This window comes from Herpailurus yagouaroundi, unplaced genomic scaffold (assembly GCF_014898765.1).
Source record: "Herpailurus yagouaroundi ecotype Mexico unplaced genomic scaffold, PumYag 100, whole genome shotgun sequence".
In the NCBI taxonomy this organism is placed as follows: domain Eukaryota; kingdom Metazoa; phylum Chordata; class Mammalia; order Carnivora; family Felidae; genus Herpailurus; species Herpailurus yagouaroundi.
The window spans coordinates 76,215,430-76,340,603 of record NW_024412391.1 but is presented as its reverse complement, the minus strand read 5'-3'; the positions used below and the strand labels follow the sequence as shown (position 1 = coordinate 76,340,603).

General features: G+C 36.0%; 1 protein-coding gene across 1 annotated transcript; it reads right to left on the bottom strand.

The window, feature by feature from the left end:
- Positions 1 to 13,210: 13,210 nt before the first annotated feature.
- On the bottom strand, positions 13,211 to 78,595 carry GNAT3 (G protein subunit alpha transducin 3). Its single transcript, XM_040472814.1, has 8 exons — positions 77,991 to 78,595; positions 54,151 to 54,193; positions 48,211 to 48,352; positions 38,104 to 38,261; positions 32,974 to 33,102; positions 20,670 to 20,799; positions 20,254 to 20,407; positions 13,211 to 17,196 (listed from the first exon to the last, which is right to left on the bottom strand). Exons 1-8 carry the CDS (start codon positions 78,106 to 78,108, stop codon positions 17,006 to 17,008), a joined length of 1,065 nt encoding a protein of 354 aa, XP_040328748.1. The 5' UTR covers positions 78,109 to 78,595; the 3' UTR covers positions 13,211 to 17,005.
- Between the last annotated feature and the right edge of the window lie 46,579 nt (positions 78,596 to 125,174).

The window sequence follows — 125,174 nt, the reverse complement described above, 5'->3', positions numbered from 1 at the left end:
ACTCCGTTCTGCTAATCCTCTGGTGGTTTTCTGGGTTATTTAGGCAGGTGTAGGTGGAATCTAAGTGATCAGCAGGAGGTGCGGTGAGCCCAGCGTCCTCCTACGCCGCCATCTTCCCTCCTCCTCCGCATATTATCTATTTTAAAGTAATGTGATTATTATAAAATTTAGAGGAATATTTTTGTGATTCAACTAAATCTGAATTGCTACTTAAGGGTTAATTTTCTCACCTTCATTTAGGTCGTTGTTACTCATTTATACATGTAGTTAGTGGAAACTGGTGTTAAATGAACTGAGTAAATTTTTTAAAGATCTTACTGGCTGTATTCAATGACTTAGGAATCAAACAGCATCCAATTTAGTAGATGTAAGGAGCTTGGAGGAGCAGTACAAGATGACTTTTATGGGGAGAAAGGAATAGGAACAAGGAAGTCGCACTGGGCAAAAAGGCAAGTTGGTTATTGTAAAGTTACTTTAAGGGATGGCAGGGGTCTATCAGGAAGATTACCTAATTAGTGCTGATTGGGTGTCTCCTGATAGACTGATTTAAGATTCCATTTCTTGGAGAAGCCAATACTTTAAATCTTCTAAGTCTCAGTTTGGTGACAGAAGGCTTACCATAGTGAACTCCATTTTGGGCCCATTGTCTCATTTTAACACTAGATAAAAACACCAGGCACAGGTGAGTCAAATTCAAATTCAACTGATAATGATTGAGAACTCCAGTGATCAGGAAATGTAATGAACCCCCAGGATTTATTATCTTGTTCAAATTTCATGGAAATTTGGACGTAAGTACAACTATTCCCTTATAGTTGAGCAAAGTGTTTAAGAGAAGTTAAATTATGTACTGAAAGTTAAGTACATAATTTAAGTAACTAAATGATAGAACTAGGTTGGAACTTCGAGTGAAATTAAGTCATATGCTCATTTGGGTAGAGAGGAAAGAGAGCTCAAGGTATTAGAGATCATTTCAGCCTATCTTGGTGGGGGAGAGGGGGGATGGAACCACCAAAGTCTTCGTAGAGAAGATGAGTTGGAGCAAGATTACTAGTTTCCTAGACAAAGGCTCATGGTACATTTACTAGAAGAGGAACGTAAAAGAAGGAGTAAGTCAGAAAGTAAAGATGATGTTTTGGGAAATTAATGGAGATATTGATTGGCATTTGGAATTAGCATTGCCTTATCTCTCCTCTTTACAGTCAGACTTAAAAAAAAATCGTCCGTGCTCATCGTCACCATTATCCTCTTATTACTCATGGGTTACCTGACTTTCAGCCACAGCACTTTGCTGACATGTCGTCAGTGACATCAGTGTCCCTAAGTCCAATAGATATTTTTTAGGCTTCATCTTTGTTAACCTTTTTTCATATGTAAAACTATTGATAGCTCTTGTCCATTTTAGAAAAATTCTCCCAGGTTGTCCTGTCCCTGCACTCTCCCTGGTCTGAATCCTACTTTTATTTTTCTTCCCTTTTCACTCTGTTCTACAATCTGCTCCTCTTTGCCAAATAACGGTTAACAGTACCCCAGCTGTTTTTTATTTCTATTCTGTATCCTTGGACAACGTCATTTGTACCCACAGGTTCTGTTACTATTTCTTGATGCTTCACAAAGATACCTCTCTCTGGTCCAGACTGTTCCTCAAATTCATCATGTTCAACACTTTTTCACATACTCCCTCTTCCTTCCTCACAAACGGTCTTCTTAACCATTCCCTACCTTGGGAACTCACCACCGTCCCTAAAATTTTCTCTGTGCAACTGTCCACTAGCCCTACCACATCTCATAGTGCTGAATTAATGATCAAGGTCTATTGCTTTGACCTCCAGAATACATTATAAGTCTGTCTGCCATTTTATTCTCCACCTCTATTGTCCTAGGGTGGGTTATTCTCTCCCGTGGGAGCATTTTGAATAGCTTCCCACTCATGTGTGCAATGCAGTTTTCCTTCTTTTAGTCACTTTTCCACATCACAGCCAAGGTGAACTTTTCAAATTGTTACTCTTATCATAACATCCCATTTCTGAACAATCATTTTTCAAATAAAGACAAAATACCTTAATGTATATTAAAAGACTCCCTGCATAGTCCAATCTTTTCAACCTTGCCTCACTCTGTTCTTTCTCTTAGAGTTCCAGCAACCATATATTTGCATGGTATTACATGCACCATGATTTCTCTTATCTTAGGACATTTGCACATGCATATTCTTAGGCCCAGAACAGTTCCCTTCCTCCCTTTATCTTCTTACTGTATCCTCATTCCCAGCTCAAGTTTATTTATTCAGAAAAGAGATGGCCGCATCTGACTGTATCACTGTTTATGCGATATGTGCTAATGAGATCATATTTGCTGTTTTCATAACATATATTGCATTTATACTTATTATGTTATTAATTTGTGTAATGGCTTTCTCCCTCTATGTAGAACATGTGCTTATTTTTGCTCACTATTGTAGGCCCCTAATTTGACATAATGCCTGTGCTGTAACAGATGAGGAATACATATTTACTGAGTAAATAAATAAGTAAATAATTTGATAAATGTAAGATTAGAGATCATGCCTTTGTTATAGAATTTCCCTTGAGATACCTCGCTTATCTCCCTTATTAGAAGAGTTGGCTTTGAAAATAGACACTAATCTAATCCACTCACATTTCCCTTAAATATCTAAGCTGGAACACAGTTTAAGTGTTTTGTTAATATTTAAACTGAAAGAAAATATATAAGTGGAAATCAAAATTCAAATCAATGTTCTCTTTTTGATGTTTTAAGCAATATTCTTCCTACTCCTTGATAAGAATCAGAAATTCATGGTGTTCTTCAAAGGAACAGAATCCAAGTGGGAACCTCTGAATATACATTTTTAAGTAGTTATCTCTGATATTAGAAGGCAAGTTTGAGAAATATCAATTTAACATTGTTAATATATTTATATTGATAATAGATGTAGTAATGAGAAAAAAACAATGACATCATTCACATGTCTTTTTTTTAAGTTTATTTATTTTGAGAGAGACAGCATGAGTAGGGGAAGGGCAGAGAGAGGGAGAGAGAGAATCCCAAGCAGACTCCACACTGTCAGTACAGAGCCCAACATGAGGCTCAAACCCATGAACGATGAGATCATGACCTGAGCCAAAATCAAGAGTTGGAAGCTCAACAAACTGAGCCACCCAGGCACCCCTTATTCACACATGTCTTAAGAAAAAAAAATACATTCTTCTATTTTTCCTACCTCTTCTTTTCCCCATCTATACATTCATATTGATGTAGCCCCAAATCAATATTTATTTATAATAGACTTGCAAATTGTGCCTTATTTTTCCTGAATTATAAGTATACTTGAGATTTCATGTGTCAGTTTTTTTTGCTACAGGCAGGAACACATTTGTCCTCCTGAATGATAAAGGAATTATTACTTATGTCTCCAGGTTGGGGATACATTACTTAAGATTGGATGCTGATAGCATGGTTGTACTTAATGTGTAATTTATTGTAATCCTTAATGGTGCAATTATGTCTCATACATTTTACTGTATATTCTTTTGGGAAATCTCTATCTAAGTGCTAACATTTTTCTAAGTTCAACTGTGTGGGTTAAATTGTCTGGAAAATAGCTAGGCTGAGAAGGCCATGTTAAGATTATTACAGTAGCACTTTAGTGAAAAATTAGAGTGTCAAGGAAGAGTTGTACTCAGATGAGTGACCTCATATTGATTTTAAACAAAGGGACAAGTGGTTTCCTAGGGGAAAGAGAGAAAGGATCTTGTCTTTGGCTCAGCATTTTCAAATGATAATAAATCAGATCAGTGACATTCTAATGGTTTCAGTTTTGGAACAGTCAAGATTTCTGCTAGGGTCAGATCAGGGTTTCAGAATTAGGGTTCCATAACTTAAAGATTGCTATTAAATATACTTCAAAGTGTCAGAATGAAAGTCAAGGCCCTGCAAAATTCCAGGAGCCTCTCCTTATTCAGGGCTTTTTGTTTTTTAAAGAAAATGCTACACAAACTAGTATCTATGCTACATTCAGAAAAAAAAGCAGTGCTGACTCCCAGCCCAAAAGCATTATCTACAAGATGCCTTCTCAATGTGCACAACATGGCTCCCTGTCCTGCTACTTGGACTTGGTCAATTATCAGTCCTGCTTTTTACTGTACTGAAGTCAGCTCCCCATGTATGTGGTCTAAGGGAACATAAATAGTACCCTTATTTCATTGAAATTTAGTTTCTGACCACATCACCTTATGTTAAACAAAACTGAAAACTGGGAAGTAAGTAGAAGAGAACTTTGCCTCAAAAACCTGTCACAAAATCCATGCAATAATCTTACTGCTGTTAATTTATTATCTAATATTGCCCAGACTGTATTGTAGTGTTGTATTGTATTGTAGTGTTGTATCCAACACTAGCTACAAAAATAGGGATTCCAAAAGGGAATCCTTACACTGTGCTTCCTCAAAAATATACAGCATTAAAGAAATGTTTAACTTGATTTAACCTTGTATGTTAAAGGTTTGTTTGACAAAGCTCACCCTTCAATCCTTGCTTTTACTGATGTTGTCCCATGTAGGGAACTGTTCTATTAATTTGAAAGTATCTTGGTAACAGAGACCTCATATTAAACTTTAATGATTTCACAGAAGCTTTCAAAGTGACAATTTACAGTTGTTCTTTGTTAAAAATTCAATTAATGAATGGGTCAGTGGATAGATAGATGGATGGAAGGATAAGCAAATAAATAATAAAAACTCTTTGCCCTAGCATAATGAATGTAACATAGATATAGTAAAGATGAAATAAAGGTTGCTAAAGTCAGATGCTACCAGCAAGATGAACCAATATTTGCAAAATATACATATATAGAGAAAAATCCTCTAATATCCTTTTAATCAGTGTAGTACCCTTTTAGAGGGCCTTTCTTCCAAATCTCTTCCTCTTTTACCTCCACTTTCCTTCAATCCCTTCCTCCTGCCCAACTAGGTTCTCTGTTACACTATGAACCCTCTTCATATTTCTGAATACAACATTACAATTGCAGGTTAAATTTTCTGCTCCTTTGATTAATAATCAATAATCTCTAACATGGATCAAGCCTTTTTTCTATACATTCCACATGTACTGTCTCATTTATTCCTAGGTTCTTGCCTGTAGCTACTGTTATTCTCATTTTATGGGTGTAGAAACTGAAGAGTAAATGACCTTGCTCCAGGGTATACAATTAATAAGTGAGAGAGTGGAGATACCAGCCCAGACACCTAACTGAAGGACCCTTACTTGGGACTGCTCTTTTCAATTTATATCCTCTTCCCACTAGAGAGGTTTCTCTTGTGTGTTTCTCTTTAAAGCCAAAGGTATTTTTGCCAGGTTACTCATCTTAGCCTCTCACATGTATGAGTCCCTGTGACCTGTGACAATGAATGAAATAAAACCCACATGCCTAAATGAAACTAAGGCTATTGTTGCATTACAATATAGTAATTATTGTTCATCATAACAATGATGGGATATTAGGGAAAGAATAAAATATGTTGAATATATTCTATCTCAAAAGACAGAATAGTCTATAGTGCAGTTAAATAACTCATTATGGTTTAAGATACCTGGGTTTGAAAGGACCAAATATTCTAGTGATTTGAAAACACCCTATTTAGTAAGAAATCTCCCATATAGACAGATGATAATGTCCTTTACATTCCAGATGGCACAGTTTTATCATATTCTGCTTTTACAACTTGTGTATCAAAACAGAGCTTTTTCCGTTCAAAATTCATACTCAGCTATACTATTCCTGCTCTCCTTGTTGGAATAATAATAAAATATGGCCCTGTAAGAGTTACTTGATGGAACAGTTTAAAACTGCAACATGTTTCCAATATAGTTCTAACACCCCTATTCAGCTGATGGTTGTAGATCAATGTCACAATCAGTACGTGGATGTTTGATATGCCAATCTCCTGGGTTTGGAGAACTTGTAAAATGCTCTGGGCTCAGCTGGGCATTGTGTTGTCATACCTCACAAAGGTAATATAAACAGATACCTGCTGAGCCTCTGCTGAGAAGGGGTTTCAAGATAGGCCTCTCCTGAAGTAAGACTCCATTTAACTTAAAAGCAAAAAAAGACTTCCAAAGTGAAAATATTTTCTTCAGAAGGTAAATAACACCTTTTATAGACTATTATATGACCTTCAGAAAGTCAAATTGTGTACATTCACCATTCACACTGTGTGAGTCTAATAGATTGCAAAGCTGGTTTTAACACTGTCTGTCCATTATGCACGAGAGAAGATCTGCCCCTTCAAATGTCTAAAAATTGAAATTTAGGCTAGTTATATTTTTAGAATTGAAACACAATTGAGAGATAGCAGAGAATACATGCACAGTAAGTCCACTGAATCTTTTTTAAAAGCTTTTTATCGAATTTTTTAATCAAGAAAAGGCCTGTGAAGAGTGCCTGGGTAGCTCAGTCAGTTAAGCGTATGACTTTAGCTCAGGTCATGATCTCTTCATTTGTGAGTTTGAGCCCCGCGTCAGGCTCTGTGCTGACAGCTCAGAGCCTGGAGCCTGCTTCGGATTCTTGTCTCCCTCTCTCTCCTCCTCCCCTGCTTGTGCTCTGTCTCTTTGTCTCTCAAAAATAAATAAATGTTAAAAAATATTTTTTAAAAGGCCCTGTGAATTGTATAAGAAAATTTACACCCCTAACTTGTTGGACTTTGACTCATAATTGAAAGAACGACTAAGTAACTGGGAGGTTTCATTAGTTTAAAAAACACTTTTTAAACTGTGTTTAGCAAAGGTGTTTTAGGTTTTCATGAAGCATGAGATGATATAGGCAATTATAGTCAGCAACTTGCCTCCATATTTTATATCAAGAAGATAAGATTATTGAAATTTGCTAGATTTGATGAGTTTATAAATTTAAGAAAGGACAATAAAAGAAACCTAAAAGTTTTGTGATTATACACCCCCCACACACGATTAATGGAAATGATGTAATTCCTAAATCTATATCAAAGACCACAATTGCTAAACTTAATGGAGAATAAGCCTTTATGGATTTTTGACTGGCATCTATCTCAAACAACTAAATATACTTATAAACACCTCAGTGAAGGAAATATTTTTTACATAAAGATATGTTAAAATGTGAGAAATTTAAAAGAAAAAATAAGTTCAAGTTGTAGAAAATATACAAATAAGAGTGTCACTATTTTCTACTTGGATTTATAGCCATTAAAGGGTAATTTATTCATGAACTCTGCAAGTTATATTGTAAATTTTAAGATATAAACATTTTCCAAAGCTCTATGATAGAACTTTGGGCACATGATTTGCACTCTTTTTTTTTTTTTTTTAATTTTTTTTTTTAATGAGTGATGAACATTTTAATTTTTTTTTCAACGTTTATTTATTTTGGGGACAGAGAGAGACAGAGCATGAACGTGGGAGGGGCAGAGAGAGAGGGAGACACAGAATCAGAAACAGGCTCCAGGCTCTGAGCCATCAGCCCAGAGCCTGACACGAGCCTGACGCGAGCCTGACGTGGGGCTCGAACTCACGGACCGCGAGATCGTTACCTGGCTGAAGTCGGACGCTTAACCGACTGCGCCACCCAGGCGCCCCGATTTGCACTCTTTCAAAATGTTACAGATAGGGTCATTTTTAGAGAAGATGGTATTAGCTTTAAAAGTTATTGATATTTGGTGAAAATAGGATTTATGTTTGTAAAGTGATTATGTACATATGCAGTTTCAGAGTCTGTCCCCCCCTTTTTTTTTAATGATCCCATTTTCTTTTTATTTTTTTTTTTTTTAAGTTTATTTACTTAGAAACAGAGAGACAGCATGAGTTGGGGAGGCGCAGAGAGAGAATCCCAAACAAGTTTTGCACTGTGAGCACAGAGCCCAACTTGGGACTCGAACTCACAAACCATGAGATCATGATCTGGGCCAAAATCAAGAGTTGAATGCTTAACCGAACTAAGTCACCCACGTGCCTGGAGTCTGTCCCATTTTTAAGGTGACAGAGTTGCTTTTACAAAGCTTAAAGATAGTTTTTTTTTAAGAATATAAAGACATTAGTAGTAAATCTAAGCAGGTTACCCTCTAATTAGTATAAAGATAGCATAAAAAGTTTTGAAATGAAATGTCTAAAGATTCTAAAGATTGGTTCTTTTATTACTGTGTTGTTCCTTTATTACTGTTCTAAGGACAGCGCTTCATATGACATAATTCTATCTGTACAAGCTGGTACACCAGAGAAATGCTCACATTTTAAGGTTTGTTTTGGAATGAATGTGTTGTTACAAGCCTTTGCGATAATGCTACTGTTCATTATCCAAAGCCTCAAAAAATATATTTGACTTACATGTCTGCTCCAGATCACCAGTCTTGTTTCAAGGTTTCTGAGATAATCTAGACAAGTTTCTTTTATATATATTCTAAAAGAATAAATATAAATCATATATATGCATACACACACACGGAAACAGGGAGAGGGGGAGAAACACACACACATATACATATATATATATATATATATACACATATATACATATATATGTACATATGTACACATAAATTCATTTATACATATATATGTATATATACATACACACAGAGAAACAGGGCGAGAGAAAATCCCAAGCAGGCAGTGTGGAGCCCAATTCAGGGCTCGAACTCATGAGCCATGAGAGCATGACCTGAGCCAAAATCAAGAGTCTTAACGGACTATGCCAACCAGGCTCCCCATATATAGGTTTGTTTTTACTAAGGCATCAGTGTGACAACAAAGGCAAGAGTGATGTTGCTTTCTTTTCAAATGTCTTTAGGATGGTACTATTATTTCTTAGAATAGTGATGGGTATGATTTCCTCTCTAGAAGTTTGTATCATTCCTATTGATACCAATAAGACATGGTAAATAGCTTTGAGAAAATAGAGATTGCTGACATATTCATTTGTTACACATAACAGCCTCATTTGGAATATAAAGTAAATAGGTAAAGATTTACTGACTGGAAACTTTACCAAATGCATTCAAGAATTTTTTTAGGTCTGAATTAAGTAGAAAATAAATGATGTTTTTTTAGTTTCGATACATCATTGTATTTAGACTTTTTTTTATTATTCCTTGCTACCACACCAAGAATGTTAAGACAGAGCTGTGAACTTAAACAAATTTGTTAAGTTTATTCACTTCGAGAGAGACAGAGAGAGCAAGTGGTGGAGGGGCAGAGAGGGAGGGAGAGAGAGAATCCCAAGCAGGCTCCACATCATTAGTGCACAGCCCCACGTGGGGCTCGAACCCATAAAACATGAGACCATGACCTGAGCTGAAACCAAGAGCCAGACTTAACGAACTAAACCACCCAGGCACCCCAACGCTGTGACCTTCAAAACAAACAGAAATACATGCACAAGGTGTAAACAGAACATACATACAACTGTGGTTTTTTTTTTTTTAATTTTTTTTTAACGTTTATTTATTTTTGAGACAGAGAGAGACAGAGCATGAACGGGGGAGGGTCAGAAAGAGGAAGACACAGAATCTGAAACAGGCTCCAGGCTCTGAGCTGTCAGCACAGAGCCCAACGCGGGGCTCGAACTCACGGACCGCGAGATCATGACCTGAGCCAAAGTCGGCTGCTTAACCAACTGAGCCACCCAGGCGCCCTACAACTGTGTTTATCTCAACGTGGGTTACAAATGGAGAGAAGGAGGAATATTCTAGGAAGGAGCACATTTGTGAGTGGATTTAGATTGAAGAATGGTAAGATGGGACTTGACAGGTAAAAACGTACCTGGCTATGGAGAATGTAGAAAGCAAAATGGAGTCTCTCAGGTCAAGCAGAGGCCTGTGTCCAGCAATGACACAAGCAGTTAAAGGTACTGCACTAGGAGATATCGCTGGGACCAGCATCAGCTGACACCCCAGAGCTGGTAACAGGCAGAACCAGAGGAGGTCTGCAGGGACCCAAGACAGATGAAATCCCTTTCAAAGGGGGAGGACTTGCAGCAAACTGCCAGACTCCTCAGACCTGACTCCTCTGTGTCTGACCACTTAACAAAGACAAGTGTGCTGAAATCTCTGCTTGACTCATTTCCGAATGCAAACGAGAGCCTTCACTGCTTGAACAAAATAAGTAGTAAGCGCAGAGAGCTGACCCCGCCCAGACAGAAGCCTTATCTCAACTGTGCACCCACAGACTGACTTGGTGTTTGGTTCGTTAACTTCCTGCACCCTTCTTTCATCTTGTTTGCTGGGCGGTTGGTCTTCTGTCCTGCTCTGCGTGCCAGGTAAGAAGCCAAGTTTAATCACATGGTGAAATGTCATTGAGTTGGGAATCCTGAACGTGCTTTATAATTGTGAGTAACTTTGCTTTATGAGTGAATAAAGCTGACACTGTGGAAAGACACATCTCGTGTGTGCACCTTCATAGCGTGTTCATGACAGACAGTTTAAGTAGCGGTCCCGGATATCTCTGCAAGAGAGAGACTTGGACTCCACAAGGGATAGTGATGATGGAAAAAAGCAGGCAATTAAAGAAATACGTAGCATGCAGAATGAGTAAAACTTGAGAGTAATGTGAGAAGGGAATTGGACAAGAGAAAACAGAAAGGTAAAGCCTAAAGTGTTCTGAGGAGAAATAGATTCGGTGATTTTAAATTTAATTAAACTCATTAAATCATGAGTTTAATTTTAAAAGTGTTGAGTTTTATTTGTATATGTCCCAAGAGGCAGTTAAGATACACATCTAGAGATCAGAAGACTGATCTTACCTAGAAAAGAATGAAGTCATAAAAGTACTTAAGATTCCTAACAGAGTATATGTAGAGTGGTAAAAGAGGATGTAGATACGTATTTTTAGTAATACTAATATTGACAAGCTGTTCAGAAGAATTGGAAGAGAAGGAACAAGATAGGAGGAACAAGATAGGGAAAATATTGTACTCCATAGGCCAAAGAATAGAAGCTTTCCAGGAAAAATTGGTAAACGACCATTGATTCATTCACTGATGCACAAATACTCATGAAGTTCTTACTTTGCATCAAGCACAGGTATGGAAAAGCCCTATATGGGCTCTACCTTTAGGGAACTTACAGAAAGATGGGAAAACAAATGTAAATGAAATAATTACACAAATATTTCATTGTATATTGCAATATGTCATAAAGAGTAAGTGTATTATAAGGAGCTATAAAAATACAAAGTAGGTGTACTTCTATGGTCTGGGAACCCCTATCTGAAGAGGTAAACTCTTGATTTGAGATTTAAGGAATAATGTAGAAGCTAGTAAGGCACGAAGCAGGAGGGGGGCAGCTCTGACAATGAAACAGCAAATGTTATGGATGTACTATGTGAGGGATTTGGCCATGTACCCGGAGCCCTACAAGTTAACCTGAAGCTTTATTTTAGCATGAGAACAATCTCAGCTTCCAGGAGTTTTTTTTTTTTAAATTAATTATTACTTTCAAGCCATCAACCATGCAGGGAAGGTGGTCCTAGATAGGACAGGGATGTTGGAGTTTGGTACATTTCCATTTTAGACTGAGAGGTAATTATGGGAAATATGAACTTATTTATTAATTTATTAATTATCCCATTACCTGTAATATGTGTGAGATACTATGGGGAGGAGTGAGTGTTATATTTTTAAAAATCATCTTTATCACTATAATCTGACGGATAATTTATATAGTTACCCATTTTAAGTGCATAATTCAAAAATTTGCTATTTTGCCAAGTTGTTGCATTATCTTTAATCAAATTTTTATACATTAATCGCTACAATTTTCCTCCCAGTATGGCAAAGGACTCTTATCAGCCTGAACAGTGAAATGTTGCCCTTGTGAAGCCTTTTACTAGGGCCAATGTTAGATGCTTGATTCAGCTACCCCGGCAACACATAGCAATTCTATGCCCTCAACTGAAAACTGAAAAGTAGGGGTGCCTGGATGGCTCAGTCAGTTGAGCATTGGACTCTTGGTTTCTGTGTGGTCACAACAGAATTTATTGATTAAGCTTGCTGTGTTATACGGTGACAATTTGTGGCACCCCAAATGATTACAACAGTAACATCACAGGTCACTGATCACAGGTCATCGCAACAAAAATAGTAATGAAAATGTTTGAAATATTGCTAGAATTACCAAAATGTGACAGAGACATGAAGTGGCAGACGCTGTTGGAAAAATGGCCGCGAAAGACTTGCTTGAGAGGGGGGTCAAACCTTGACAGGCCTTCAATTTATAGACAAAGGGTACTACAAAGCACTGTAAAGCAAAGTGCAGGGAGACAAGATGTGCCTGCATATAAATGTACATCAATATTTTTTTTTCCAACGTTTATTTATTTTTGGGACAGAGAGAGACAGAGCATGAGCGGGGGAGGGGCAGAGAGAGAGGGAGACACAGAATCGGAAACAGGCTCCAGGCTCCGAGCCATCAGCCCAGAGCCCGACGCGGGGCTCGAACTCACGGACCGCGACATCGTGACCTGGCTGAAGTCGGACGCTTAACCGACTGCGCCACCCAGGCGCCCCTAGTATTTTTAATGTAATAAAATATTCAGATTCTAATTGGGTAGGGTACATAATCACAGCATGGGTCATCTTTATCTTTGGCATTCTGCATGCGGTGCTTTTCGTGCCTAACTTTCTTATGCAAGTCCAGTCACCTGGTATGTTCTCCAGTGTAAGCCTTTTAATATGTTGAAGTAGAAACAGTCACCCCTGGTTCTGATATTATAATGGCATGTCACATGTGGCCATTTTTCTTTTTCAAAAAAGAAAACACAGCAATATCCACTGAAAAGAATGTTTTCAATCACATATATGTGCAAGGTTTAGTTCCAATCTGATGAATTTAGAAAAGATGAATGTCTCTCAAATAATCACTTTGCTTATAGGTCTCATTTATTCTTTGTTTCCGGAAGGGTGTCAAAGTTAGAGGGCCCTGACTGTCCCGGGAATTAAATTAGGGCCTTTTTTATTTCCTTTTTCTTTCATGTGACTGTACTTATTTCTTAACTAGTGTGACAAATGTGGCTTAAAATAAAAATTGTGCTATTACTAATGAAACACGTGTTGGGCAGCAACAGGGCTGGTAACAACAAAATGTCACAGTGCACTTATTTTCTTGTTGATTTCGTGGAGCGGCGATTAGGGAAAAAGTTGTAATAAACACAATAATGGGATGCTTAATGTGATAGCCGGGTGGAATTTTACTTTGATTTATTGAAAAGAAACACATTAATAAGCAGCCATTTAATTACTATTCATGAAACCTAGTGGTTAAACATCAAATTATTTTTCTCCTACATTTCTCTGTAAGCTAATCAAGATTTTAGACACAATGTTTTAGAAACAATATGGAAAACCACACTGTACAAAACTAATGATAACTTAGATTTAAACAACAGGTTCAAAATGTCAAAAAAAAAAAAAAAAGAAATTAGAGCACGAGAAAAGACTAAGTATCTGTATATCACGAAACAAATTTGGACCTATTTCGATAGATTTGTTATTCACAGATTTGGCTCAAATAGTGCACATTATGATTATCAGAAGATGATCAGATCCTACTGACCTGGGAAGCACAACAGAGTTATATTTCTTAGTAGGATTTTATTATCTGTCTCATTAAAGCTGTTGGCCGTCTAAATTTATTATTTGTGCAACATTTGGGTAGAAAAACACATGATGTTAGTGTGCCCCCATGTGGCTGGAGACTAGTAGGTAAGATTGTCAGGAAAGGCCTAAAAAGAAAGAAGGCCCCAGCTGGTTAGATTATCAATTAATTGAATACTTACTGCAACAAGATGGAGGGTCGCCTCTCCTATTTTTAAAGTTATTCTAAGTGAGAGGATTCACGGTTGCTCCTATAGTTCTTACAAATATCTTATTTTTAGTAGTTGACTCATGTGAACCAGCTCATCCACTGCTGATTCTGAAGTGATGTCACAGAGGAAAAACCTATGTCCACACACAAAATTTATTTTTCCTCACACATTGTTTGACTAAGTCAAGCCTGAATGATTCTGTGCAAATATTTGAAAATATATTTCGTGATTAAATAAGATAATGGATCAAGTAAAAAACAAAAACAAAAACAAAAAAAACCCGTGTTAGGACAGGCCCACAGCCTGAAGAATTAGTTTGCCAATTTGTAGGATACACTTGAAGACTGGTGTTGTTTTATAAATTCTGTTAATCAATAGGATATGGGATATCTATAATGTATGTGGTAGATTTCCTAGAATTTGAAACCCTTTTCTATAGAGCTTCTTTTTAGAGTCACCAACTTTAATATTTGATTCAAGGGTATTACCAATTAATACTCTTCTTGAATTAACTCTGTAGTCACTAGTCCCAAGGTGCAAAGACTTATCTGTTCACCAGTTCATGCTTCTGGAAAAACTCTGCAAGGATTAATTATGGTGACCCCATTAGATGGAAGCCTGCCCCAGATCTCTGAGGTACTGTAGTGTGTCCACAGTTGGGCACATTTTAGAAGTGAGAGTTGGGAGTGTTACAAATCTAAGGCATGAGGATTTGAGAACATTCTGAGTGAGGAAGAGAGACCTCAAATAACAGAAAAGGAGAATATCAGTATAATAACATTTGAACTTTGACAAAGGCTAAGACTGCCTCTTTGAGACACTAGCAAAGCAACAACACTAACTGTGCAGTTGGAATATTGAATTCTAACCAACTTTAACATTGCTGGTCTCAGTACAAGTTTCTTCTGGGTAAAGCCAGAAGATTTTTCCAGATTTCCCAGATTTTCCATTTGTTACTCTAATTAGTTCAAAATACTGTGCTTCTACGCCAACCTTTTTAATTAAAAACTTAAAAAGTAAAATCACAAATAGACTCAATTTTAAGGAGGGTGATCATTTAAGAAATAATGCAAACATCTATTTTCTCTACTAAAAATTTCTCTTTTTAATGAAAATGCATTGTTTAGGATAACAACAATTTGTGATTGTGAAGAAATTTTTAAAATTTCAAGCATAGGGTAGGAAGGAATTTAAGGGTTCCCCCCCTTCCATAATCCAAACTGACCTCTAATTTTAGTTTGGTCATTTAACATATTTTTAAAATTTCTCACAGAATGGTATTTTACAACATTTCTGCTTGTCATTTTTTTTTTTTTGCACAGATTGAAATGAGTTATGTATTTGTAAAAGATAAAATGAACCATTTCTGACCCCATGCTTTACACCAAAAAGAGAAATCCTAAGGGTAAGACAGAGTCAAAATCCGAATAATAATAGTAACATTTCACAAAACATCTTGTTCATTTACTGGAAATTGTCTTCACACTGGTAGAGAAAAGCAGGCTAAAGGAGAATGGGAGAAAATAAAAAGATAAAGCAATAGATGAAATGATAGCATTTGCAATCTTAATGTAAAATCTGTTAACATTGAATATCTCCTAGCACATTATTGTTTTTAGTCATATAGACATTGGTTCAGCCAGAAAAATTTATTAAATTCTCACGCTAAATGTTTGCTCTTTTTTTTGTCCTTGCTATCTTAGGCTCCTTAAAAATTTATATTCTGCACAGAAATTTCCAATTAATTTTTCTTACTATGAAATTTTTGTAGGAATGTATTTGTTGAAAACTCCTTTATGGTTTTGAAAATAAAGCCACAGACACTCCAGTCCAGGCTACTTATGGAATAGTGATAATTCTTAAGTGTTTAGAATGGAAATGTTACAGAACCGTGAAGAAGTGCCATTGAGACAAAACTACCTGAATTCATCAGATTGGCAAATGGGTTAATTTACCTTTTCCTCATCTAGCTTGTAAAAACCTAATTAGCTCTCTTTTCAGGGTAGTTAGAAATCTCATGCATTGACCTACTATTCTGACCTATGTATCATCTTTTTCCCATGGTAGAAGGCAAACAGTATTAAGACCTGCTTGAAAAGTATATGTTATAAATGTTACACACTTCAAGAAAGGAAGAAGTCATCTTTTTTTGCAAATCATATGATTTGGTTTGTAAGGCACCAGATTAGGTTTTAAAAAAACAGGCTTGACCATTAGCATACTGTATAGCATTTAGAATGGCCCGCACAGTACTAAAAAGCTCAATGTTTCTCTTCCACAAAATCTCCTAATTACTCACTCTTACTTCCTACTTCTTATTCATAAAAGCAAAACATACTAGTGTTAAGAAACTGAATTATTTTCCTCTCTGTGGCTTAAAATTGTTGTTCCTAAACCATCAATTGTAATAATGCTCCATGCCACTCTGGAGCAAAATGTGAGAATAAGTACTCCGTTAAGGACTCTTGTTCAGCCTGAACAGCCTTATGCTATATGTTTGACCATACACGGTCCCATTTTTAACTAGGCTGATACAAAATGATATTGTGTTAAAATCTTCAATTCTAAGGTAAAATTCAGCATTAATCACTTTTTTCAAAGGGAAACATGACAGATAAAATGGCGTGCATTTCTTTTGCATATGAAATTTCCTGTCCACAATTACATGTAGAGTGAACATTTCATTTGCAGCTTACTGAATAGGAGTAATGGGCCAATAATAGTCTTTATAGTACGGGCACAATTACATATCAGTGAAAACAAATGCCTCTCAAATTCCAGCCAATGAAAATAATATGGGATACTCTGCATTTTTTCATTGTTCTATGATTAAAAATAGACCACAATACAGAAATTTACTACCAAGAAAATTCAGTGTCAGTGATATGTACTGATAGAGCTTTACCAAAATGTATATTTTCAGACCTAAGGACATCAGACATCAAAGACACCCCCATCCTCACTGTGCCAAAGAAATTGAAACATCCAGAGAGAGCTGACAATATATTAAAATTTTTATATGAAAAAATTTTGTTTTATAATACTAGTTATATTTCTAGATAAGTTAATAGTATTAAAACTAAACACATCACACAGCACCTTTCCTTTTATATCTTGAAAAGTGTACAAGAACAAGAGTGGAAGAAAAAAGGGCTGATTAGAAAAGCCCACAGTCTTTTAGATTCTCTTTGATAATTATATCTGTAACCGCATCAAACACGAACTTGACATTTTGGGTATCTGTAGCACAGGTCATGTGGGAATAAATTTCCTTATCTTCTTTTTTTAAATTCAGGTCTAGAAACTGGTTTTTGATGTAGTTCCCTGCATCTTCAAATGTATTTGGTCCTTGTTACAAAAAGAAATAAAGAAACGTTAATTGCATTTAAAAATGAATGAAGTTAAAATAATATCAGTAGGTGTTAGCATTTTACTTTGTAAGCTACTATTTGATATACTCACTGTTGAAAAATCAAGATGGCAATGGTCACTTATCAGGGATTTATGCAATGTTACATTGCTGGGAATGATGCTTACCCAGCTGGGTAGGGACTGCATTTGGCTGAAATGCTCACAATACAGTAAGAATACAAACATATATACATAAATAAGCTAGTGATGAAGCTTATATACATGACAAAGGCTGTGCATGTCTATGTGCATGTGGGTGTGTGTATGTGCTTTAATATGAACTAAAAGAATAGAAATTGGAGATGAGTAGACTACAGAATGAGGGTGGTATTTGAGCTGGATCTTGAGGGGTAGCTAGAAGAGAGAAGGAAATAGCATGAGTGAAGGTCAAAAGCGGGAGAATGGCCTGTGTCACTAGACTTGAAGGTAGGGTTGCACTGCAAAGTGCAAGTGTGCACTTTGCAGAATCTAGTTGGAATTGTAGCAAATCAAGTAGAAAGGATGGCATGGGTCAGACTAGAGACTATGTTGCTAACTAAACAAAGGGCTTGAAATGACATATGTAAAACTAGAGACAGCTGTTCTTTTTTTGAAGCTTATTTATTTGAGAGAGAGAGAATATACAAGCGGCAGGGGCAGAGAGTGAGGGAAATAAAATCCGAAGCAGGCTCCAGGCTTTGAGCTGTCAGCACAGAGACTGACGCAGGTCTGTAACACGCAAACCGTGAGATAATGACTTGAGCCAAAGCTGGATCCTTGCTTCACTGACTGAGCCACCCAGGCACCCAAGACAGCTATTCTTGACTGATGCTTTAGTAGAACCAAATGGAGAGTCAATGAAAAGTGGGCTTGGGAATTTTAGACTGGAAGCAGAAGACACAATGGATCAATAAAAATACAAATGTTAATAAACACAAGGTAGCCAAAAGTGATCTGTTGGTGGGCTTTATAACAGAATATACTTGGTGGGGACCTAACACACGATAGGGCAGTAGCATAAAGATTTTCCAAGGAGATGAGATTTTGTTCCCCTAGATTATTGTATCTAGGAGGAAAATGCCATGGGGGACAATCGTTATAACCATGTAACGTGGCTAAAATCCAAAACACTAATAACACCAAATGCTGGCAAAGATGTTGAGCCACAGGAACTCTAATTCATTGCTGGTAGGGATGAGAAATGGTACAGCCACTTGGGAAGGCAGTTGGGCAGTTTCTTATAAAGCTAAACATGGTATTAGCATACAGTCCAGCAAATTTGCTTCTAGGTATTTACACAAAAAATTATGTGTGCACAGAATCATGAAGATAGATGTTTATAGCAGCTTTATTCAGAATTGCCAAAAATTGGAAGTAATTCGGGTGTCCTTCTATAGGCGAAAGGTTAAAGAAACTAATTTCTTTATGGAATGGAATACTATTCAACAATAAAAGGAAATGGACTAGCAACCCATGAAAAGTGTTGGAGGGAATTTAAATGTATATTGCGTTTAAAAATGAAAGCGAAAATAGTCTGTCAGAAAATGCCATATATTGTATGATTGCAGCTATATGTGTTCCGGAAAGGGCACAGCTATAGATAAAAAGATCAGAGGTTGCCACGAGAGAGAAGGAAGGGGAAAAACATAAATTTATAGTGGAACACAGATGATTTTTATGGCAGTGAAATGATTGTGTATGTTACTGTCATGGTGGATACATGACATGAATTTGGGAGAGCGTACAGAACTGAGTAACACAGAGAGCCCCCACTGAAAACTATAGACTTTAGTTATCGTGTATCAATATCTATCAGTCAGTTGTAACAAATACACCACATCAAGGCAAAATGTTAATAATAAGGGAAACCAGAATGTGACCACAGAGGGAGTATATGGAAACTCTGTATTTTCTGTTCATTTTTCCTTTAAACTAAAGACTGTTCTAAGAAATAGTCGATTAGTTAGAAGAAAACATAAAGAGCTTTACTTAGTCTATATTTAGTTTGTAGTATTCAACATGGAATCGTGACTATATTTAATCACATGATAAATGTGTTAACACAGAAATGATAATATTCACAAAGCTAGAGGAAAGATATAAGCAACTGTTTTAGATTAGCATAGTTACTGCGACCGTATACCATGATTAGTAACATTTGGGTTACCCAAGTATCTCAGTGGTGGAATTGGGCTTCTATTTGTGTTTAAATCATGAAAATTTCCATCTTACATAATATCATTAACAACAGAACATTTAACTATATACGGAAAAAAAAGTTGTCTCTGAGGGAAAAACAACCCACCTATAGACCTGACATTTATAGTCACTGATTAACAGAATCAGCACTACAATTCTAGGATCTAGGAAAACTGGAAAGAGAAAATGTCACTATTCTCAAAATCATTCCAACTGTCCTTCGGGAAACTTAATTCTGACTTTGAGAAACCACTGCATTATAAGGTTTCATTGGGGAATAAGTAAAAAATGTCAGTTTGGAATATATTGTTAATAATGTTTAAGATAATATAATTTGCAGTGTTGTTTAATACATAGAGTAGCAACCCTGGTCTACCTAACCTCCTGTTTATTGACTAGAGCTTTGCTTTAATGTAGAAGGTTTTCCTTTTATCTGCAAACAGTTTGGATTCTTCCAGTCTGGATCATACACGTGACTCAAGCAATTATCATAAGCCTCAACTTCATAAATGCTACCTGTGAAGATGCAGATAGGAAAATATAGGTCTATGTAACAATTTAGTGGGGCACCTGGGTGGCTCAGTCGGTTAAGCAACTGACTTCGACTCAGGTCATGATCTCACGGTTTGTGAGTGCTAGCCCCATGTCAGGTTCTGTGCTGACAGCTCAGAGCCAGGAGCCTGCTTCAGATTCGGTGTCTCCCTTTCTCTCTGCCCTTCCCCGCTTGCACTCTCTTTCTCACTGTCAAAAAGTGAATAAACATTAAAAAACATTTTAAAAAGAATTTAGTATGGCACTAAAGAAAGAAGATCTTACCAGTGTATTCTGGAAAGCAGATACTAAGATGCACTTTGGTTACTTTTTCTTGAAAGAGATCCTTTTTATTGAGAAACAGGACAATGGAGGTGGTTGCAAAGTACTTGTGATTACAGATACTGTTGAATAGGTGAAGGCTTTCATGCATTCTGTTCTGTTAGGTATCAAAGATGATAATGTGTAGGATTATTATTTGCAAAATATTAACACCGGGTATTATAAGCAAAGCTCTAGAAATAACATCTATGTTTGGAAGGAATTCACTGAGTTGGGGAGTGTGGTAGTAATGTCAGAAAGCACAAATGCTTAGGTGTTTGTTTGTTTGTTTGTTTTACCCTGGCCTTGCTTTCCTTTTATTTTTTTATTTTTATTTTATTTTATTTTATTTTATTTATTTGCTTTCCTTTTAGACTTACCACTTCCTCATCTTCCACTAGGACCATGTCATAGGCACTGAGCGCAGCACAAAATATAATGCATGTAACGCCTTCAAAGCAATGAATCCATTTCTTTCTCTCAGATCTCTGTCCTCCTACGTCGAACATTCTTTAAAAAAAAAAAAGAATAGCAAACCTTAGAGATACCTATCAAAAGTTACATTAATATTTAACATTTCTAGTTATAAATGAATGCTCTCCTATCTTTAAAAGATTTTATTTTTATTGATTATAAGATATTTTAATTGGTCAATTTGCAGCTCAAGGACTATAGAAAAAGAGAAAGTTCATCTTTTTTTCTTTCATTTTTTTGTATTCATGAAAACTAGATAAAAGATACAATAACTCACATACTGGCTTTGGGGGACTGAGGAATTTTAAGCAGCTTATGGTTTTAGTAGGAAATCTATTAGAGTCGAGAAACTTCTATCAAAGGCGATGCATAGTGTGGAAGTGTTGAAGCACTATATTGTACACCTGAAACTAACAGAATGCTGCATGGTAACTGTACCAGAACAATAATTAAAAAAAAAAGTCTCTGCATAATCTTAAATGAACAGAACCTACAAAAAGATTGGAAGCCACCATAGTTCTGATACTACAATCCCTGTTTCTTAGCTCTTGCTACATTCATTCATTTGTTCATTCAAACAATTACTGTTTGCATTTTATGTGCTACACACTGTGCGAGGACTACAAACACAGAGATGAATAGATACAGTCACTATCTTCAAAGAGCTCTCTGTCATGCAGAGAGAAAACCAATATGCTATTATAGTATTATATAATAAATACTCTAAAATGCAAGGTAAAATGTGAGCCCAGAGGAAAACTTAAGTCAGCCAGAGTCATCATGGAACCTACTCACAGGAAGTGTTTTAGAATTTGGCCCTCCCCCTGTGTTAGTATTTCGGCAAAAGACATCATTGTGGACATAGCAACTTGGTAAAGAAACTAGGAGTTTCTATTCTTAAGACCTCCCTTTCCCTTACCCTCCATATAATACACATACAAAATTCAGTTCCCAACTCATCCTCTTCTTTCCAAGTCCCCTTGTCTTGTGCAAGCCACCAACATTTCTTTTTTTTTTTCTTTTAAGTTTATTTATTTATTTTGAGAGAGAGACAGAGAGAGAGCAAGTACACAGGGGAGGGCCACAGAAAGAATCCCAAGCAGGCTCCATGCTTTCAGTGCAGAGCTTGATGCGGGGCTCAATCCTACCACCATGAGATTATGACATGAGCCAAAATCAAGAGTCAGATGCTTAATTGTCTGAGCCACCCAGGTGCCCCAAGCCACCAAGCTCCCCAACCTCCCCAACTTGCCCAAGTTCCCCAAATTCCCCAAGCTCGCCGTGCTCACCATAGCCACTGCAAAACTCTGTGATTTGCCACAGGCTTCTAGCCATGGAACCAAACACAGACTGGTTTGATGACCCTTAAGGCTCTGGCTATTTTGGTTCCTGCTTACTTTTTCCAGCTTACTTCATACCACTTTCCTCTTTAATCCAGTCCAATCACAAGGCTATTCTTTAAGTGACTTTAGTATAAACCTACTTTTTGCTGCTTCAGGACTACTGCACAGTAAGTCACTTTTCTTCCTCACATAACTCTGCCTTTTTCGCAACTTGACGGTCTTACAGTGTCTCCTTCACAAGGAAGCCTCCTTGGTCATCTGTGTAAATGGTCTCTCTTCCTATCCCCATTTAATTTCTATCGCATCACTTTCTTTCCTTCATAGTGATTGTCACAACCAGTAATTAACTAGTTTGTTTATTTTTTATGGGTTTAATATCTACCATCTTCCTAATAGAATACCAAGCTCAGGGCAGGGACTTAACTATATTAGTGACAACTATATTCCCAGTACCAGGCACTATGTCTGACCTACAGTAGACATGCAATAAATATTTGCTGACCAAATGAATATATTGCATGTTAATGGGATGGAGGGTGGATTTTGACATCAAGTGCAGGTGCAAAAGCCATTAAGGAATGAGAGGACATGGCATGTTTAGGGTAAGCTCGTAATTTATATTTTGGGGAACATGGAAACTTAGATAAAACCATTGAGATATATGGCCTGCTCATTATTCATTTATTCAATAAATATTTATTGATCATGCCAGGCATTAGAGATTCAACCTCAAGAAGCTTCTAATTTGCTGGTGGCAGAGAAGGCAGTGGTGCATGTTGTGTTTGTGAACAGACATAGGATATACAGATAGAGAGTGTAGGGGTGATTGGAACTGAAGTAATCAGAAACTGCCGTCATTAAAATTTTAGGATGGGGGGTTGAGGCAAGTGGATGTCTGGGGAAAACGTTCCAGGTAAAGGCAGCAGAGAAAACAGCAAGAGCAAAGGATTTGAGCAGGCAGGAGTAAGGCTGATGAGTCAGGCCAGAAATAGATGAATGAGGCCTTTTATATCACATGAAAAGATATTTATATTAGAATCAGTGGGGAATGATGTGAGATTTGGGGGCAGGGAATTAAAATTGTTTGTTTGTTTGTTTGTTGTTATATTCGGTCACTTTGATCTGAGTCCAGAAGATAGATTTGATAAGAAAGAGACTAGAGGCAGAGAAAGGAGTTATGGGGCTTTCGTAATAGCCTAACCGCAAGACATTAATTACTAAGAAACATCCAAGCTGCACAAAGATTACAAAGGCAATAACTATACTTGGGATAATAAATGTCAATCGGCTGACATTACTGAAGATAAAAGTATAATACATTGCCCTTCTTTACTACTGCACACTTCATATATGAACCAGGTAGGGAACAAACATATGGAACTGAAATTCCTCAAACACACACACACACACACACACACACACACACACACACACACACCCCAGTACAAAAAGAGTTCAGTAGTAGATTGAAAGAGAAGATGCTCACAATATTCAAGATAGTGCTTAGGAGTTCAGTGGTTATGTGATTTGGAAATTTAAATCCAGTGTCAATAAATACTGTTACAGGTGCTGGTAATACCAAGCCCTCTGCAGTTTCAGATTTGCAGTATAAATGGAGGAAGAGGACAGCATTTTGACTTCAAGGTTATATTATGAGTAAATCAATCAACAAACTTAATTGTTAAAAACAAGTCAACACTCTTAGGGAAGCAAGGATAATAAATACGCATTCAGACATTTAAATCTGTAGTTTTTTTGATCTATAAAGTAATCTTAGTCTTTTTTTCAGACTTTGAAAAGTAGTTTTATCTATTGAAATTATAACATGTAGTACAAATGGAAATAGTTGGGATCGTGACTTTTATTTCCTCCATAAATGCTCATATCACCAATTGTAATATCTTAATTTTATTTTTTTATTTTTTTATTTCTTAAAAATTTTTAATGTTTATTTGTTTTTTTGAGACAGAGAGAGACAGAGCATGAACGGGGGAGGGTCAGAGAGAGAGGGAGACACAGAATCTGAAACAGGCTCCAGGCTCCGAGCTGTCATCACAGAGCCCCACGCAGGGCTCGAATTCACAGACCGTGACATCATGACCTGAGCCGAAGTCAGATGCTCAACCGACTGAGCCACCCAGGAGCCCCAGTAATATCTTAATTTTAATGTAACATACCTAATAAGAGTTTATTTGCCAGGCATGTAAGCAATCTATAACAATTTACTCAAATTTTAAAATAAAAACTTACAGTTTATACGTATACATGTAAATATACATATAGTTTATGTACAACTATTGTTTCTCTTTTTCAGATGAGACATTAAAGCAACCTGCCCAAGGCTTAGTAATTCAACTAATATCTGTAGAGGCTATTATGTACCAGGCACCATGATAGGTTCTGTGGGTATGATAGTGAACCTCATCATGTGTCAGTCTGTTTGCTTAGACCAGAGATCCCCAACTAGTACATAGTGTCCACAGTTAGCTTTAAAACTCTTAAGCTCTGGCCAGAATTACCTTCACTGTAGATTCTATCCTTCTTCCCCCAAACCAAACAATAGCTCTATGTATTGTCAAACTGGGCAAAAATGTAAAACTCTCCCCTTACCAGGTGTTTTGTTCCATTATTTTAATGGCGATGGTATAGACCTCCGGGAATCTAGCTGTTGTGTATATTCTCCACTTGATCATATGAGTATATGATGGATCATATCTGGTAAAGAACTGTGATACTGTGACTGAACAAAGATGCATCAAGTTGTGGGTTTTGGTGCACAGAGGACTGAATATACATCAGAGTTTTAAATTCCTTGTAGGCTTTTCAAACTAGAACAACTCCTTGTATCTCCACCCACTAGATTTTAACATGAAAATATCTCCATAATTCTTGTTTTCTCTTGTGTTCTAGTCCTCTCTTCAGGGTTTGCTTCCATACTGGACATCCTATAATGGGAAACTAACCAATCATGGAATGAGGGCAAAAGTTGCTGGATGAATAGAATGTTTGTGCTAAGACAGCCCAATCTTCAGTTTCCACAGTAGAAATGATATTGCTGCAGGAACCAAATTCCAGGACACCTTGATTAAGTTTTCCCCACTAAATAGCACTTGGATGAGTCTAATTAGCATTTGTTTTTGAGCTTCTTTATCTCTGTTTTTATGGCCAACTAAGTAAGCTATCTGTCTGATAATTTCTTTTTTATTTTTATTTTTTTCAAGTTTATTTATTTAAAGAGAGAGAGAGGGAACAAGCAGGGTGGGAACAGAGAGAGGGGAGAGAGGGAATCCTAAGCAGACTCCACTCCATTAGTGCAGAGCCTAATGCAGGGCTCAGTCTCACGAACCGTGAAATCATGACCTGAGCCAAAATGAAGAGTTGGACCCTTAATGAACTGAGCCACCCACATCTGATAATTTCTTTTTTAAAATCACTTTTATATTTTCAATTAGATTATATTCAAAAGTTACAAATCTGACAAGGTGACTTAGTATAACTGCTCAGATTCCTAGCATGGTGGTCATATATTTTACCTCAAAGAGGGTAATCTCATATTAATAGTTTTGAATAAGAAAAAACATTTCCAGGGAACCCCTTGCAATGAAAACGGTAATAAGAATGATAAAGGTATGAGTATTACCAATTTATGGACTCCTAGGGGAATATAAACTCCCCAGGAAAAGGGAAAAACAGAAATTTCATATACTTCCCATGTATTTCTTTTCTACAATGTAATGATAGCAAATGGCTTTCCCCAAAAATAAATGTTTGCAAAACCTTTGAGATGAGAGTCAAAGCAAGCCCAGCAATCTCACTGGCTCTCTGCTGACTTTCTCTGATCATTCAGCTTCTTCAAAGCCTACTGTTGATATTAACATCTTTGTGTAAGGGTAGCTCTTCTCTTCAGGTAAATGTATAAAATCAGCGAGGGGTATAAAATGTAGTATGACCCTTAGCGACAGTTCTTTTAACCTATCATGCAGCCTCCACTAAACACATTTTAATAGGCTTAGCTTTCTCCCAAGGAAGGGAGGACAAAGATCTGCCCTCTGAGTGTTTTGTTATGTTGATAAAAGTGACTTTTGGAAGTCTTAGATTGCATGCCAATAACCTACTCATGTTATGACTCACTTGATAAACAGTGGTGTGTGTGTATATATGCATGGGAGCAGGTTGACATTAGAGACAAAGGTCCAGGAAGCATTGGCCATTGCTCTAATGTCATCTGCCATTACAGAATTGAAATGTTCATTAGCAGATTAGACCAACATCTGGAGTTTTGTTTTCATATTGAGTGTACTGGATATAATGTTAGCTCTAAGAAGTTACGTTTTGTTTTCCTGCTATTGTAGTCCTTTCTTGTCATACATCTCTCTTCACTTTTAGCTCTTTCTCTAAGTTTTAATCTGGGGCTTATTTTAGAGGTGTAAAGCATTACAATCTATTGAAACATTTTCAAGATTCCCAAAGTGGAAGCATTTACTTATATATTTCATTGAATAAGTATTCTTCTATATAAAAATATATTTAAGAATGTATATGAGTATATATAAATATATAAGTATATGGGAGTATGGATACATATATATTCCATCATGACCATTCTGTGAAAAACAAAAGTAGAAATCAGAGAAAAACATTCATTCCTGCTGACTGAACATTTGGATTCGTCAAATCTACATAACAATTAATGAGGTAAATGTACATGTGATACAGATTGAGTATCTTTAATTCCTTGAGCAGTTAAGGTAACCAGAGCCTTAATGATATTGAATAGAATATGCAGTTCTCATTTTGCATTTTGCATGAATTTTTTTTAATGTATATTTTGGTAATACATATTTTCTTATTAATTCTGATATTTGTCAGAATTCTTAAATTAAAAAAAAGTTTTTAAATGCCTGAGTTGTATGATACAATTAAAAATCCACAGGCAAGGCTTTTAGGTGATAGCTGAACATTGATTATTTGTTAAACTACCCATGGTATTAATATAGGGTGAATTGCCAGAGTTTTATATTAAATAGTTGGCTTTACATTAAACAGTTGTGTTTTATAATCTATTTTAAACAGTTTGGAAAGCTGTTGAATTTTATGGGCTTGTGTCAAACAGTTGGCTAAATATTTAACCACACAAGATTATTCACAGTTCATATTAGATAGATTATAATGAAATAATCTGTACTTCATAGCAATTAAAAATTATTGCATAATCTACGCTAAAAAAAAAAAAGAAAATCTAACCTGATTTGGAATTTATTTTAAATTATTCTGTTGGTGGAGCTTTTTTAAGATATTTGACCATATAATATTAAACCATCTTGAGATGGCAACATATTAAAGGGCCAGGATAGATCTGTGTCACCACCACACAGCCATCACAAAATAGCCTAACCGAGTCTTTCTCTGGTGCCAAGTTCTCAAAATAGATTAGGACAGATATTTGCAGACAAAAAAGATATGCACAGAGATCATTCTAAATCCCTTCACTGCTTGTGTATAAAAAACAGAATCAAAAGGAGTTATAACCATAAAACAGTCAGGGTCTCTAAATGCTCATAATTGTTAATAACATTATATACTTGCTACAAAATGTGTGTGTGTTTGTTTAGAACTTGATATACCCACTAGATAATTCTCTAATTATTGAATAGTATAATTCACAAAGTCATTAAAATATATCACTAGAATAAATTAGACATGTTACATAGCTTATTGTCTTGATAATACTAACCATGAACATACTTGAAACAAATATATAGCTATACATGAGTGATTGCTCTGTGAGATCTAATAGAGAAGGACAAAGCTAATTTGAGATCTAGCAGCTGAGTAGACAATCAGACTCACTCCTAAACTGACTTATGCCCGCACAGAAATAAACAGAGTGCACATGATCAATTTGAAATTTAAGAAAATTATAATTTATCTCATAGATCCACTCAAACATTGTTGAGAATAGTTATGTTGAATTTATAAAACCTAAAACTCTATGTTGTAATAATTGCTGACCTCTCTTCCTCGACTTCCATATAGTTTTATGTCCTCTTAATTCTATTGTTTAATTGTGGAACAAGTAGGGAGAAAGTGGCTTCTCTATCATTGTTGGATAAATCATTATAAATCTGTAAGTTTTTCGTCCCGAGGGATTATTTTATAACAATAAAAGAGCTCACACTTGTGTTTTCCATTTACATAGTACTTTAACATTTGTAAAGATAATTTATTTTACATTTGACTGTTGGAATTCTGGTTTGATAAGAACTCTAAGGTAATTTCCATTAAATTAGGTGATACAGGAAGATGATACAGTATCTTAACAGACAGAATTTTTCATTTTGATGTTCCTGTTTAAAATTCTAGAGTTCTCTAGTTTAGTATGCAAATTAAATCTTTAGTTTTAAATAGTCACAGGATGATTTATGCTATGTGAATTTAAATCAATGCTAATGCAATATATTTTAATACCTGGGCACTTACTGAAATGAAGTTGGAAGGTATCTTATTTTTAGACTTTCTATTTTGAAACACTACCAAATTTTATACTATAAAAGTCTGTGTACTTTTAGATAATCCTATTCAGCACTTCAAAAAAAACCAAGTGATTTAACTGTGGAAATTATTAAGGGATTAATATATCTCAGTTGCGGTGACTAAGCTTAAAAACGTAATTAAATGATTTTAAATAGTTCCTTAAGAAAAAAGTATAGTTGCCTTTTTTATATTTTGTAGTAAAATTTAAATACTTTCAAAACTTCATTGTTTAAATACTTGTTTTTAAAGAAGTTCCCTGCATTTGAGTTATTATCCTTCTCCATTTCCTAACAGAAGAGGCCTTTAATAATACACCCTCTTCAGGAAGAAGAAAAACAAAACATTAAAACAAAAGAGCTGCAAACCTGTTTGAATGAATGCAAAGAGGTTGTATTTGTGTGGTATAGAAACTGTTATGTCAAAAGAAATCCTAACTTGGTTCCAAAATCCAATTCACAAACACCTTCCATTTCAGCATTGATGCTGTCATAGAGAATTAGCAAGTCCTTTTCTTATTCCTTCATAAGCGCCGACAATATACGAAAGCAGCATAGGCAATCACCTGTCTATATGACTTACGACAATGCCGCACAAAACACAGAACTACAAAAGAATGGGAAAATGGTACACCAATAGGGGTTTAAAGGTATACTCTGAAGAGGTCTATTATGAGGTAATATATCTTTAAAATAATGTTTTATTTATTAATTGCCTTTTTTAATTTTTAGAGAGATAGGGAGCATGAGCAGGGGAGAGCGGCAGGGGGAGAGAGAGAACCTTAAGCAGGCTCCACGCTCAGCACAGAGCCTGACACAGCGCTTGATCCCACGACCATGGGATCATGACCTGATCGAGACTAGTGTGCTCAACTGACTGAGCCAGCCAGGTACCCCTAAAATCATTTTTTTAAATATTAATGCAAATGCTGTATTCTATTCAGGATATAATTTTTTAAAATTCTATGAGTATTATTTGGTACTGAGTGAAATAGATGTTCCAAATAATGGACATGACTTTCTGAGGTTTATGTGTTCATTGGCAATCGTCATGTCCCTGGTTTCAGAAGCACAGATGTGCAAAGGTACTGAGCCTTGCCAACTCAGAGATATCTCACAAACAGGCGGTCATTTTTTTCTCCCTTCCCTCTTCTCTCTGAAGGGAGTTATGAATGACCAAAAACATTTGAAGAAGCACTTACTCTACAGAAAAAAAGAATGGTTTCTTTCTTTTTCTAATTTGTTTTTTAACATTTATTTATTTTTGAGGGAGAGAGAGAGTGAGTGAGTGGGATTGGGGCAGAGAGAGAGGGAGACACAGAATCCGAAGCAGGCTCCAGCTTCCAAGCTGTCAGCACAGAGCCTGACGTGGGGCTCGAACTCGTGAAATCATGACCTGAGCCAAAGTCGGATGCTTAACCGACTGAGCCACCCAGGTGCCCCTAAAAAAGAATGGTTTCTGGGGCGCCTGGGTGGCGCAGTCGGTTAAGCGTCCGACTTCAGCCAGGTCACGATCTCGCGGTCCGTGAGTTCGAGCCCCGCGTCAGGCTCTGGGCTGATGGCTCAGAGCCTGGAGCCTGTTTCCGATTCTGTGTCTTCCTCTCTCTCTGCCCCTCGCCCGTTCATGCTCTGTCTCTCTCTGTCCCAAAAATAAATAAACGTTGAAAAAAAAATTAAAAAAAAAAAAAAAGAATGGTTTCTGTCCCAATTTACCTAACAGCCCACAATGACATGCAGTGCAAGAAGTGTGGGTTTTGAAGTCAGAAAGATGTATGTTCTAATCACATTTCTAACACTTCTATGTATGATATTGAGGAAATCTTTCACCTCATTTTAGCTTTAATTTTTTTCTTTATCCAAAATAAGTACAGCAATACTCAGGTCAACATGTTATAATGAGCATGTAAAAATAGGGTATATGTAGTGCTTGGCATCACACATTTATTCATCTAGCAAGAACTGACAGTACGCCTACTCTGTGCTGGCCACTGTGATAATCACAGGAGACGGCACTGTAAACAGACATGACCCTGGCCTCCAGGAGTTCAGAGCATAGGAGACAGAAACAGAAACAAAGGAGGAAACAAATAAAGAAACAAGGAAACTTCACACATTAGTAAGTTTTTGTTTTTGTTTTTGTTTTTTAAGAAGCAAAATAGTCTGATATTTCAGTGTTGTAAAGGCATTGGCTCCCACTGGTATGGCTAGTGAGAGCTGTTTACATTTCTTCCCAGTGCCTCATTCAGTGACCTCACTTTGCTAGGTTGCAATTAACCATTGTTAGGGTATTTATAGCAAGGGAATCCTCAAGAGCCATACATCAGGCTTTCCCTTTCCCTGTGTCCCAGAGAGCCTATTGATATGTTTACCAGTACACTACTGGGTGTAGTAGTGACAGGGATGTGAGGCGATGGGTAACAGAATGAATAAGTCTCCATGAGGCGATAGTATCTGATTTGGGAACCTAATGATAAGAAGGAGCCAGTCCTTCTCATCCAGGGTCAGAGCATTTTAAGCAAAGAGAACAGCAAGGTCCTAAGGTTTGGAATGTTCAAAGAACAGATATATATAGATATATAGATATAGATATAGATATAGATATAGATATAGATATAGATAGATATATGCCATATATCAATATCTATATATATGGCAGATAATTTGTCAAAGTGACTATTTCTGAGAAGATACTAAGTTGGTGTTGCAGAGAATGACTGAGTTATAAGCTTCTAGGTATTCATTATGTGATACTAATTTTCATAACTGGTTTATGGTCCAAGCGATCTAAAATCCAGAAAATTCCATTAGCTTGTGTAATGCTTTGACAGGGTTAGGAGAGGCAGAGGGTCCAAGCAATTGGACTTGGACTCCCATGGGAAAACCTTAGAAACTGGATCAAAAACCAGAAGCCTGGAGAACGTAGTTGCCAAAGAGGAACAGCGATGACAGTACCGAAAACAAACTGCTTACGTTTGCCAAGAGTGGATGTGGATCCAAATTTTTGTGTCCCCTTTATCCTGGTTTGATCTTTGGGTCATCTTTCAGAAAATTAACTATTGGTGGACCTGAGATTTGGGTGTAAATTTTGAAGGGCTTTATTTGATATTAACTTGAAAATATCCTGGCCATCTCTGTAATATCTATTCTAATTAGATATTACATCTCACCACTTCTAATACTAAAAAAATTTTAAAGCTTTTATCCCACTGAAGTGAATTTTGCCTCACAAATGGATACAGACAATTCATGTCACTTTCGTTCAGTTTTTCTACTTTTTAAAAGTATTCCCATTTTGTGTACATGAATGGGTTTACTAATTGTATTTTTATTAATTTTTCATTATTTAGTGGTACATCTGGAACCTGGTTTTAATGTTTAATAGTCCATCTCATCAACAATCCATAGGGAGAGGCAGTTAAATATGATGATGTTTTATAGCACTATGGTTTGGATTTCCAATTCTTAGTTCAAAAAATGAGTGGTTTTGGGGTGCCTGGGTGGCTCAGTTGGTTAAATAAGTATCTGACTTCGGCTCAGGTCATGATCTCATGATTTGTGGGTTCGAGCCTGCGTCAGACTCTGTGCTCATAGCTCAGAGTCTGGAGCCTGCTTTGGATTCTGTGTCTTCCTCTCTTGCTGCCCCTCTCCTGGTTGTGCTCTGTCTCTCTCTCAAAAATAAACAAACATTAAAAACATTTTTTAAGAAACTGAATGATTTTGCACTAGCATTTCTAGAAAGGTCTTGATAATGTGACAGCAATAAAAATACTGAACTCATTTTCATACCCAAACCATGCTTATAAAATAGGCCTTGTTATTTCAGTAAATGGCATCACATTCAAATAGTTCTCCTCTCAATTATTTGCATCATTTTAAATTAAGTAAATGAATTAATAAGAGTATTTCAGGCAAATGAGAGAGTAGGAAGGCAAAGGAAATAGTATCCGTGGCACCTGTTACTTAAATTTAATTTAAATACATTTTCTTTTCTTTTTTTTAAGTAGGATATCAGTTTCAAGTAAGAGGAAAATAAAATCTAGCTACCACCTGGTCAATACAGAGGCATTTTTCTTGGAGGAAGTATTGGGACTTAGGGTGGGGGTTAGGGTGTAGGGCTATAGGAAGGCAATAGGGAAAGTAGCACTGACAGTGAGCTAGGAAGGCCTAGAAAGTATGCCTAAGGTTCACTGGGCTTGAATATGGGTTAGACCTTTCTCTGTAAAAAAAAAAAAAAATATATATATATATATATTCATATATATATGAAAAATAAAAAATACATATATATATACATATTGAATATTTCAGTTGATGATTAGAAAAGACATTGTTCATACCTGAAATGCAAATCTTTGAAGGAGAACTGAGTTTCAATGATTCCAGTTGTTTTCACTCGAGAATGTAGAACATCTTGCTCATTTGGGACATATCCAGGAGCTGTGATTCTATCTACATCATTAAGGTAGCTAATACAACAACAAAAAATAGCATATATTTTTAAAATTTGCATTTGAAGATACCAGGATTCAGTACAAATGAATTTTTACTTCAGGGTCCATTAAAATTATTAAACTCCAGACTGGTTCTCTCTAACCCTGCTCATCAGAGCTTGGTGGGCGGATGCTGCAGAATACTAAGTGTGGCACACACATGACCAATGGAGGCCTCTTGTAAAGACATCTAGGTCTGGGTGCCTGGGTGGCTCAGTTGGTTAAGCATCTGAGTTTTGATTTCAGCTCTGGTCATGATCCCGGGGTCATGGGATTGAGCCTGACCTGGAGACCCGTGTCAGGCTCCTTTGTAAGTCATGGAGCCTTCTTAAGATCCTTTTTCTCTTTCCCTCTACCCCTCTCCCCTGCTTGTGTACCCTCTCTCTCTAAAAAAGAAAAAAAAAAAAAAACAAACTAGATCAATACTACCTTAGCCTGCATTTTATGAGGTGTATGTAACAGAATTGATGTTATATAGATATATTTCAGAGAAAATTTCTGTTTCCAGGTTTTGATCATCCCCCAAAACGTCCTATCTTATAATGGTAGTCACTAGATTATCTTCAAAATGCTGTAATTTGAATTTAGGCATTTTGAATTTTAAGGGAGTTATTGGTTTTCATAACTTGAAGTTTGTCCTGTTGTTCTCCATGGATTGTCTAGCTTAGGACTCTGGACCATTTGTATGAAGTGCCATGATTATATACAGTTAGCACAATAAAAGAAAATATTTTGATTTTCTTGCTGGTTCACGATGGAACTAACTTATTTTATTGCTGAGCCATTCAGGGGACAGAAGGCTGAACTTAGAAATTGCACCCACTCCTACCTCTCTTCTCTTCCACCAATGTGTCAGTATCCTTACCTCTTTCCTGGACCACATATTTAAAAACCCTACTGTTAGCAAGCTGAGTACTGCCCTGGTTTTGCCCACAGGATCTAGAGGTGCTGAGAAGCAGAAATAGATCTGAGTAAGCCGTGTGCTCCGCTACAGTCTGTTAGATTAGAGGAAAGAAGCTGTTCTTTGCCTCCTTCTTGAAATCAGATCATGTCTTTAAACTAAAACAAAGTATCCCATTGCTTTAAAAACAGTTGAAAACCACAATTCTAGACTTTGAATATAAGGCTTTAGTAGTTTAGCAATATGGCTATTTCTGTGAAAATGTTTAATAGTGACAATAAAAGCCTGGTAAGGTTTTTATGGCAAAATTGGTCATTATATTAAAACTAAGTTTACCTGTATAGCTAAATAGGAAGATTATGATGGGCATACATCTATCCAGAAAGAATTTGAGAGGTAGAATCCAGCTAAATATTAGTTATCATTCAAAAGTTGAATTTTTCAGGGTCTAAGTTGAAGAGTTGTTATGTGTTAGCACCTCACATCATGCCTTGAAAAGCAAAACTATTTTATCCTTTTTAAAAAAATAAATTCAACAGCAATATGGGTAATATATTCTTGGAGGATCTTTCTGCTTTTGAGCTGAAACAAATTGAGTGAACACCTCAAAGGGATTTTGGCTAAATGACAAATAGGTGATCATAGTTCAGAAACACATTTATGTATGATAGGAAAATTTATTACTGTGCTTTATTCTAATAAAGCTTAATTTTTCTTAAAAGCAAGGGACAAATCAAGAAACAGATATATCAGCAGAAAATATTGGAAGCTTTTTCCAGTTTATCTATTTTCTGGTTTGTGAAGCAAGACCCTTTGTGAATTCTCTGTTGTCTAAGTCTGCACATACGGCTGGTCAGTTGATTCATGCAAGAACAACAAAAACATACCTGTCAACATAGAGATTCAATTCATTTTAATGACAGCTAAATGAATACTTTGGTAAAGACACTTTTAATGTACTTTCATTTGCATGTGTAAATGATTTCAAGCAAAGCAGAAGCATTAGCAGAGTGACAAATTTGCATTTAAGAGGCCTGCTTTTAATGAATATAAGATTTGAATACTCAGGCCTGTGGTCTAGAACTGAGGCACACTAGATGGCCTCAATCAGTAAGCCATGAAGTATTGATAAAACTCTTTCCCCTCTTTGTCACTGTCATGTCCTTTTTCCTTCAGCTTCCTAGTAGTACAGGTGCGAGCAGGGAGGTGTTATGTTGCCAACAACATTCCCTTCCCTACTCTGATTAAGATTCACTACTTTGTTAGCCTAAACTTGAAGGGGCTCTAGGTTTGAGAAAATATAAGTATCCTATTTTGACCAAAACAAAACAAAACAAAAAAGGAACAGTGGGGAAAAGGGCGAGGGGGGAAAGGGAGAAGAGGAAGACAAAGGAAAAGGGAAGGGAGAGAAGGTAAGGGGCCATTGCTCTATAAAATATGTATGAAATAGACATGAGTGTGGGACTGATCTAATATGATATTTAGTTTCAAAATGAGAATGCAATTCAGTATTTGAAAAAATTCTGTTAATTTTTGGAAGAAAGCAATGGCCATTCAACTATTTTTCTTAATAAGTGTTTTCTTTAATCTTCCTTTTAAGGACCTCTGAGGGCAGGGAGTATTAACAATTTAAATTTTGGGTGGTTTTCTTAATGAAAATTTTCTGAAACAGAGGTTGGGAGTGAAGGTGGAGAGGTGTTTTACTACTCTCTAAATCAATCAGGGTATTTAAAACCATTATTATATGGGCAACATTCACAAAATAGGTGCAAGTAGATACTGTGTAATGATGTTTAACTTGAACAGATAAATACTTTTAATATGCATCTATAACATGATAGTTCTGTAAAATATTTATTTTGTGTGTCAAAACAAAAAATCTGAAACTACAGGCTAGAAGGTCTAGAAAATACAATACAGGGTCATTTCATCTTCCCATTTTGACAACACAATATGTAATTTTTTCTGCTATTACAGAGTAAAGTATTTGGTAAACATAATGATTAATATAATTGCAAATACACTTCTTACAATATTTGAATGGAAAATTCATGCTTAATTGATAATGTATATACAAAACCAAATATATTAATTACAGCTATTGAAGGGGTTCAGGACAACACCCCAGTTCCCCAGAATGTGTCACTTTGGTATGTGGATTATTTTGAGCTGAAGGCACTTGAGACCCTGCAGGCTGAAGAGAAATCTTGCCCCTCCTTTAGCTGTATAGAAGAATCAAAATTGGGGGTCTTTCCCAGAATAAGTGTTATTAGGAGAGAGAAATTTTATGAGTGACCCATCCGCATGGCAGGGCAAACCTCTAATTACCAAACATCTGCTGTTATCCCCCTTTGAAGTTGATTCCTTCCCTCTGAAGTCCCAGGCCCCACCCTCTTCTCCTTAGTTCAGGATGACATATAGACCTCATTTTGCCTGTCTTTGGAATTTCCATGTCTATGTGGGTTCCCTGTATGTATACCAATTACATTTCATTTTTTCCTGTTAATCTGTCTTGTGTCAATTTGATTCTGAGTTCAGCTAGAGGGACCTTGGAGGGGATAAGAATTCTTGCCCCCCAACACTATCTCTCCTTCCTTCTCTAGCATTTTGTTAAGCAAAATTTTATGAGAATATTCCACAATTAAATATCTTATTGTGACTACCCTTATCAACGATTCATAAAGAAAAGTAGAGTTTTCTATACTGCACAGAGTTGTCTTAGTATTAAAATATGGCTAGGCACTGGGACACATAAAACAATTAAATGAGTTTAATAATCACATGATGATATTCCTTCTCTACTTCATCAAAGAGATGAGAGCAAGACTTTCCACCAAGTGCTTTGGAATTTAAAATGAACATGAGTGACTAATCACAGAAGACTGTTGTTGTTAGCTTTTCCTAAAATTTGTATAGTTTGTTTTCTCTCTATAATCCTTCTGACCATCACGATTAGAAAGCTGAAGTATCATGCAAATTTCATTGTTCTTTCCTCAAATAATCTTTCATTTGCTTCACTTTTACATCACCTTTTAAGTAGTACTAACATGTTCTGTTGTGAGTTCATCAAAAGAACTGTATTTATACCGTTTTATATATGAGTATGCATGGACAGATACATAGAATAAGTAATTATATTAATTTGCATACATGTACACACATGCGTGCAGGCTTATAACCAGAGTATAGGTTAAGAACTACTTACTAAAATAGAAATTTAAAATAATTTTGATAATGAAATTACAAATGGTATCATAACCTCCTAATTTTATTGTGGCTGATAATTGCCTACTGGATGATATTAGCTGTGAAAATTATATAATCTTTCTTGAGACTCAAACAGTATCCCACAAAATACAAATGTTTTGAAAATCATTACTTTCTTCTAGAATTCTGTATCATGTTCATCAAACCAATGGAGTCAAAGAATGTGTCATCAATAAAATTATTTTAGAAGAATATTTAAGTAATATGATGAGAGATGAATGAGTAGCCCAAAACATCAGTGTGTATGCCACCAATCTGCGTTTACATTGAGAACAGTGCACACAGAGGAGTCCTTTTCATTTGGGAGAAAATATTTGCAAAATGTGGGTATTTACAGGCAAATACTTTCAAAATTATTTTAAATGCTCCTTTGCTTATAGTTTTACATTTCATGATGTCACCTTGATCTATATTTCTCTTCAACTTCTTTTTGTTTTAGTGTAAAAAAATGTAAAGCTATTTACTTTCCTCATTTGTGATGACAAATGTAGAGTCTGAAGAATTATAGTTTATTTATTTATTTATTTAAATATTTTTTAAAAAATGTTTAACATTTATTTATTTTTGAGAGAGACAGTGTGAGCAGGGAAGGGGCAGAGAGAGAGAGGGAGACACACAATCCGAAGTGGGCTCCAGGATCTGAGCTGTCAGCACAGAGCCCAACATGGGGTTCGAACTCACGACTGTGAGATCATGACCTGAGCTGATGTCATCCACTTAACTGACTGAGCCACCCAGGCACCCCTGAAGAATTGTAATTCTTGACTTAAATGTTTCAACTATAATTCCTGTTAAATGCATTCACTTACTAAGCTGCTGAGTCATTGAGGTGATATTCAGATGCCCTTTCAAAGCAGGTCTGAACTCCTGGGTCTCTCCAGAGTCTTTTTATCACCTCAGCCAGTTCAGGTGTCATGCCACCATCTTGCAGAGTGTTCGCCATCACACAAAGTTGTCGTTGGTCTTCCTATAGCAATGTTTTTAAAAGAATGATAAAAATGTGTTGTTATTTGGAATCACATATCCTTTTAATAGGGCATTTCAATTTTATTCTTATTGGTTCTTTACATGTTTATTTTTGAGGGAGAGCACAAGCAGGTGAGGAGCAGAGAGAGAGGGGGGTTAGAGGATCCAAAGCAGGCTCAGTGGTGACAGCAGCAAGCCCGATGTGGGGCTTGAACTCACCAACCGTGAGATCACAACCTGAGCTGAAGTTGGATGCTTAATCAACAGAGCCACCCAGGCACCCTAAATTTTATTATTTACATCTTATTCCTTTAGGTAATAATTCTGTTAATGCAATCTTAAATTTCCTTATTTTTAAAAGTGTTTATTTATTTTGAGAGAGAGAGTACACATAAGTGGGGGCAGGGCAGAGAGAGAGGGAGAGAGAGAATCCCAAGCAGGCTCTGCACTGTCAAGTCAGAGCCCGATGTGGGGCACAATCTCACACACTGTGAGGTCATGATCTGAGCCAAATTCCAGAGTCAGATGCTTAACAGACTGAGCCATCCAGGCTCCCCTGAGTTTCCTTATAATGGCTGGGTGAAGAGTCCTCTATTGTAAAATCTATGTAACCTGATATGGTAAATTTAGGATATTTTAGGATATGTCATTAACTTCTGAATGTAATGTCAGAGGGGATAATGTAAACCGATTGAGTTTTCAGAGTCAAAATGCAAGGATAAAAGGGTAACAATTCTGATATATTCTGGCACTTCTCATTTTGATCATTGCCATGTATTTTCCAGGAAATAAAAATACCATGAAGGAATTAGAGATAACATGGAAAATAAAACTCAGTATAATTTACCAACAAGTATTGTTTGCAATCATATAAATAAAGCCGCAATAAGTATTTTGATATACACATGGTTTTTGGACATCTGTACAGGTGTTGTTTGCATGACTTTGAGGCGAATAAATAGGATAGAGGTGAAGATTTCATTAAGAAAATAGAAGAGAAGGAAAAAAAAAGAAAAAGAAAATAGAAGAGAAGGGAAAGAAGAAAAGAAGAAAAAAAATGAAATAAAGGGGGGAAAAAAAGCAGATATTGTGTTAGTCCTGATGGGATATTTGAAGGTGAGAAGGACAGAAGAAAATCAAACTTTATCAACTAAATAAAATAGTCAGCAGTTTATCTAAACTAATAAAGCCATTTTATGACAAAAAAAATTAAAGTTAAGAATTTAAGTTCCAAAGGAATTAAGTTATTGACCATGATACTGGACCAGGCAAATGAAGTCTGGGTTCAAATCGTTGTTGTCAGACTCCAAAGCTCATACTCTTTCTAGCACATAGTATTATAACAGGTTATAAGACAGCGCCTATAATATCTCACAAAATCCTCACAGCACTAGTCGCATAGACAGCATTTTTCTCCATTTTACAAATGAATCTAAAACTAGAAGGTTGATTTGCCAAACCAATAAGGACAATGAGCTTCAGAAGAAGAGTCAAACCCAAACTACTTTGTACAATGTCAGGTGGCTACCAGTGAAGAATTATCAATGGGAACTTGCTGCTTTTCTGGTACAAGTCAATTTATTATTTTAAAATAGTAAAAATGGCTTATTTCACCATTTTATTAAAAATCTGTTCTTTGTGGGGCTCCTGGGTGGCTCAGTTGGTTAAGCGTCCGACTTCAGCTCAGGTCATGATCTCACAGTTTGTGAGTTCAAGCCCTGCATCGGGCTCTGTGCTGACGGCTCAGAGCCTGGAGCCTGCTTTGGATTCTCTGTCTCCTTCTCTCTGCCCTTCCTCTGCTCATGCTCTCTCTCTCAAATATAAATAAACATTAAAATTTTTAAAAAAAAAATCTGTTCTTTGGCACAAAAACAGACACATAGACCAATGGAATAGAATAGAAACCCCAGAACTAGACCCACAAACGTATGGCCAACTCATCTTTGACAAAGCAGGAAAGAACATCCAATGGAAAAAAGACAGTCTCTTTAACAAATGGTGCTGGGAGAACTGGACAGCAACATGCAGAAGGTTGAAACTAGACCACTCTCTCACACCATTCACAAAAATAAACTCAAAATGGATAAAGGACCTGAATGTGAGACAGGAAACCATCAAAACCTTAGAGAAGAAAGCAGGAAAAGACCTCTCTGACCTCAGCCGTAGCAATCTCTTACTCGACACATCCCCAAAGGCAAGGGAATTAAAAGCAAAAGTGAATTACTGGGACCTTATGAAGATAAAAAGCTTCTGCACAGCAAAGGAAACAACCAACAAAACTAAAAGGCAACCAACGGAATGGGAAAAGATATTTGCAAATGACATATCGGACAAAGGGCTAGTATCCAAAATCTATAAAGAGCTCACCAAACTCCACACCCGAAAAGCAAATAACCCAGTGAAGAAATGGGCAGAAAACATGAATAGACACTTCTCTAAAGAAGACATCCGGATGGCCAACAGGCACATGAAAAGATGTTCAGCGTCGCTCCTTATCAGGGAAATACAAATCAAAACCACACTCAGGTATCACCTCACGCCAGTCCGAGTGGCCAAAATGAACAAATCAGGAGACTATAGATGCTGGAGAGGATGTGGAGAAACGGGAACCCTCTTGCACTGTTGGTGGGAATGCAAATTGGTGCAGCCGCTCTGGAAAGCAGTGTGGAGGTTCCTCAGAAAATTAAAAATAGACCTACCCTATGACCCAGCAATAACACTGCTAGGAATTTATCCAAGGGACACAGGAGTACTGATGCATAGGGGCACTTGTACCCCAATGTTCATAGCAGCACTCTCAACAATAGCCAAATTATGGAAAGAGCCTAAATGTCCATCAACTGATGAATGGATAAAGAAATTGTGGTTTATATACACAATGGAATACTACGTGGCAATGAGAAAAAATGAAATATGGCCTTTTGTAGCAATGTGGATGGAACTGGAGAGTGTGATGCTAAGTGAAATAAGCCATACAGAGAAAGACAGATACCATATGGTTTCACTCTTATGTGGATCCTGAGAAACTTAACAGGAACCCATGGGGGAGGGGAAGGAAAAAAAAAAAAAGAGGTTAGAGTGGGAGAGAGCCAAAGCATAAGAGACTGTTGAGAACTGAGAGCAAACTGAGGGTTGATGGGGGGTGGGAGGGAGGAGAGGGTGGGTGATGGGTATTGAGGAGGGCACCTTTTGGGATGAGCACTGGGTGTTGTATGGAAACCAATTTGACAATAAATTTAATATATAAATAAAAAAAATAAAAAAAAAGTTATAGACCACAAAAAAAAAAAAAAAAAAAAGTAAGGCAGACTTTATTCAAGACTATTGAGATAGGTGTCAAGACTATCACAATAGGGGAAAGAGATGGAACTCAACACCAAATACAGTAAGAACATGTAGAGATTTATGGTCAAGGAGCACATTGGCTGGGAGGGGAATTGGGAGAAGGGTGGTGAATACAAAATGACTAAAAAGAAAAATCAAAGGTAGGGTGAATTCTTGTTAAACTGACCTCACAGAATTCTTACTAAAGTTATGCCAGTGTAGTTGCCTATCACCTGGGGATGGTGGAGGGTCAAGACTTTGATGAAATGTCAATGATTAGATGTCAAAGACAAAAGAATATTCTTTAAACTGACTTAGCAGAATTTTTGCTATAATTGGACTATGAAAGGATAAACATAGAAGCCCAGGGTCTAGGCCTAATTGAAAAGAAGGCCAGAGGAGCCTGACTAAAGTTTGGTTATGAAATCATCACATCTCACAGAAATAAGGAAGTAATACAGTGTATCCCTTGTACCTTCAACAGTAACAGGAAAGCAAGTAAGATTCAATAAGCCTCTGTTAAATGAATAAATAAATGTATGAAATGTCAAAAAAAATTTAAAAAAAAATAATCCGTTCTTTGCATTAAAAACTAAAGTTTTGTCTCTCCTTCTTAAAGAGAGGTTCTGTTAAGACTAAAAATCTTACTACATCTTTCTTCATATTCAGATTTTACTGCTAATCCAAACAGATTACATAGATGAGCATTAACCAAAAATTGTAAAATGGCCAAAATCTAAGGATTGAACCCATTTTCCTATATTGGCATAGCGTAAAGTTTTAAATCCTTCTTCCCAATTAGTTAGATGTGAGAGAGCACTGCAAACCCAGCGAAATATGACCCAGCCAGTTTGGCTGGCATCATCCCATGTGCCTCCTTCACTATTAAGGTGTCATTCAGGACAAATGATGCAATGAACAGCTGTTCGAACCAGTTTGTCCTTAAAGGGAAAAAAATGACATGCCTTATTAACATATCTTTATGAACCAAGCTGATTTCTAATATACTCTTTCATTTAAAAAATTTTTCCAATTTCAACCTAAATACACTTTATTTGAATAGATAACCATCATGAAAATCGTCTCACCTTGAACATGTAAATGTCATAAAGTGTTCTTCGGCCACCATTTCAATCCTAGTACTTCCCTCGAGGGCAGGCCACCCTACCAGTTTGGTTTTGTCTTTCAAGACCTTTTATTTTTTTAGTTTATTGCTTGCATAGAAAAGGCAATGATGGTGATTTTCAAACAAGGCTGTGCATTATAAGCATGTGAGGCACTCTTTAAAAATACTGCTACAAGGAATTCAACCCAAAGAAATGAGGCAGGAACTCTGGGTGTCAGGTTCTACAAAGGTATTTTCAAAAATCTTCTGGGTGACTCAAATGAGCAGCCTGATTTGAGAATCCCTGGCAATACATAGTTTTCTTTAACCATAAATAATATGTTATTGGACATACTGTATTTTAATTCTGGAAGTTCTTCTGCAGTTATTAAAGGGCTGACATAGTAATTCAAAGAATCAAAATTCATGTGGCTAAGGAATTGGACCCACCAATAACGTTTGAATTTTTTAAATATATATAATATCAAAATTAACAAGTATTATGAAAAGTTGTCTTTTTTTTTGAACAGTTGTCTTCTACATAACTGCCAAAGTGATGGAAAATTGAACTCCAACTTATTATCTTACTCCCATATTTTAAAACCTCCAGTATTTCCCAGCACACTCAAAACCCAAATCCCATGTCATGGCTCGTAGTGTTTCACAAGTCTTGACCCATGCATTTTTTTTTCAATTTTATTTCTCCTTCCCTCCCTCCCTCTCCCCCCCACCCCCGCTCTGTCTCTCAATCTCTTCCCTCCCCCACAATTTGTCTCTCTTTCCTCAAGATGCACCAGACTTCTTACTGTTTCTCAAACTCAACAGCCCCCCATTTGAGAGCATTTGAATGGCTGTTCCTCCATGTCTTCTCTGTTTCATTTAGGTTTCTTCCCAAATACCAGCCCCTCAAAAATGCCTTCCAGAGCCACCCTTTCTTCCGTTCTTTCCTTATTCTCTAGCCCTCTGCCCTCCTCCGTTTTCTTTCATAGCACTTGTTACTACTTACATACTGCATATTTCTTTATTTTGTATCTTTTATCTTAGACTATCACCACATGAAGGTGGTGATATTTTTTTCTGTTCATTTCTACATCCTTAAGACTTACACCAGAACCTAATGCATAGTATTTGTCCCAGAAATATTGTAGAACAAATGAATCAATAAAATGAAATGTGTTAATTAGCTCAGACCTCATGTTCTAAGGAAGCTTTAAAGGTTCTCCAATAATTTCTCACATTTTTCAAATAGCTCTGAAGAGGTTTGAGTGGCATCCTGAAGAAATTTTATTTCCTTGTGATATATTTGGAAAAGCTTGGGAACTATGATGGTTCTGGAATGGCTCATTCTCTCAAGTTTGCATGGCTCTAGAACTGTGTTGCAAAGAAAGAAAAATATATACTGTCTCTACAAGTTACCCAGAATTTCTTCGTAAATGTTAGGGACCTCAGGTGTTCCTAGAGTCTTGTGGAACTCATTCTAAACCCTTGAGTCATATTTCCAAAGATTGCAGAAAAAAATATATCAAGGAAAGAAGAGATATCACAACCTTATCATCTTGGGAATATATGTATATGTATATATATATGCATATATGTATTTTAAACTTAGTTGATCACAGAACTTTATCCTGGAAAATTCTGAGAAATCACTGTTCTTTGGTTCATATTATAGGGTTCACTTTGTAGGATACTATCTCACAGATGGTCACAATACCCAAATCATGAGATAAAGTACTAAAACATTCAACATTCATTTAATGTTGGTCTAGAGGATGTTCTAGATGCTCTAAAATGGAATATGATAATATTCAGAGAGAACAAGTAGAAATTTACTAAATGCCTGTATTATGTCCCCTTCTTGTTTCTTCAACTTTACCCTTTACAAGTTCTATATTTATGAAATTAGTCTGTCAAATATTAATATAAGTAAAAACGAGCCCTCTCTTAGATGCATTCCCCTTCAGCTTCAGATACTATTTCTCTTTACATTCCTCAGCTATAGTTGCTAAAATGTCTTTAAACTGTTCCCATATCTTCTTCTCATATCTCAACATACTTCACTGGATTCTGCATCCACAACTTTTCTAAAACCTGTCTCATGATACCCCCAGTGATCTTGGTATTATTAAATCCTGTAGGTTTTATTTTTTATTATTTTTTAAATGTTTGTTTAATTCTGAGAGGGACAGTGCATGAGTGGGGAAAGGGCAGAGAGAGAAGGAGACACTGAATCCAAAGCAGGCTCCAGGCTCTGAACTGTAAGCACAGAGCCTGTTGCAGGGCTCGCTTGAACTCACGAACCATAAGCTCATGACCTAAGCCGAAGTCTGACACTTAACCAACTGAGCCACCCAGGTGCCCCTGTAGGTTTTAAATATACTTCTTTTTGACCTCAAGACCTTTCAGCTTAGATAAGTACCCTTTGGAATATTGAATTCTGTGACTCCATATAACTTGGTTTTCCTCTTACTATCCAGCCATCTCCTCCAACTTTCTTATTCCTCTCAAATGACCAGAAAATGTTAGTTTTTCAACACGGGCATCTAAGTCATTACTCTTCTTTACACCCTTATCTTCTCAGTCGAAGCATTTGAACTTTTCCATCCCACCCACTTCCTTAATATAAATTATACACCGTAGTATAATGCCAATGATACTGAGATTTAGATCTCTCATCAAATTATGTCCTTTGAACTTTAAATGCACATTTCAACCACTTACACATGTGGACATGTTACAGAACTTATAAACTCAGCATTTCTTAAAAGAAACTTTATTATTATTATTAATTTATTATTCCCCATCCCCACTGGTGATAGTACTTCCTTTCTTGGTAATTCTTTCCACAAATGAGGATTTAGCTCCCCATTGAGCTGTACTACCCTTTTGCAATAGCTGATGCTTTGCAATTACTTGTTCAGCATCAGTCTTCCCTCTCTTTAGGGCAAATACTATTTCCATTTCATTTACTGCTGATTCCTCAGTATATTCCCAGTGTCCAGTCCAATGTCTGCTGTATAAATAAAGTTTAATGAAATACAATTTTTTTCAAATGATGTTGGATGTGTAGACTTCAATATATAAATTTTAATGAGCTTATATTCAAAGTGATTATCAGAGAGTAAATACTCAATATTTACTAGGATCTTACAATATTTGGGGGGGGTTGTTTATTTTGAGAGAGAATGAGAAACAAGGGGAGGAGGGGGCAACAAGCAGGGGAGGGACAACCCCAGCAGGCTCCCCACAGTCAGTACAGAGCTTGATGTGGGGCTTGACCTCACGAACTGTGAGATCATGACCTGAGCTGAAATCAAGAGCCAGACACTTCACTGACTGAGCCACACAGTTGCCCCACAAGATTTTGTTTTTAAGTGGATTTCCTGTATTTCTGTTTCCTTCTGTAATAGTCTTTGAAACTCAGTGAAAAAAACACTAACATTTCATGGATGAAGAAACCAAAATGTACAAAGATTAAGTAACTTGTCCAAATTTACAGAGCTATAATCAATAAAGCTCATGGAAACTTTTTTTAGGGTTCCTTCTCTCTCTGAATGGTAATCTGCATGATGTATGAATGATAATATAAAAATATAGAAATTATATAAATATACAGTTAAATTGAAAGCCATAGGACAACAGAACTCTGAAAGCCACACATAGGTGAGATGCTTAGCAATTAATCTGTTAAAAAGTTTAAGGCAGGTATAGAGTATATTGATCTTAAAATCAAATACTGTAGAATTGTCACCAAAACGACTGCAGTTTTCAACAATTGAAATCAAAATTTGAGTTATGTAGTATCTGCCAGCTGTGATGTTTGACACTTGAGGACAAAGGTCCTCCTGAGAAGTCATGTCGGTTGTTCAGTGCTGCATAAATCACTCTGTGTTTACCATTTAATGTACGCTTTGAATAAATTACATTCTTTTTAATTCTCAGCCTACTGGCAGCAATCTACAAAGTCTATTATTTTTACTCCACAGGCATGCAAGGTCATTAAGACTCTAACCAGTTGCAGATTAGCAATCACTTCTGACCATTAACAGTATTTTTGCAAAAATCCTTGCATAGGCAAAAGCACTCTAATGGAAGCCAGAAGAAGTGGGTTTTGCCCCCAAACGCTAGCTATACAATGCTGGCCACATTGCTCATCCTCTTTGACCCTGATTTTTCACATCTTTAAATATGAGACTTATATCAGGTTGCTTCTGAAGGGCTAATTTAAAGTCTCAGTTTCTTAGGAACAGCCAGCGTCAGAGCTGTAACCAAACTACCCTTACATAAAAAAAAAAAAAAAAAAAAAAAAAGGATCATCAACTCATGGAATGGTAAAGAATGCAAAGATATTGGAGTTGAGTTCCTCCTGCAAGTTCCTCTTTTACATGTGAGAGGGCAACTGTAACTTAAAGAAGTAGGTGACTTACTGGAGCCAAGTTTGAGGAAAGCTAAAAATGGAAGGAGAGCCTAGCGGAACTCCTGACTCTGCCTTACAAATGATCTGCCCTAAGAACATACTTAGCATTTCTGTGCTCTTTGTTGGAAAATAGCAGAACAAGAAGAGGATTTACCATTTCCTTTAAAATTAACAGCATGAAAGTATTTTTCTTTTCATCCTGGCTTCCAATGGTAATTTACATGGTCGAACCCTAAACTCCAAGAGGAGTATAGGGAGAGGAAAGTACAAATGTCACATTCTTCTCTATACTTAAAATGCTGTTCTTCTCTTTTTTATTGTAGTATAACAAGGTATCTAAGAGTTGCACTGGCAACAGTTCAATTGATATCTTCTGGAGGCAACCAGCTGCTTTTGGACGGGACATGTAAAAATAAGTGAGTTTTTCCTGTTGATTGTACACTATTACTCCTCTTTTGGGTGTGGGTAGTTATTGTTCTTTGGAGAACACTATATAGTTATAGAATTATATTACAAAATATAAAATAGAATGAAATGAAACTATTTAGATGCTACCTTATAAACATAACTCTGCCTATCTGAGTATATTTATTATAGAGCTTACTTAATCACACACTTTGAATTCTTTTTTAAAAAATTGACATTATAAAATAAAAATTTCCCTGCCCCACATTGCCTTTGTAATTATTGAACAATAATGAAAATTGTAATTTTTAGTAATGTTATTACTAAAATCTGCATGAAATGACTCATAATTCAACTTGGGAAATAAATGTAGAGATATTGTAGTTTGATTTTATGGAATAAATTCTTTTATATTTAGGAAACATAACCAATATTTTTCTCTAATACAGTATATTATTTGATATTAGATTTGATTCCTAGGAAACCAGTTAATATTGAATAAGATTATAGCACACACTCAAAAAGAAGTTTCATGTAAAGAAAAAACAGAAATCTCACACTAAACAGAATTAAAGTTTCCAAATTTCATAATTCATATTCTTAAATTTTTGGTGTAGATTAATACTAGAAATTTAGTTCTACCATTTTATGGCTCAAACTCCATTGTAGGACTGCAACGGTCATTATTTGCATACTTACTGCACTTCTGGGATTCACATAATCAATCCCAAGGGTAGTCATGGCTTTCACAATAGCTAGGATGGATTGCAATATGTTACTGTAAATTACTGCTTTGAACTCCATGCATTCTTGCTCACTGTAACCGTTCTTATGGATGATCCTACAATTTAAACATGAAGAGCTTTTGTGAGTTGAGCAATTGATATTTTTTATAATATTAAAACACATCAATAATAATTTGCTTGAATAAAATTACAATATATATTTGTTACAAAAATATTGTCCATATGTGTATGTTAAATCTGAACAGTTTTATGACTATGGATTTTTATTATCATTGGGGTCTAATGCACTATTTTTTGAGCTCCCCATGCCAAATATAAAGAGGAATTAAAATTTGCTCTGGATAAACCACTATTTAAAATTGGTAAATCATGAGCATGTTACTTAGAACACTTGTTTATTTTCAAAAGAAAAATTTCCAGATTCCCAGGACAAAGATACAGAGTTCTCAAATTAGTCTTTATAACATGATGTCTAGAGGAAGTGAAGTACTTTAGTAGAACATTCATTTCTTTTCCTATCACTTAAGACACACTGGAAAATAGGAGTGCCTGTTTTCTATTCATAGCATTAACAAAGGCATCTTTTTTTTTTTTTTTTTTTAATGTAGGTAATTACCTGCTGCTAAATTCCTTATTTTTCCATCTGTGTACGTGCCGTTAGCTCTCATAGTGGAAATGCTCAGACATTTATTTGGCTGAACTCTTCTTTTCCTTCCATTCACTCATTCAATCAGAACTCAGTTTTACTTATCCTTTTGGAATAATAGATTAAAATAGATTTACCTTCTAAAAGCTAAAATCTCTGCATATGCTTATTACTTTATTGTCTATTGTATAATATGTTCTTGTTCCTTTCTAGGTTTGTTTGTTTTTTGTTTGTTTTTGAAGTGTCTTACCTTCATTAGCCATCATTTTGGGTGTCATATTATGAAGGATTTGTGTTTTATCTGTACACAGAGAGACGTTAGCATGAGGAGGAAAAGAACACTGAGGCCCTTAAAGATATTAAAACCTTCAAATATAACAATTTCTGAAGTAAAAAGAGTAGAGGCAGAACCTATATCCATTATTTGTTGTTTTTAATGTTTGATTGCCAATAATTGCTGTGTTTCTATTTTCAACATGGCCATGTTTATCTTGCTATATTAAACAAACAACTTTAATAGGTAAAAAAGTAGACCACTAAAGGTTGTGGAAAACATGCAGTAAAATGTCTTTATAGATAGCTCAAGAATAAGTTCATTAAAGAAATCTCAGTTCTTTGTCAAAAAAGTGAAATTGGAAAATTATTTAATTATTAAATTAAAATGGCAGTTAGGTTTTTCTTTCTGGAATAAGTTCTTATTCCTATCCTTTCATCACAGGATAAGGAAACATCACAAAGCAAAATGGTAAATGTATACTTTAAAAAATCCAGCTGTAGTGGGACTTTAAGTAACACTGTTTTTCCAGGGAATGCACAAATACATTTCTGTGACATAGAGCTTTCTATCTGCCAGTTGATTCCTAAACCTGTTCAAATTAGTGAGCTTCTACTGGAAATTTTCTGTAACATACTGCATTGTGTACTGAAAAGAATTAATGAATGACACTTTCTCTCCTCCCCCAAAACATATAGACTAGAGCTCCACTGTCTAATATAGTAGCTACTAGACATTATTTAAAAGTAAATTAATTCTGGGACACCTGGGTGGCTCAGTTGGTTGAGCGTCTGACTTCGGCTTAGGTCATGATCTCACAGCTCGTGGGTTCGAACCCCGTGTCTTGCCCTGTGCTGACAGCTCAGAGCCTGGAGCCTACTTCTGATTCTGTGTCTCCCTCTCTCTCTTCCCCTAACCCATTAGCATTCTGTCTTGGTCTCTCTCAAAAATAAATAAAAACAGGGGCGCCTGGGTGGCTCAGTCGGTTAAGCGTCCGACTTCGGCTCAGGTCATGATCTCGCAGTTTGTGAGTTCAAGCCCTGCATTGGGCTCTGTGCTGACAGCTCAGAGCCTGGAGCCTGTTGCAGATTCTGTCTCCCTCTCTCTCTCTGACCCTCCCCCGTTCATGCTCTGTCTCTCTCTGTCTCAAAAATAAATAAATGTTAAAAAAATAATAAATAAAAAAACAAAAACATTAAGTAAAACATTAAAAAAATAAGAGTCAATTAATTCCTCCTTTACACTAGCCAAATTTCAAATGCGTAATAGCCACATGTGACTAGGAGCTTCCATATTGGAAAATGCAGATAGAATCTTCCTGTCATCACAGAAAGTTCTATTGGAGAGTACTGGATTATATAGGAAGGTAGGGCATAAAATTTCACTTTTGTACAGTGTGAGAGTATATTACAACAATGTCTGAATGTGGTACAATAAACTAGAAAAGAAGAAGCGATAGACTTTATTGAGAGGAAGTCTAAGAGACTGGGGGGAGACTGCCTGGGGCAGTGATTGATGATCGGTTCATTATTCAAGGAGGAGTAGTTATTTCCAGATAGCGAAAAGGAAGAACACTCTAGGAAGAACAATCAGTACGACCGAACAGATGGCTACAATTACCAAACTTTCAGTGTATGCCAAGCACTGTTTTAAGTGCTTTATATGTCTTCTCATTTCTTGCAATAAGTAGTTTAAGGTAGGTAAAATTATTACATACATTTTACAGGAAAGAAATGTAGGCATAGATAAATGAACCACCACCCCTAACTTAGTACATGGTACAGTTGAGCAATAAATGCAGTCTGATTTTGGAGCCCCTGATCTTAGCTGCTAAGCTGTATGCCTTCTGTCATACATTAGTCCAAAGCATTATGTAAGTTCAGCATCTGATGTAGAAAGCATGAAGGGGGAGGGAAGTCATAGGACATCAGAATGAAGAGGTAGATAAGAGCTAGATTCTGAAGTGTCTTATGTATCATGCCAAGCAGTTTGATCTTGATAGTTTGTGAACAGTACGATTCAGGAAAGACATACACTCTTTTTAAAAAGCGATCAGTTGGTGTTACTGTGGATACTGCAGTGGAGGAAAGAAGAGGGAGGTCGAAAGTTCTTAGCGGGATATTGCATTAATCCACTTCAGAAATGTGAGGCTTTTAAACTAAGGCAGTGACAATAGGGATAAATAACACCCTTGAAGATGTAACTTGTGTAGATGTGACAAAACTTGGTGAGTAGGTGAGCGTCTTCATATCTACACCCAGATTTATTGCTTTAGAGGCTGCCGCTGCTGCTGCTGTTGCTGCTATAATTAAATGTAGGGAAACAGGCCAGATGGAGAGATAAGTTAGTGTTGTTTTTTTGAACTGGACCTATCCACAGAATATGGACGTAGATATACCTGCTTCCCTAGTTTAGACAAAGTGAATTTGAAAGAAATATTCTAGGACAGTCTGGGACAGATGATAGCAAAAATCACTGGACCTTAGCAGTTTTCATCTGAAGGTATAGAGTAAGCAGAGAAGGGGACCTAGTACATTAGAGGCACCAGCAGTTAAGATGTAGTCAAAGAATCTGGGAGTAAAGCAGGTGGTTAGGAGGTAAACTGGGAAAGAGTTATTTTAGAAGCCAGAGTAAAGTTTGAGAAGAGAAAAGCCCAGTGCAGTGAAACAATTAAAATAAGGACTCATGAGCATTCCATACAACATGACAATTGGGAAATAATAATTGACATTTATACGGGCAATTTTTTTGGCATGCTGGAGGCAGGCATGATGGAAATGGTTTAAGAGTAAATGGAAGGTAGAAGAGTAAAGAGAGCTAATGTTGAGTATTCCATATAGAGTCTGCTGAGGAAAGGAGGAATAAGTAGCATCAGGAGACTCTGTTAATAATAGAAGCAATATTTGCTCATTGTAGAAAATGTGAAAAACCCAGCAGTGTTCAAAATGAAGGTTCAGTTTAACTTTAAATCCCAGTAATGAGAAGCAAATATCTTTGAACATTGGAATATTTTCTTCCATTTAAAAAAATTATCTATTTTGTTATAGTTGAGGTAAAGATGTTTATGGAATCTTGTATCTTTGTGGTGCAGTGAATATAAGTATTTTCTGCTATTAAAACTTTCTCATTTGCATACAACTTGTAAATGGGTGTAAAATATTACAGTTGAAAAGTGGAGAGTCCCATACTTTCACAATCCATTTCCCTATGTTTTATTTTAATTTAGAGTATTTTGTTTTACCTCATACATCATTATTTTAAATAAGACTAGTCCAAATCTCTCGGTGCATAACTGTTCATATTTTCATGTTTATATTATTTTATTTTTGTACTTTTTAAAAATTTAAATTATTTTATTAAAATTCTCGGAAATATAATTATTATTTTCCCAAGTTGCAGTGTAGATTGCAAGAGTTATTTCTATAAATCTGCTTTAACAAATAATTTTACAAGTAGTAATGAAAAATATTAACTTGTCAAACCTCACCCTTATTGAGTAATATTATTTAAAATTATTGTTTGCTAATTTACTAAGATGAAGAATAGCTCATTATAGATGTAAACAGACATTAATTTTGTCTTTGTGAATTGTCTGTTCATAGTGTCTTACCATTTGTATTTATTGGGCAGCTTATTTGTTTTCTTACCAATCTATATTTTCTTACAAATCTATATATTATATATCTCTCTATATATCTATATTTATATCTATATGTACATATTATTATAGTCAGTTATCTATTATATTTATTATAGATTTTTTGCTAGTTTTCTATTTTTGTTTAATTTTATTTATGGTTTAATATATTTAAAAGTTTTAATTTTTAGATAGCCAAATAATTGATTATTTCTTGTTTTACTGCATTTAACTTCACAGAGAATGGACAGGTAAAAAGGATAGGGGGAACTCAAGCATGATTTTAACCAGAAATAAACTAACAGGTGAATTCAGTGGTAGTGTTACAGGGTGTGCAAGATGATTTGGGATGCAAGGATGGAACTGAGAACACAAAAGCAGTATGAGCACTGGTCAGGATAGAGGCGTGTCCTGTTCTTCAAAGATGGGAGAAAAGGTATAAAAAAATTGGGTGCAAGTACAGGTATCATGGAATTTGAAAAGTGGATCTTATATAATTGCTGATAAGGAACTTACATGACATTAGTACCTAAAAAGAAAGGAAAAAACAGTGTTTTACATTCTAAATAGACAATTGTATCATTAACTGGGATGATTTCCTCTTGTGACCTATTCCAAAGAGCAAGATCCTCCAATAGGTAATTAAAAATAAGCTTAAAAAATGATCATTTTCTCCTATAGCAATAGTTGTCCTTTAGAATTCTCCAGCAGTGACAGTCATGAGATCTTACATAATCATCTCCACTTATCAATTGAAATTTTATTTCTTCAGACATTATATTCTTGGATTTTAGCACCTTTATATTTGTTGTCTCATCAAGAAATTCATGCCTACTTATTTCATTATAAAGAGGAAAGAAAAATGCAAAAAAAAAAAAAATGAAATCCATGATAGTAATAACTTTACATAAACATTTTATTCCCAGGTAGGTAAAATGCCAATTGGGTTGAAATTATAATTCCCTCCTAAATTCAAATGAATCTTGACATATTTTGAAATGTTTATGGCTTATGCCCACCATATTGAAACCCTAGATTATACCCAGATTAATATATTTAAAACATAACTGCTTCTAGTAGGCATCTTGTTGAGAGGCAAGATTAAAAAAAAAATGGAAATGACAATATTACTCATCAGTTATGCTCTCTGGTAAAGGGTTGGAGGGAAATTTTCACAGGAATCATGACTGCTCTGCTGCTACCTGGATATATGGACCATCAATCAGATTTCAATCTGATTTCAATATTTTTCAATCAATGAAAAATATTTCTTTTAAGACTGGTCAACTACACAGACAGACATCAAATATCAAACATTAAAATAGTGTGTACCTACTTCATTTGTTTAACAATTGTACTTTTTCCAGATTCTCCTGCTCCTGAAACAGAAAGGTGGGAGTGTTATCAATTGCTACCCCAAATCTCTATAGATAATAAAACCTGTGATTATCATTTTCTGATGAGTAAATCTTTAACAGACAACTCTCCTATATACAGAAGGACAATCATCTCTGTCAGGTCTTGAAAGGCATTAGCTGCCTACTTTCCAGGATAGCTGAAGAAAATAAAATCCCTCTATATAGGTGTTAATCCAGATACAGGTCTGGCTCCAAGATGAAGGGTATCTTCTGAAACAAGAAATGTATACTTTCAGGAAAAAAAAGTTATTATTGACTTTGAACATAGTTTGGAAAGTCCATATCTCCTGGGTTTGCACCCCAAGGAAAGTGGTCCCTAATCAACTATGTATCTCTAGATATACACTCCATATTGCCTCATATATCGTATTTGATTAAGTGGCAGTAAAAAAAGAACATGAGACAATAGTCTTTTATTTCCAGAACTGTTTGAAGCTATTCTAATTGAAGAATGGGCTCTTATCTTTATCATTATGTTTACCTTGGTGCACAGGTGTTTTCTCTTTAAATAAAGTAAGTTAATAACACTAACAACACTAAGCAAACCAAAAGAGACTACAGATAACAATGATGTGGGAATATCTGAAAATGGGTTTCATGTTCCAGGGAAAGGAGCAGGGAGTGGCAATAATATAGAGAGCCAGTTGGATTTATCTGGAACATTTATTTTAGTTAATGATATACAATATACAACTTTATTTTGATATGTTCAGCAAAGATAATATAGAGGGATATAAAATTCACATAATTTTTAAAATATAAAACATGAACCTTTGATGAAAAAAATCTGTGATTGTTTCCAGCTGTGTCTCAAGGCCTTTTGAGTATATTTCTTGAGTCTGCCTTGCCATTAATGGGTATTTACTTGGGAAATGAAACTCAAGAAGTACTGACATGAAGTGACCCAGGTTTGTGGGATTGGCTCCGTCTCTGTGTGTGTTGTGCATGCACATGTGTGCACTTGTGTGTTTGAGTATGGGTGAGATATCTTTGGTAATTTCTTTAGCCCCTTAATTTCCTTGTTTTACAAACTGAGAATACTGACCTCCCAAGATTATCAGAAGAGTATAATTAAGCATGAAATTATTTGCAAACTACAATGCAAAATAAAGCATAAAGCTTGTACTTAAGAATCCAAGGATGTAAGAAATTTTGCAGTGTTTTGTAAAGAGAACAGTGTGAAGATACCCTACATGTATTAAATAAATGATGCCAAAGCAACTGGATGTTCATGTTGGAAAAGAACACTGATTCTTATATGACAACAAAGCAAAAATTAATTTGAATTGATTCATAAACATATATGTGTTTGCGTATATACTAAAACTATAAAAGTTCTGGGGCAATACGTAGATGAGAAATCTTTGCAAACTTGAAGTAGCCAAAATGTTCTTACATAAGTTTAAAAAAAATCCCAAACAACAAAAAGTCAAAAATTGATAAATTGGACTTGATCAAAAATTTTTAAGATCTAATAGCACCATGATATCATTAATATATGGGTGTTTTATCAAGTAGGATATTACATATATATGGTTATTATATGATATATATAGTTATATTTTAAACAGGATAAATGCAATGGGACTCAGGAGTATTCAAATAAGAGTGTGTATTATAATGATGGGTAATAAAAGGATGACTACCATGTTTAGATTCTAAAACGGATATGACTCTTGAGAGTGAAAATGATGAGAAAATTTGGTTAAAATTACTACGATATAGCGGTGCCTGGGTGGCTCAGTCGGTTAAGCATCTGACTCTTCTTGATTTTAGCTCTGGTCATTATCTCATGGTTCATGGGATCAAGCCCCATGTCGGGCTCTGCACTGACAGCACAGAGCCTGCTTGGGATTCTCTCTCTCCCTCTCTTTCTGCCTTTCCCTCGCTCACGTGCATGCATTCTCTCTCTCTCTCAAAAAAAAAAAAAATTACTACCATATGTAGAACATATTGTATAGAGTATAAAATGGAGTATAAAAACACACTTTTTAGTGTATTTATCTATGAGTCCTGGACATGTGAAGGATGAGGTGGGGAAGGAGCAAATCAGGCAACTACTTGAACTTTGTATGTTCTGATTTCATAGACAAGAGAAAAGCAGAGTCAGCAAGAGTTGGTAAAGCCTGATAATGCAGAGTTGTTAATAAAATTTTTAGATACAATCACCAACAAATCTTGAAAGTATTGGGAAATTAAGTATTTTATAAATGATATGAAATCATATCTTTTAGAATATATCCTCAGGTTACAACTAACCCTTATCCATAGATATATGACATTGAAGTATGGTAGTGATCAAAGACCTCAATCAAATACCAAGAGTAGATTTTTAGTTTTATCTTCCTAATTTCTGTATATCTAAGAGAGGCAAAGGGCTTGGTATATCCCTGCAGCTCCAGAAATTGGGTCACAAAACATGTTCGAAGTCTCAGTGTGCCTGTTAATTTTGGACAGATTTCAAAGTAGCACAGCTAAGGCAGTTTTAAAATGTCCCAGGAAAAATCCAAAATCAGGAAAACTCATAGACCTATGTCTCTTGCCAGCATGGTAGCCAACTGCCTTGTCTTACCTTTGTTTTTATATAAGCAAAAGGAATATGACTTTTGGTAACCCTGAATCTCAGAATTATATTTAAATTTATATCAAAATACATATTGAACCAGAAGACACTGACTACTCTGTTTAAAATTTCAACTTTAATGTCACCCACTTCATTCTTCTTTCCCTACTTCACATTTTCCTAGCACTTACCTTATTCTGCAGATTTACAAATTATTCACATGCTGTTTTAAATTTTTCTTTTCTGTCTTCCAACACTGAGAGGCAAACTGCACAAGGGCAGAGGTCTTTGTTTTGTTCACTGATGTATCTGAAACACCTAGAACAGTGCCTAATAGTAGACTCTCCATGCAACAAATGGATTCTTTAAACTCATATTTCAAAATTTTGCCCTCTCTGTTGTATATTATATTTTTCACATTGAAGCATTTCTGCCTGACTGGCACTGTTTTCTTAAGCTGTGATAAACAGATATCACTACACCCAGGTTTAATTCTACTTTACAGCAAATCTGTTTTATCTCAGGCCTATCTCAATGTATCTGGTTTCTGTAGTTCTCTGAAATACCTGTGCACCTTATATACCAAGGATATCTAGAGGAAAAGCTACAGGAAATAAAATTTCATTGCCTGGTGGTGATGTATGGATTCCTCCTCTCGGGTAAGCCTCCAGCATACTTCTTTGTGCGGTTTTATGCAAGTGTGGTCTACACCACACAGTGTAAAATTTGACAAATGCAAAATCAACCACAGCAATTGGCTAATCGTTCTTCATAGACTTTTAAAAATATAATCAAACATGAACTGACAGATGGGGCATAGCCATCTCATTGAATAGAGATTGCTATGTCCAAGAGTAAAACCTTTGAAGATAAAATAAAAATCACATTGAAATATCACCTCACCAATTTTCAGAAGACAACTGGCTACATTATTTTGCATGGCTGAGCATTGTTTGCAAGAGTTGTAAGAAAAAATCAATGAGCTTTGTACACTATCTTGGTTCGCTGGCTTTGGAAAATTTGCTATTTCATTCCAGGCTGTGAATCATTTTGAAAAAAAAAATTATCAAGCAAGATTATAAAAGTGTTATTGGCAGCCCGATATTGGATGTACAACTCAAAGATTTAGAAAAATGGCAGAATAATCTGCCCCCATCCACTAGTTTGCTTTAATTGTTCTGACAACCACAGCTGGCATTACAGACCATGAAGAAGCAAGACAAAAAAAAAACACACAGGAGGGAAAATCCAAGGTTTCTTTTTCTAGGGATGTAATACATTCATGCAAATAAAATGCCTCGATGGAAGCCCCCCCCCCCAAAAAAAATCTATTCTTGGTAGCTTTTGTTTTAAATTCTCTAATAGTCGTTGTGGACAGTAGAAATTATAGCATCTTCGTAGACAGGTGACAGATTTGGAGAATATCTCACTTTTCCAAATATTATATATAATACACACATATATAATGGAAAACATATATAAACATATATATACATATATATGTATATATGTGTGTGTGTGTATATATGTGTATATATATATATATATATATATATGTACATTTTGTTGTTGTTATATGGAAAAATATAGACTTACAGGGACATGGGAGCAAAGCCAATGGGCCCAACAGAAACTCCATTGCTTGTTCATGCAGGTGTATTTAGTGTTGCATTTTGTTCAATCAGAATGGAGATACTGGGAGGAAAAACTTCAGAGAAAATCTGAGACTCTTGAGAAAGAAAACTCACCTCTATTAATTTAATTGGTAATCATACTGATAACACTATGACCTGCCAGTTTCCAAAATTATTTCTGAGGCTATAGTGTACCTTATTATATGTTCTTTATAGTTTAGCTGGTTATTCATGACCTTTCTTAGGTAAGCAGAATAATCACATTAAAAAACATAGTACGTAGTTTTTTTATGAAACTTCAAATGAAATAGTATTTTCTTTGGAAGATTTTACAAAAGGTATCTGGATCATTCCTTGCTCTACGTAGTGACTTCGGTCTTCTATGAGAAGGTTCAGGATAGTTAGCTACAGCATTAACAGGAAAATTCCTGAAGAGAAGTCCATCTCTCTAAAATCTTATTTTTTGAAACTCTATTATAAAGTCATTTCAGAAAGAAATTATCAAATCCCGTTCTCACAATGATTCTGGGCGTTAGTTCACAATAGCCATTCCATTCTTGTACGATTAGATCATGTTACAGAGTCAAATATAGCATCAAAACGGCATGTTCACATAGAGCGTCCTGAAATAATCTCTTCCTTCCAAACTGCTCATCACTAAAATTATTTTCTGGGTCAAGGGGTACAGAGGGAATTTTACTTCTTGGGAGTAGATAATGTCTCAAATAATTACATATTTAGGCTTATGCTTCATATTTTGACACTCAAATTATTAAGGATTAGAGATTTTATTCCACATTTTTATTTGCAAATATAAAGATAAAAAATTAAAGCTCCACAGTATCTATACTTGTAACTGAACTTCAGCTGAACACATTCCAGGCTTGCTTGTTCATTTGTACAACTTGTTAAAAGAGGCAAAATGAGAATAAACACTTCAACTTATGGTCATGCATAAGATTTTTTATGGGTGGTTTTAAAAATCACATAATTGTACAGTGGAATCAAAACTTATAAATCAACCAACTATGCACATCTCTTTTATGAATGAGTAGAAATTATGATACTCATCTAAAGTTCCACATCTACCTTAAAACAGAGAAACTGTGTCTTCTGACTCTCATATTAATGCCTTAGTGTTGCTTTCTTTTTGAATATGTACTAGTAATGTCAATATCAAAATTATTTCACATAAATTATTTTAAACTCCCTCATTTTAAATTAACATGAAAGCAGTGTACTTTTCATAGATACTGGAATGCAGTGTCTGCTCATCATTCATTTATAGACTGTAGGCATGGAAGACATTTAGGTTAGCCCTTTTGAACCAACTTAATTTCACTGCCCTCACTTTTCCTCTTCCATTATAGAGCACCAACAAAATCATCTCTCTCTTTCACAGGAAAACCCTTCAAATAATCTAGACTGCGGGTGGGAAAATGTAATAAGCATAGTCACAGTTTATAATTAAACAAATGTGGGCTTGCGGTTGTTTCAGACTTTGGGTATCTTGATCAAATTTAATCAGCGTCTGTTTTTTCTTTCATAAAATGGGGCTATTAATACTTCCCCCTTAGGGTTTGGGTAGGTTAAACTACAGATGTGAAATACCTAGGGTGTACTCTAACATACAGTGAGTTCTCAACATTTTCTCTTAATTGAAGCATGCTCTATCTCTTTTCTAAGAGAATTTTGAAGTTTATTTTATTCCTTCAGTCCTTTCTTGTGGAGCATGATATTTAGACCCCTTACACAGGTAGCTATACCCCACTTGAAAGCCAGAGTCCTGACACACAGCTACTTAAAATGGTGCCATAGATATCAGGAGATTTATCAACAACACTGATATTCTGATGTGGTAGGATAGGAATGCAACCTAGGCTGGCCTTGCTCTTGGTACTTGTTTTTAAATAGAACACTTAATATGGACCATGAATCATTTGCTTTATTCTTTTTTTCTTTGTAGTTTTATCATACTATTTACCTATATTAAGTTTGTAGTAGTTAATGTTTTTCTATGTGTTCTTTTTTTTCCATATCACCTCTTAGCAAACGGATTCTTTCACATACTTTGCTGGTGTAATTTTTTTTTTTTTTTAACATTAGTCGAAGATATCTTTTAAATTCCATTTTGCTCATTTGGACCAATTGTTTCTGCTAGTGGAAGTCGGTTGCCATTTTGACATTGTTTGTCACTATTTCCTGCCAAATGCTGAATGCTGCTTATCCACCTTCACCCAAATCCCTGGTAAGAGCATTGAATAGGAAAGGGGCAGGGGCAGGAAACTGTCAAGTCCATGAAGCATCTTAAGTCCTTGTTCACTATTTGTGGTCAACAGTGCTAAGTAGTTAGCTATCACACCCTCTGAAGGTTGTTGTACATGCTGTTTATCTGGTTAAGGGAATTGCCTTAATACTTTGATAAGAGATTTTATCAGGAATGGATGAAAGAAGTTTATTATTTATTTTTGCTTCAGCTACTAACAGAATTAAAATGATTTTTCTCTGTTAATGTGATAATGTAGTGGATAATATGAATTAATATCCTAACACTACTTTAACCATGAATTCCTGGGATAAGTTCCCCCCACACACACACACACTCACATACACTTAAAAAATATTTTACACATTATTAGAATCAGCTTGCTAATATTGGCTTCGGTTCTTGTATTTATGTTTGTGAGGAGGAGGATTAGCCTGTCACAGTCTTTGTTAAGTTTTGTTGTCAAGGTTATCAAATAATGCATTAAAAAGTATTTCCTAAAGAAGGTTTATATAATTTTTAAATGATTTGTTCATGAGATAATTGGTAGGATCTACTTGTAAAGTCATATTGAATTTGCAGATAAATTTGTACAGATAATAAATAATATCTCAATGTACACTTGCTTTTCCTGAATATTTTATTCTAATAATCTGGAAACCTGCAGAAGTTTGAGAAAATAGTACATTAGGAGCCCATATTTTAGTTTTTAAATTAAAGCATAATTAACATACAATGTTATATTAGTTCCAGGTATACGATATATTGATTCAACAATTCTATACATTACTCAGTTGTATATATTGAATATATAATAAATGCTCACCAAAATAGATATACTCACCATCTGTCACCATACAATGTTATTACAATAGTATTGACTATATTCCCTATGCTGTACTTTTCATCTCTGTGACTTATTTTATAATTGGAAGTTTGTTATCCTCTTCATCTCCTCCCAACCTGCTGCTCCTCTGACAACCCCAATTCTCTGTATTTAAGAGTCTGTTTAGTTTTTGTTTGTTCATTTGTTTTGTTTTTTCAATTTCACATATAAGTGAAATCATATGGTATACATCTTTTTCTAGCTGACTTGTTTTACTTAGCATGATACCTCTGGGTCCACTCATGTTGCACATGGCAAGATTTCATTCTTTTTTGTGGCTGAGTAATATTCCAATATATACACCAACCTTCTTTATCCATTTATCTACTGATAGACACTTGGGGTGATTCCATATATTTCCTATCGTAATAACGCTAAAATAAATACAGGGGTGCATATGTCTTTTCAAATTAGTGTTTTCATTTTCTTTGGGTAAATATCCAGTGGTGAAATGACTGGATCATACAGTTTTTGTTGTTGTTTTGTTTTTGGTTTGTTTGTTTTTGTATTTCATAAGCATTTTACTAATCAGAGGGTCATCAGCAGACCCAGCCCAGGGAAGTGATCACACACAGGGTTCGGGAAGTCAGCAGCTGGCTCCTTGAGCCCACCTGAGCCCCCTCCAGATATCTGGGTCTGCAGAGCATCACTGGAGTACTTGCGGCAGGCTGCTGTGCGGGTGGTCACAAACACAATAAATTTGCTGAAGTTCATCTTGGCATCCCTGTTCTCATCCAGGTCCTTGAGCTGTTGGTTCATGGTGTATTTTTAATTTTTTGAAGAAGCTCCTTGCTGTCTTCCACAGTGGCTGCACCAGTTTACATTCTCACCAGTCAGAAGTGTTCCCTTCTCTACATCCTCACCAACACCTATTTCTTGTCTTTTTCATACTAACCATTCTGACTTGTGTGAGGTGATATGTCACCATGGTTTTGATTTGTATATCCCTGATGATTAGTGATGTTGAGCATCTTTTCATGTGTCGGCCATCTGTACACTTCTTTGGGAAAATGTCTACTCAGGTTCTCTGTCCATTTTTTAATTGGATGATGATGATGATGATGATGATGATGATGAAGATTTGGTGTTGAGTTATATAAGGTCTTTATACATTTTGAATATTAACCTCTTATTAGAGATAACATCTGCAAATATTTACTCTCACTCAATACATTGCCTTTTTGTTTTGTTGATTATTTCCTTTGCTGTGCAATTTTTATTTTGGTATAGTCCCAATAGTTCATTTTTGCTTTTGTTTCCCTTGCCTGAGGAGACATCTCCATAAATAAATTGCTAAAAGTAAAGGCCAAGAGATTACTGCCTATGTTTTTTTAGGAGTTTTATGATTTCAGGTCTTACAATTAGGTTAGGTCTTTCATCCATCTTGAGTTTATTTTTGTGTATGGTGTAAGAAAGTGGTCTGATTTCATTCTTTTGTATGTAGCGGTCTGGTTTTCCCAACACCATTTATTGAAAAAGCTGTCTTGGGACACCTGAGTGGCTCAGTCTGTTAAACATCCAACTTCAGCTCAGGTCATGATCTCACAGTTTCTGGGTTCAAGCCCCGCATCAGGCTCTGCATTGATAACATGGAGATTCTCTGTCTCACGCATTCTCTGCCCCTAACCTGTGTGTGCATGTGAGTGCTCTCTCGCTCGCTCGCTCTCTCTCTATCTCTCAAATAAATAAATATTCTAAAAAAATAAAATTTCTTTAAAAAAAGAATAATTTCCCCATTGTATATTCTTGCCTCTTTGGTCCTAGATTAATTGATCATATAGATGAGGGTTTATTTCTTGGCTTTCTATCCTGTTCCATTGATCTATGTGTCTATTTTTGTGCCAATACCATACTGTTTTGACTACTAAAGCTCAATAGTATATCATAAAATCTGGGATCATACCTCCAGCTTTGTTCTTTCTCAAGATTGCTTTCCCTATTCTGAGTCTTTGTGATTTCATACAAACTTGGGGATAATATGTTCTTGTTCTATGAAAAATACTATTGTATTTTGATAGGAATTGCACTGAATCTGTAGATTGCTTTGGGTAGTACGGGCATTTAAATGGCATTAATTATTCCAATGCATAAGCATGGCACACCTTTCCATTGGTTGTGTTGTCTTAAATTTCTTTCATCAAAATTGTATAGTTTCCCCTCACCAAGGAGGGGAATATAGATCTTTCCCCTCCTTGGTGGAATTTATTTGTAGGTATTTTATTCTTTTTGATGCAATTATAAATGGGATTGTTTTCTTACGTTCTTTTTCTGCTACTTCGTTATTAGTGTATAAAAATGCAACTGATTTTTGTATATTAACTTTGTATCCTGTTTACTAAATTCATTTATCAGTTGTAATTTTTTGGTGGAGACTTTGGGGTTTTCTATATACAGTAACATCTGCAAATAGTGAGTTTTACTTCATCATTAACAATTTGGATGTCTTTTCTTTCTTTCTTTTCTTTTTTTTCTTTTTCTTTTTTTTTCTGATTGCTATAGCCAAAACTTCCAGTGCTGTGTTGAATAAAAGTAGTGAAAGTGGACATCTTTGTCTTGTTCTTGGTTTTAAAGGAAAAGTTTTTAGTTATTCACTCTTGAGTATAATGTTAGCTATTAGTTTTTCATATATGGCCTTTATTATGTTGAGGTATGTTCCCTTTAATTCCACTTTGTTGAAAACTCTTATCATGGATGGATGTGGTATTTTGTCAAAAGCTTTTTCAGATTGTCATTAACTTTTTATCCTTTCCTTTTATCCTTTCCTTTTTATCCTTTCCTTTATCCATTCCTATGGATGAAAGACCTAACCTAACATTGATTGATTTGTGAATATTGTACTACCCTTGCATCGCTAGAATAAATTCTACTTGATTGTGATGAATGATTTTTTTTAATATATTGTCAAATTCAGTTTCATATTTTTTGAGGATTTTTGCATTTATGTTCATCGGAGATACTGGCCTGTAGTGGTTTTGTGTGTGTGTGTGTGTGTGTGTGTGTGTGTGTGTGTGTGTGTTGGGGGTGGTTTTGTGTGTACGTGTGTATGGTGTCTGGTTTTGGTAGCAGGTTACACTGGCCTCACAGAATGTATTTGGAAGTTTTCCTTCCTCTTCTATTTTTTGCATTAGTTTGAGAAGAATAGTTATTAACTCTTTAAATATTTGGTAGAATTTACTTTTGAAGGTGTCTGGTCCCAGAATTTTGTATGCTGGGAGTTTGGTTTACTGATTCAATTTCATTAATAGTAATTGGTCTCTTCAAATTTTTATTTCTTCCTGATTCAGTTTTGGAAGATTATAAGCTCTATGAAATTATCTAGTTTTTGTGGTCCTTCTATTTGTTTTAATATTTTAAATAATATTTTTTCATAATTTGTTGCATTTCTTTGGTGTTGGTTATTTTTCTTCCTTCTGTTCTGATTTTGTTTGAGTTATCACTGTTTTTCCTGAAGAATGTGGCTAAAGTTTTGTTAATTTTGTTTATCTTCTCAAAGAACCAGTTCTTGGTTTCATTAATCTTTTCCATTGTTTTTTCTTTGTGTGTGTGTATGTATGTCTATTTCACTTATTTCTTCTCTAATCTTTATTATTTTCTTTCTTGTATTAGCGTTGGGTTTTGTTTGTTCTTTTCCTAGCTCCTTTAGATGTAAGTTTCAATTGTTTTATTTGATATTTTACTTGTTTCTTGAGGTAGGCCTGTATCACTATACACTTCCCTCTCAGAAGTTTTTACTGTGCCCCAAAGATTTGAGGTCATTGTGTTTCCATTTTCATTCATTTTCATGTATTTTTTTAAATTTCCATTTGTTTTTACCAGATCTTTTATCTTGTAATTTATTTCTAGTTTCATGCCATTGTGGGGGAAAAAAACCAAAAAACAGATGCTTGATATGGTTTTAGTCTTCTCAAATTTATTGATAGTTGTTTTGTACCTAATATGTGATTGATCTATCATGGAAAATGTTCTACATGCACTTGAAAATAATGTATATTCTGCTGGAGTTTTTTTGATATAATCAAATCAAATCAAATTCTGCTGGAGTGGTTTTTGATATATGATCTGTATATATCTGTTACATTTATCTGGTTTAATGTGTCATTCAAAGCCACTTTTTCCTTTTTCATTCTCTGTCTAGATGTTCTATCCATTTATGTAAAGTGCTGTTAATGTCCTCTACTATTGTATTACTATCAACTTCTCCTTTTATATCTGTAATACTTGCTTTGCAGTTAGGTGCCTCTGTGTTGGGTGTATAGATATTTAATATATTGTATCTTTTGTTGGGTTTATCCCTTTATCATTATGTAGTTTCTGTCTTTGTCTTTTGCTATAGTCTTTGTTGTAAAGTCTATTTTTTTCTGATATAAATATTGCGACCCTGGCTTTTTATTTTCACTTCCATTTGCATTGTGTATCACTTTATTTTCAGTCTCTGTGTCTGTAGGTCTGAAATGAGTCTCTTATGGGAAGTATATAGATAGGTCTTGTTTTTTGTTTTTGTTTGTTAATCCATTCAGTCATGTTTTTCTTTTGATTGTAGCATTTAGTCCATTTACATTTAAAGTAATGATTGGTAAGGTATGTATTTATGGACATTTTGTCAATGGCTTTCTGGTTGTTTTTGTAGTTTTTCTCTGTTCCTTTCTTCTTCTCTTACCCTCTTCTCAAGTTATTTTATGGCTTTCTTTAATGTTATGTTTGAATTCTTTTTTCTTCATTTTTTGTGTATCTGTTATATGTTCTTGTTTGTGATTACCTGTAGGTTCATATATAATATCTTACATGTAGAGTAGTCTATATTAAGTTAATGGTCATTAAGTTCAAGCATATTCCAGAAACACAAAATATTTACTCCCCCTTTGATGTCATATATATATATATATATATATATGCATATATATGTATATATCATCATATTTTATATCTTTTATTTTCTATATCCCTTGAGTAAGTCTTGTAGACATAATAGATTTCACTGCTTTTGTGTTTTAACCTTCACACTGCCTTTAGTATATGTTTACTTTTACCTGTAAAATATTTTCCTTTCATAATTTTCTTCTAATAATGGCCTTTTCTTTTCACTCAAATAATTTCCTTTAACATTATTTGTAAGGCTGATTTAGCGGTGATGAACAACTCTAACTTTTTTTTTTTTTGGTCTGGAAAACTCTTTATCTCTCCTTCTCTTCTAAATGATAACTTTGCTGGGTATAGTATCCTTGATTGAAGGTTTTTACCTTTTAGTACTTTAACTATATCATGGACTCCCTTCTGGTCTCCTATGTTTCTACTGAAAAATCAGCTAATCACCTTCATGGGGTTTCCCTTGTATATAACAGTTTTCTTTAGCTGCTTTTAAAATTCTCTTTTTATCATTACTTTTTGCTATTTTAATTATTATGTGTCTTGGTGTGGACCTCCTTGGGTTAATCTTGTTAGGGATTTTCTGTGCTTCCTGGACCTGGATGTCTGTTTTTTCCCCAGATGTTATTACTTTTGATGATGTCACTGAGTTCCCTTAACCAATGTTCATTTTTTACTCTTTTTTCTTTTTGCTCTTCAGCTTGGTTGCTTTCTATTACCCTCTTCCAGATTGCTGATTTGTTCTTCTGTATCCTCCAATATGCTATTTATTCCCTCTGGTATATATATATATATTTTATTTCAGCTATTGTATACATCATCTCTGACTGGTTCTTTTTTATCCTTTATCTTTGTGAAAGTTCTCACTGAGTTCATTCACTCTATCTTTGTTACAATTACTTTGAATTCTCTATCAGACACATTGTTTATCTTTGTTTCATTTAGCTTTTTTCTGTGATTTTTGTCTTAATATTTCATTTGAGACATATTCCTCTGTCTCCTACTTTTGTCTAACTCTTTGTTTCTATGCATTAAGAAGGTCAGCTACATGTCTTCAAAATAGTGGCCTTGTATACAAGAGGTCCTGTGGTACCCTGTATTGCAATGGTCCCCTGGTCACTAGAACCAGGTGCTCTAGGGTTGTCTCTTGTGTGACTTCATGTGTCCTACTGTTGTCACTGAGTTGCACTTGTTTTCTGCCCAGCCCAGCTATAATGCATTGGGTGCAGACACACTCAATGCCAGGGTCTGCTCCCTATGCAGCAAGTTAAGAAGCTTAGATGCAGGAACTGTGGGTGCTCTGGTGCATGAAATTACCTTCCCTTCTCCCCAAGACAGGATTCAGTTTGGAGTGGGGCTGATCTCTGCTGCGGCAGATTGCAAGATGTGGTGGGGGGGTTTAGTTTCCTATTGCCTTCGTGCCTCTCCTGGAGTTAAGGCTACTGATTTTTAAAGTAACTGGAATTAAACCCTGACGATTGTAAAACCTCTGTAAAATTGAAGCCCCACTGTTTTTCAAAGTCAGACCTTCCAGAAACTTGTCCTTCCAGTGCAGGTCCCCAGTGTCTGGGGTGCCTGGTGTAGAATTAACCCTCTTGCTTCACTGTGCTTTTGGCATCCCTCCTGTTTGTGGTTAGTCTTGCTGGGGGTTTTGTTCATAACTGTGTCTCTATCCCTCCTGCCCTTTTCGATGTGGACTCCCTTCTACAAATAACTGTGGAAGGTCTGTTCTGCCAGTCTTCAGCTCATTGTTAGAATTTGTTGTATACGTATAGCTATTATCTCAGTGTGTCCAAGGGGCAAGGGGGACTGAACACCCTCCTACTCTACCATCTTCCATATACTCCCCTGAAAACCTATCTTTTATACCCTTCACCTTTGGCAATTATTAACGTTTTGTCATGTTTCCTTTCTTTTGTGTATGTGTATGTGTACGTATATATATGTGTGAATGTGTAGGAAATAATGTTTTATATATATATAAATTATATTTAGAAATAAAATATATATATTATATGTTTATCATTTGTATATCCATTATATTATATATATATATTATATTATATATTATATGCTTATCCTTTATATTATATTATATAATATCCTTTGTTTTGCTGAACCTTTTGAAAGCAGACACCTCACCCATAAATACTTCAGAATGCATGTTATAAGAATAAGATCATTGTTTTCTATAAAATCACAATACTAGTTTCATGCTTGACAAAATTTATATTAATCCAAAGTGTTATTTAATATACACTCTATATTCAAGTTTATCTGATTGTTCCAAAAAATGTTTTCATACCATATATTTCTTGGCTCCCAGATCCAAAGTTTACATGTTGCCTTTGGTTATTATGCCATTTAAATTCTTTCAATTTAGAACATTTCCATTTTTATATTGTTTCTATTTTGCTTTCATGATACTGGCATTTTTCTAAAGTCCAGGATAATTTCTTATATAGTTCAATATTCTGTATTTATCTGATTATATTCAATGTTAATGTTTTAGCATAAACAATACTGGGTTTTTTTGGTGTATCACATCAGTAACCATATGGTGTCAGATATATTTCTATGTCTATTAGTGTGTCTGAAAAACTATTTCTGTGATAGAATACTAATAAGCATCACAAATCCATAAAATTCCTAAATACCTTAGCAGGCAAACTGAGCATTTTCACTTGTGAGAAATATTGTGGCTATGTACTATCTTTCTAATGAAATTTTATTTAAATACTTCCAACTTTATACTTGTTTTAAAACATAATATTTAAAAGATTACATGAGCCTTCTTGGATTTTGAGAAGTATTTAAAAAGTATTTCATCTTTCTTATTAATATACATTTTAGGCTAACAAAGGAAGAAACTAAAATGCAGAATTATGTAGTTTTCCCCAAACAGGCCTAAACTGTCTAAACTTTCATTAATTGTGGAATAGGCATGCATACACATTTTTGTATAATAGAGTTTTTTTAAGGCCTTAGTTAATTACATGGTTATTTTATACATAGTTGATAATTGAGCAAAGGAAAACAGAGGACTGAATATATCAAATCTCTAGTACTCACTTGAGTTGTCCCTCCTAATTTCCAGACCCATATATTCATTTAATAAATATCTCCACTTGATTGTCTTACAAATATCATACATTTGAATGTCCTAAATTATTACTCCTTTCATATCTTCTCCAATCTAATCTTTTTTCTTGTATTTCCCATACTGATGAATAAAATGATCATTATATTCAATTCCACCTTTAATCATTCCTCCCACTTAAAACCCACATGCAGTCAGCCACCATGTTCTCTGCACCTTGTTGCCTAATGTCCCTCAAATCATACTTCCAAACTTGTAATTTCCACTTTAATTTACAATCTCATCAAATATTTGCATAGTACTAATATTGGTCTACCTACCTCAACCATTCTCAAAAAATGTTTGTCTCATAGTATAGTCAGGATGGTTTTTGACCAAAAAAAAAAAAGAAAAAAAAAAAAAGAAAAAGAAAAAAAAAGAAATCCAAGTATTTATCATTCTCATTTACATTCTGAAAACCTACCAGTATCTTCCTATTGATTTAAAGAAACAAGCTCTTTATGGAATGATGTGGCTTTTTTTCACATATCGAATGTATGTCTATGTTTTAGACACTATGAACAATATACAGAAATATTTTAGATCCTGATTCTGTCATTCTTCCATACTCACATCATGCATGCATGCATGCATTCCTATGCTAAGCCAAAGGAATTCAATGAAGAATAAAACCTGACATGTTGTTTGTTTTCATAGATCTTAGAATACAGATAATTTACAACTGACACAGATAAGAATAAAAGGCTTTGTTTTCTTGTAAACTAATTTGTGATCTTAAAAACTGAATTACCTTCTTAAGTTCTTATTTTCTTATCTATATAATGAAAATATCTATCTCATAGAGGTGATTTTATAGATTGAAAACAATAAACAGTTGAACAAGAGAAATATGAGATACATTCTGTGAGATAGAGATAAAACTCAACTTTGTGAAAAAACTGCCTTAGGGCAGCGGGCAGAGAATGATCACAAAGGAGTTAAAGAAGATTGAAATGCAGAGTTGATAAAATGGGAAAGAATATAATGGGGAACCTCATAAAATTCAAAGCCTGGGGATAAAGAGGCAGCAAGATAAACATGAAAAATAATTTTAAGGTCTCCCAAGATGCAATCAGTCTGCTGATAAATAAAAGAAATTTGCAAATATTGATCAAGACATGGGCAAAAGGAAATATATTAATGTCATTCTTCCAGAGGAGATAATTAATTTCTGATGCAAGGTCCGTAAGAGACAGTAGACATTGCAAAACACAAAGGCCCAAGACAAACCTTGATAAGTGAAGTCACTTAAGAATGGGGAGAGGAAGGGGCGCCTGGGTGGTTCAGTCGGTTGAGCGTCCCACTTCAGCTCAGGTCATGATCTCACGGTCCCTGAGTTCAAGCCCCGCGTTGGGCTCTGTGCTGACAGCTCAGAGCCTGGAGCCTGTTTCAGATTCTGTGTCTCCCTTTCTCTCCGACCCTCCCCCATTCATGCTCTGTCTCTCTCTGTCTCAAAAATTTAAAAAAAAATAAAAGAATGGGGAGAAGAAGCAAGCCTCAATAAGCGAGGAAGGAAGGGATATAAAACACTTGAGGGTATTGCAAAGTTACAGGATGAAGAAAGAAGAGAGATGCAGAGTGACTGAGGTCTGACTTTTGAGAATTGGAGGTTATCAGGGCTCTTTGGGAAATAATGTTTTAGTAGAGAGGAAGATACACAGGTGAGATTATAATTAACTGAAGAGAATATGGAGTGTAAGAAAATAGAAGCCAGAGCATACACTACTTTGAGAAGCGCTTCAATACAAAAATGGTTTTTAATTTTTTAAATGTTTATTTTTGAGAGAGAGTGCATGAGCACTTGTGTGGGGGAGGGGCAGAGAGAGAGGGGGACTGAGGCCCCTGAGCAGGCTCTGTGCTGACAGCAGAGAGCCCAATGCAGGACTCAAACCCAGGAACTGTGAGATCATGATCTGAGCCGAAGGCAGATGCCACTGAACCACCCAGGTGCTCCAGTATAAAAATATATTTTTTAATATACTTATGTACGGTAAATTCAGGGAGATTATGGACTCAATGTTTTCCAGGCTAATAGAAATACATATGTCAAGAGGAAGAAGGCAGTAAGAGAAGAATTTTGAAAACGGAACAGAAACAATAAATCATAAAGCAAAATTCTTAGGATATGGTAAAGGATAAAATATACAACACAGAGGCCAAAATTAGCTTTAAATTATTTATTTGTTTGCTTTGAGAGGGAGAGAGAGAGAGAGAGAGAGAGAGAGAGAGAGAGAGAAGAAGCAAGGGAGGGGCAGAGTGATAGAGCAGATAAGCAGATGGATTCTGAGGTTGAGTCTGAAATCTTAACCGGAGGTATATTGCATGTGAAATGTATCATGGGGTCATTATCCCATCAGATGTTCATGACCTTCCTCAGGCAGGCTCCACACTGTCAGTGCAGCGCCAGATGCCAGGGCTCAACTCATGAACAATCAGATCATGACCTTAGCTGAAATCAAGAGTAGGTCGCTCCACCAACTGGGCCACCCAGGCGCCCCCCAGCTTTAACATGAAAAGCAAAAGTTCAGTGAGATTTGGAGACAACATTCTATCACTGGCATGTGGGTGTTCATCTCAAGTGAGGTGGGGGAGCCGGGAACAGTTCTAGGTCAAAGTGATAATGGTTATCCAGAAACAGATGTCCTTGGAGGATTATAGGAAAAAACTAAGAATAAGTAGAATAATTATTGGCCCGGCTAAAGTCAAAATAGAAATTTGTCAGCCAGGAAACAGAAAAGGAGATACCGTTTTATTCTACAAGTGGAAATGACGAAAATTGGGAGTATGCACGGGGGTCAGGATTAGATAAGCCCTAAGGGTTGACTCCAGCGTGTTAGACAATGGTAAATGGGGAATTTTGAGGGATTTTCTGAAGTTGAAGTTGTGAATGTCAATAAGGCAGAGGATTAAAGGGACAGGGTATTTCAGAATTGTCAGAGGAACACAGCTAAAATGGCTGATTCTAATTGAAGGGGGCAGGGAAGTATACGAAATCAAAGAACTAACTCAGCAAGTGTCTAAACGAATGAGATACAATAGAACATAGAATGCTGGTCAGAGATGGAAATCTTCAGATATCTTAAAAAAAACAATTCTAAGTAGCGAATTTATTCTATTTGAGTGTAAAATACTGAGGCAGGAATGAAAGCTGTGGAATGTGCTTTAAAGCATTGGGATCTAATAAAAAACATGGGTGTTTTTACGTCTTGATGGGTCTCTTCCTCAGTTTCACCTTGAATCCTATTTCTGTAGGTTCAGATCTACACTGATGTATTTAGACATTAGTACTTGGAGAAAACAGATAAGCAGATGGATTCTGAGCTTGAGTCTGAAATCTTAAAGGGAGGTATATTGCATGTGAAATGTATCATGGGGTCATTGTCCCGTCAGATGTTCATGACCTTCTTTCTCTCAAAGATTATGCAGGGGTTAATAACTTTTTGTTAGCTGTTCATAGTGCTTATATAAATGATTTTAAAGATACAGTATCGCTTGCTCTTGAATCAATAATTCAGTTTGAATGAAAAAAGTGAATATAAAACTGTTCTGCAATATTATTAGAGAGGTTCTGCTAAATTCGAGTTAACAGGAGTCCTTTTCAGATTATTTAATCTCATTAACAAATAACCATCATTTGACTAATATAGAGTGCCTTAATAAATGGTTTGCATCTCTTATGTGGGAAACTTGAGTCTATGTATAAGATTTGCTGATTATGTGAGATAAACTAACCTAAAACAATCGAATATATGCAAAACATTTGTGGAAGTTCTCTTTGCCTGCTGGATGAATGGACATTACACAAAGCTTTTTGATACTGCCATTTGCCATTTTTTGTAAACAAATACAACAAAGGCCTTGCCTTTGAAATTGTTATGGTGCAAACAGTCCACTGCATTTTGGAGAAAATTTGAAACTCCCCAAATAGACTTTTTCTGCTTATTTTCTCTCTACTGAAAAATAATTTTAAACATTTGTCTTGAAAATATTTGTGCGTCCATAAGATTGAATATCCTTAGACATAAAATAAATTATTTTATAATATTTTGAGACAAAAACACATTATTAGAGCAAGGAAAGGATGGCTGTAATTTGAATAAGCAAAAATTGAAAACATGATTTAGGAATGTGTCCTACCTCTTGTTCACTTATCACTAGTGATCAGAAAGAAATTTATTGGTTTATCTTAAAGTAATGATCCCAGGGGGTCTGTTTGTCTGATCACATCCATGGACAGGCATTGACTCTATTGGTGTAATGGAAATTCAGAATAGAATTTCTTACACTTGATGAATTTGTAATCTAGCCAGTGACTCGGGAATACCTCCAGTTTCGTGCATACTCTCCCTCTCATATTTAGAGATACTTAAATAAAAATAAAGACCTACTTGAAAAAAAGAATACAAATAAGAACTTTGATTTAACGTACATAAAAGGAAACCAAAAGAAAGAAAAATTGTATACATTTATTGACATTCAATTTATTTCAGCTTTGGAAATCTGTTACATAACAAAAATCACATTTGTCTGGATTTTTACAATTTATAAAATATTTTGACACCCTCCATTTCTCTGAAGTTATGTGACTAGCCTGAGGTCACTCAGAGATGTGGAAAAAGCATAACATATGATGAAAATATTAAATCAATTTTTTATCGCAAAGGGCTGCAAAACACATTCTATTCATTTGGAATTATATTCTCTCCATTCTGCCAGATGATTTAGCCAATTCTGCTATGCAGATTTTATTTTACCAATTACTTTGTAACAAGCTTTTAGACAGTGTCAGCATTATAATTCTTCCACTGTCAAACTAGAAAAATGACACGCCTTCTGAAATACCCATTTGTTGAATAAGTGGGACCTTTTGGAAAATTTGAAAATGTTGATTAGCTAAGTAAACATAAGCACATTTAAAATAGATATTCTTTTATCTTTGGACCCTTTTCAAGTTTATGTTTTTAAGAGTCAGATGATTGCATTAATATTTTAAACAATAAAACCCAACACCACCATTAAAAAAATTATGTGATGTTTGTAACATAGCACATAGAAGAATAAAGAATAAGCAGGTTAGATCTAAAAGAAAACTAATGAATAGCCCATGATAGTGCAAAATAACTGGTTAAAAGCTAATTTTAATATCAAAACTGAAAATTGTAGAATGAATGTGACAGTGTTTCAAACATGAAAAAAAAAAAAGCAAAGCCAATTTTCCTTATACTTCCCACTGAGCTCTGAATCTAAAAAAGTACAAAAGAAATTAATGTAAAATATAAAGAGAGGGACATAGAAAAAATGGGAACAATCCACAATGATTCTACAATTAAATGGCAGGTACCTCTTTTGAATAGAAATGAAGTTTAATCAAACATTTGTAAATTGTGTCTAAAAATTAACTAAGGAATTCTCCAAAAGAGAACATATTCTTCATTAGAATTTGTTCTTATTAAAATGTACTCTTTCTGGGGCTTGTTTACAGGCTGATTTTTTTTTTTTTTAAAGCACATGACATTATTATTCTGATAGTAATTCTCAAGTGTGCCATCCATGAATGTTTGAGTCATCCCCACTGTTTTCTAGAAGCCTAGTTTTTGCTAAGGAAAAAGATGTGGCATCTCTTCTGTAATTTTACTAAATGTCTGAAAGGCATAATAAAGAGGGAATCTGTCTGCAAGGTGATCCTTTATTTGTAAAATAGCTATTAGATAGCTCTAAATTCAGTGAAATCTTGTGTCCAGTAATTCCAAATGGTACAGCTACTTAACAGCACATGTTAAATTTGGTAAGTTGTGTTATGTCCTTAAGCACCTAGAATTTATTGGATAATAAGAGGATCAGTATAACAAATGGATTCTGTCAAAAATATTTTTCAACTTGCATTTTTTACAAAAATTGGGTTAGATCAGGATCTGATCATTACCAAAGCTTAACTGTTTAGTCCCACATGATATACACTCATTGGTAAACTTAAAAGCTGTTGTTTGGACTGCTTCAATGAATGGGAATCTTGTTTCAAAGATGGGAGAGATTAAACAGATTTCATTCATGAGGGGATTTGAGGGTAGGAGGGTAGGAAGGTTTAGGTTAGTTCCACTGAATACTTTTATGTCTTAATGAGGCACATTTTGTATAAAAAATTATAGTTTAGAGAATTTGAGTTCAAGTCAAAAATAAGAATTGAAGCAGAGTTGTTACAAAACTTTGTTGTTTTGAACTTGACAATTGAATGATACACAGAACTCAGAGTCCAGAAAAAACAAAAAACAAAAAACTTAAATGTTTGGAGTAAAGTGGAAGAGGAAGCCTTGAAAATTTGATTCATCTTGGGGTGCCTGGGTGGCGCAGTCGGTTAAGCGTCCGACTTCAGCCAGGTCACGATCTCGCGGTCCGTGAGTTCGAGCCCCGCGTCAGGCTCTGGGCTGATGGCTCAGAGCCTGGAGCCTGTTTCCGATTCTGTGTCTCCCTCTCTCTCTGCCCCTCCCCCGTTCATGCTCTGTCTCTCTCTGTCCCAAAAATAAATAAACGTTGAAAAAAAAAATTAAAAAAAAAAGAAAATTTGATTCATCTTGTGTAAATAAGAAGTTCAGTGCACATACCATTTGAACCCAATAAATCCATACATAGTGTATGGTAACTTTGGAACTGAATTTATGAAGTTATGATTGTCTTGGGAAAGTAGAAGATGAAATAGTGTTCATGCCTCAAGAGAGTTAACCTCTCTTCTTGATCTAACCCAACCACTTCAATCTAAAATTAATTAGTATAGGGGGAAGGGAAGGGGAAAAAAATAGTTTCAAACAGAGGGAGGCAAACCATAAGAGACTCTTAAATACAGAGAACAAACTGAGGGTTGATGGAAGGTTGGGGGAGGAGGGAAAATGGGTGATGGGCATTGAGGAGGGCACTTCCTGGGATGAGCACTGGGTGTTGGATGCAAGCGATGAACCACGGGAATCTACCCCAAAAACCAAGAGCACACTTTACACACTTTACACACAGCCAATTTGACAATAAATCATATTAAAAATAAATAAATATTCTTATAGACAAAAAAATTAATTGCCATATTGAGAATATGTCTATTCTTTTGAAATTTTATTCAAACATAGGGATTTTAAATATATTTTATCATTAGTCTTATACCACTGTTCTTAGTACAAGAGGGACACTGAATACATTTGTAGGAATGCTTGGCTTTCCCCCTCAACCTTTATTTGCTTTTTCTATGTCCACATTACTTTTAGTCTTGATCAAAGCCTCAGAGAATGCTCTGCAGTGTGAGGGAAAGTATATTTGCTGCTTTCATAACAACTGGCCCCAACATCCTTGTAAGTTACCAACCCCTCGGTGGTTCCTTGCAAGTGCTGTGGCCACAGAACTTGTGCATAAGGGGAGAGATCATTCTCTTTTCTTTGAGGAGCAATTGCTGGGAATCCCACGTTGGGTTTCTGAGACACTCTTGCCATGGGAGCAAATGAGACACAGTAAAGGGGCACTTAAGATAAAGATATTTTGTGTGAAAGATACACAATTCTGAATAAAATGAAGTCTTTTTGTGCTTAAGCAGGAGGAATACAGAACTGATTACATTTCTTGTTTTGATTTCTTTATATAGGTCTTATTTATTTTTATTTCAAAAACATATTTATCTTGTGGCGACCACTACATGTTAGATTTTTTTGTTTAAAAAAATATGCAGCATACAGATTTTCATTCAGTTCATCTGACATTTACTTTATAGTTCTGGTAAAACATTGTTCTGAGTTTTAAGAAGATAAAAAGATAGAAGGAACATAATTCCTGAGCTGAATCAATATATAAATATCCTAAAAGGCTTTAAATGGAGTATTTTACAAATATACAGACAATATCACAGCCAATATTCAGAAACCTGAACAATGTTATTAATATAACTTAAAGTACCTTACCATTAACTGTATAAATAAATTGAGACTAATTGGTTTTAACAGCAAAAGTAATTAAATAACATGTTAAATTTGATATCAAACAACATGTGTCTGTTCAAACAAAATAACCTAACTCTATACCTTATAATTAAAAGATTGTTTTCAATATTAAATAACTGATATTCAGAAAATGATTAGGGTATGATAAAATAATAAATTCATATGAGTTTTCTTTTACTAATAGTAAATTGTATTATTGACAAAGAAGAATTTAATTATCTCAGAAATATTTGTCTCTGCTTAACCAAAAAGAAAAGTAAATCCTAAAGAAAAAAGTAAACACTTATAGAATACATTTAAAGCCTATTTAAGTTTCCAAACATGTATTCATAATAAAGCCCCCATGTGGTAATATACCTAAAATTAAAAGTTGAGAAAGTAAATATAGCATAATTGAAAACATCAGGGTTTTGAAAGAAAGAAGAAAAAAAAATTACCTAATAACAGCAACTTTACAGTTCTTGCATCTCGCTCCGCATCTTCTTGAAGCTTTTTCTCCAGTTGTTTTGATCTTTTGGCTGACTCCTTGCTCTCTGAACTAATTCCGCTTCCCATTTGGGTAGTTTATTTGCCCAAACTTTTTCAAACGGACAGCACAGCTCTGGCGTGGACAGAGGCTGCAGAAGGAGTGCTCTGCTGAGGCTCCTAACAGCCCATCCCCTCACTCTCTGAGATTCCGCTTTGACTAAGGAGATACTTTATGAACTATCACCTGATCTAAGGGTAAACCCATACATCGCTGTGGTTGTACGGCTGGAAGCAGAGGAGGAAATTCATTATGCTTTCAAATTAAATGACCACTTATGGCACATCTTCAAAAACTTGGTCATCTTCCTTAAAGAATAGTGTATAATAATGTAGAACATGGTCGATATCTATACACTAAAGTTAGTGTGCAGTGAACAGTTCAAGTGGATGTTTCTCACTAACAGGCAATATTTATTACTGTGATTTAAAGTTATTATTACTAACCAACAAGCATGTATCTTCATATATTTGTGTCTTCAAATTCTAGATAATCATTCCAATATCACTCTCTGAATATTTATACTGAATCATCCAAATTTATACTCTTGTATGCTTAGATTATCACTCAAAATTGTTGGGAATCTTCTAGTATTAACTAGAAGACATCCTTTTTTTAATTTAAATTACAATTCTAAATGTAGTTCTTATATTTATACAGACTGTTGTATGGCCACATAGAATTCAACACACGTTGCTCTTAAATTATTGATTTTAACCTTAAGCCATTAAGCAACAGCTGTTGTGCTGGAAAGACTTTTATTGATTTGGTACCAAGGAAATAAAAAACAATGTTCTTTGAAACAGTAGGCAATTTGGTTCTTCCTGAAAAGTAAAAACAGTACATACATCTAAATATGTTCCATGCCTTTTAACTACCCCACTAAATGTCATGCACTTGAGATCTGCAAGGTTGGGGACAAAGATTAGATTATGTTGTACAACTTTTTATTTATATGAAGTATAAAGCACTTGTTAGGTAGTGTGTGTGTGTGTGTGTGTGTGTGTATAGAGAGAGAGACAGAGACAGAGACAGAGACAGAGAGAGAGACTAATTGGTTTTAACAGCAATGTCTGTCTATCTATCTATCTATCTATCTATCTATCTATCTATCTATCTACATTATAAATAGAGTTGGCCCCCTGTGACAGCAGGCAAATCTTTCCATGAATACTTTGGGATTTGTGAATGTGCCCTAACCAGGAAATGGTAGAAGACAGTCAATCCATCAACATGTCAGCGCTAGTCTTTTGAGTTCTTGTGCAAAGTTTGAACAGGTGGGGTTTTGCATATTCATAAAACAAGGAAATTTTAGGCTTCCAAATTACATACATACTCCTCATTTGTTTACTTTTTCACATAAAATATCAGCCTGAAGGTACATAAGCATAGTCAAAACTCATGGCTTTCATCTCTCCAAAGCCATGTTATGATAGTATAAAGATTTGGAAAGGTAGGTATGCAAGGGTTTGTGCAAATCACGTGGTATTGCTTTTACAATGCAAAGAGCCTGCCCCAAAGGAACAAGATTTGCACCCCTTAGTTTACTTATACTCACCAGTGAACACAGAATTCACTCTGACAGCAATACAAAATAACAAATATTAAAATAAATTTGTTTTTGCCTATTGTTTTTATATCAAAATCAAATACATTTAGTACCTTGAATACACAAGATTCTTGTATGTTTTATAACAATTATGAACTAAGATCATATAATTTGCATTCAAGTATATATACCCCACAACTTTTTGGTGGGGACACACCTGGGTTTGAAAAAGTGTACATTTTACTAAGACTACCTAGGTTATTAACTTAAACTGAGCAGCTCTTTCAGGACTGTATACAACTTTCTGCACTGTATGAAATGATAAACATCTACTTTTCTGTAACCCAGAATGTTTAGTCGTTAACGTTGAGATTATTATGTAAATTTGTCATCAGTGACTAAAACAAGCTTGATATAAAATTCAAGGCGTGTCTATATTTAGGGGAGGCAGGCTGGGAAGAGTCCGGGAGAAGAGAAACGTTCCTTTCTCTGTCTTCTCCCCTGGGGACCTGGGAAACATCTTCACTAATGAGCTGGGGTTGTTAATACAGCTATTAGCCCTGTTGTTGCACTTTGGATTATTGCTTTCTGGACCTAAGAAAATGTTGAAAATAAAATAGCGAATTCCACTAGAGTGGGGACAAGAGCTTACGAGCTTTGATGTATTCCACAGTATTTGGCAGAGTGTTAGCCATAGGAAATGATCAAAAATTATTTCTTGCTAACGAATTGAGGCCTGGAGTCCTTTCTATTTCTTTCACTCTGCTAAGGTGACTGTACGATTAGGGCTCCTTTTCGAGGTTCAATGTGGGTCTATCTCAACACCTTAGAAATTTTAGAGTGTCTCAAAAAAAATGAATGAAAAAGCTCACTTTTGGTCTGAAAGAGTGTCAGTGTATACAATTACCACTGTTAGCACATTTACCTTTTTTTTCTAAGCCTTAAAAATAACATTAGTATACTCCCTTTTGGTGGTTAACCTTCATCTCATAGTGAGAGAAAATTGATAAAAGTTGACAATGGGAAAAGGTAACTAAATGAGATGCTTTTTATTCAGGGAAAAAAATGCGGCTAAAAATTTTGTTCTTGAAAACAAACTTAAAGCTATCCAACACACTATAATGTTAGAGTTCTATGTATTAGTCAGCTGAAACAGAGAGATTGCTCTGTGTACATATACCCACACACCCCGGAAGCGAGAGACATTGTATTGAAATATCATGGTCTTTTAGAATAATCATTGAGAATGACTTCTAAGAACCGTGTTGCTTTTTGATATTTTTGTATCACAGCATCAACCTGACTGGGAATATCTTCTTTTGGAACCAGGTTGTGAAAAAGAAAATTGACTTGAGGTAAAGTACAGAGAGAGTCCTCAGCTCTAAAAGCTCCCTGAAATATCACAAGCTTGTAGGGGGTGAATAATTTTTTTTGGCATTTTTGGTCATGATCTCTGTGTAACCTTCAGAAGAGGATATGAGTCTTTAAAAAGGCTGAGTTGGGGCGCCTGGGTGGCGCAGTCGGTTAAGCGTCCAACTTCAGCCAGGTCACTATCTCGCGGTCCGTGAGTTCGGGCCCCGCGTCAGGCTCTGGGCTGATGGCTCAGAGCCTGGAGCCTGTTTCCGATTCTGTGTCTCCCTCTCTCTCTGCCCCTCCCCCGCTCATGCTCTGTCTCTCTCTGTCCCAAAAATAAATAAATGTTGAAAAAAAAATTTAAAAAAAAAAGGCTGAGTAATCACTATTTTACATTTATAATTCAACATCTAGCTTGGGATGACATGCAATTATCCCCCACCTGCTTTTCATGATGAGATTTCAAACAATGTTTCTGTAGATGTCTCTTTTGCCAGTATTACCTGGGCTTCAAGCTGGAGTTCCTTTGAAAATGTGATATGTGGCTGACTTCAGTGGCTCAGCTCCTTCTGGAAGTTGTGAATACAATTGTAAATACAAATCTGTATTATTCCTTATTTTGTTTCCACATGTTATTGGAGGTGTTGACTTCAGGCTTTGAGTCCCTGGGTGGTTTGAGTCCTAGCTGCCTTAGCAATGACCTTTATCCTTGTATACTCCCATGAAATTTGAGGCAAACCATCTCTCCTTTGCTAATGGTACTCAAATGTGCACTTCTGGGAGCTCTATGCATGGTATCTCCAACAGAGAGTTCACATCTTTGGGGACTTCCTGAGAGGAGTCTTGTGATCTTGAGGGAATAGGACAAAACTTACTGTTTCAAGTTAGTGCATTCATGCAGTACAATAAGTTTACAATACCAGCATTAAGCAGCTCTTACGTCTTCAGAGGTAATACAAGTAGGTATTTTTATTCATTGGAAGTGACTTCTACCTTTAATTATTCTATATGTTCTTCTTTTTCTATTAGAACATGATTATATATAACGATTATTGGAAATAAAAAATGATAAAAGCTTAACTGACAAAGATGAGATTCATAATTATTCCTAAGGGGCTACTTCCTGTCCTGAATTCTGATCTTGTTTAAGATGTTTTTTACTGTCTCTTTAATGTAACATTTCTACTACTTCCTTCCTTCATCTTATTTCTCAGTCACTTCAGTTCTGATTATTACAACCACTTTTTACTTAGGTTTCCTGATTCTAGTCTCTGCCTTATTCCACTGTAACTTGTCTGATTGTGCCAGGTTACATTTCCTCAAGCCCAAATTTCATTATTATACTCATCTTGATACAAAATCCAAGAACTCCTTAATTGTTATTCTATCCTGCCACCATATACTCAGTAATCTACTTAGCACTAGCCAACTATCCAAATATATCTCCCATTACTTCTCATAACACGTTCTCTATTATAGCTGGGATTTTACATTTTTCCTAATTAGATGTCCCAACTTAGCTTTCACACATGCTTTATTTCCTCACTAGGAATATCTTGCTCTTCCACAGATGACTTTTCCATAGTACTTCTTCTTTTAGAAACTAATATATAGGGGCTCCTGGGAGGCTCAGTCGGTTAAGCATCTGACTTTAGCTCAGGTCATGATCTCACAGTTTTTGAGTTCAAGTCCTACATTGGGCTGTCAGCAGCAGATCCTCTGTCCCCTTCTCTCTCTGCTCCTACCCTGCTCATGTGCCTGTTTTCTCTCTTTCTCAATAAAATAAACACTAAAAAATAACCTACTATGTGTATGTATATTCTCCATTATACTTCACAACTACTATCACCCACGAGGTGATCCTTTACTCTCCAAATTCCTAAGAGGAAGCTTCTACTGGTCAGTTTGTTCTTCCTCAAACTAGGAAAGATACTCTCCAGTGACCTTACCCTCTGCTTCTTTTCTGTTTGCAAGATCCTAACTAAGAGTACATTGAAAAAAATCTTCCTTATTGAAATAATTGGTGAATAGTGAGTAATTGACAGATATATGGTGTTTGACAGCTCTTTGCTCCATATTGGGAATGCATGATTTTCCTTTTCACATGATGGCATGTATGAAATACTACCTCTGGAATTGCAGGAACTTATTTAACAATTGATATATTCAACGATTGTTATGTACCAGGCATGGGAGATTCAGCAATAAACAAGTTAGATAACACCTCACAGGGCTTAAATTCTACTGTGTGAGTATCTATGGGGGCTCACACAGACAATGAACATGATAAATATTTAAAGTACATAGATTTACAGATGGTGACAAGTGTTAAATAAAACAGAATGAACACAGCGGGTATAGGAGTTGTGGTGAGGATGAGAGATTAGAATTTTATATAACTTTTCCAGGGAAGATCTAACAAAAAGGTAATAATTTTATATCGTTTGCTAACATCTGACTTTTTTTTTCTTTTCAAATTTTACTTTAAATTCTAGTTAGTTAACATACAGTGCAATATTGGTTTCAGGAGCAGAATTCAGTGATTCATCACTTACATACAACACCAGTGCTCATTATAACAAGTGACCTCCTTAGTACCCATCACTCATCTGGCCCATCCCCAGCTCACCCCCCTCCACCAACCCTCAGTTTGTTCTCAATCTTTACGAGTCTCTTATGGTTTGTTTCCCTCTCTCCTTTCCCCTCCCCATACGTCCAACTGTTTGTTTCTTAAAATCTGACTTTAATATGAAAAACACATGCAAAAAGCTTACTAGAAAGTGTTTTTTGGAACAATCCATGTAAGTGAGTAAAGGAAGCAATATTGTCAGAAGGAGAAATTATATTGCAGTGCAGTTGCAGCAGAGAACTCAGCTCAGAGAGCTAAAAGGCTGACATGGTCCTTCAGATTTATATTGAAATGAAGCACAAGGACTGGACTAGTATGCCTTCTTTAAGGACCATAGCAGCTAGGGACTGAGTGGGGCAGTACCACAGCCTTCCGTTTGATATTCACTGTGTTAACCCTTACTGTATAAACCAAAAACATGATATGAGGATTTTGCCAACTGCCATGTATATTCATTCTAATTACACATTTAGGGACTTGAGAAATGACTACTGGCTGAGTCTGTGAATCCAGTGGATCCACCGTGATATGGTCCAGGATACCATTTATTACCTGGTTTCCATATGTCTCCATTCTAGCATGATGGCCATTATGCTACTGCTGGTCCCCGAGTATCAAGATCCACTCAGACTCCATATTATATTCATTCTATAATATGGCATGGTGTTGAAGTTTTCTCACTCATGGGGATCTTTCAATATTTGGGTACTGGCTCTGAGAAGTAGCTCAAGTATAGAAATAGAATAAGGGTTCATAACATTTTTTGAGAGCAGTCACTCTTATCCTCCTAAAGAATACCCTTGATTTTTCTGGTTGTTTAACCTGAGCAATACTCATATTGCCTGCTCATTTATTTGGGCTTTAAGAACATTCTGTTTTATTAACTATTTTCATAGGTCTCTGCCTGTAAAGGTCTCCTGGCTGCCACTCTGACTTTGGCTTTCATTACAGTATTACATTTATTTTGGTTCTCATAATTAAGTGCTAAAACCTGGTCTCTCTTATTTTGGGATCTTATTACTCCTATTGATTTGAGGAAGCCTAGGTGTGTAATTGATTTTTTAATAATCAACCCCTGCCTATAAAGAACTATCTCAATAATGCTGAAATCTTCACTAGAGCTTTTCTCATTATTTTAATACATAGAAAGTTTTTTGGTCACTTCTTAAAGTCTGACTGGTTATCCAGTATAGGACACCAACTTCACTAAGCCTCCTATTGCCCTTCTCTACCATTATCATGGGACAACACTATATCTGGTCTGCTAAGAGCCATCCTAGAAAACATGTTAATACCATCTCCCGGGGTGTTGGTACCCTGTATCATAGGAACAAGCTTTTGTATGATACCTTTCCTTTATCCAACTTTATGTCCTCCCTTCCTTTGATCTAGTATCACTAGAAACCAGTCATATGTATAGGTATTCCACATACATGTTGGTTAGTTTGTACATATGTTGGTTAATTTCTATAGCTCTTTCAGTATGTGGGCTCTTTCTTCTGATGCAGGTCCAGAGCTTCCCTGGCCAGGTTATGTCATAAGCAAATTTATAGTTATCGGTCTTTAGGAGAAGTGGGTATAAATCTTCAATAGGTTGAACGTTATGTTATAAGACAAAGGCCTCTGCATTATTGCCATGCAAGAGGGAGTACTAGCCTTTTAAAAGGAAGAGTATACCACTTTTGCTAGCCCAGAGGGCCCAGATCTAAGGATTCAAGATTTTCTGATGCATCAGACCAGGCATTGCTATTCTAAGTCTCTGAGTTTCACTTCTTTCCAATGACAACTTTGATTTTGGTGGAGTAGTCTTGCCAAGGTTGAAAATTCAATCTTCTTTGGAACTCTCCTATTCTTCTATTTAAGTCCTACACCTGATCATCACTTTTTCCATGCTTTACTACATGATATGAAAGACTCTTTTTATCCAGTACAAGGCATCTGTGGCTTTTGCACTTTGCATTACATTGGTGATTAATTGCTCTTGGCCTTTCATTGTCTCTCTCCAGTGAATAGATAGTCCACAGCTATAGTCCTTACACTATCTATTTTTCTTAGCTCAAACACTAAGATTTTGCTCGCCTATACATTGTCTATCACTGGTATGCCATGCCAGGTGAAAAGCTTTATAAAGTAAACTGCTACTAAAGCCAAGGGCTGTCAGTGATATGCTTACCACCAACAAAGGGAGGTCTAATTGTTCAGCTGGCTAGAGGTTGAGGGTGTGGGGTAGGTAATCTTTCTCCAGTATGCCATTTTAGAGTGTACTTCTTAGGAACACCCCTGGTACCAACTCTCTCAGATTAAGTTTCCTGGAAATGGAATCAGACAGATTTACATGACAAAGTGCAGCGGGCAATACCCTTGGCAGATATGCCAATATGGAGTAAGAGTAAAAACTTAGCAAGAGGAATGGTTGAACTACAGTGCATTTACAAGAGGGGATTCAGCTGATCCTGTAAGAAGTCTTTAGCTAGAATGACTCTTCAACTCATAACTGAGAAGGGAGATGAACCCTTACATTCCCAAGTTTTCCAATCACTGGATGTGGAAACCCCTGAATTGTACTCAGGTACAACTTAAATAAAGCCTTGGGAAATACAGCTCCTTTTGGTCAAGGACAATTCCTGAGGAGGGACTCAGCTGCCAACACTCCCAGTAGCTGAAAGAACAAGTGTCACAGACATGAAAGGAATTCCAAGTGGTGCAGCAGAAGTGTTCACTTCAGTAACATTTAGGCAAGGACATCAAAGAGATGAGGAATAAAAAGCAAAGACACCTGGAGAAAGACAAATCTGAGCAAAGAGAATGGTAAGTGTGAAAGCCACGAGGCAGACACTTGTCTAATGTAACTGAAGAATTGTAAGAGAACCAGAATGGCTGAATAGGGTAAGTACATGCTATTTATGGGTGGGTAGAAGAATAAAGCAGAATTAGTAGGAATGGGGTGGGTGGTCCAGATTATTGAGAGGCTCCTAGTTTAGCTCAGGAGCTACTCTCAGATACTGGAAAAATATTGCAGGGCTAACAGAATTCTGGATAGCATGTTGAAAATTAATTAAGAAAATTTCACAATAAATCAGGTGAAAGGCAACATGATTTAAGGCTAGATTATCACCCCAGTAGCAAATGGTCAGATTCTGGATACAGGTTACAGGTAGAACTGACAAGGTTTGAGAGATGAAGGGTTTGTGAGAAATAGAGGAGCCTGAATAATTGTAAGAACACAGTTGATATGTACTGATATGGGAAAGATTGTGAAACAAACAAATTTAGAAAGACCAGGAACTCAATTTTTGAATATCATATATTGAAATAGCTATTAGCCATATTAAGTGTTCAAGCAGGCCATCATACATGAGTCTATGAGTGTAGGACTGGCTAGAATATAATTCTGGCTAGAATATAATTTGAGACTCATCAGCAGATGATGGCATTCAAAACATTCAAAAGTAGATGATATAATGAAGGGCATATGTAAAGATAGAAAAGAGGTTCAGAGGTTGTATCCAAGGTAATTTAAAGAAGTCTGGGAAGTTGTTGCTAACGTGGAAGAAGTATCAGGAGAACATATCTCCTGATCAGGAGAGATAGTCCACGCTCATGGATCGGAAGAACCACTATTGTCCTCCTAGAAGCCAAGGAAAGGCATGGGGTCTTATGAGATGGGAGTGATTCACTCTGTCAAATGCTACTCATCAAGTCAAGAAAAAAAAAATACTGAAAATTAATCCTTGATTCCAGTCAGGCCTACCTCTTACATTTCCAAGCCAGAATATTATTCACAGCACACATACTACACATCTAAATATTTATTATAAATCAAGCTAACAACTTTTTCTTTAGTGTTTATTCACTTTTGAGAGAGAGACAGACAGAGAGCAAGCAGTGGAGGGGCAGAGAGAGTGAGACAGAATCCAAAGCAGGCTCCAGGCTCTGAGCTGTCAGCACAGAGCCTGACACAGGGCTCAAACTCACAAACCAGGAAATCATGACCTGAGCTGAAGTCCAGCATTAACCAAATGAGCCACCCAGGGGCCCCAAGCTAACAACTTTTAAAAAAAGTATTCTTCCTCTTAAAAAAACAGTAACTTCATAGTGCTGTGAAAAGACATGGTCAAATTTAGCCCACTGAGTGATTTTTAATACCAAAATATGAAAGAATGAAGATCTTGCCTCTCTTCTCTTTCCACCATTAATTCCGAGCTCTGTCATGACAGAACTCTTGCACAGGCAAGCTCTGGCCAAGCTCTCTTAACAACATACAAACAGCTACTTCTTGGTAATCCCTCTGGACTAGGGATATGTATACTAGTGGTGTGTTCAACTCTTGAGGGGTCAGACTCAAGAAAGAGGCCCATGCAGATCCTGAAGTGGGTTTGAGTGATTTTAGCAGGAAATTATGGGATTTTGGTTTCTTGGAATGTGGTCTAGAGGAGGAGCATAGACTCCAAGTGGGCATTTCCCCTTGGCCTCATGAACTCCTTCCTCTGTGGGAGGTGAGCTCAGACATGAAGGGCCAGAACAGGGATTTCTAAGTTGTGGGGCTCATGGAAGTGGCCCCTTTTGACTGAATATAGAGGTAGTACATAATTTAGAAGTGTTGACCTGGATAACCATGGTTTCAAAACAGTGTTATAAGTGAAAAAAATGGGGTAGAGAAATCAGAGACTGCAGTGGACATTGCTTTCAAGGTTTTCTTCTGTAAAGGGAAGGGAAGGACTGTCATGGCAACTGGTAGGGACATCGGTCAAAGAGGATGCTTTTGTATATAACCTATGAGAAAGAAACAGTGCAAAGGGAAAATGGTAAGATTTGATAATGCATAATAGAAAAGAGACTGTGTTGTTGAAATGATCTTCTTGGGTAGGTGAGAAAGAATGACATGTAATGCACAAATGGATGGTAGTTTTCTATTAGAAGACTAGACAGTTCATCTACAGTAACAAGAAAGAAGGAAAAGAAAATAAATATTAAAGCAGACAGATGTTTGGTATAATGCTGGAAGGATTCCCATTTACAATTGAGTCCAAAATAATGATCTATCTAGGAATAAACTTAACCAAGGAGGTAAACGACCTGTACTCTGAAGACTATAAAACACTGATGAAAGAAACAGAAGATGACACAAAAAAATGGAAAGATATTCCATTCTCATGGATCAGAAGAACCACTCTTGTTAAAAATGTCCATATGACCCAAATAAATCTACAGATATAATGCAACATCTATCAAAATACCAACAACATTTTTCATAGAACTGGAACAAATAATCCTAAAATTTGTATGAAGCCATAAAAGACCCCAAATAGCCAAAGCAATCTTCAAAAAGAACAAAGCTGAAGGCATCACAACCCCAAACTTCAAGATATACTACCAAAGCTTTAGTAACTAAAACAGTGTGATACCAACATAAAAATAGACACATAGATCAAAGGAACAGGATAGGGTACCCATACATAAACCTGTGATCATATGATCAATTAATCCAAGACAAAGGAGGCAAGAATATGCAATCGGTAAAAGACAATCTCTTCAACATATGGTGCTGGGAAAACTAACATGTGAAACAGTGAAATTGGGCCATTTTCTTGTACTAAACACAAAAATAAACTCAAAATGGATTAAAGACCTAACAGAGAGATGTGAAACCATAAAACTCCTAGAAGAAATCACAAGCAGTAATTCCTGTAACATTGGCCATAGAAACATTTTTCTTGATATCTTTCCTCACGCAAGGGAAACAAAAGCAAAATTGAAGTACTAGGAATACACCAAAACACACACACACACAAACAAAACAAAACAAAACAAAACACAAAAAACATTTTTGCACAGGGAAAGAAACAATGAACAAAAACAAAAAGGCAACCTAACGAATGGGAGAAGATATTTTCAAATGATATATCTGGTCAGGAGTTAATATACAAAATATATAAAGAACTTCTACAGCTCAACACACACACACACACACACACACACACACACACACACAGCAAATAACATGATTAAAAATGTACAGAGAAATTTGATAGATATTTTTCCAAAAGATATACAGATGGTCAACAAACCCCTAAAAAGATACTCAACATCACTACTCATCAGGAAAATGCAAATTAAACTCACAATGAGATATCACTTTATATCTGCCAGATAGGTTAAAATAAAAATCACAAGAAATAACAAGTGTTGGAGAGGAAGTAGAGAAGAGGGAACTCTTGTGCACTTTTGGTGGGAATGCAAATTAATGGAGCCACTGTGGGAAGCAGTATGGAGTTTCCTCAAAAAAAATAAAACTAGAATTACCATATGATCCACGAACTGCACTAACTAGCCAAAGAAACAAAAACATCAATTCTAAAAGATACGTGCACTTCTGTGTTTATTGCAGCATTATTTACAGTAGCCAAGATACAGAAGCAATCCATCCATAGATGAATGGATAAAGAAAATGTGGTATTTATACAGAATGGAATATTACTCAGTCATAAAAAAGAATGATGTCTTGCCATTTACAATAACATGGATGGACCTAGAGAGTCTTATGCTAAAGGAAATAAGTCAGTCAAAAAAAGACAAATACCATAGGATTCCACTCATATGTGTAATTTAAGAAACAAAGGGAAAAAAGACAAAAAAACCTGACTTAAACACAGGGAACAAAATGGTGGTTGCTAGGTGAGGAGATGGGGTGGGAGATTATGGGTGAAATAAATAAAGGGTGTTAAAAGCATGCTTACCTTGATGATCACTGAGAAGTGTATAGAATTGATGAATCATTGGTAAGCACCTGACTTCAACTCAGGTCATGATCTTATGGTCTGTGAGCTCAAGCCCCACATCAGGCTCTGTGCTGACAGCTCAGAGCCTGGAGCCTGCTTCCAATTCTGTGTCTCCCTCTCTCTCTGCCCGCCGCCCTCCCCCCCCACCCCATGCTATGTCTCTCTCTCAAAAATAAATAAACATTAAAAAAATAAAAAAATGAATTGTTGAATCATTATGTTTTACACCTGAAATTAATATAACACAAATGTTATTCTTGAATAAAAAGATACTAAAAATAAATGTCTCTTCGGAGGGCTTCTTTTTTATTTAAATAGGAAGCAAGAGAGGGAGCATGTATTGGAGATACTAAAAGAGAGTGAAATAGTCATCTAATTTGTTACCAGTTCAACCTAAATAACCCTTTATATCAGCCATAAAACCACAACCATCCAATTCTACCAAAGATGCCTCAGCAGTCATTGTGTTGTACAAATCCCTAAATCTTTTCCTTTAGGGGTTGTCCTTAAATTCCTCAGGAACTTGAAGATTGCTAACAGCTCATTTCTCTGAAACCTCTCTCACATGGACTTTCATGTTTTGGCTAATAACCTTTTATGCCTTCACACCTGGTCTTCTGTCTTCACTGAATTCTTTCACTGTTACTTTTTTTTCTAAAGCAAGATTCTTTCACATTTCTGTCTTTAAATCCAATGCTCCTTCTTCAGACAGCCTCATTTCCTCTTTAGGATTCAAGGATTACTGTTTCTTATCCAGGTACATACTTCACCCTCTCTCCCTGATTATTGGGGCAGACTCCTAAAGAATGTACTTCCTCTTTTCTTTCTACCAAACTCTTGCTCAATCTGATATCACACGGATGTGAGAGTTATCTTCCCAAGGAACAAATGACTCTGTCCTTTATAACATGTCCATTGTTTAAAGTAAAACTTTTAGAAGACCCAAAGGACATAAACTAGATTTTTTATTTTTATTTTTTAGTAATCTAAACAGTAGGATTTGAAAAACTATTATCCTAAAAACGTGAAATACTGAACAAATGCTCTTTCTGGAAATTACACAATTTCCGCCCCCACTTCTGACCACACTTTCCCAGAATAATTGTTGAGTTACAAGTTCAAATAAAACTGAAGTTTGCCCTACACCAAACACTTACCAAGACCAGGGAGCTATAAGCCTATAGAAATAATCCACTGTACAAGACCCTCCACTTCCAAATATTTCTCTGTAAATATTTACTTTGTGTTTCCAGCTTGAAGGAATGTCTCAGAAAATAAAATGTCTTGTAAAACTTTTAAGTCTATACTAGTTAATCCACCTTTCTCCTGAATTGTACATTTGTCTCCTATATTCTAAATCCTAGTTGAATTTTTTGTTTTTCATACCTTTTTTCGCTAGCTCATCATGTCTTTCATCATTAACCTTGTGCTGTTCTTGTTGCCTCAATGCCCTTCTCATCTCAAAAAGGTTTAATGCCCAATTCAGTGTCACCACATCCACTACACTCAACTCTAACAACACTTGAAAGCTCTTTACATATTCTCTGAAAATATAAAATTTTACTGTGACCCATTTTTTTAAAAAATGTTTATTTTGAGAGAGAGAGAGAAAGAGCGAGTGGAAGAGGAGCAGAGAGAGAAGGAGAGAGAATCACAAGCAACCTCAGCACTCTCAGTGCAGTGCCCGGTGAGAGGCTTGATCCCACGAACCATGAGATCACGACCTGAGCTGAAATAAAGCGTCAGAGGCTTAACCAACTGATCCACTGGGGTTCCCCTACCAGGACCACTTTTATAGTAAGTAACTGAACATATTGCAATTCATTTAAATAATTTATATATCTGGTTTATTGTTGGTTTGCAAGCACCTCGGGGGCTTTCCAAGTATAATCTGAAACTGGCCCCACAACGTGGAGGGCAGGGAGAGACAGAAGAAAGAAGTCACTCCAGATTGGTAGATGGAAGTTTTAAGAAGCAAAGAAACTTACATTCAAGGCTTGTCCTGGTGGCTGCAAGACGAGTAGCTTTCTGCACCTGCCCATGAGATCTTAAAAGTGTGCATAGAGGTTTTAACTAGGTTCAGTCACATATTCCAGCCAGATGGTCTCAACCATTTATCACTATCTCAAGGCTATGTCCTTGGAGCAGCCTCTGGGATCAGGGAAGGCAAGTGGACCCCATAATCCAAGGACATGGGGAGTGGGTAAGGAACCTCCAATTGCTGGGTCCAGCTCTCAGCAATCAGGTCTTCTTGATGACCCACCCCCAACAATTACTCGTACTAACTGAAAAACTATAGGCTCCAGAGACAGAAAAATCTGAAAAAAATACCGCATGTTATTTGTACTTTAGTCAGAACTATGCGACAGTCTTCTGCAATAATGGGAATATTCTGTATCTGCACAGTCTAAAACTATCCATTTGCTGCATGTGTCCACTGAGCACTTGAAGTGTGTCTAGTGCAAATAAAAACTACGTTTTAAATTTTTTAAAAATTTAATTATTTTGGGTTTAAACTTAGATAGGTACAAGTAGCTACTGGCTTTAGTTACTACATGTTCAGCCTGCAGGTGTACACACTGAGATTTCTTGTGTAAATGTCATCTGCAAAATCCCTTCATCTCACCACATGTAAACCCTTGCTGTGAATGCTGCTATAAGATTCATATCTGGGGCACCTGGGTGGCTCAGTCAGCTGAGCGTCTGACTTCAGCTCACGTCCATATCTTGCAGTTCATGATTTCAAGCCCTGCGTCTGGCTCTGTGCTGACAGCTCAGAGCTTGGAGCCTGCTTCACATTGTGTCTCCCCGTCTTTCTCTGTCTCTTCCCCACTTGTACTCTGCCTCTCTCTCTCTTCCTCTCTCTAAAATAAACATAAAGGAAGTTAAAAAAAATTCACATCTCATCTAGCCATTGCCAAACTGCACTGTGCATACCAACTTGGGCCTTCTCTCTATGACTCATGCTGCATTATCCTAATCTGACTGTTTCCCTCTTTATCCCCACACTTCCCAAAACACATCAAAGCCTAAAAACAGTCACAAAACCATTACTCTCTGAAAAGAACCCATGATCCAGTATTTTCATTCTTATTTGTTGCGGTTTCTATTTGTTACGCACATATGAGTCAGAGACATTACTGGATGCTTGATGGTAGCAGGAAGAAAAGTTAATGTGCTTCAATGACTGTGCATTTTTCTCATCCTTTGTTGTACTAGCAAAAGAATAATTTCATGTCTCCCTTGAATTATCTTTTCCCTAGAAAATCCTCAAATGGTTTATCTGCCTATTCAACACACTTTATATCTCTCCTGAAATTTTGAGCTACAGTCGTACCACAGAATGATATTCTTAAAGAATATTTAAAAAAATGGTCAGGGGGCGCCTGGGTGGCGCAGTCGGTTAAGCGTCCGACTTCAGCCAGGTCACGATCTCGCAATCCGTGAGTTCGAGCCCCGCGTCAGGCTCTGGGCTGATGGCTCAGAGCCTGGAGCCTGTTTCCGATTCTGTGTCTCCCTCTCTCTCTGCCCCTTCCCCGTTCATGCTGTCTCTCTGTCCCAAAAATAAATAAATGTTGAAAAAAAATTAAAAAAAAATGGTCAGGACAATAATCCAAGTGCACATGAAAAAAGAACTGTGGTGTAAGAGGTTTATGGTTAATGTCAGAAGAATTGTATAGATACACAGGCACACAAATACTCAAGGAGTTCAGAGAAGAGACCTATTGCTTTTATATGCTTTCATATGTAAGGAATCTTATATAACAAAGTTAGGATTCTAGCTATGTTTTGAATTGTAAGTAAAATTGCACATGGATAAAATAAAAAGCAAGCCCAAGCACTACTGTGTTTGCAGTTGTGTCATCCTGTGCTAATTTCTTAATATTTAAAAACTGATTTTCTTCCCTTGTAAAATGAGAGACTTACTACATCCATTTTTTTAATTTGAAGATTAGAAACAATGTCCTTAAAACTCCTAGCATGGTGCTTAGAGGATCACAGCTTTTTAATACAGAGTAGCATTTATGATTTTTCTAGATGAAGGAAACTGCATGTTCTGAGAACCAGAGGTGAGAATTCCCACAGACACAGGAGAGTTTAAGAGACAGTGTGGTGAGATACCATGAACAGATCAGTTTGGCTCAAGGACTTTGTATATTTGGGAGCAATATGAGACATATATAGAAAAATATACTGACACAAGATTGTGAAAGGCATTTTGTTCCAAGGTAAGGAGTTTATCATATAGATTGGAAGGAGCCAATAAATGTTCTTCAGTAACATGGTAGCCAAGTAGATGTGGTGTTTTAAGAATAGAAACTTATGTACTATACTTGGAAAATGGAGTAGATATAGAGCATCAAGTCAGGAGTCTGGCATGGTAATTGAAACATCAGAAAATAAGGATTAGAATTAAGGTATCAAAAGTGGGAAAATAAAAGTGATGTACAAATTGAAGAAATAATACCTATATAAAGGTAATAGATGCTTGATCAAAAGAGGAACATGGAATGAAAATTTGGTGTAGCAAAAAGAATTTTTTGGAGTTAGTCTTGAGCTCAAAATCCTGGCTTCACTTTTTGCGTGAACTTAATCACATACTCAATTTCCCTGAGCCTCCGTTACCTCCTTTGTAAAATAAAACTAATGATAGCAGTGAATTTGCTGTGCAATTATAATATGGTGTAATAGTAATGTATTTTTTGTTCTGAATTGGAATGATGATGGTATAAATGAGCAGGATTTGGAAAAAAGAACAAAATATTTGAAACAGGAAATAAGAAGACTAACATTTATTTGATATGAGTTGAAGGATCTCCTTGAGGTAACATATAATAGGCATTTGAAAATTCATGACTAGTACTGAAGAGAGGGACCGTTGTTTAATTTTGAAAACAGAGGATGTTTTAGAAGTATGGGGTAGAAATCTAGGCCTGAGGTGTCAGAATTGTAAGGTTTCCGAACCTACAACTCTGTATCCCTGAGTGTAGTTCATGACGAAATCTGATTTAGAGCATGGGAATAGATTTCCTAGCCTGTTGCTCTTACCTTTCCCATTGAGTCTCTACAATATGGCTAAATATGGTTGTCTAAGCCTCATTTGAAAACCTCCATTGATCTTGAGATGTGGCATTCTCACCTCTCTGCTAAACAATATTCCCATTTAGTTTCAGACATTATCACATTTCCATAAGTTATTTGTTGTTCATGGCAAAATTTCCCAGGACTTTGCAGTCTTCCTCAAAACCAACCCTTCTTTGCTTTAGCTTTCTGTTTCCTGGAGTTACTTCTTTTTTAAAGTTTATTTATTAATGCTGAGAGAGAGAGAGAGAGAGAGAGAGAGAGAGAGAGAGAGCGCGCGTGAGGAAGAGAGGCAGAGAGAGAGAGGGAGAGAGAGAATCCCAAGCAGGCTCCATACTGTCAGTACAGAGCCCAATGGGTGTTCGATCTCACAAACTGTGTGAGATCGTGACCTGAGAGGAAATTAAGAGTTGGATGCTTAACCGACTAAGCCACCCAGCTCCTTCCCTACCCAGATGTAATTTCTATGTGGGATGTCATTATGAATCCCAAATGTGTCCAGGATACCAGGGTTATGCAGCATTCATTTAAAAGTTGAAAATATGGAGTATGTAAATTTGAAAATTTGTTTCAGGGAAGTGCAGATCTAGCAGTCAGGGCAGTGGATTTATATTGTGGTTGCATTGACTCAAACAATTTGTGTCAGATGCAAAAAAGTTAGAGTCAGACTTTCCTCTCTCAGCTTTAAAAAATAATACAAACTGAAACATCTCCCATCAAGGGCCATAATGGGTCACTGGCAGAATGCAGAAAAGTCTTTATTATCCATCATAGTGTCTACCTAGAATGGGGAGCCAACATTGCTAAATAAGCATTGCCCTAAATTCTGTTTGACCTGAGACCAATCCCTTTATTTTTTTTTTTTAATTTTTTTTTTCAACGTTTATTTATTTTTGGGACAGAGAGAGACAGAGCATGAATGGGGGAGGGGCAGAGAGAGAGGGAGACACAGAATCGGAAACAGGCTCCAGGCTCTGAGCCATCAGCCCAGAGCCCGACGCGGGGCTCGAACTCACGGACCGCAAGATCGTGACCTGGCTGAAGTCGGACGCTTAACCGACTGCGCCACCCAGGCGCCCCAAGACCAATCCCTTTAAAGAGAGCTACCCTGATATGAAATGAGTGACATTATTATTTACCCCAACCTACCTCCCCTTTGAGAGTTTCTTTCCTTTCCTGTCTCTTGGTGCATTCTTCCTTCAAGCTCAGAGACCCACAAAACTTCCCATTTTCTAAATGACACACTTCCTTCAAACCCTCCCACTAAACAGAACCTTGTAATTCAGACCTATTCTACCATCTAAAGATCAAGCTATTAAATCTGTCTTAGTAAGCAATACAGGGGAACGGAAAGTCAAGCAGATCCCACTGAGCTTAAGTCATCTTCCCTAAAAATAACAATAATAAAATCTATAGTCACAAGTGAACTAACACATGAGAGGATATTAAAACGGTGTCTTGCCTCTGGCAGTATTTTTTTTTTTTTAATGATATTCTTCCTGGTCCTGCTCCAAAAAGAGATGTTCTGATAGGACTTACCTAAGTAACCAGGGATGATTATATCTCCAGAACAATTCTTTATCCTGCGGGGGTGGCCTAATGGACGTGTTTACTAGGATTTTGCATAGATATCCTTGGGTGGACCCTGTGCCTAGTCACCCACACCCTTATTCAGGATTGAAGGTTACTCTCCTACTTGCTAGAATGTTTCTGCCTAATGATAGCTGGGAGCTTGTCACTTTTCTCCAGAAATTTCCCTCAGCCAAAAATATGTACCTCACCCAAGGTCACACATCCCAAAGGGGATGTGCATCCAATGATTGGGGTCTCCAGTCAAGACAACTCTGAAGAACCATCTCAGCTTCAGAGCTCCCTGCCAATTTTGCTGAAACATTATTACTGCCCAGCACCCCAACATCTCCTCCTACCTGATTCTGATACTTTTACTTCCCCCAAAAATGTTGATCCTGGGAGCCCTTCTTAATAAGATTCCTGTACAATCATCTGTTCCAGAGTTGGCCTCCCAGGGAACCACACCAAATAACATGCTCCACACCAAAATGGACGACCACCAATAACAACAGCACAACTTGTAGTAAACCTGTAGTTCACATGGCATTTCGTGTGCTGAACAGCACACTGAAGCTCAATAAACCAAGGTATTTTTGCCACTTACTCTCACTGTATTCCCACAGCCAAGGAAACAAAGAATCTCCTCAATTTTTAATAGGCTTTATTTGTTAAAACAATTTTAGGCTTATAGCAAAACTGAGCAGAAAGTACAGAGATTTCTCATGTACCTCTGTCCCTATGTACCTATGTACCCTATGTCTCATGTACCTCTCTCATTATTAACATCCCCATCAAAATGGTACATTTGTTACCATTAATGAACCTACATTGATACAACATTATCGCCCTAAGTCTATAGCTTAAATTAGGGTTGACTCTTGGTATGCTACATTCTTTGGGTTTGGACAAATATACAATGGCATTATCTATCATTATAGTATACAGAGTAGAGAATAGTATCACTGAGCTACAAATCCTTTATGTTCTACCTATACATCCCTCCTTCCCCCTAACCATTGACAACTACTGATTTTTTTTTTTTTTACTGTCTCCATAGTTTTGCCTATTCCAGAATGTCATATAGTTGGAATCATATAGTACGCAGCCTTTTCCGATTGGCTTCTTTCACTTAGCAATACGTATTTAAGTTTTCTTCATGTCTTTTCATGACTTGAAAGTCCGTTTCTTTTTAGCAATGAATAATATTCCATTGTCTGGATACACCACAGTTTAATTTTTCATCACCCACTGAGCAACATTTTGACTGCTTCCAAATTTTGGCAATTATAAATAAAATTGTTATACATCCATGTGCAGATTTTTGTATGGACATAAGTTTTGAAGTCCTTTGGAAAAATACCAAGGAGAGAGTATAATTGCTAGGTTTTATAGCAAGAGTATGTTTACTTTTGTAGAAACCACCAAAATGTCTCCAAAATGGCTTTACCATTTTACATTCCTACATGCAATGGATGAGAGTTCCTATCGCTCCACAAGCACTGTCTCATTTTTTAATTCGCATTTCCTTGATGACACACAATGTAGAACATCTATTTATATGCCTGTTGTCATGTATACATCTTCTTTGTGTCTTTTAAGGAATTGGCCTACCCTATCAAATTCACTGAAGTTGTCAAATTTGTAGGCATACAACTGTTCCTTCTAATGTTAATTGGATCTGTAATGATGTACTTTCTTTCATTTCTAACATTAGTCATTTGTGTCCACTCTCTTCTTCTGTTAGTCTGTATACAGGCTTCTTCATTTTATTGATCTTTTCAAAGAACTAGCATTTCTTTTTTCCAGTTTTTGGTTTAGTGATTTTTCTCTATTAATTTCCTGTTTCCAATTTCATCAATTTCTGTGGCAATTTTCATTATTTATCTTATATTGCTTACTTTGTATTTATTTTGCTCTTTTTTTCTAGTTTCCTAAAATGGAAGGCTAGATGACTAATTTTAGATCCTTATTATTTGGTGATATATGCATTTAATGTTATAAATTGTCCTCTAACTATGACTTCACTGTTCTCCAAATTTTGATACGGTGTGTATTCATTTTCATTTAGTTAAAATATTTTTAAATTTCTCTTAAAATTTCTTCTTTGACCCATGCACTATTTAAAAGTATGCTGTTTGGTTCCCAATTTGGTATAATTTATACCTTTTTGTTATTGATTTCTCATTTAACTTCATTGTGGTCTTACAGCAGTCATTGTATGACGTCTACTCTTTTAAATTTGGTGAAATGTGTTTTATGGTGCAGACTGTGGTCTATCTTGATGAATGTTCCACATAAGCTTGAGGAGATTATGTATTCTGCTGTTGTTGGAAGACTTGGTCTATAAATGCCTATTATACCCAATTGATTGATGGTATTGTTTTCAACTATGCTCTTATTAACTTTCTGCCTGCCGGATCTGTCCATTTCTGATGAAGGGTGTTGAAGTCTCTACCTATGATAGTGGATTCATCTATTTGTCCTTGCAGTTCTATTTTTGCCTTGTTTTATTGCTAGGCACATACCTGAAGGATTATTTTGTCTTCTTAGAGAATTGACCCCTTTAGTACTATGTAATGACCCTCTTTATTATTATTTCTCCTTCAATTTTGAAGAATGATATCTCAGAGTACAGAAATTATACTTTAAATATTTCACCCCACTCCCTTCTTGTTTACATGGTTTCTGATAAGTTGTACATAATTCTTATTTTTGCTCCTTTATAGGTCAGGTGTTTTCTGCCCCCTCCACTGACTTTTATCAGGATTTATCCCTTACCTTTGATTTTCTGTAGTTTGACTAGAACAGGTCCAGGTGTAGTTTTTGTTTGCTTCTTTGTTTGTTTTGTCATTTATCCTTCCTGGTGTTCTCTGAGCTTTCTGGATTTGTGGTTTGGTGTCAAATATTAATTTGGGGGAAATTTTCAGTCATTATTGTTTCAAATATTTCTTTTGATCCTTTCTTTCTTCTCCTTCAGGCATTCCCCATCACACATATATTATACCTTTTGTACTTGTCCCACAGTTCTTGAATTATGTTCTGGTTTTTATCATTCTTTTTTCTTATTATTTTCCAGTTTTTGGAGACTTCTACCAAGATGTCCTCAAGCTCAGAAATTCTCCCTCCCTTTTAGAGAGCTTGCCTGATTATTACTCAGTTCAATAAGCAGCAGTTCAGTAAAAAGCAGATCTTCATGATCCAGCTCTTCCTTAATTCCCCAGTCACATTTCTTATTACACGGCACCCCCACTATAGTCATACTTAGCAGCTTAGCCTTAAAGGCATGATATTCTTTCTCTGAACTCCAGATGTTTTGCACAAACTGCCCCCTGTGTCTTGCCTTATCTTGCTAATATTATTCACCAATACATGAAATTGCATAGTTTTTAATTCATTCAATTAGGTTCCAAAATAACTAGGGAAGATTCTAAGTATTATTTACTATTTTAGTCTCTAATCTTGACGTAATGCCTGACATGATATACATTCATTTTTTTTTTAATAAAGGATTTCTCAGGGCACCTGGGTAGCTCAGTCAGTTAAGTGTCAGCTCAGGTCATGATCTCACCATTCATGGGTTCGAGCCCCACATTCAGCTCTGTGCTGACAGCTTGGCATAGCCTGGAGCCCACTTCAGATTCTGCCTCTCCCTCTCTCTCTGCCCCTCCCCCGCTCACACTCAGTCTCTCTCTCTCTCTCTCTTTCTCTCTCTCAAAAATAAATAAGCATTAAAAAAAATTTAAAGTGATTTTTCCATTTGCAATGACATGGATGGAGCCAGACAGTATTATACTAGGTGAAATGAGTGAGTCACAGAAAGAGAAATACCATATGATTTCACTCATCTATGTTATTTAAGAAACAAAACAGATGAACAGAGGAGGAAAATAAAGAGAGGCAAACCAGAAAAGAGACTCTTAACTATAGAGAACAAACTGAGGGTTGCTGGAGGGGTGGTGGGCAGGGGATGGATTAAATGAGTGATGGGTATTAAGGAGGGTACTTGTTATCATGCGCACTGGGTATTGCATGTAAGTGATGAATCACTAACTTCTACACCTGAAACTAATACTACACTGTATGTTAACTAACAGGAATTTAAATAAAAACTTGGAAAAAAATAAGTGATTTCTATGTTGAAATGAGTACTTTGGTGGGGGGTTGCTAACTTGATATAATCAAATCATTTTGAAAGTTTTTTTTTTTCTCTTAAAGTTATTGATATAATTTTAGGACTCTGCATCAATCAAACGAACAAGAAATAATGCATTAACAAAAAATTACAAAGTTTCACCTACTTGAAGCAACAATAATTTCATACTCATTACATGGAGACAACATTCATGCAATGAAAAGACTAGAATTCTAAGTACAGGGTACTGGGGAATGTTTAGCAAGTAAAATAAAGAAGAAACTTTTTCTCTAGTCTAGTATAATTACATGAAGATAACTATTTCTATTATTTTCTACGGCACAGAAATACATTTATATTCACCTATATGGGTTTGTGAATAAACTCATACATATAAATAAAGCTTATAATGGAATGTTTAAGAATATTTAGGCATTTAATAGCCAGTTATTAATTACATTTTTCTAGAGTGAGACATTTGTATTTTGAGTTATATGACTATTTTCTCTAAATCACTCTAAAAGATTATCTAGTTTTTTTCCTAATAATATTCCAGAATGAACATACCTGAAGGGTGTTTTCTTTTCAGATGAATTAGCAAGAATGAAACTTTCTCACAGAAGACTTTAGTGATAGTTTGTGAATTATATGCATATTTTTCCAGGTTTTATGTTTTAGATTAGTACTAATCAAATTCTAAGATCTTATTATTTTTATAGTTTTTTGTTTAAAGTATTTGGTTGTAGCAATTATTCCAGTTATTGAAAGGATTGTTGGTTTTTTTTTAATTTTTAAAATATTTTATTTTTGAGAGAAAAGAGAGAGAGAGAGAGAGAGAGAGAGAGAGAGACCATGAGTGGGGGAGGGGCAGAAAGAGAGAGAGACACAGAATCTGAAACAGGCTCTAGGGTCTGAGCTGTTAGCATAGAGCCTGACACAGGGCTTGAATTTGGGAACAAGATCATGACCTAGGCCAAAGTCGGACACCTAACCAACTGAGCCATCCAGGCGCCCCAGGATTGTTGGTTTCTAATTGGTGTGCTGACATTCTCTGACTTGTTTCCCAGAAGTGGAGAGAATGTCATACTTTAGGAATTTTATTTTTTATGTCTATTACTACTGAGAAGGCAGATTATAACACTTCTGTTAAATGAAAGTATACGTTACCTCCTATTCTTGCTCAATTTCTAGGAGCTTATTGCTTCTTTCTGTCACCAATATTCACAAGAAAGGATCCACTCTGCTCATGAGTAGAATAATAGATAAACATACCATATCATTTGAGTGGTTCTGAATTTCTCCACCAACCAGTTCCAATGTCTCATGTTCCCACAGGCCAGGCTTTTAAAGAACAGTCATTTTGGCACATTTATAATGTGAACTCACACAAATGTTTTTATCTGTTTTCTCTGTGTTGTTGCTCTGTTGTCACATTTTATTTCCCAGAATATTAAAGAGCAATGGTAAATTGTTGAGTTATTTTAGAACTATAAATAAAAAGGAAAGGCAGAGAGAGGCTTTAGTTATAGGCCAAAAAGCACAGATCAAGTCAACCACTCTCTTTCTTGTTCTATAAAAATACTGATCAAGGGAAGATTAGAAAGGGTCAAGGAAAGCTATCCTTCTTGCATGCCTTTGGGATACACCTTTTCATCTGTGAAGGAGGATATATGTGTGTGTATGTGTGTGTGTGTGTGTGTGTGTGTGTGTGTGTGTGTGTGTACGTGTATGCATGTATTTCTTAATCTTATATATATTTATTCACTTATTTCAATATCTTCCAATACAGTATTTCTCTAATCCAAAAGGTAAATGAGAGTGGAAGGGACTCAGTTCCACTATAATTATTTCCACCTAATCTTGCATAGGTGGGATTATGTCTCCTGAAGTGGACTGAGAACTTCCTGGGTAGAATACTTCCATTTTTTTTTTCTTTTAATTTCCATAGTACCTGGAACATCAAGACCTTCAATAAATCTTGTTTAGAGGAATGAATGAATAAATAAATTGTTGGATATACTTTCTTCAAAAGAATAACCATTTCCGTGCAAATTCAAAAGAAGACTAAAAAATTCTTACTGTGTGGATTACTATCAGACCCATCTGAGAGAAATGCAAAGGAATCACATGAAAGAGAACATGAAATTAGAATTTAGGAAATCAAAGGAATGTAATACCTTATGCTAATTTATTTTTAATCACTCATGCTCTCATTACTCTCCAAATTGTCATGGACAGATGAGAATTAAAACATTTTTGTGTTTGCTATCATTTGTATGCTGTGCTATTCTATAGTAATATAAGTAGTTTTAAAAGTTTGGCAAAGAAATCCTACATAGTTCATTTATATCCTTTAATGTATACCTTGAAATAAACTTTCTTGGGTTTTACTCTCTTAGAAGCATTGTAAGTACAGAGGAGGATACTGGGACATCACTGGACCAATAAGAATCTCTATTTTTTTTTTTTCCTTGACTACATATGCTATTTGCCTATAACCTGATTTCTTTAAGGCTTTCTTCCTATTGACTCCTCTTGACAACCAGCCAAAAGGAATTTAAAGGCAAACGCAGTGAAAAGGCGCATTCAGCTTTTTCTTCACTCCTGATCACAAAGCTATTCTTCATTTCTTTTAGTTAAAAGTCCCATCTATAAAAATTTATGGAGTAGAAAATTTGGGGATTTGGGGTTTGAAACTTTTGAAAACTTATATGTCATCCTGAGGCTCTCTAATCTTTATTTGAAACACCCTCTCCCTCACCTCTACCTGCCTTTCCCGTCAGACCCCAGTAGCTTCTTTACTGCGTCATCCTCAATTTCCTGGAGAATCAACTGTGGAAGTTGGGAACTGGAAGATCCTTCTAAGCAGGAAGCATGATTATGTATCTTTTTTTATTTTGTCTCCCTTAGAGTCCCTGAGGTATAGAAAACCTTTAAAATGTACTTATTGATTTTTCTGACTGCTTTACTACTAGGTGTCCACATAAATAAGAGAGTAAATAAATGAGTAATCATAGTTTTTATTATAGATAATCTCCTATTTTCCCTCTCCCCTTATTCTTTCAAGTTCTTTTAAGACAAGTCAATGTAATTAGCTTATTATTCATTATATTTTGAAATATAATAATTCTTAATATCATTATGGTTTATAACCTACTACTAGTTATTTTGAACGCCTCAATTTTAAGAGTAAACATTGAAGACTAGTATGCCCTTATAAATATTTGATACTAGCATTGTTTTCTTTCTCTTGTTTTCTTTGCTTTCCTTTGTATTTCAGAAACAGTATGCCCAAAGAAAGCCCAACTTGTTCAGGTGAAGGAGGCATTTCTCAGAGGGAATATAGCCTGCTTTCTTGTGGTTCTTTATCCTTTCCTATAAGGCTTTCAGGAAGTAATGTCCAGAATCTGTTATCCTTAAAGGCAATTGGGCGATGCTTTATTTTTACCTGTTGTCTCATACCAGGTCTATGGCTCTGTAGGTAATAAAACGAAGTTTAAAAAGCGAAAACTTGGGGCACCTGGGTGGCTCTGTTAAGCCTCCGACTTCAGTTCAGGTCATGATCTTGTGGTTCAGAGTTCAAGCCCCTTCAGCCTCTGTGCTGACAGTTTAGCGCCTGCTTTGGATTCTGCGTCTATCTCTCTCTCTTTCTCTCTCTCTCTCTCTCTGCCCCTCCCCCGCTGGCCTGTGTCTCTCTTTCTCTCTTTTTCTCCCTCTCTCTCTCTCTCTCAAAAATAAATAAACTTTAGAAAAAATGTTTTTTAAAGGTGTGAAAACTCACCTATTGGGGTTGCAAATAAAAATAATGCAATAAAAAATGGAACTTTTACTCTGAATGGAATGAGCAAATGAGCACAATGCAAATAGAGTACTATGCAGGAAGATATTAATAAATTGTTGACATAAAAATATGAGACAAGCTGGCAAGTTTATGAAATCTGGAGGAAAACAGAAGCTTGGAATTTTATGGCTAGATGATATGAGAGATTACATAATGAAAGGTTTTATGTCATAGATTAGAGACCTGAGGTGTTTTGTTTTGTTTGTTTGTTTTTCAATGTAATTCAGTAAGTTCAGAGCCAAAACAGAAATAAAATCCAGGTTTTCCTACATTAATCCTAGTTCTAGGGGGACTTTTAAAATATTGTTCATGTTGGGGTTCCTGGGTGGCTCAGTAGGTTAAGCCAAGACTCTTGATTTCAGGTCAGGACGTGATATCAAGGTTGTGTGATGGCAGTGTTTGGCTCCCATGTTGGTCATGGAGCCTGCTTAAGATTCTCCCTCTCCTTCTCCCTCTGACCCTCCCCTGCTTATGTGCATGCACACATATTCTTTCTCTCAAAAAGTAAACATAAAAATAAAAAATAAAAGATTGTTCATATTATTAATACATGCTCTCTGAGACGGAGGATTTTTGCCTTCTCCACTGTGGTACCCCTAGTGTCTAAAACAATGCCTGACCATATTAGGCACTCAACTACTATTTATGGGATATTTATGGGATATGTAAATATGTACTGAATCAATATATTGATTCATTAAGACTTATCTTTTGAAGGGCTTGCAACAAAGTTTCTATGTAAAATGATAATGTCCAAGATATGAAAGCCCTAAAATATTTGAAATTATTTTAAATACTCATGAATTTTTAGTAGAGTTAGATTATATGTAACTACTGATATTTGAACATTTTGACCTATAAAAATGGCCAATTCCATGTTTCAGTTGAGAAATCACTGACATAAATTCAATCATGTATAATTCCAAGAATATGAAAAAATAATAATGCGATATAATGTTGGAAAATAACATATCACCTCTGCTGGTGATCTCTGCCAATTTCAAAAAGGTTACTTTATCTTATTAAGCTGGGTGATTTAACATTAGAATCATCCCGGAAACCTGATAAAATGTACAATTCTAAATCCTTGCCAGCTACAATTATGGACTAGAAAATCGAATCTAAACTCCTTGTCCTGGCATTCAAGGCCCTTTGTGGTACCAGGTTATAGCTTTGGTATGGCACCATCACCAGTCTCATTCTACCCCTTTCACTCCCAATTATTCATTATATATCCTTAAGTCTCCCTGTCTTTGCTATCTCTCACTCAAATTCTGTACCAGTTTGTCAAATTAAATAATTTCCAAGTCACTTCTTTACAGATTTATTTAATTGTTTATTATCTATATCCTCAGTAGGTAGTAAAATTTCCCAGTGGCAAGACCATTCACCAACATTTTCCATGATCCTAGTAAATTTTTCTGGTAAATAAAATGTGATCAATAAATACCCACGATATCCATAATTAAATGACGTGTGCCTACTTGACTATGGTATGAAGCATAATTACATAAATATGAAATACAAATGCAGATTTCATGCAGTAGAACTGCACAGGGTGGGTCTATTAGTTCCCCTGGGGTAGAGAGTGGCTATTAAGAAAAGCTCCATTAATTGGCACCAAGTCAAAGTTGAGTTCATAATCGAAGGCTAGGGATTCTCTATGGGCAAGGACTAACCAAGATTCTTAGTTTTAGTTCTCTCTCTCTCTCTCTCTCACTGTCTCTAGCTCCTGCTATAATTCTTTCTCTCTCTCAACAGGAAAAATTTCATAAATACAGGGTTTTTTAAAATTAATTTCTCAACAGTTACTATCTACCCCATATCAGAGTTTGATAGCTCATAGTTATCTTAATTGGTAGTTATGCCTTTTATATATTTGTTTAATATAACCATTTTATTATATGATGAGTATTTTTCTCTTTTATAGTAAATTTCTATTGGCTCTTTCTAATTCTCTTGGTATTTATGCACAGTATAAAAGGGAGTTGGCTTTTGGAAGCATTCTAGAATCTGTGACCTATGATTTACAACATTTACTTAATAACACAAAAGAAAACAAACAAAAGAACGTTTTTGGATGTCCCTAGAGACTTTCCCCATCAACATCTAATTTTAGATTGTTTCAGTTCCTGCTCTTGGCAGGTCTACAAGCTGCCAGTTCCCATAATGCGTTCAAATTTACATGAGAAAGCGTTGAGGACGTATGGGACCAAAGCTCTGGTTTTCATATTCTCCATTTTAACCTTTCCCTTTAATATTTAATCAGCATGAGAGGAAATAAACACTTTTTGCCCCCATTGTACAATGGGAGTGACATCCTCCTCCATTTCCCCAGTGATAGTCAGGTTCCAGATAGCTGCCTTAAACTGCACATTTTAAATCAGGTTGACTCCTAAGAGCAACTTGGCCAGTGTTTTTGCCAAGTGGAAGCCAACTGTTTGTTTCTTAAATGGTGCCAAAGGGCTAAATACTAGTCCAAAACTATTCACAGGACTTACAATTCAATTTTGTAATAGGGTAGCATGTGTTGAAGAGCTATTCTACCTTTCACCTGAGACCTAAAAGGAAAAGTAATAAAGAGAAGAAGTCAGGATCCACAGAGCATTATGTAGCTGTCAAAAAAACTGGGACTTGTACTACAGATTATCTTTTGAACAATTAGCGAGATGTAAAATTTAAAAGGGAAACAAACAGAATTATTGAAAACTCACTGCTTTTTCTGAGCCATATCTTCTGCTTCCTGGGGTAGGGACAGAGGGAAGGGGCAGAAAGTTGTAAAAATCCATAGATTTTAAAATTTTTACACATTTTTGTTTTTTATAAAAGGAAAATCAAAATTCATTAAATATTAATTGCTTCATTCTGGTTATGTATGAAATGGAATTTTCTAGATAGATATTTATTCTCTATAGTGTTCAGATTTAATGGTGGTAATGCAGTTCATTAATATCACATTTAAAAACCAAAATTCTCATCCTTAAACCTTAGAAGGGAAAAAATATTCTAAATCTAAAAGAAGCATGTTTTTGTTTCAATGATTACACTATTTTGATGAATAATTGAGTGTCTTTAAAAAAAATAAATACTTGACAAATTTCATCACCTTCTAGTTCAATAATCAAGTAAATATCATTAGGGTTTTCCCTAATTATTTGTTAAGATATTTTCTATCTAAATATTTTTGTGCTACATTCTCTTTCTAAATAGTTTAGCAACTAGATCAGTTCATCATTTAAAAACTTTTTTCAACAGTAGAAAATACACAGAAAATATTTTAAGTAGCCATGATCTTGTTTTCTGAGCTCTGCTTGTATATGAGGGACCATGGCAAGACCTTTGCACACACTATAACTTAGTAAAGTTTTCTTATGTATAAAAGGGAGTATTGCCTCTTGTGGTGGTGTGCAGAATAAAGGCTCATGAATGAAAGCACTTAGGACAGTGCTGGCCAGATAGTAACTCTGTGTGCATTAGGTTTACATAATATAATACCTAATACGTTTGTATTACCAAATTACTTAATAGAATTGTCCCGTGAGGTTAATATTTAAATGTTGAGAAAATTAAAGGTTACGAGGTTAAGTAACTGGCCCAAGTTCATTAAGTAGAGAAGTCAAAGTCTCGAATCCAACGCCCAGGTTTGTAAGCTGCCTCTCGTGTGGCTCCAGTACCCCCCCCACCCCACACCCGGTCTACCAGAACATACAACGTAAATATGAGGGAAGACTGCAGCGCAGGCACGTGCTCAGTTATGGAGGTGGTCCCGCTTACGGGAGAAGCACTTGCCTGAGATGTGCTCCACACACGAGATCCTTCTTTCCATTTTGCATTTATTAAATGCTACTCCTTTCTTCAAGTCTTGTTGCTTCCTGGCTCTCCTGCTCATTCTCCTCCTATTCCATCTTTCTTCTCTAAGCTCAGAGGAGGAAGGTTATCCTATCCAATGTCTCACAGTGCAAACCAAAAAGTTTCTCTCCCACAGCATCTCAGTCACCAGTAGGCATGGCACAACACTTGCCTCAGTTGCCCCAAAACCTTTTTTTTTTTTTTTAATTTTAGTTTGCAATTTTTAAAATGGTTAGGAATACCTCGGGTGACTCTCAAAAGGTTGAGATAGGTTCCCTTAAGCAACGGTGTGAATTTACATTGGAGAAATGAAACACCGATGCATTTTGGGTGAACATGGTACTCAGAATCAAACAACATGATTGCTGTGAGGAGGAAAAGTTTATCCTTCCATAAAACGACTGACAGAAAAGTATTTTATTTCACTTAGTGCATCACACGATCTTCATAAAAGTAAAACCAGACAGAAAGAAGTAAATGTTTTAGGCCAGACCCACAAATTGGGAAGAAATTGGGGAAGGGCAATTTGAGAATTAATTTTCATCTTTGATAGTATAGATATAGCTACTTAGCTAGGTGAAGAGACACTTCTGCCTCTTTAATTAACAACTTGTAAACATGTAATTACTGGGATAAAAATCAAGAGGAAAAGTTCCCTAGCTACTTCCTGCTTTTCAATCAGGAATATAGGCAGACCTTCCGTGACTCTTCCTGTCTCTCAACATTAGCCTTCATTCTAATGACCCAGAGATAACCTTTCCTGATAATAAAATTTACCAGCAAGAAAAAATCAATTATAATTTTTCCTTCAGAGTTTCTGTGGAAACAGGGGCTACCTATACTAACATTTCTAAAGATACTGCTCTAAAATGATTACATTGAATAATTTCATGCTTTAAATGTGCTAAATAATCTTTTGGGACATAGAACTTACATTTATAATTTATGAGATTTCCAAAAATTCACACTTGTCCATATACAGTAAGGTTTCTTTTGTTCTTGCTTTGGGCCACAAATCCTTCAGTGGATTGATCAGTTAGCTGACCCAGCATATCTAATTTGGGAATAACTGAAGGAGCTAAGACTGTTGAGAATGACTAAATATTTAGTGTATATTTATAGAAGTGACTTAGGAAGACTTTTTTATGCACACTGAAAAACTATGTCGAAGGTTCTGATTCACCTTCCAGGTGCTCATCTCTCAGTGCACTTTTTATTTATGAGACCAAATATATTCTTACATATTTAGAAAATTAAGTCATTTTTCTATGCATCTGTGTCTCCTCATTTTAGTCAATTTCTACTTCTCTAATAAACATTTTTTTTTTTTAGTTTTGCTCAACTTACCAAATTTTATGCTCTTTAATTCTGCTCTCATGACTCAGAGTTTTAAGACATGCATGCACATGTTTGAATATGTGATATGTGTGGCTCTAGAGTTTGGGGAAAAATTGGTTCTGATTTTAGTGGCTGAAAACTCTGATTCAAATCTCAATAGATACTTTTGAAATGTAAAAAACGATGTAGCAGGGAATGATGCTAATCTCCGGAATGTCTTCAGTTGTCTAAAAAATTGTCAATAATGTGTGGGAAATTTTAAATTTTCTAAATGTTTCACTGGCTTCTCATTTTGAGAAGTATATCTTTAGAGTGTTTTATGTTTGCTTTTGCTGTTGTCTATGTTTTACTTTTCTTCGCTAATTCTTAATGATGCCAGTTCAGCTCACAGAAAACATGTGCTATAAGTAGGTATCTCTCTTTTTAACTTAATTAAATATTCCAGATATGAGATGTTATGGACTGAATGTTTGTGTCTTCCCAAAATTGGTAAGTTGAAACCTTAATTTCCAATATGATAGTATTTGGAGATGAAACCTGGAGGAGGTAATAGGTTTAGATGAGGTCATAGGGGCATAGGCCCCATGATGGGATTAGTGCACCTATGAGAAGATGCAGAGACCAGAGCTTGCTCTCTGCAAAAAGGGAACCATCTATAAACCAGGAAGACAGGGCTACACCAGGAACTTGACCAGGCTGGCACCATGATATCAGACTTCTAGCCTCCAGAAATGTGAGAAATAAATGTGTGTTGTTTAAGCCACCCAGCTTATGACATTTTTGTTATAGTGTTCTGAACCGACTGTGATATTAGGGTTTACTGTCTGAGTGTCCTGTTTTGGAATTGTTTATATTATATGCATAGATGAGTGAGGCACGCTCTAAGCCCCCATGGAGCTTACAATCTATTAAGCAGAAATCATATATATACTCCATTTGCCTACAATACAAGCTAAAAATTAAGAGGTAGCATGACAGCCACATCCCACCTGCTGTGTAAAAAGAAAAGAAACAAAAAAAAAAAAAAAGAAAGCAAATATATTTCCAGCTTGGAGGGTTGTTTAATTCTTCAGGAAAACCAATTGGATTTCTTTAAAAGTTTTTTTTAAATATTTATAATCAAAATTTCAAAATACAGAAATCAGCAAGAACAGTACAGTGAAACGCATAGATCCAATCCTTTATATTCAACTATTTTTAACATTTTGTCATGTTTGCTTCAAAGATTTAGAAATTGATGGTGGGGTGGCGCCTGGGTGGCGCAGTCGGTTAAGCGTCCAACTTCAGCCAGGTCGCGATCTCGCTGTCCGGGAGTTCGAGCCCCGCGTCAGGCTCTGGGCTGATGGCTCAGAGCCTGGAGCCTGTTTCTGATTCTGTGTCTCCCTCTCTCTCTGCCCCTCCCCCGTTCATGCTCTGTCTCTCTCTGTCCCAAAAATAAATAAACGTTGAAAAAAAAAAAGAAATTGATGGTGGAAAAGCTGGAGTGTACATTTTAGTTAAACTTGATAGGGAAAGGCATTGGGTAAAGTCATTCAGGGGTTGTTTAGAGATAGGGCATAGGGACAAGAAGGAAACTAAGCTTATCTTATAAGGGATGTTTGGATCATATGAAGACCAAGTTCAAGAACACGTGTATGTAGAGGGATGGTGGGGATAGAAGTCATCTTCTATCTAGGTGGGCACAGAATTACTCTGCATGCTGTCATCTGTACTACCCATTTTGTATAAGACATTCCGAACTTTTTCTATAGGTAACAGAAATCTTTTCCTTTAGAGTTTCTACTTGGAAAGACATTCTAGCATGCTGGGTTGAACGCTTTCACGAAAGAAAGAATGAAAGCATAGAGGTCCATTTAGGAGGCTAGGGATGATACCTGTGTGAGTGCTGATAAAATAAAGCCGAGCACAGGGCTTTCCATAGGGCTTTTCCTTCCATGGAGAAGGAAAGGAAGTTACAAATACATTTTTGGGGTAATTTTCAAGACATGTCAACTGACTTTGGATCCTGAAGGGAAAGGAAGAGGCAAAATGAAGAGAATAATAATCTCTGTAAAGTGTGTTGCTTAATGTTTTAGATGTTTGCATGCAAACTATGTGAACCTCAAGATCAAATGCCATTGGGTTTCCTATTTTTAAAAAGAAGAAGTTGAGACACAAAGACATTAGAACATTTTTATTAATAAATAGAACTTACAAGTAGAAGACTATGTTGCAACTCCAGTCCTATTTGATTTCACAGTCTCTTCTTTTTCTACATTACTTCCCTAAACTGCATTTAACAGTGAAACATTTTGAGTCTTAGTGAAAGAAAAAAAATGACACTATTAATGATGACAAGAGGAAAAAGTAGCCACGGAGAAAAATAATGAGTTTGGTTTGGATGCCGTAGCAGAAACTCTGGTTGTCATACCCACTCTCCTTCCACAATAAATTACTTTCCAATTTTTAACTGGTACCTGGCTGTCTAGAAGGAAGAGTACATTTTTTTTTTCAACGTTTATTTATTTTTGGGACAGAGAGAGACAGAGCGTGAACGGGGGAGGGGCAGAGAGGGAGACACAGAATCCGAAACCGGCTCCAGGCTCCGAGCCATCAGCCCCGAGTCCGACGCGGGGCTCGAACTCACGGACCGCGAGATCGTGACCTGGCTGAAGTCGGACGCGTAACCGACTGCGCCACCCAGGCGCCCCTCGGAAGAGTACATTTTTCCAGCTTCTCTTGCAAACAGGCACTGACATGTGACAAAAATCTGGCCAGGAGGAAGTAGGTGAAATGCTAAGTTCGGTGTCCAGGGAATGCTATTAAGGAACAAAGTTAGGCTCTACTTCTATACCTTCTGCCTCATAGAGGGAATGCAGAGGCTGTGGCCTCATCAGGAATTCTGAAAGATTTATCTTTTGGGCCGTGAGACCGGAAGCCACAACAGAGAATAGGAAGAGAAGCAGCTTGGATCCCTGCCACTGTGAAGTGAAAGAGAGAATAAACTTGTTTAAATCATGATTACTCTAGAATCTCTGCCATGTAGAGCCTAGTCCTGTCCTACCACATATTAACATACTGATTATGATTCTTCTTATATTGCTTCCTCATTCCTTTTTCCTACTGTATAAAAGTAATAAGTACCGTCAATGTGCAAACACCTGTACTTTACCTGCTATTCAACATCTTAGATATGTTGAATTATTGTTTTTAGACATATAGTTATTGTTAACATTCTGTCCTTCTGTGAAAAAGTATTTTGTGTACTTGAGAAAAGCTTGAAAATCAGATGTAATTTAGAATTTAATCCATCTGTCATATACCTAGCTGTATATCCATGGAAAATTCCCCCATCTCTCTGAAAATCATTTTTCTCATCTATGAAATAAAGACATGAATATCTGCCTCAAAAATTGTTGTGTAGAGTAAATAAGCAAGTAGGGAGTAAATATAGAGTAAGTGTAGAAAATACTAAATAAATTTTAGTTATCTTCTAGCTCATGAACAGTGTCTGGAACACAAAATGTGGTATTTGTTGAGTGAACTCCAGTTCTACAGATTGGAATCCCAAAATAAATGTAGTTCAAGAATTAAACTCAAGACCATATTGTGAAAACTCTGGTCAAGAGAGGCTGAAGAGCCTTCCCCATTCTTTTTTCTAAGACTTGGCTATAACTAAATGCTTTATGTATCTTTTGATTTAAGTTTTTATGAATGAAAAGGCTGCACAGAAAAATAAGTTCCTGGATAAAGGACTTAAATTCCTATGTAAATTCCTCAAAATTTATAGAGTATACTTTTGGATAATACAAAGTAACATAAACACTTGACTCATATAATATCTCAATTCTGATTCTTAGTTGAACTCCATTGGACTGCTCCTATAAATTTGTAATACTCTATCAGATTTAAAAGACAGTGGACATTTTGAGCTAAATTTGAGCTAGTATTAGATGTTGGATGTTGGGAAGAATTTTGATATGGAAGGAGGAAGAGCATAAACAAAAAGGAAAATGACTTACTAAGGAATGTCACCTCAGTTCCAGGAACACAATCTTCTCTTGATGTCTTGGGAGGGCAGTTAAGATTAACAATGCTTTAAATTATTTTATTTACTGGAATATGTTCACTTGAATGTGGCACTGAACACTGGTTGGGCTAGGTACTGATTGGCATTTTATTTAAGTTGCATGATGGTTTTAACCATGGAAAGGTATTCAATTATTATTTCCTAATAAAAGTGGGTTTTAACTATATGTAAAGCGATATTGAGACTAGTGAATTCTTTTGCTCAAATACGCATATGAAACAATATGGAGACATGTATTGTTGTATTAGACGCACGAACTCTGGAGCCAGGCAGAAAAAGAGGATTGAATTCTTGGTAACTAACCTCAAACTGCTGCATCTAGGTTTTATATTCATTCCTAGTATCCTTTAAGAGAGGAAAGTAAAAGGACTTAGAAAGGAAAATATGAGGATGTTTGTAGATATAGACCTTGTTCTTGCTCTAAATGGCAATGTAGGATCCCTCTGGTTAGAAATCAGGTTTCATTTATTCTTAGGCTTAGAAGAATTTAAAATGTAGGTATATTATGCAATTATTTATTAAATGAATAAAAGTACAAATGGTGAATTTAAATGGTCATCCCACATTATGCTAAAATATCTCCTTTTCAGTTTTACGTATATGTTAATAAAAACAATGAGCGAGAGTTCATATATATGTAAACGACATCTTTATAAAGATGTCTAAAAGATGAAATGAACAACTATAATGTACTGCCTTTTTTTCATGAACCAAAGTATGGTTCATGTATAATAAAATGTTTAAAAATGTTTTACTTCTGTATTCAGCCACATGTACATGCACAGAATAAAGAAAATGATGTGTCTTTCTCACTATCACAGTTATATCATCTCCTTGTCTTAAGCAAGTTGCTCTAAAAGTGGTAGAGAGTGCACCAATGAAGTAGTTCACTTTGAATGTGTTCAGAGTAAATTATAACTTTTTTTTTGAGTAAAGCAGGAATTTGATCCCTAGTAGTATTTTATTACCAACACCTATACAAGGACAAAACCAAGTATTATGTAGAATAAAAATGTATCATTTATGAAATATGAAATCGGAATTATTTTGACCACTGTTTTGTTGGTTTGGAGTCATAGAATTGACCTCCAGTTAAGTCCTTAGTCTGTGAAAACTCTTAACAGGTTTCTCAGCTCGTAGCCTGGACATCCTCCAGAGTGCTCTCATGTTCTGGACTCTACTCAAAAGTGGCAGCCTGTGAGTCACCTGATAAATTCGTTAAGGCAGTATTCTCAAATGTCATGTAGGCTGTTTCCAAAATCCAAATAGACTAAGCAAATTGGGTACCTCTTTCTTAGAGGTAGCAAGTTCAAGGTCTAATAACCTGCTCTTTACCTTAAAGGAGATATCCTAAAAATCAATACCACTAGACTCCTAAGACCCTCTCTGATGAACCCATTTATCTTTGTGGGTTTATCTTCCATTCTCTAACTCAAATGTGTCTAACTAGGCCACACAGAGTACTTGTGCTTTATACACCAGTTCCAATTTGCATATTCTTTCTCTATGAAACAAGAGTGACATTCTGCAGCCTATGAAGATGAACAAGCATCCTGTGTACTATTATGACAGAGACAGCAGACAGATTTAACATGACTTTGGACTGTGACTGTAAAAGTTCATTGTTGCCCTTCCTGTGTAAAGGCAAGCTGAATTTTTTTTCAATTATCTTTATTGATGGAATTGAAAAATATGTTTTCCAGATCAACAGACACATCACCAGATCAATAGATACATACTGTTGTGTTGATATATTGATATGTTCAAATAAGAATGCACACCTACACTGCAGCTGCAATTAGAGCCACTTGGTTAAGTTTATGGTATTCTATTGCCAGCTGTATAGTTTTTGCAAGAGCCATTCAAAAGAAATAAATGGGGGCGCCTGGGTGGCTCAGTCGGTTAAGCATCCGACTTCAGCTCAGGTCACGATCTCGCGGTCCGTGAGTTCTAGCCCCGCGTTGGGCTCTGGGCTGATGGCTCAGAGCCTGGAGCCTGCTTCCCATTCTGTGTCTCCCTCTCTCTCTGTCCCTCCCTCATTCATATTCTGTCTCTCTCTGTCTCAAAAATAAATAAACGTTAAAAAAATTAAAAAAAAGAAATAAATGGAAATCTAATGGGAACCACTATACCTATATCCTTAAATCTTTAAGGATGGCACCAATCCTTGAAATTCTACCCAGAATATGGTATTGCTTTTGATGTTACATGAATAAGAAATTTCAATGGCTTTCACTTAGTTTGTTTTTTGTTTTTTGGTTTTTTTACACTACATTAATGACTCTCACTCTCAGGTCAAGGAATCAATCAGTATAGGGTTTTTCCCTCTATAAAATGAATCTATCCCAGTTAGGCACTGGAGTGTTAAGGAAATAACCACAGAGCGGGTCTTTGGTTTAGGCCCTAGACCCTTTTCATTACATGGTCTATTTTAACCCACACTTTAACTGGGAAGCCATGCTTGCTTTCATGGCCCTGATATCAATGTCAGATTTCATATATGTTTATTTCTTGAAATGAAGAGCATCAAATACTTTGTGGGCATATTTTAATCTGGCTACATGATGGTAGGGAGCCCATGTTAACTACGTATTTTTATTTTGTTTCAGAAAATATTCCTAAAATACTCCTTAATTTATAATCCATTTATCCTGTGTGGTGCTTTATTTCTCTTAAAATTGATGGGAACCACAAAAACAAAATGACTTCCTGACCCTGACTATCCTTAACATTCTTTGGCTAGATATTGCATTTTTCCTATGTTTAGGATAGATTACTTCCAGCTGAATCACCAGATTATTTCAAATGGAAATAATTTATCCTAAACATAGATACTCTTAATTAGGTCAGTGTTTTTAAAATCTGGTTGTGGACACGTGTTCAATTGTTGCTTTTGTTTATTTGTTTGTTTATTTTTTTGCCAATATCTCTGCTACATATTTAGCCAAGTAAACAGAATTTCCATGCAGTATGTCCAACCATCTGAATTTTTAACAAACTCCACAGCTGATTTTTGCTCTATTGGGTTAAAAACTGCTAGCGTCAATTAAGCTTCTCTTTATTTTAAATTCTTTTTTTTTTTTTTAACGTTTATTCATTTTTGAAAGACAGAGAGAGACAGAGCACAAGCAGGGGTGAGGCAGAGAGAGAGGTAGACACAGAATCTGAAGCAGGCTACAGGCTCTGAGCTGTCAGCACAGAGCCCAACGCGATGCTCAAACTCAAGAGCTGTGAGATCATGACCTAAGCCAAAGTTGGACGCTGAACTGACTAAGCTACCCAGGAACCCCAGCTTCTCTTTGTTTTAAATGATCACTTTCAAAGTTCTGCTTTCGGGTTCCTGGTCATGATCTTATGGTTTGTGGGATTGAGCCTCGTGTTAGTCTCTGTGCTGAGAGCTCAGAGCCTGGAGCCTGCTTCAGATTCTGTGTCTCCCTCTCTCTCTGCCCCTCCCCAACTTGTGCTCTTTCTCAAAAATAAATATAAATTAAAAAATGCTTAAATATAAAAAATTTCTGTTTTGATTTTATTTTCCCAGTTTATTAACCATCATGAGATAACAATTTGAGATAATAGCCTACAGCTTAATAATATACATCTCAATTAATTACTCTTATTATTATGTAATTATGGTCTCTCTTTACAGGACTCTGTGGACTTCACACAGTAAAATCCTCAATTCCTGGCATTGGTTTTCTTATATAATGGATTCTTCCTAAACTTCTTTCTTAGAATTTAAGTCCATATGGGAAAAGAGATAAATGTTACTGAGGGCTTGAATTGTATTCTGTGATTTTTAAGTTATGGTTCTTTAGCTCCAGGCTTTTCCTTCTAAGCACACTTCTAAGTATTACAGAGGGTGGTCATGGAAGTACTTGAAGTTCGAAAATGAGTCTCTTGATACATGAAGAATCATTTTATATTTATGTAAAAGTTTTTGGGTCTTTTTGTTTTGCTTAGTTTTGTGGTTTTTTTTTTAAATTTTTTTTTCAACGTTTATTTATTTTGGGGACAGAGAGAGACAGAGCATGAACGGGGGAGGGTCAGAGAGAGAGGGAGACACAGAATCAGAAACAGGCTCCAGGCTCTGAGCCATCAGCCCAGAGCCCGACGCGGGGCTCGAACTCCCGGACCGCGAGATCGTGACCTGGCTGAAGTCGGACGCTTAACCGACTGCGCCACCCAGGCGCCCCTTAGTTTTGTTTTTAATTCTAGCATAGAAACTGAAGAACAGAAGAAATGCTTCATGTGGTCTGTTAGGCTAATCCAAATATATTCACATTATTCACTGTCATTCAACTGATATCATGCAATACCATTCAACCCTTTTGTTTTTATCTTTTTCAAAATTGTATTTGTTGGTTTAATTTTAAATGATATTTGAAATTAAAAAAAAAATAGACAATATAGAACCTCTAAAAAGAAAAGGTACAATCTGTGTCCCATTTCTGCCTACCCCCAGGCCCATTTCTCTGAAATAACCTGTTTTAACTATTTCTAGTTTTAATTCTTGTAGTAGTTCCTTCTGCAGTTGTATGTACAGTTAGCATAACATAGTGGCTTCAAGTGTGGAGGCTGGAGCTAGACTACTGGGTTCAAATTCTGGCTTTACCGCTTACTAGCTGGACAACCTTGGGCTTGACTTTCTGTGCCTCCATTTTCTTATCTCTAAAACGGAAATGCAGGTATCAGGTTTATAAGTTGTAATACAGTAAAGTATTTTTTTTTTATTTTTTTAACGTTTATTTATTTTTGAGACAGAGAGAGACAGAGCATGAACGGGGGAGGGTCAGAGAGAGGGAGACACAGAATCTGAAACAGGCTCCAGGCTCTAGGCTCTGAGCTGTCAGCACAGAGCCTCACGCGGGGCTCGAACTCACGGACCGTGAGATCATGACCTGAGCCGAAGTCGGCCACTTAACCGACTGAGCCACCCAGGCGCCCCTACAGTAAAGCATTTTAGAATACTGTTTGACATGTAGAATGTTAGCCATTCTTAGGAACTCTAAATTTCTAAATATTAACTAGCTAATCGCTATACTGCTACTTTTTAAATTATCAATTTAAAATATTTTCTATTGATGAGATGAAGATTTAACTCACATATATTGGCTCATCTGTCTGGTCCACTGCGGCCATTTCTGTATGTATTTTAGGCCATGGCTTCTGGGTTTTTACTTTATCTTTTTAGTGATTTCTGATCCCTTTACCCTTTTCAGAAAACTGTTGGAATCCTGTACCCTGAAAGTTCTTCTCCCATTCATTTTACTAGGTTTATATATTTGTTAGGTTCTTACTATTATTTGAGTGAAGTTTGGGAGGAAAGGAGGTAAACAATATGAGTTTCATGGTGTATTTTCTTTAAAAACCAAGAGTGAACTGAGAGCAAACTGAGGGTTGATGGGGGGTGGGAGGGAGGAGAGGGTGGGTGATGGGTATTGAGGAGGGCACCTTTTGGGATGAGCACTGGGTGTTGTATGGAAACCAATTTGACAATAAATTTCATATATAAAAAAAAAAAAAAAAAAAAACCAAGAGTGAGATAGAAGGCAAAATGATATATACTTGTATGTGAACAGGGAAGATAAAAAATTTCTTACAAAATTACTTTGTTACCTAGTATTTCTGATACTTAATTTCTCATCTGTGAAATAAAGTGATAGAGCAAAATGACTTCTAAGTTCCTTTCAACTTGAGCATTTTATTATTATATTTGTTTGGTTTTTTTTTTCCCCTCTCTGTTATAAATCTCTACCCTCCTTCACACTTAACTATCCTGGCCTAGTTAGTTTCAATGAAATGTAATCTACACAAACTGCCCTTCTCCTGTTTCCTAACTATGTTCATGTCTATACATGATATTTGAAAGATAACACAGAAACATTCTGCCACCCTTCATAAATAATCAACTTCTTTCAAGATTAGTAAATCAACAGAAATACTTTATAAGCTTTTTTCCCGATTGCTGTTGAAGAAATAAGCTCAAAAGCCATTTTAGTGTAATTGGGCAATATTTAGTTATGTGTTTGGGGGATATATCTATTAGAGGCTTCTGCATGTTTTGACCTAATAAAGCTGGTAGAACATGACTCTCTTCAAGAAAGCTTGTTCACCAAGGTTGAGTTAAATAGTCCTTCGAAGACAAACATCCAGGATTCATCATGATTTTTCCTGTTTCGTCACATCCTACATCCAGTGAGATCATCAGCAACTACGCTTTACCTCATATACACGTGTAAGAAGTTGACCCTTGAACAATGCAGGGTTAAGGGCACAAACCCTTGCCCAATTGAAAATGCATGGATACCTTTTGGCTCCCCAAGAACATAATTACTAATAGCCTACTGTTGACCAGAAGCCTTACTGATAACATAACTGGTCAATTAACATATATTTTGCATGTTGTATGTGTTATGTACTGTATTCTTACAATAAATAAGTTAGAGAAAAAGTGTTATTAGTAAGGTCATAGGGAAACACATTTACTATATTTATACTGTATTGTATTTATTGAAAAAAATCCACGTGTAAGTGGACCCATGTAGGTCAAACCCATATTGTATGTATATATGTGTATTATTGTATGTGTGTAATCACGTGTGTGTGTGTGTATATATATATACATTTATAGATATATACATTTATAGACATATACATTTAAATATATATATATATATAAATATATATATATATATATATATAAAACCCAGCCTTTTCTCAACAACTTCACTAAGACCACCTTCTGTCAGGTCAACCCTATACCCAGTGCCTCCTACACTGGTCTCCTAAGTAATCCCTTTGCTTCTACTCTTTCCCCTATATTTCCCTATTTTGAAATGGCTTCCCAACACACATAGAATACAATCAAAACTCCTACCATGACCTATAAACCTTGCTTAATCTGACCTGGCCTCCTCCCACCTTCTCTTCTATCAATTCTCTCCTTTTCCTTTACTCCTTTCCCACAACATTGGCTTTGTTGTTCCTCTAATGCATCAAACCCTTTCCATCCTTTGGGCCTTTATGCTTGTGGTAGCTCTGGAATGTGGACCATCTGGAATGGTCTCCCAGATCTTTGCTTCGATGCAGCACCTCAGAGCAGCCTTCCAAAGCAGCCATGCTCTTCTTCACCCCCTGGCATTATGTTCCCTTTATCCTAGCTTATGATAACTTAGGATAAGCACTTAACATTTTGTGACATCATATAGAACTATTGATACTTATAGATATACATTTATCTACATTTTACTTCTGTCTCTGTCTTTCTGTCTCTTCATCTCTTTGTCTATTTTTCTGTCTCTGTATTTTTCTCTTTCTTTCTCTTTCTACTTCTCCTAACCCAAGCAAGGGTAAGGTAGGTGTGTGGTCAGCCTCCTTCTCTGCTGTACTGCTGCTTATAGCACCTAGCATAGTGCCTGAAAAATACTAAGCATTTAAAATATTTTTATATTGAATTCTCACTGGCTATTTAATTACTTCTAAATTGCTAGTCTGGAAGAAATTACAAAGTAGGAACCATGCCTATCTTACCATTTGATTCCTAATACTGACTAGTGTGCTTGGCAAAAATAACACTGTGTTAAAGACAGAAGGAATAAAAGTTCTGAATTCAACAATGAGTCTTATTTGGAAACCACCTATTATGACATTTATATGAAGCATTCTAAAAATTATAATAAATCACTGGCTTCATAAAATTTCTAGGCTTATGAGCACTTTTTGAATAATTTTTTAAAAAATGACAGTCAACTTTTAAAATTCAAAATCCATCCAGATTTTGTGATGATCACTTTTCAAATATCTGTGGTTTTCTATTATACACAGGTATCTTGCATTTATCAATGTCCTACATTGCAATTGGACACACTGTATTAGAAATGAGGACATTTTAAATAACCATATGAATTTGGGCATTCCCTGAATCCCAGGGCATCCCATTTGCTTCATTTGCAAGTTGAAAAGAATCCTATACACGACATGCAAAATGCTGTTATTCTTCTCATACCACATGTGTTATGTCATAATAATATTGGCTTTTTATAAAAGAGTAGTGAGTCATCATTAATCATACAGGCACGCTTGAGTACTACTTGGAGATGGGCTTAATTCTGCATAACTGTTTCAGGAACATTTTTCTGGCATGTGGGCAATAGCGAACTACTCATGAGCTGAGTACATTAGCATCTGCTGTGCTGTCTGTATGGAAAATATAAACAGAGCCTCTTCAGTTCAGTTAGGCAAGATTTCTGACCCTTGAATCTACTTCCCTGTTGGATCATCATGCCTTATGAAGGCAGATGACTTTCTTTGAGTTAAAAAAAGATGTAAAAACCATGTTCAGTGCTTTATTGTTTCGCAATGTTTACAGGTAAAACAAATTTATTCTTTAGATTAACAAATCACATGTCCAGTGATGGCTTCCACTCAAATATATTATTTACTATGTGCACATTCTTTATTTTTGAAGAACTTGAGAGTAGATCAAGAGAAAGAACTAAAACATGACTTGCAAGCAGAATAGTGGCATTTAGAGAAGTGAACAAATTTTGTTTACTTCGCTAAATGCCACTATTCTGCTTGTTAGTCATGTTATGGTTCTTTTCCTTGATCTAAAGTTCTTCAAATTTTATTTAATATAGAACCCAAACTACAAAGATAGGGCAACAAATATGGTTAATAGAGACCATAAAGGAACTCCTTTACAAGGCATTAATTTTCAAGGCTCACTAACATTTCAATATTATCCTATTTTTTTAGAAATACCCAAACATTGGTGATACAAATTAGAGCTTTACCAAGAGCCTATTAGTAGGCAGAAATAGATGGGGTGGGCTACACATAATGATTACGGGAATGCACTTTGCTTCAAAACAAGTAAAATAAACCAAAAAAAAAAAAAAAAGGAAAAAATCAACTAAAAAATCTATGCCACCATTACTGTTTCCTTTATAACTTTAAAGTGTTTTGCTTTTATAAAGTTACCTTTAAGTTAAAAACATCCTTGTATTAAATTATGGAGTATTTGAATGTTAGGAATAATGGGTATTTAGTTTTAGTTTCAAGGTTTTGAGTACTAGACAGGCATTGTGCTGTATCAATATCAAGATAAGACTAAATCAAGAGCAAAACAACAGAAAAGGCTAGAGAAATTGCAGATCAGGATTAGTACTCTTGGTAGATATAAAGTAAAATATGGAAGTGAAATCCTGGAAGTTTAGCTTAGACTACAAGACAGAAAAGCATAAAGACTTAAGAAAATAGTAAAATTCAGGAAAGCATAAAGATGGGAGTAGACATTAGAAACATGAAATTGAGGAGCTGAGACCCGATAATCAAGAGACAGGACCAATGATCATATGTGATGGGGAGTCTTTATTTCACTGAGGAAAGAATATTGAATTCAAAGGGGTAATATAGCAGAAGCCCTTGAGTTAGGAGTAACTGATGAACATGTCATTACTCACTGGGAAGTTCACTTACTGTGTCCTTATCACCTTATCACTTGGTAGGAGTTAGCAGAAATAGGGTTCATGGTAGTGACCTTCAGCATTTGTAGGTATGTCTTGCAGTGGATATGGCTTTATAGCCATAAATCAAAGAGTGAGAAGTATGTCATATTAATATGGTTCTTTTTATCAACTCAGATTCTGAGTATCCAGTCCACTGGGAAGTAATTCAATGTCTGTTATTATGTTCCCCTCCTTCTTGTCCAAGTCATGGGTAAGTCCTAGAGGCTTAATCTATACTAAAGCCCCACAGGCTGCGCTTTTCTCCTGTTCTGATTATCACTAAAATATCTAATGACCAAGTATCATAGTGCCCTGAGTTTCTAGGCTTCTTTTTGAAATTTTGGATACAAAAACCTTTGTAGAGGGGCGCCTGGGTGGCGCAGTCGGTTAAGCGTCCGACTTCAGCCAGGTCACGATCTCGCGGTCCGTGAGTTTGAGCCCCGCGTCGGGCTCTGGGCTGATGGCTTGGAGCCTAGAGCCTGTTTCCGATTCTGTGTCTCCCTCTCTCTCTGCCCCTCCCCCGTTCATGCTCTGTCTCTCTCTGTCCCAAAAATAAATAAACGTTGAAAAAAAATTAAAAAAAAAAAAAAAAAAAAAAAAAACCTTTGTAGAAGGTAAAAGTCCTGGAGATGCTTGGAGATACTTCCCTAGACACAGTTCACAGCCATTGAGATCCTACCCCTTTAAAAAGTCCTAATGTGGAGTCAACTTCAAAGGACCTCTATTTGATGCTCTGCAAGAATATTCATGGTAAGAGCATTCAAATGGCATAGCAAAATGTTTAGAAATAAGGGAAGGAAAAATGGAGATCAGTGACATATATGTACCTCAATATTTTATCTAGTTACTTCCCCCCACTAGTAAACCTCTATGTCTTCTCAAACAGCATATGTTTCCCATTCCTGTGTGGCCACATACTATCACCACAGTCAACATCTCCACCGCCACTAGAAAGCTGAAACATGTGCATGTTACCCCATAGGGGGATGTTACCCCAGCATAGTGTGACACATGTGCAAAGTGGTGCCTGTCAACACCTCAAGAACTAAAATGATGAGCTTGAGCACCAAGATAATGTTTGACAACCCCTTTTAGGAGCCCATTTTTCTTAATTTTCCTTCTAAAGTAACTTTACCCTACCCAGGTTCTCAGTTTTAGGCTCCGGGGCCCCACTTGTCCTCAGAGATAGGTGAACTAAACATGAGCGAGGCTGACCTAAAGGCAGCTGTATAAAGTTTCTATTTGCTACTGGTAATTACAGCAGCCACTGGATCCTCTTCTCCAGCAATACCGTATCATCTTCCTAACCATTTCCTTCCTTTCACCACAACTATATCAAGACCTCCTGATGATATCTTCCTAGATTAAGCCAGCTGGGTATTTTTATCTGACC

Bases quoted from the DNA above. Each gene is read 5' to 3' on its own strand.
- GNAT3 (XM_040472814.1), bottom strand. From the start codon at position 78,108: ATGGGAAGCGGAATTAGTTCAGAGAGCAAGGAGTCAGCCAAAAGATCA. The intron at 38,262-48,210 runs GTAAGTATGCAA...ACATTGCTATAG, and splicing joins ATGTGAATCCCAGAAGTGCA to GAAGACCAACGACAACTTTG. The intron at 20,408-20,669 runs GTAAGTCTAAAA...GATACCTAACAG, and splicing joins TAGTGGAAGATGAGGAAGTG to AACAGAATGCATGAAAGCCT.